The sequence below is a fragment of the Rhinolophus ferrumequinum genome, assembly GCF_004115265.2.
Source record: "Rhinolophus ferrumequinum isolate MPI-CBG mRhiFer1 chromosome 15 unlocalized genomic scaffold, mRhiFer1_v1.p scaffold_54_arrow_ctg1_1, whole genome shotgun sequence".
NCBI classification, from domain to species: Eukaryota; Metazoa; Chordata; class Mammalia; order Chiroptera; family Rhinolophidae; genus Rhinolophus; species Rhinolophus ferrumequinum.
The window spans coordinates 13,578,456-13,697,891 of record NW_022680357.1 but is presented as its reverse complement, the minus strand read 5'-3'; the positions used below and the strand labels follow the sequence as shown (position 1 = coordinate 13,697,891).

The 119,436-nt window shown below is 49.8% G+C and overlaps 1 protein-coding gene across 2 annotated transcripts; it reads right to left on the bottom strand.

Moving 5' to 3' along the window:
• Positions 1–2,299: 2,299 nt before the first annotated feature.
• ABCC1 (ATP binding cassette subfamily C member 1) lies at positions 2,300–118,462 on the bottom strand. Of its 2 annotated transcripts, XM_033101156.1 has the most exons (32): positions 118,329–118,462; positions 88,878–89,054; positions 85,431–85,556; positions 83,321–83,458; positions 82,001–82,126; positions 71,169–71,230; positions 69,653–69,784; positions 59,663–59,893; positions 58,759–58,936; positions 56,682–56,843; positions 54,142–54,234; positions 52,003–52,206; positions 43,333–43,479; positions 41,648–41,735; positions 38,828–38,903; positions 36,195–36,321; positions 34,429–34,605; positions 32,335–32,502; positions 30,488–30,671; positions 23,987–24,016; positions 21,119–21,209; positions 20,689–20,824; positions 18,595–18,802; positions 16,218–16,528; positions 12,374–12,573; positions 10,738–10,864; positions 10,140–10,241; positions 7,815–7,961; positions 6,343–6,501; positions 5,492–5,658; positions 4,461–4,655; positions 2,300–3,914 (listed from the first exon to the last, which is right to left on the bottom strand). In XM_033101156.1, the coding sequence occupies exons 1-32, from the start codon at positions 118,374–118,376 to the stop codon at positions 3,806–3,808; spliced, it is 4,626 nt and encodes a 1,541-aa protein (XP_032957047.1). In that variant the 5' UTR covers positions 118,377–118,462; the 3' UTR covers positions 2,300–3,805. The 2 variants fall into 2 exon arrangements, with proteins under 2 accessions (XP_032957047.1, XP_032957048.1); XM_033101157.1 differs by lacking the exon at positions 23,987–24,016.
• Positions 118,463–119,436: the final 974 nt, after the last annotated feature.

Below are 119,436 nucleotides of genomic sequence, written 5' to 3'. Positions count from 1 at the left end.
CCTTTTACAGATGAGAACACAGGGAGAGGGGAAGTAGGAACTGGCCCAGGCGGTGCGGCTCAGAGCACACATCCTGAATAACCACTGTCCACACTGCCGCTCACACGCTTCCTTAGCTCCAGGACACCAGCTCACTGGTAAGAGCTGAAGTCTCTAGAATCCCACCAGAAGGGAAAGGGCTGTTTTTCCTTCTTGAACTGAGGGATTGTGCAAGTATGTCCACTGCATTTTCCCCAGTGCCTCATACAGCGCAGAGCACACAGGAGGGTTGAAATAAATGCTGGTGACATCAATTGATGGATGATGGATGAACACATGGATGGATGGATGGATAGGTGAATAAATAGGTGGATGGATCGTTGGACAGATGGATGGTTGAATGGATGGACGGATGGATGGATGGATAAGTGAATAGGTGGATGGATGGATGGATAGGTGGATGGATGAATGGATGGATGGAAAAATGAATGAGTGAATGGCATCACGAGATGAGGACCACAGGACGGTTTCCAAGGCATCACTGTGGCTGCTGGGTGGGGAACAGACTGTATGTGCGGGAAGGGGGTGCCCAGGGGCAGAAACAGGAGACCACTAACTTGGCTGTCGGGGGCATCTAGAGACAGCAGATGTGTTAGAGCCAGCACGGCGGCAATGGGAGGGAAAAGTGGTTGGGTCCTGGTTTTGGTTGGATTCTGGAAGTCAACTGAACTTGCTGTAGGAACGGATATAGGCTGTAAGAATGAAGACGGGACAAGCAGCTCGCCACCTGGCAACAGCAGGCCAGATTCCCCACTCCTCTCTGGCCCAGGGAATCCTTTCCCACGTGAGTTGCCTGGCACATAGTAGGTCCACAACAAAGCTTCCTTCCCCTTCCTCCTCTCCTTCCATGGCCTTAACGCACGTACCTAGAAGAGCAAGTACCCAGGCCTCCCCCACGCCCCACAGATCTCCCGAGCATCCAGCTGCCCCGCACACACCACAGGCACACAGCAGCTTGCAGTTTACAACCTGACCTGGGATTTTAATACTCAGCGTCAGGATCTGGGACGGAAACACACCTCCCACCCCAAATCGACTCCCTACCAGGCCTCTAAATATTCCTTCCAATGGTATAACCACCCCCCACCAGCCTCTCCCCACCCCACACCCCAGCACCTTCACACTTCACAGGCCCTAATGCAAGGCAACGACTTCAGCTGGGGGACAGCCATGCTGGGGGGGGCACTGGAGGCGCAAGGATACTGCGTCTGCTCCTGGACCTGGTACACGGTGTTGGGGTGCAGCAGTAATGGTGTGCCCCCCCAGTACAGGCATTCCTCGCTAGGCAGACTCAGACCCAATTCAAACTCAGAAACCCAACACCCCAGTCTCACTACCCCACGGGCTAAAACTCAGAAACCATATAAACTAATGGAAGGACACAGACTTCTCTTCTTTACACACCCCTCCAGCTTCCTTTGTGCTTTGCTAGGGGCCATGTGACTAATTCTGGCCAATGAGCTGTGAGTGGAGTTGATTTGCTTGGCTTCTGGCTAGAGACACGTAAGAGTGGGGACGGTCCTCCACATTCTCCCTTCCTGTGCTACGGTGACCTGGAAGGCAGGCCTGGACAGGCGCTGTCGTAAGCCCAGAACAGTCTAGAGCTCGCAGTCGCTGCCCAGAAGGCAGTGACCCTGAGTGTCCCCCGACCCTCATGAAGAAACGTGACAAACACATCCTTGCGTTCATGTCCCCAAAGCTGATGGCTACCGCAGCACCGCTGAGCCTACCCTGCTCAATACAAAGGGATTTTCAAGGGTGATTTTGGCCACCTGTGATTTTGCCTTGCTGTGTCTTAGACCCTGACCTGGGCCACAGGTGTCACACACACATCATTGCTCTTATTCACAACTATCCCATCAGGCAGCTATGATCAGCCCCATTTTACAGACAAGGCAACTGAGGCACAGAGACTAAGTGATTTGCCCAGGGTCACACAGCCAGCAAATGACAAGGGCAGGACTCAAGCTGGATCTGTGTGACCCGCCCCCCAGGGCCCAGGCTCTGACCACTGTGCCAGGCGGACTCCCCATTAAACCCCTCTGGTTCTACCTCTAGGTTCCCAGTTCCAACCGGAACTCCCTCCAGAGACATGTTTGCCGAAGGAAAGAAGCAGAGAGGGTACCCGCCCTGTTGACTCCCAGGGGAGATGGCTGACAGCTGTGCTCATGCCCAAAGAACACAGAACCGCCATTTAGAAAGAAATAAAATATATATATATTTTTTACCGTAAATCGTTTGCAAATGTTCTCGTTTCCAGTGTAAGTCATTACAAAAAGATCCCCAAGAGAAACTTGGTTTATCCATTGTGAAAGAATGGTATAACTTACAAAAAATAAATATGTATTTCCACCTAAAGGGAGAAAGATGCTTCTGGATTTCAAGTCAGCCACATCATTCATAGCAAGTACGAAACTTGGGGCAGCAGTGACCTCTCTCTGCTTTTTGGGTCTTTCTTTGGTCTCCACCTGCAAGACCTAACGGACAGGCCTCGAAGGACTCCACTTCTCCGTTTTTTTCCAGGAACACGCGGACCAACCGTCAGATGCTAGGCCAGCTTGGCTCTTCGCCGGGAATGCTGCTCTCCGGCCCACTATTTCCACCCAAGAAATTCCAGTCATTTTGAGACTGGTTTTCTACGGGAGCAGTACTTTAAAGAAAAAGAAATCACTGATATTCGTAAACAGGTTCTTTTCTTGTCCTGGAAGACACGCTGTAACGAAATGTCAACTTCTCCACACTGCCACCCTTGACAGCTACCCACAGGCTGAGGGTGAGAAACTGAAATCTAAAAAATGAGAAGATTCAACGGAGCTCTTTTTAGTCCCCACTGGTCATAGCTGGAGGTACCCAGTGCTCTCGGCTTTGAATGCTTCGCAACCAAGAGCAGGCGTCGGTCAGGTACCAGAGTAAACCCCTTCTAGCAATGGGTAAAAAGAGGCAGGAGGGAAAGCGAGGAAAAGGCTGGAGTGGGTGAGGCGAGCAACCAAGCGGGACGGCGGCATTGAGAGAGCATCCCCGGACCCGGGCGTTCCAGGTCTGGGTCGCCTGCAAAGCCAGCCAAGTCCTGCCAGTGGGAAATGTGTGGGTGACGAGGCTGCCTCCGGCCGGTGAGGCAGTGCTGGGATGGTGGTTCCCAGCTCTTAGTGCCCGGAAGACCAGATGGTTGGTGAGAGGAGAAGCCATGGCCCTTGGGACACTGCCTGACGGTGAGAATGATCTTCACCTCTAACCTGCAGCTGCGAGGAAACGAAGCATTCTGGGTAGAGCCTGACAAGGACGTTAGAGGTGCTGGGGGCAGCTGCCAGGGGCCAGGGAGCTTCTCGAAGATTTGGAGTCCACCAGCTCTTGCTGAAGAGATCTGAGGCAGTTGGCTGGATTTGGTCACTAGCATATTTTCCGCAAGCAATTTCTCCAGAGTCTGGCTGTCAAAACCTCCCCGTGGAGCACCAAGAACACGGCCCAGCATTCTCAGCGGTGCGAGAACACGTGTGCTTCTTGTGTGTGTGTGTGGGGGGGTGACAGAGGCAAAGGTGTGCGTGTTTTGGGTGGATGCAGACCCGGGTCTCTCCTGTTTCTTCACGGCCAATTCCAGGCCGGAGGGCCAGATGATGGCTGCTTTGTGTGTGTTTTGGTTTTGGGGATTTGGTTTTTCTTTGTTTTTGGTTTCAGTATACGGGAGGCTTGGGTTCCCAAGGAAGCTGACTCATCCTGGGGGGCTGGCATGTGAGCCCTGTGGATCAGACCAGACGCACAGCTCCGGGGCTCACACCAAGCCAGCATCTTTGGCCATGCTGTAGAAGAGACCACGCTGCTGCAGGAGGTCGGACGGGGGCCCGCACTCCAGGATTTCTCCTTTGTCCAGCACGATCACTCTGTAAGCGGGGGATGCAGACATGAGTGGTAGGGAAGTGGTTGGCACCTCATGCCCCCGAAAGCCCACCTGGCCAAGTCCCTGCTTTGGGTCGGGCCCCTAACACTCTCTGCTAGGACTGGCGCAGTAGCTTGCCAGCTGGCTGCCCATCGCAGTCCCTGTTTCCAGCCAATGCCCAAGTCCTACGATGCTGCTACGGTGCCCGCTATCACCTCCTGCATTTCCTTCGCAGCACAATTCGCTTTCACTTGTTGCTGTGTTTATTGTGTTTTTGCACCCAGCCCCCAACTAATCTATAAGGTCCCTTAGGCAGGTTCCTTGTCTGACAGTTCCCTGCTGAACCCCCAGTGCCTGGAATGGCCCAGGAACGGGGTAGGCACTCCACACGTGTGCTGACTGAATAAATGATTGAGTGATGTCAGAAATACGGGGTATTACGGGGTATTCCCTGTCACGAGGCAACACATCATAAGGACGGTGTTGAGAATCAATGAGTGAATACACGGAAGAATGAGTCCGTGGACAGGCCCTGTGCCAGGGGCTTCACCTCGTATAATCCATGATGGTGTTGAGCCGGTGAGCAATGGTGAGCACTGTACAGCTGTCGAACTGCGTCCGGATGGTGGACTGGATGACGTCGTCCGTTTCCAGGTCCACGGCGGCTGTAGCCTCATCCAGCACAAGGATCTTCGTCTTCCTCAGCAGGGCCCGGGCCAGGCACAGGAGCTGGCGCTGCCCGATGCTGACCGGGAGAAAAAGACCAGGAGACAGAGCGTCAGAACCGCCCCAGACCCTGAGCCCAGGCCTGAGCGGGCAGAAGGGAGAGAGACGCGTGGTGTTGCTCGGACCAGGAGAGCACGTCCACTCCCACGTCCGCGCCTGTGGCAGACATGAGTGATCGATCAGGACGTTCTTCCTGCTGAGCTAGCAGCAGGCTCTGAATTGTTCTCAATACAGGGTTCAGATAACGCCCCAAATAACTCATCAGTTCAGCATGGGTCACGTGACAGATTGAGTGGAGCCACCCAGCTTGGCCACCCCGTGCATGAGCCGTCACTGCTACTGTGGGACACACCCAAGGTTTGGTGCTTGGTTGTCATGTGACGGACAACTGAATCTGGCTCTGACTAATGACACAGGAGCTGGACTCAACGTCTCCCCGCTGTGCGGGGAGGTGTTAACACGTTCGATGCCAGGTCATGGGTGGATCCTGGGAGAAGGGCCAGCAGCTGGGGCAGCAGTGGGTCCCAGAAGCTCAGCAGTGCTGTTTATCGACCGGAAGGGAAACCTTTCAGTGGTTTAACAACAGACAGTCACTCTCCACTGAATGGACCTGGTGTAAGAAAGGAAATACAGCAACCATCCTAGTTATATCTCGTGGTAAAATGAGCCTGGATTGAAACCCATTTTACAGATACTGAAACGGAGGCCCCAGGAGACAAAAGGCTGGGCTGTGGCAGGGCTGGGACTCACACCCGGGTCTGCCACTGATGCAAAAGGACAGAATCCTCAAGCACCCGGACCGAGGTGAAGCCGAGGGACCTCGTCGAGATGAGCGCCCCCACGCCCTGCACCTACCTCAGGTTCTCTCCGCCTTCTGCACACTCGTGGTTCAGCTTATCGGGAAGAGCCGACACGAAATTCTTGAGGTGAGCCAGCTCCAGTGATGTCCAGACTTCCTCATCTGAGTACTGGCTGAACGGGTCCAGGTTCATGCGGAGGGAACCCGAAAACAAAACGGGGTCCTGTTCAGAGAGAAGATGGTAGATGGCACGTGAGGCTCCCGTCACGGTGGACGTGGATGGCGCACAGGTGGGCCACACAAAGTGCTTGCCAGAATTTTTTCAAGATGGGGCTCCAGCGTTCCTTGTTAATAATGGGGAGAAAAGTCTGGAAAACTCTGGGTTAGGTGAAATAAGATTACTTTCTGTAAGACTTCCCAGAGACTTCAATATGCAAACGTGTCAGGAACCTTCCAGAAGGGAGATGCAGCAGGGCTAACTCCTAATCGTAAAGTACTGTGGATTCCTGCCCATCCTCTACCTCCAGAAAAGCATCTTAGAAGGAATTTTAGGGAAAAGAACATGAAGAAGCAACACAGTAAGGAATCGCCACCTTCAGAAATCAGTCTAGAAAATGCTTCTTTCTTATTTGCCTCTTCGGAGGGTTAGAGACTTGTGTTCTGACGGATAGACGCCTGGTAGCACTGGATCCTGGTAACACTCAGGAAACAGCCTGCTGGGTGGCAGGAGTGGATTCCCATTACACTTGTGTGCTAAAGGAGTGCCAGCAGAGAGGAAACACGGCACAGTTCCAATAATGATAACAAAGTCGGCGTGACACATCCCATTTGTCCTGAGAACACGCACACAGCGCCGCTCGCGACTCAGCAGAGCCAGCCCCCCCCGCCCCCCCGCCCCGCGCCCCACCTGGGGGATGATGGTGATCCTGAACCGCAGATCGTGCAGGCCGATCTTGGCAATGTTGACGCCATCGATAATGATCTCGCCCTCGGCAGACTCGTTGATCCGAAACAAGCCCAGGGTCAGGGATGACTTCCCAGCTCCTGTCCGCCCCACGATGCCAACCTGTGGGACAGGAAGCGCCCAGAGTGAGGTGGCAGTGCTGGTCTCTGCGGGTCACCGCCTGCCCCAGAATGACCTCACTTCAGTTATCGGCCCCAGGGCAGTCAGTCATCTGGTCGCCCTTCTCCCTCACCAGTTTCCCAGGGGCTGTTTGGGCCAAAGGTGAAGGACTCCCTTTTCTCTGCCAGCTCTTTTTATGAGCTACTAGAGACCTCCAGAGAGACAGGTATCAGGCAGGAGAGTTTCAATAGGCCCTACTATTGTCAACTCAAGACAATATTAATAATCAGGGACTGCCCTCACGCTGTTTTTTTAACTTCTTTGATGGTGAGTTTCCCATCCTAAGCTGTTGAAATAGCTCAGATTCAAGCAGACCCCCTGCACACCCCGTATCCCTCCCCCAGCTGCGTGAGCGAAAAGGGGTCATGGGTGTGACCTGGTCTCTGGGCTCCCCATGTAACAGCCCATGATTAATGGTCCTGACACCCAAACACAACTCTCGCCTTCTCATCGGGCTCTTCAGAGGCAGGCGCCCTCCACCCTCCAACAGTGACGGCACATAAGCCACGACATCACACAAGCCCTCAAGCCTCAGCGAGAACACTGCCCTCTCTGCTCATCCGCTCGTTGTAAGTTAGAGAAACTGTCTCGTGGGAACGGGACATTCTGAGCCTTGTGTTAGGGACAAGTTTAACAAGTCCATGTGTTTGGAGACGAAAGAAGCACTGTCCCCTGGAAAACGGCCAGGAAGACCCTTGGTCTAATTTCTGAGGCGGGTGTGAGGGTCTCAGGGGAAGAAGGCTGTCTTCCAGGAACAGCGTGGGATCAAGGGCATGTTTCAAAATTCTGACAATTTCACATGTCCCTTGAGCCGATCCCCAGCAGTGATGGTGACATCTTTCAAACTCAGTGCCTACTCAGGGGCCACGCTGGTCCCTGATGGGGTGGGGAGGGACCAAGTGAACCGGAAAGCACACATCTTGCCTAGAAAGAGCTAGGCAGGGAGTATGGGCCCAGAGGGCCTAGATGATGTGATCTTTCAAGAAAAGCAGGAAATGGATTTTTACATAAAACGTTCAAGGTTTTTTAATATTTGCAACTTATTCAGCTTTTTTTCCCCTAAACCCATCTGTGGGCCTCATGTGGCCCTTAGGCTACCAGTTTGCAATCCTGGCAGACACTCTCTGAGCAGCTCTTCCTTCTACAGCCCCTCCCAAAAATGGCCACTCCATCCTGTCGTATGGAGCCATGACAGACTGGGGGAATGACGCAACTTATACCCGATTGTGAACAAGCGGGGGACAGTGTGCACCCACCTTTTCCCCTCCCTCGATGGTGATGTTGATGTGTTTGAGCACCAAGTCCAGGTCGTCTCGGTAACGCAGGCCGAAGTTCCGGAATTCCACTCGGCCCACCTGGGGCCAGGTGCTGGAGGGAGCCATCTCCTCAATCCGCCAGGGAGCCTGCGAATGGTGGGGTGGGGGCTGAATAAGGAATCTGAGGTCCACCTCACACGCTCCAAGGCTCCACGACCCCTCCAACCTCACCTCCCTCTCTCTCGCTCACTGTACTTCCCACAATGACGTCAGGGCAGTTCCTCAAAGACAAGACACCCACACGTCCTGCTGCTGGGCCTTTGCACCTCCCTCTGCCTGGACTGCTCTTCCCCAAACTACCCATTCAGCCTGCTCCCTCTCGTCCTGCAGACCTCAGGTCGATTCAGACCTTCCACTTAGCCCTGCACCCCTCTCTCCTCACCCCTGCTTCACTCTCCTTCCATTTTAGAGCACCTACCATTTTAAGTATGTGTTTGTCTATTTAGTCACTACACCCACTGGAGTAACCATTCTGTGAGGACAGGTTCTTTTATTGTTTATTCACTGTTACATTCCAGGGCCCAGAGCACATAGTAGGTGCTCAATGCATAATTAAGGACTGAATCAATGAATGAGCGGTCTTCTCTGACAGACACAAGGTTGACTGCCTTCTAGGTCTGGAGCACAATAATAAAAGTGGCAGCAAACACTTCAAGATCCCTCTGTCGTATCATCTCATTTAATCCGCACTACACTCCCGTAAGTGGAGACCTTTCGTTATCCTCTGTTTATACACGAGGAAACTGAGACACAGAGTTAGGTAAGTAACTTGCCCCGGGTCACACAACCCCTATTTCTGAAAAGCTTCTGACTTCAGTTCAGCATTTCCTGAGATCTAGAACTGGTGACGCTCTGGGCCAGGCTCGGGGCTATCTTTGGGGAAAGATAGGAATAGAGAGAACAATAAAAGAGAATGCACATCCTTTCTTCCCTACGAATTTCTTATATTAATTTTTTCTTACAACAAACATTTCCCTTTTATAATCTATGTATACAAATGAAAGGGACATGCTGTAAGAACAGAGAAGGGACTGGAGAGAAATGAGTGGGACTTTCGAACTATAAATATATATTATATATAATATATAAACAAATCAATATATACATTTTACTAGTGGTAAGACTCTGGATGATCTTTACTTTCGTATTTTTTCAAATATGCTCTTATTCTAAAAATATAAAAACAAAGAAGTAAAAACAAGTAAAATATTTTTTGAAAAACAAATTAAATTGAATTGCGCACTTTAAATGGGTGACTTGCATGGCATGTGAATTATATCTCAAAGTTGTTACAAAAAAATAAATTATTTTGTATAAAGTGGGAAACTCCTCATGTAATGCAATCTTATTTCCACAGGGGGCGCTCACACCCTTCTGAATGGTCTCTGATGAAGTGGGACCTGGTTCACCATGTCAGAGCATTAAAGGACCAGAGACATAAGTCACCTCTGTAAATCCTTTAAGACAGAGTTTTACTGGGGCCACCTTGGTGTCATTCCCAAGGAGCATTTTCTTGAGAGGCAGTGTGGCACCATGGCACAGACCCAAATCCTGGGTCTGCCATTCACCAGCCATGTGATCTTAGGTCAGGAATTCAATCTCTTTGTGTCTCAGTTTCCTCACCTGTAAAATGGGGATAATGATAGAATGTGAGTTATAAGGCTGTGTAAAGATTATATGAATTACTCTATGTGAAATGTTTTAGGACAGGGCCTGACACCTCCCCAAGGACACAATATGTGTCCTATTATTACTGGTGGTGATGGGGATGGTGGCATCTCCAGGCATTACTGCTATTGTCATTGTTATCACCACTACTGCTACCGGTGGTGGCGTGCAGGCAGAATAAGGCAGTTAGTAGGGACAACGTGGCACTGAAGTCTGGAGACTTGGGTCCTACTAACCACGTGTGACCTTGGATAAGCCATCATCTCTCCCTAGGGTACCTTTCCTCTATCTATAAACAATAACTGCAGGGTTTCCCAAACTTGGGTCAATGCCTTACAAACATCATGATTTTTGCAATATCCATGCACTATTTCTTGTTACTGACTTTGAATACTTTTAATTAACTCATATATACTTAATTTTAAAATGTATTTAAAAATCTCCTTTCCATAATACAAGTACCCTATAAAAATACATAACAAATAACAGATTATTTTTGTCAGACAGAGGTTGCCTGTTGGGCTCAGAGGGAGCCCTCTGTGGATAAAGCCACACAGAAGATCATGGCCAAGAGGTCAGGCCAGGGGCTTGCTCTACCTCCTTCTCGATTTCGGAATACTCCTTGAGTCTCTCCACGGCCACAATGTTAGTCTCCATCTCTGACGACATCCGAACGAGCCAGTTCAAGTAGGTGGTAACCTGTGAGTGGAAGAGTTTCTAGAGTGAGCTTGAGTTGCTTTATTTTAATGAAGCAATTATGGGTTATGAAATATTTCAGTTGAGAAAGGTACAGAAAACCACCCCACATACAATCTTCACCCAGACTTGCTCCACTGCATCTGTTAAGCAAGAACCACATTTCAAAATCACCCATGGGCCACACCGGTAGTCAGAAGGAAATGAGAAAGTATTTTGTACAACAGGAAAACAAAATGTATCAAAATTTGAGAGATGCCAGCTAAAGCAGTGCTTTGAGGGAAATTTATAGTGCTAAAAGCATTTCTTATAGTTGGAGGCATCGAGGCCACATGTCTAATTTCTCTGCTGCTCCAGGTGGTCACCGGGCTCTAGACTCACTGCTCAAATTCCAACAAACTTCGTTCCTCTCCACCAATCAAAGCAAAGGCTCAAGAACCTAATAACTGGCTCACCCATTAACAGAAACGCAAAATCCAGCAAGAGCCTCCCCTCTTACCTGCAACGAGTAAGATACTGAGAGGCCCACCAAGCCGGCGCTAAGGCTGTGCCGGGAGATCACAGCAAACAGAGAGGCAAACAGGACAATGCAGTTCCCCACACACTCCAGCCGCACGGCCAGCCACCTGCATGAGACACACAGGCAGATGGACAGACACACACAACCTGAAGTCAGCTTTTCAGAGACTTGGTTTCCGGTTCCAAGCAGGGGGTACTTTGCTAACTGAAATAACCCGATAGTTCTGAGAGAGGCCTTCTCTGCCCTGCTCGTAAGGCACGGGGAGGAGGGCCGCAGGGGCACGACCTCAGTCAGTCCTCATTCACCTGGCAACCCCAGGGATTGAGACAGAGTTCTCCAGAAGCAATCTTCCCAGGAAACCGAAGCCTGCAGTTTGAAGAACCAACTTTTTCTCACTGAAATCTTTAAGATATAACCCATGTATGCATTTTTGAAAAAAGATGTCCTGGAAAATTCCCAAATACTAAGAAGTCATCCACAGTAAGAGGCACCACTGATTTAAAATCACCTCCTCTTGGCAGAAGAGGTGGGTGGAGGGAGAAATAAACCACCCTTTTCAATGCAGTTGTTAAGTGTTCCCTCACCCAGATTGCCCTCATCTCAGAAACCTGAAAATGGATTATTTCACTTTTTAAAATATAAACAGATATTTTAATGGTTTACAGCTAATGTTTGTAAGACATCACACAGCATTGGGAATATTATTTTAATGTTTCAAAATGTAAAGCATTCCAGGGAAATGGTCGTGCGAACCTGCTGTTCACTACAGCCCTGAAGCTCCACAGGACTGCTCTTCACGGGCGTGAGCTACTCTCACACACGGACCGAAGACTTGGACAAACTCCCTAAACATTCTGCCAGGGAAGGCAAGGGCTCCCGTAATTCACGGTGTCCCACCCAGTCTTACATTATAGGGTCATATGGTGTACGACGGACTGACAGCTGGTGCTGAGGTCTCGCTGTCAGGCTGTTACCCCTCCGCAGGGTTTACCACCACGTATCTCAAAGAATGTACCATGATGCACGCGAGTAAGGAAGACACTACTTTAGGGATAAATCTGACAGAGCCAATAATTAGCAAGCTTCTGACCCTTTTTTAGATTAACATTGGTCAACCATTCTCGATGCCCCAAATGGCAATTTCACACGGTTCAACCTAATACCGTGTGTCCCCGAAAATCAGGAGGACATCCCTTGAACATAAGCCCTAATGCGTCTTTTGGAGCAAAGCTTCATATAAGACCCGGTCTTATTTTCGGGGAAACACGTATTAGGAATAGCTTCCCATACTCACAATGGGATTGGTGGGGTGAGGGGTGATCACCCTGAGCTGGGAACTATTGTAGGAAAATAATAGCTGAGTCTGTTCGTCACTGGTGATCTTGTACCCCCAGGATGACAGCTAAAGGATAGTTCCTGCAGGATTTTCTGGCTCAGAAGAACCCTTTCTTTGTCCCTGGATTGCGGGGTGCTTCCAGTTCCCGTCTGCTTTTAGTGGTGATCTGTCCTTGCGGCTCACCCAGCCCAACCATCCACGGGGACGGCCTCAGTTTGGCTTCCGCCCCCTCCAGGAACGAAGGGGCTTCCTGCACCCCTCCCCAGCTGCTGCGCCCACCTGTTGGCCACGATGCTGGGGTAATACGCCTTCTGGTTCTCGTCCACCTTCAGGTCGCTCTGGCGGATGAAGCGCTCCTGCTCCGCGAAGGCCCGGATTACGCTGACCCCCAGCAGCGTCTCGTTGAAGTGGGAGTAAACTGGGGAGCGGCTGACCGATTCGAGGCGCTTCAGCTGCCGGGAGGAGGCCACGTAGAATTTCTGCAGGGAGAATGGAAGCGGGAGGTGGCGGAGCTGCCCCAATGAGACGTCCAGGAGGCAAAAAGCTGGAGCTGGACTGCTCTTCACAGGTGTCTCTGCTCGCCTGGAGAACTGCAGGCACACAGCCAACAAGAACGACGGCGGGGACGCCCAGATTCATAGCTAACACTTATGCAGAGCCCACACTCCTAGGCACTGTTTTAAATACTTTCGTGTATCCATTCATTTAATACTCACCAAAAACCTCTTGGGTGCTCGTTCCTTTCTCACCACCAGTTACTAAGGCACAAAGAAGTTGGGTAACCTCTCTCCTAAGTTCATGTGGCAAGGAAGTGGCAGAACTGGGATTCGAACCCGGACAGCCTGGCCACAAAGTGCTAACCCCTGCACCATACAGCGTCTCTGAAGCCACTGACCTCTAGGGTTTTATGGACCCAGCAGTGTGGCTTTAGGCACATATTTTGGGGACAATCAGACCTCCGCTCAAACCGTGATTCCACCCGTTTGTGCGTGCAGAGAGCACATCTGTTCTGCTCCTGCCCTGACCCGGGCACTCAGCCAGGGCCTGGCAGAGATAAGCTCTTGTTGGAGATGGAACAAAAGCAAATTACCCCTGGAAGCCTCGAGGAGCTGTGAACAGACGCTGCACTGGTCATCTAAGGACACTTGAGCTCTTTTGGCCTGAGTTATCCCACCTGTACAAATGGAACTGGTGAGACCGAGGGTCCCTAACTAGAGGCAGTAAAGATAAAATTATATGCAACTGCTTTACATTTTACAAACAGAGCCGAGGGATGAGCAAAGGGTGGTTAGGGACCGGGCCTCCCTGAGTCCTGCCCTGTGACAGGTGTCCTGGGCCATCTGGGGACAGAGACCTTCTGCGGAGCGTACCAAATGGCACGGGTGGCTCTCAGGGCCTGAGGTTGCAGCTTCTTCCCGGATGGCAGCTCATGCAGTAATTTGAGCCCACAGTTGGGCAGCCTTCTGGGGCTCCCAAATCTCTGAAAGCTAATCCAGGGACCACGCCGACGTGGGCAGTCCCAGAAAGGGTGTTCTGCCAATTCCCCGAAAGTGGGACAGACGCCATCTCTCCTCCAGTGGCTCCCACTGCCTTGAATGAAATCCAGACCCCACGGCATGGACCAATGTCCCTGGGGGATCCCCCCTCATTACCCTCGACTGTGATCTCACCTCTCCTCACTGGCTTTCTTTCTAAACATCTCAGATGGAAACTGTCCTGAAGTGTTTTTTACCTGCTCACCTGACTCCACGTGTCAAGTCCTCAGAATTTTACTTACTGTGAAAATCTAGCCAGAGACAATTTTTTGTTAAGAAATAATCTGATTTCTAAATATTAGCTTCCCTTTGAAACTCTTTTCCGAGAGATGTGATGCAGCCCTGGACTTCCCTCCCTCTTCAGAGACCAAGGCAGCGCCTGGTGCTCACGAATAAAAATGAGCGCTCGCCAAGCACCTGCGTCATGCCAGGCAGTGGGCTGAGGCCTAAGACACTAAGACACGCAGCCGAGTGGTTCGCGTGGGTGCCGAACCACTCCAGAAATGCCTCATGCCAGCCAGCGAGAGGTCCCAACAGAATCCCACACCACCTTACCCCTCTTACATTACCTTTTTATGAAAACGACTTACTTTTTAATCAAAACAGTAACGTATAGCCATTGTAAAAAGCGTGGGGATGGGTGGATGATATAGACAGGAAAATGAAATAAATGGTACATTGGGTCCCTATCCTGAAATAAACTCTATTCAAATTCCAGTGTAGAGCCTTTCAGAACTTTTCCCGAAAAAGAGAGAAAAAGGAAGTGTGTATGTATATATACCCATGCACACGCCCATCTAAAAGCCACTTTTTAATTGAGATGTAACATATATCTGCTGGAAAGTGCATTAAATCTTTACAGCTTGATGGATTTTCACTTTTACCTATCCTGCATACCTACTACCTGATGACAATATTGGAACATTGTCAGCACCCCACAAAATTCTCGTGTCCTCTCATAGTCAATAATACCTCCTGTCGTCCCCATTTTCACGTCTATCACCTTATCATTCATGCCTGTTCTTGAACTTCATAGAAACAGAATCACACAGTATGTGCTCTTTTGTGTCTGGTTTCTTTTGATCAGTACAGACAGTACCCGTGAGATTCACCTACGCGATGTGTGCCACTAGTTCCTTCCTTTCCATGGCTGAGCCCTACCCATCGTGTAAATACACCCCAGTGTATTGATCCATTCTCCTGTAACAGGTATTTGAGGTCTTTCTACTTTGGGGCTATTCGGAGTCAAGATGCTATTAGAAGTCAAGCACATTCTAGCCCATACATATATTTTGAAGCTAGATATATTCTCTCATTTCTTTTGCATATTTACCAAGGCGTGAGACTGCTGGGCTGCAGATGAGTGTACAGGTAGCTAAAAGCCATTTTAAAAAACAAAGAAGAAAAACCTTTCCCATAAGCCCAACCCTCGGCCAGCCAATGCTTTCACTTTTTTGCCTCCCTTTCCAGTCCTGCCCACTCATTAGGTGCATTTCGTCTTAGGTATAATGACAGCGTGCACACAACAGGCTCCTCTGCTACTTCATTTCCTTTGTTGTTTAGAAATAACATCGGTGGTATTGTAACAGTGCCTTCCTAATTACCCCCGTTAAAGATACACATAAGGTTCCATCACAGAGTCGCTCCACAGTAGCCGACTGGACCCAGGCCTCCTGGACCCCACGTGAGCAGGGCCCAGTGCACTTTTAGGCACGGAGCACTTCACAATCTCTTACTTTTATTTTGTGCGGCAGTCGTTAAGCTCCCATCTGAACGGCCGTCTCCCATGACCAAGTGTACTGCAGCTAACCTTGCAGGGGCAAGAAGAGGCAGGCAGCAGCGCCCTGACTACCAGCACAAGCTTTGGAATCACACAGATGAGTTCACACTCCCAGCTCTGCTTCTAGGGCCTCAACACACTCATCTGTCACCTGGAAACACAGCCTGTGCTGCAATAACCTAGGAAACCACAAGGGATGCTGACTCATGCGCCCTTGCCTGTTCCCCTTCCTCCGTCTTGTGTTCTGAAATATAGATGTGATGACTGGAGCACCAGAAGCCATCCTGGACCATGAGACCAACTTAAGAATGAAAAGCTTGTGCAAAGATGGTAGAACAAAAAAACAGTGAGGGAGTCTGGCTTCTTAAAATCATGGAGCTGCCATAGCGGCCCTCAGTAGCCTACCTCTACATTTCTAGTACAAGAGAGAAACGTAAACATTTAAACCATGTTTAAATTGCTGTTATTCCATCTCCACTGTCTCCAAGGGCCTTGGGAACCAGAGAATTTCATGCCATTTTTAAAGAAATTTCAATAATAAAAGGCATCTTTCTAGCTGTACTTTTTTTTTCCTTTTATAACTCACCGCTACAAACAAGAAACTTAACGTTTTAGGGAAAAAGTCCATTTGGGTATCACGTATTAACAACAAAAGATATTCAAAACTGACGACAAATCGAACGCTCCCCCAGCCAAGCCGCCAACAGCCTCGCACTGGACGAACAGGACGATGACGTGAGCCCCCGGCCCACTCGGGAGCCCCACACACGACGGGGCTCCCGCCGGAGCCTGCGAGCCCACCGCTCACCTGGACGAAGAAGTAGACGAGGCCGAGCGGGGGGATGATGACGGCGGCGATGGGCGTGGCCAGCAGGATGACGACGCAGGCGCCGATGACGTTGAACAGGGAGCCCATGAACATTTTGATGACCTGCGGGATCATGGAGTCCACGGTGTCCAGCTCCTTGGAGAAGCGGTTCACCAGGTTCCCACTCGGGGTCCGCTCGAAGAAGCTCATGGGGGAGCGCAGGACATTGTGCAGCAGGTCCAGATGCAGGTGGCGGGAGGCGAAGATGCCCCCGATGGACAGGGCCATGGAGTAGCCGAACACCGCGACACCTGCAAACACTCGCCGTCAACGCTGCGTGGGGGAGGGGCTGGGGCTGGGCGCGTGGCCACGTGGCGGGTGGGGGGGGGGGGGGGAGGGACGCAGCAGGGCTGGATTCCTCGCTAATAATAACAATAATGGTGATGAGGCGATGGCTACTATTTCTTGAGCACTTACTATGCGCACAGCACTGTACTAGAGTTTTAAACAGGTATCTGATCCTGACGAAGACTATAAATTCTGTCACTACCTACTTCACAGATGGGGAACCTGAAGCTAAGACAGGTGAACTCCCTCACCCTTGTCAATACTCTCAGCCAGTCAGAAGCTGAGCTGGGGTTCCAGTCGGGGGGCCTGCTCCAGGGTCATGTTCTTAACCTGTAGGCCGGACTCTCAGAGACCAGCCCTGTGCAATGGAATTTTCTGTGAGGACGGAAATGTTCTGTCTGCACTGTCCAGTGTAGTAGCCATGAACCACGGGTGGCCGCTGGATACCTGAAATGTGGCCAGTGCAAGCGGACAACTGAGTGTTTCCTTATATTTCATTCTCATGAATTGAAATTCAAATAGCCACCCGTGGCCTGTGGCTGTTGTCACAGGACAGTACAGCTCTCGTGTTAACAGACACTGCTGCTGGGTGAGCCCAGGAAAACCTCACACCCTCTCTGTGCACCACCTCCCCTCAATTATAATTTTGGAGTCCACAGTCCTTTGCCCTAGGAGAGGGTTAGGGACTGAGAAATTTAAGAAACCCACGTCTTCTGGGTTTTTCCAAAGCCATTTCAAGAGACGTGTGGCCCCTCCCAACAATCCACAGCAGGGCAGTCATTCTTTGCAGAGAGGTGATTCCATAGGGATGGTGAGGCTTCAATCTTGGCCTTCTTGATCAAGGAAGAAACCCAAGAGGGAGGGGCTAAAATGACGGGCCCTGGAGCCAACACTGCCCAATCCTGTCCATCAGCTACCAGCTGCGGGACCTTGCACAAGTCACTTAACTTCTCCACACCTCAGTTTCCTCATCTGTCAAATGGAGACAATGATACTTACCTGACAGCACTGTCAAATGTGAAGGGCCCACCTGACAATGTGCATGGCGCACAGGAAGTGCTCAAAAATGTCAAATGTGGACACATATGCTGTACACACGTATGTAACAGAGACCTTGAGTGTACACGTGTATGTACAGATACAGTCTTTATGGGCACACAAGCACACAGCTCACACATGTGTAGAGTAGTGGTTAAGAGCCTGAGCTCTGAGCCAGACTGCCCTGTTCAATGCCAGCTCTGCCACGTATTAGCTGTGTGACTTTGGGCAACTTATTTAACCTCTCTGGGCCTCCGTTTTTGCATCTCTAATATGGGGAAAATATTAGCTCCTACCTCATGGGATTGCTGCAAGGGTAAAACAAGTTGAAACATGTAAAAGTGATGTTGTGTTTGGGGACCTGCATGGGACCAGACCACAAGAAGGGTACGCAGTGGGGTTTCTCAACTTCTCACTATTGCCATTTGGGGCGGGATAATTCTCCATCGTGGGGGCTGGGCTGTGCACTGCAGGATGCGTAGCTGTATCCCAGGCCCCTAGATGCCAGCAGACCCACCCTCACTCTGAAGCTGTGACAACTCAAAGGATCTCTCTACGTTGCCAAATGTCCTTGGAGTCAAAACCCACTAGTATAAACTAATTCCCACCCTGGGACAGCAGGTGCAAGTCCAGAAATGAGACTTTGCAGAAACCCCTTCGCCCTGACGGAGCCCCAACGGGTGAGGGCTGTGCTCACCAAAGCTCCAGGTGGCCTCTCCTCCTCAGCTTGCCTCATCTGCTGAAGGGCACACTGGAGTTCCCTCCCCCACCCCCATTTCTTAGGGCCAACAAAGATTCAAGAAACAGTCATTCCTCACATATCTGAGTGTCTACTGTGGGACAGGCACCGCTCGTCTGGGTTTGGCTTGGTTGGGGCTCTACAAACCCCCGACAAGTGGGGGGACGGATCAATTCTCTAATAAGACACAGAAGCGGTTCCAAATGCCAAAATCAGGGGACGTGGGGGAGGGCGCGGAGGGGCGGCCCCCACCTTGCGAGATGCCCAGGGCTCCATAGACGCTCAGCCGGACCTCTGTGTGTTGCTGGGTCCCGTTGATGACGGGGTCATCGGTCCAGATGCTCAGCCAATAGTTCGAGGCCAGGGCGGCCACGTGGTTACACAAGAAAAGGAAGATGCTCAGAAAGGAGATGAAAAGTCCAACGGCCTTCATGTACTCCCAGTACACGGCGAGCTTGACCTGGAGATCACGGGACAGAGGCGTTGTACACAATGCGTTCCCCTACATCACCCCCACCCAGGGTCAGCCCCCTCCCTGTGCTCACACCTATGACACCTGCCCGCCCCCCCTTAGTTAGGCGACCAAGAAAGTCAGCCACAGAGAAAGTCAAGGTCTCTGCCACCGCTGAGCCTGGTTTCAGCAAACTCCAGGCATGTTTCCTCGTGTGCTCATTGTGCTGTCAAGCTTCTCATGCTGGATTTGGGGGTCACAAAAGTCATGTCTGAATGGCAGTCTGGTTGAAAGGTAACAGGAAAAAGATCAGAGGTCTGATATATAACTGAGTGCTTCCTTTTGATTTTTCTTTCTCTAGTCTCTAGTTTCTAACTGAAATAGTGGGGAGAGGGTCGGGATAAAGAGCATGATTATTTCACAATTTCGTCCCTCACGCAGCTGAGCTGCTTGCTGTCCCTAGAATGACTCTGCAAGACTTGGGGACTCCTTCCTCATGAGCAGTGCATGACAGCGTGGGAGGCAGAAGTGACCAGGCAGCTGAGCCCAGCTCCCCTCCTGATCAAACTGTTGCAAGTTTACACGCCCCTCCCACCTCCGTCTCTGTTTTCCTTATGTATAAAAATGCAGGTAACACTGGGACCCATCTCCTCTGGGTGGGTGGGATAATTTGGGGATCAAATGGGCCTGGAATCTCTGGCCTTTCCTTCTCAAGTGGGAGTCATTTCTCTGGTTCCCGGGGGTCAGCAAGTGGGGAGGACACGCTATAGCCACCTCTGTCCCTGGCCATGGATGTGATGGCAAGATGAGGGGAGAAGCCAGAAACAGGGGGTCCCAGGAGATTCTAGATACATCCAAGTAGTTCTGAACACACCCTCAGGTGTTCCCATACCACCTTTCATGGGTTGGTTGTTTTTAAATGTGTACTTATTTTTTCACTTATTTGAAAAACTCTATTTCCCTGTTCTTAAAAAAGAAAAGAAACATTTATTTTTAAAAATAAACTTTAGATCATTGCCACGAGTAGAAAATTACTGACACTTGTCCAAAACAGATGACTGTAAAAAGTTACAACAAAATGAGAGCTTGAGACCCATTCTGCTTGTTACAAAGAAAAGATAGCAACTGTTAGTGCTAAAGACTGGAATGTGTGCGTCCCCCAAAAATCCATACATTGAAATCCTAACCCCCAATGTGACGGCAGTAGGAGCTGGGGCCTTTGGAAGGTGTGAGGTCATGAATGGGGTTAGCACCCTGATCGTGAGACCCCAGGGAGTCCTCCCGCCCCTTCGGCCATGTGAGGACACAGGAAGCAGACAGCCGTCTATGAACGAGGAAGCCGGCCGTCACCAGACCTGAACCTGCTTTTGGACTTGCCAGCCTAGAAAAGTGTAAGCAATGAATGTGTTTCCAAGCCATCCAGTCTACGATATTCTGTTACAGCAGCCCAAACGGACTGAAAGGCATTACAGACAAGCCAGCAACCAACAGAGATTCTTTCTGATGTAAGCACAAGGGCTAAAAGAGAAACGGAAAAAAAAAACCACAGAACATTGTTTCAGACTATGTGACTTAGTGTTCTTCCGTGCTGTTGTCTGGGACAGCCTGAAACAACCGGACCTTGCATGGCGGGAAGTGTCCAGGTCACCTACAGCTAACGAGAGGCCCCCAGCTGCTCCAAGGAGGTGACAGTCAGTACAGCAGAGCCGACAAATGCCCACCCTGGAGCCAGCCGGCCAGGGTTCAAATCCCCGCTCTGCCACTCACTGGCTGTGACCTTGGGCGAACCACCTGGGCTCCCAGCCTCGGTGTCCCGCGCTTACAGAGCACGTACTTTCACAGGCTCGTCGTGAGGACGACACGTGCTAACCCTCGCTCAGGGAGCCGGTGCTCACCTGCCCTGTCTGGGCCTTGTCGGCCTCCATCAGCTTCCATGTGTCTTCCTTCTTGGTCTCAGCTTTCTGCAGCTCGGCGGTGCTGTTGTGTTGCCGGCTGACGTCCCCGCTGTAGGACGACGAGCTGCTGAGCTGTCTAGGAAAAGCAAGGCACATGGGTGTCAACCAGTGGAAGCCCCAACAAAGTACCAAACCAGCTCAATCGTCCGGTTTTACGACCCAGAGCGGGGAAGGCATTACTCAGTAAGCTTTTCTTGCCCACCAGTGGTCATCAGCTTCACGCAGACCATCACTCATTACCAGAGATCATGTGGCCTTTTTGGGTAGGCTGAGCCACACGGCTGGCACCCCGTCCCATCTCCCCACAAGCAGGAGCAGAAACGTGGTACCTGGAGAACCCACAGCAGCAGGCGTCCCTCCCTGCACTTACCTCTGCAGTTGCTTTCCCACAGCGTCCGTCACCACCATGCCGTTCTCCATTTGCTTCATCTCTTTCCCTGGACCGCTCAGGCCTGCTAACCCTGGCAGAAGACAGAGAAAATGGGAATCGTGGTTCCGAGAGCCAATGCCAAAATCAAAGACACTTCGGAAGGAGATGGCAGATAATCTGGCCGCCAGGAAGCTCAGAAAGCAAGACCTGCTTTGCTGAGGCCACCAGCAGGCTCCCGGCCGGGGTGCAGGAGATAACAACTAGCTAACTATCGACTGGTTCCCTTGGGGCAGAGATGACTTTGCAGCCGTCTCGAGGGCCCCAATAGCTGAGGGCCATGGGCCTGAGCGGGTGCCCTGTGCCAGCAGTGATGGGTACAGTTCTGTTCAGCTGACAGTCTCTTTGCTGCGTGAGGCTTGGGGTCAGGATGCAAGAAACCACTCACGGGGAAAGGGCACAGCCCCCTGGTCCCCAAGCATCCCCAGCTAAGAACCAGTTTTGGCACCAGCTAGTGGAGCCCCAGGGGTCCCCTGCCATGCCCCGAGTTAACCCTTTGGTTGCTGGATCACAGGGAGGTCCAGAAGGTCCAGGGTAGGGGGTACGTGGGGCAGTGGCTGCTCCCCCAATAGTAAGGAAGCATTTTAAGAACTGATGTGGCCACCATGGGGCACAGCAGCCAGCTGCCTGTGCCAATCCCAGGAAGCACCCGCCTGTCAACACTAATCACCATAATCTCAACAGTGATGGCTAACATTTATCAGTGAGTTCTTTGACCTCTGTGCTGACACATATTATCTCCTTTAATCTTCCCAACTACTCAGTGGCACATTTATTACCCCTGACTCTGCTCTGATTTCCTATTTGGGGGAGAGGGAAAGAGAGAATATGAGATAGAAGCACAATCGAAGGCTCCAAAGGGCTGAGCCCAGGAGAAGAGGGGAGGGATGCAGGAGAGAAGTTACAAAAGGTGACAAACACGCAGCCAGGGTGACCTGGCGACAGGCTGGTATGACATGCATAAAAGCAGAAGCGAAAAAGGTAGGCACTCTGGGGTGACAGCCATGCGAAAACAAGACAGAAAGCTGAAGCTCATTCCGGGGCGGTCGGGGGTGGGTGGAGCTCGGAGCCGTGATACTGCGTCTGGGCTGTGAACCAACTACCCGGGGATGCCCAGGATGCAGCCCCAGTGCCAGCAGTGACTCTGCCAGGCCGACGAGGCCTCCACGCTGAGTTAGAACAGGCAGGTGCCAAGTGTTCTCTCCCTTCCTCGCTGTGTGCACTTGGAAAGCGATAAACCTGAGCCTCAAGTGTGAACTACCACACGTGCGAAATGGGGGTGAGAGCAGGCGCTGCCCTCATGAGCGGGGGGATGGACGAGGCAGTCACGCACGGTGTGGTGAGCTCCCCTCTGGTGCCATCACCGTCCGTATTGTAGGCACGTTCCACAGGGAGTCTGGTGCACAGCCAGGACTGAGAACCACCGCTTTAAACATTTCCTTTAAAGTCAGCATCTTTTCTTTTTAATTAAAAAAAACCCTGAACTGAACAAAACAGGAGTGATCACTGGGGGGACTTCCCAGACAGCGCATGCACGGGGCTCATCTCCACGCCAGGATCAGGGGTCCAGGCCTGGCCCTGACCACCTTTCTCTGTGCAGGGAGGGGGATGCCTGAAGGCACTGTGGGCGGGTGCTTCAGGGAACCCCCACTGTCCCCCGGGCTCCCAGGCCACCCTCTGTAAGCCGCAGCCTTCCCTTCCTGCTCCTCAGTCAGCACCAGCCGCCAGGACTGGACGGGAGCCCGCACAGCGGCCTCCTGAGACGGCCTCCCCTTCTTAGCCCACTTCACCCACAGACGGACACACCCACTGGGGCGCTAGAAAGTCCTCCTGTGCAAGAGGAGGGACTAAGAGTCCAAGAAGGGCAACGTGAGTGTGTAGGTCCACCGTCCCTCTGCCTTCTTTGCAGGGGATCCGCCGCCCCCATTCCTTTGGTCGTGGCAGGCCTGTTCGTCAGAGTGCCCCAGGGGACCAATCAAGAAGGGCGGGGGGGCGCTGCCCAAGGTCGGCCCATCAGAACCCCACTCCCAGAGCTGAACTGTCGTTGGCCCCACAAGGACCTAGACAGTCCTACCTGAGTCCTGAGGGAGTCTCACTCCCAGAGTTCCCGTTTCCCCAGGCCTGCATGCCCAGGTTCGCCCTTAGTTTCTGAGCTACCTGGTGACCTGCTAGTAAACACCCTTGTTGTTAAGTGGCTGGAGTCACTTTCTGGGGCTTGTAAAAGGGCCCTCAGTCGGGACCTTCAGCCACACACTGCTGGTTATGAAAAGCAGGAGGGAAGGGCCTGCTCCAATGGACAGTTCAGGCCTTTGTGTCACCAGAGAGTGACAGGGCAGTGTTTCCTGCTGAAATTCTGCCAGCAGACATCCCTCCTCGGGGCGCCCACAACCACCGGCGGGTACCACCTCGGTGCTCAGCGCCCGCACTGTCGTGGCCTGCCTGGCGCTTGAACATGCCCAGAAGATACGAGGGGCCCCTCATGATCAAACTGCTGCCATTCATTCTCCCTCTACTGTGTGCCACGCCTTTCACAACCAGTATCTCCTTAAGGTGACGTGGTCAGCTGACCTGTGCGACAGTAAAGCTTAGCCAAGGTCACCCCACTGATGAGCGGGAGAGCTGGAGCTTCACACCGTACCCCGAAGGGCCTACCACAAAGCCTGGCACATGGTAGGTGCCCAATAAACATCTGCCGGGTGAACAGTGGAAGAGGGCGGAAGTGCAGATATACAGGGGCCCCCTCCAGGCATGCAGCCGCGCGACAAGTCCATGTACAGCCTCGCTGGGCAAGCACAGCCAGGTGTCACTGACCTTTCTCCTCTTCGCCCTCAACTTTGCTGCCTGGGGAGTCACAAGAGGCAAGAAAGTGTTAAGAATCCAGGCAAAACGCGCCCTCCCCCCCCACGCTCCCACTTAAATGCCCAGAGGGAATGGGTGGACGTCTTCTCTTCAGGGTGAGGGGCAAGGATGGCTGAGGGACTTGCGGCATTTGTACCTCAGTTTCCCCATCCCACATGTTCTGGGTGATCCCTCATAAGCACACTGCACGATGCCAGCCCCTTTCTCTAAAAGTTATAACCATAAGTGATGAAACACAAAAAGAGCTAGGAAAACGCAGACCAACCTTCCATCTTTCTGCCTATTTTCATGGCAGCTGAGGGAAAGAAAGGAAGAATGACAGCGTGGCAGGGCAGGCCTGGCAGCTGAGATGCGGCACGGGCCTTGGGCCTCAGCTCCAGCTCACGGCCTTTGTTCTTCAAGGACATGAGAGCCTGACTCTGAGCCAGCTACACATGGAGCCAAGAAATGGGGACGAGAAGGTGACGTGGCTCGGGTATCACCTTGGACCCTCCCAGGCTTGGATGGGGCCTGCTTCTCGGGGTTCTCCCAGCCTCCCAGGCTTGCCTCCAACACTAAGGTGTCCTCGATTATTTAGTGTTTGTCTCCGCCATCGAAGTGTGAGCGGGACTGGGTCTTCTCCTCCACTTTATCTCCACATCTTGCACCTCAAACGCCATGGGAGGTCGGACAGGATGTGCACTGCACAATTCAAGGCGCACCATTGCACACGGTGGCTCAAGTACCAGGTGCCCCTATGGCTAACCACAAGCACACGGTACACATCTGATGGGCAGAGAGACAGATTAACAGATGAATGCCAAGCAAGTAAGCACAGGTGACCTTTCAATGCCAGAAGGGGCCACAGCGGCCACTGCGGTGCCATCTCATAGCCCGGACCCACAAAGCTGGTTTCTAAACCAGCCCTGAGAGAAATGAGTAAAATCAGCTCCTGTTTTCTTCTGATCTGGGATATTTATGGAGCTGGATTAATTAATGTCTAAAGTCCAAAAGCCTATAAACTGTTTACGCAGGACATGACTTAAACAAGCAAGGAGGAATTAATTCATTCACTTAACACATTTATGTGACAAACACTGCTCTCAGAACTGGGGACACAGAGGTGACCAAAAAGCCCTCATGAAGCTTAAGTGTCAAGGGGGAGAGAGATACAATAAACAAACCAGTAGATCCAGAACTCACCGTCAGGTAGCGGTAAGTGCTATAAAGAAAAATAAAGCAGGATGAGGGGAAAACCAACAATGCGGGGTAGGGCAGTGCTGTAAAATAATAATTCTTTTTTATTGTTAAAGCAAAGACATGAAACTTGTAATTCAATGAATGTCCCTTGAGTGCTTCTAAGCACCAGGTACGGGGCTGAGATGCTGATAAGCCAGGCATCGTCCTTGACCTTGAGCCACGTAAGCGCTGCCTGGGCAGTGTACACAGCCAGCTGCTGGCCCTCCACGCGGGCACCTCTGAGGCTCACTGTTTATTCCAGCCACCCTGCCTTTACTCAAGAAGGTTCTGGAACTCCACTTGGGCAAGGGCCAGCGGGCAAGGCTCCCTCGAGGGAAGGATCCAAGTCACTGTTTTACAGTCAACGCCTCGTTTTTGACCAAAAACGGAAGTGACCAGCTGCACCAGCTGACCCTACCCTCCCGCCTGGGCCCTGGGGGTTCTTCATACTCAAAAGAGGAAGAAACAGGGGCCGTTGCGGACAGCCGAAAGGAATGTGCTGACTGTAGACGGGCTCTCCTGCAGCTGCTCACCGTTTACCACAGAGTGTGGTCATGTTAGGGAAGCACTTATGACCCGATGTGAAGAAAAGAAAAAAGAACGGAAGAGCAGGAGAACCCATGACAAAAGTGCTCATAGGATCCTAATTTCATCAGAGAAAAAGGCCTAGAAGAGAGAGACAAGTGGGAAAGCGGCCAGAGGCCAGAGGTCAAGGCCAAGGCAGTGCCCCTCCGGGTGGTAGGAGAGTGAAAGGATGTTTTTTCCTTGTTCTTTGCGTTTTCTGCCGTTTGCAGTGGTCTACAGTGAGCACAGATTGATTTTATAATCAGTAAAAAAAAAAAAAAAAACCTCTAAAAAAGGGAAAAATGAGTTGCGGGGTTGAGAGATGGCTCAAACAAAGTTCTGAGAAGTAGACACATTGTTGGCATCAAGGTGTTTCCCCCATGATGACAAGGGAAGGACCTGGACAGCCTGACCTCGGAGCAGAGAGGGTTTCTCCCCCACCTGACAGGACGGGCTGCATGACATCCTGTCTTTGGCCGGGGGAGCAGGGTGTTCAGCAGCCTCTCTGGTCTCTGCCCACAAGATGCCAGTAGTAACCCCTCCCACCTCAGTCGTGACAACCAATCGGTGCCTGCAGACATTGCCAAGTGCACCCAGGAGACACAAATATTCCATAGTAAAAATCACCGCCCTGGGTTTTAGGTTCCTAATAAAGAAACCAGAGTAAATAAAAATGCTCTTCACCTTCCAGGTACGAAGGTGACGAGCCAATGTATAAATCTCTTTGCCACCAAAAAATAAAAAATTCCTAAAAATCTGTAAAATGCATGTCCCTGGGAAGAGACGTCTCCCCACCCTGATGACAAAGAATCCCCCAAAACCAAATACTCCCCCTTCAGCCTGGGTGTTCTAAAAATGACCTGATGGAGGCAACAAGAAAAAAAAACCCCGGTTCCCTATAGGAGAAGCCAAGAATGTGGTTCAAACTATTCCAAGGTCAGTGGCATTTGGAGCTGGCTGAGCAAAACGAGAGCCTGACGCTGAGCCTTATCTCCCGGGGCCTCCAGGGAGGTAGAAAGAGAAGGGGCTGGACAGCCCAGTTTCATTTCAGACCCACAGGCTGAGGATGGCTGCGTCCCACCCGGTAGGAGGCCGAACTGGGGAAATAACCCCACAGTGGTGCTGGGGTGGTGGGCAGTATTTTCATCACCAAATCAAGTGCCAATGTGCACCAAAAAAAAAAAAGAAAAGAAAAGAAAAAGATTGGCAGCATGCCAGGTTCCACATAAAGTGTTTTGCACACGCCTGGGGCTGAGAGGGAGGAAAGGGAAAAAAGCCTTCTGCAACCAACAACAGAGTTAAGAGTGACATTCCCTGCTCACCTAGACAGAAAAGGGAGAGAGAGATCGCATTCCAGGAAAAAGACTGCAATCCTCATGTCAATTTGGAAAGCACAAAGGGTCATTTTTGCTTAAGTGGAGCCCACCAAGCACAGGTCAGTGAAAACAGTAATGGTGAAGTCACCCCACCCATCAGGTGACCTTGGATTGACTCAGGCTAAGAGACAATCAGAGGAAGGAGACTGCAGCAAGAAGACAATAGGCTAGACTTAAGGCAGAACTTTCCAACCACAAGAATGTGAACGTGTAGAAACTCATTCCAACCGGAGAGCTTAAAAGCTGCAGGGAGGCTCGGCTATCTCGCACTGGCCAAAGGAACGACTTTTCTTTTAAAACCGCTCAAGTTCACAGCGGCACTATTCATAATAGCCAAAAAGTGAAAGCAATTCCAAAATGCTCATCCACTGATAAATAAATAAAATGTGGCATGTCCACACAATGGGGTATTCTTCAACAATGGAAAGAAATGAAGCGCAGATCCGTGCTACCACACAGACGGACTTTGAAAATGGCACGCTAAGTGAAAGAAGGCAGTCACAAAATACCATGTGTTGTAGAATCCCACTTATAGCAAATGTCCAGGAAAGACAATCTATAGACTAGTGGCTGCCGAGGACTTGGGGAGCTGGGGGAAAACGGGGAGTGACTGCTGATAGACACGAGGTTCTCTTGCAGGGTGATGAAAACATTCTTAGACTGACGGTGGGTGACCCTGAATATACTAAAATCACTGGACTGTCCACTTTCACTGGGTGAATTGTATGGCATGTGAACTAAATCTCTATAAAGCACTTATTAAAAACCATTAGCACCCCTGCAGCAAACTGTCAGAGGAATGAACAAGCCCCCACCCCTGGCAGACCTGGAGACCAGGAAGGAGCAGAGGATGGAGACTTACGGGACCCACCAGCAGCTGCTGTGTGTCCTTGAACAAGTTGCTTCCCCTCTCTGGCATTCAGTGGCTTTCCACTGCATTTAGACCAAAGCCCAAGCTCCTCGCTCTGAAGGCTCTGGAGGGTGACCCCCTCGCCGGCTTCATCCCCCACCCCCACCCTCACCACTTGCCCACCACGGTCTGGCCACAGGAGCCTCCTTTTTGTTCTTCAAACAATCTGAGTGCACGCCTGAGGCCTTTACACTTGCTGTTCCCTGTGTCACAACACTGTTGTGACATCCTGCTGACCCCTTTCCATGCCAATGTCACCTCCGCCGAGCGCTTCTCTGACCACCCTGCCTGAGTTGCCACCCCTGTCACTCCCAAGCTCATTCTGTTGCATTCTGTGTTATTCACAGCACTTAACGTGATGTGAAACCATCAATGTTTATTCATTTGTTTACTGACTTTCTCTCCCACTAGATTCTAAGCTCCATGAGGGTGGGTATTTGTCCATACGTTGCTCACTTCTGTCTCTCCAAAACCCAGAATAGTAATGTTATGCGCTGAATTGTATCCCCACCCCAACCCATATGTTGACGTCCTAACCCCCACTACTGTAATATGACTGTATTTGGAGACAGGGTCTCTGCAGACAGAACGAGTTAAGACGGGGTCATTAAGGTGGCCCCAATCCTATATAACCGGAGTCCTTTTAAAAAGGAGGACGTTTAGAGATGGACACACACGAGACAAACACCCTGTGAAGATAAAGGCAGGTATCGGGGTGATGCTTCTGCAAACCACCAGAAGCTGGGAGAGAGGCCTGGAACATTCCCTCACAGCCCAAGGAAGGAACCAGCCCTGCCGACACCTTGAGCTCAGACATCCGCCCCCAGAACTGAGACAAAACATCTCTGTGGTTTAAACCACTCAGTCTGTGGGACTGGTTACAGCAGCCCTAGGAACCTAATACAAGTATTTAACACATAGTAGGTGCTCAATCAATACCTGTTGAATGACTAAATCAATGACTAGCATGTAGCTTTCTTATTGATCAGCCCCTTTCACAGGGAAGGACCCGCCTGCCCCTGGCATAGAAGGGACAAGTTTCTTTAAGCCTCAGTTTCCTCACCAGTGAACTGGGAGTCAAAATTCTACCTCCCTCATGAGCCGTGAGTGGGATTCCGCGAGATGATTCCTGTGGAGAATAGAAGCTCCATCCAGTGAGCACACAGTAACCATGTGCTGTGGCGTGGCTGTGTGCCTTCCCGTCACAGACCCCAGTGACAACTGTGCCCGGGGAGTGGTGCATCCGGGCAGCCCTGCGGCCCCACCCTCGATCACAGCTACCTGACACCTGTGTGGGGACCAAGTGTGGAGCACACGCACCGCAGAGGCTCAAGAAGTCTGTAATTAGCTTCTGGAAGAGGGAGCTCAGGGTAAGATAGGTGACCTCTGTGTAGTTCACCCTTTTTAGCAACAGCTGAAACCAAAGCCAAAGAGGCATCAGATGACCTCTCCGTGTTAACACAGGTCAAAGCTCGGAGAAGGGCGGTGAGCAGAGGCTCGTCTGAGCTGCCAGTCTGACAGATGAAACACTGGGCAACCTGGAAAGGCTGCAAACCAATCCCCTGACTTTTAAAACACCTGATAAAGAGAGAACAGGAATTTTAGAAGTCTCCCCTGTCTGCTTCAAATAAAGCAGGGTGAGGTCCTGGCCCGGAATTCAAAGGGCACCTCCAAGACTGTCACTGCGTGAGCCCTAGCCTGGGAGGAGAGACGGGGCTCGGCGGCTGGGAAGTGGGCAGGTCTACCAGGTGCCAAGGGCGTGGGGGTGAGAGAGAGGCAACTTTTCCCAGGGGAGTAGAGACAGCAGCTGTCATTTACTCAACACTCTGCAGTGGCACCAGGCCAGAGGCGTCCAGTCATAGAGCACATTAAATTGACATCGAATGTAAGAAGGTTGGTTCAGCTGTTATTCTGCTTTCTCAGTGAGGAAACTGAGGCTCAGAAGGGGTTTGAGGTCACAGCTGGTAAGAGCAGCGGCCGGGATTTAAACCCAGGTCCTGCCAACGCTGAGCCGGCACACTCAACCAGCGCGCCTCACGACCCTCACAGCTGGAAGACGTCCCATGTCACCAGCCTCCACGGCCTCTTGGAAGCCAAGAGGACTAGAATTATCATTGTCCCTATTTTTGTCAAGAGGGCACTGAAGCACAGGAAGCCCAAAGCCACATCACAGGACAGTACTGGGACACGAGCCCGGGGCTGGCTGACCAGGCCATACAGCCCTGGGACTGCCCACCCCTCACTCTCAGCTCAGCCCTAAAAGGGTAAAGACGGTCCTTCCAGATGGTTCCTGAGGGAGCCTGGCCCAGCCCCCGCCCTGACAACTGCGCACAGGGGATGGGAGCCTCCAGGGGACAAGGGGGGCCCTGCGAGACCCCCGCCTACCATCGTCCTGCTCCTCCTGCTCCTGCTCGGTGCTGGCGTAGGTGCGCAGGAACTCGGCGAACGCCCCATCCCGGGCCAGCAGCTCTTGGTAGGAACCCATCTCCGAGATCTTGCCGCCACTCATGACGATGATGATGTCTGTTTGAGGCAGGAAGCTGATCCCGTGCGTGACCAGGAGCCGTGTCTGGGGGCAGAGTGGAGAGGCAGCGAGTCAGCGCACGTGTCCGCCCAGACGGAGGAGCTCCTGTCTGAAGGCAGATGCATGCCTGGGGAAGGCACGCAGAAAATGCCCCAATCTGTGGGTGCTTTCACACAACACCCATGTGCCAGGAGCTGGGGTGGGGGCAGGGAAGGATCCAAAGGGCCGGGGGAGAAATGAACGACATGAGAACAACACTGCAATGCGAACATTGCCACCAGAGCGATGGGAAGGGCTATTTGTGAACAACAATCTGAAGGAGGAGAGGGAGGGAAGGAACGAGGAACGTGTCGAGGAATAAAAGAATAACACTGATGCAAAATAATTTGTACAAAATGGCTGAGGTTTTTAAGTAAACCCCCAGGACCCCCAAAAAACTATACATTTTGTATTTGTGTATACATCTTATGTAACGATCTGAAAGCTTGGGAAAACACTCATCAGATTATTTACATGAGTTGACAAACATTTTCTTAAAGGGCCAGGTGGTCAGTATTGTCAGCTTTACGGACCCTCCGGGGCCCCAGCAACTACCAGCTCTGTGGTTGTAGGATGGCAGCCGTGCACAGGGCATAAACAGATGGGCTGGCTGAGTTCCCATAGAGCTTTAGTTAGGGACACTGATATTTCAATTTTCTTACCTTACAAAGTTATTTTGCTTCAGATTTTTTCCAACCACTTAAAAACGTAAAGACCTTTCTTTCTTAGCTCGAGGGCCATACTAAAACAGGGAGCAGGGCAAATTGTTGGCCTCTGCTCGACAGAGGGGACCTAGAGGTACAGGATGAGGGAGGACCAAGTGTTTTAATTTACATACACTCTTAAGACTCTCTGATTTTGTTACCGTGGGCATGCGTTACTTCCATAACAAATTTCATTTTTAATATTTAAAAATTAGGTCTACTTAGAATTTCTGTGGCGTGTAAGGGAATGTTTATAATAGATTAAGTGGCATGAAGCTTACTATGTATATGCACGACATGACAACCCTACTAAAAAAGTTGATATACACCTAAAAGACTTGAAAGAAATCACAAAAACCTCTAAGCAGTGGGAGGATGCATAATAGCTTTTGTTTTTCTTTTTCATGTTTTTCTGAATCTCCAATATTTTTCCCATGAGCATGTGTTACTTTTGCAATCCGGGGAGGAAAAAAAACAAAGGAAGCACTAGTACTCCCCACTACCACCCCATAATTTCCCTAAAAAATAATCAAAGAGGACAGGACCATTTTTTTTTTTCCCTGTCGGGTCAAGGTGTCGTGGCAGTTTTCCTGCTCCAAACCTCTGTCCCTCGGCCCACGGCGACCTCAGCAGGGAAGGCAGAGCTGCCCACAGGCCACGTTGGGTAGGATTTTTCCGCTGCAAACTCCCCTCCGCCCCACTCGTTATTAAAGCAGGAAGATGGGCCTTTTTTGGCTAAGTGGAGGCAATGACCCAGTCAGTGCCGAGGACCTTCCCCCGCCACAATGACAGGAGCAAGAAGGCTGCCCCGGCAAGGCTTCCAAGGGAAGCGTTAGAAATGTGTGAAGTACAAATTAAAAAAAAAAAAAAAAAAAAAAAGACCTAGGAAGTGAAGGATCCCCAAAGAGGACACACTGCGACTTAACCGAAGTGCGAGAGGAAAGCCCTGCCCCTCCTGCAGGTACCTTGTCCTTCAGCAGCCCCTTGGGACCAATCACATTTTCAAATATGTGTTTTCCCACGTGGGCGTCCACAGCCGAGAGGGGGTCGTCGAACAGGTAGATGTCAGAGTTGCAGTACACGGCCCGGGCCAGGCTCACGCGCTGCTTCTGGCCCCCAGACAGGTTCACGCCCTGCGGAGACACACAGCAGAGGGTGGGATTCCTGGGAAGCCTTGAGACAGGCGGGGGGGGGCCGGCTGGGGACGCCGCAGACCCAGGCTGCATGTGCCGCTGTTTGTGCGGCGGCATCATATGGCACCTGCATGAACGCGGGGTCAAGTCCCCACATGGGCTTTAGCCTCAACTGTAAAACGGGTGGAAGAGAAAACCTGAGCCTCCTGCGAGCGGCTGAGCAGCTAAGCCCAGGACAGATGGGTCTTCAGCAAAGCGTGGCTGGTGGCGCGGAAGGACACTGGCTCCAGGAAAGGCCCCTGATCTGAGTCTGAGGGAAGGCACCCGAGGAGGTGGTCCTGATATTATTACTGCTGTCACTGTGAACTCTGAGAGCGTCCTCGCTGCAGCAGCCGCACACAGTCCGGGCAGGCTGTACCCCGGAGGCCCTAGAACGCAGCCCCCGTCCCTAGCAGGAAGGGCCCCGTTTTCTAATTTGCTCCAGGGCACTTTGTGGGCCACACAGCGGCAGCCCTGGCCATTCCTCACTAATCCACTGTCATTTCCCTCTCTGGCTGGGGAATCAAAGTGGACCCTGCTAGGTTAACTGCCCAGCCTCCCCACGCACCAAGGTGGGGTCCTGGCAGCCAGGTTCTTTTGGATGGTCCCTCTGGCCAGTTCTTTGGTCCAGGGGCAGACACCAGACCCGTTAGGCCAATCATATTCTCTCCCTCCAGATTTCTGTGCTGGGACCCACACAGGGAGACTGAGGAGTCACTGAGGGGCAGAAACACTTAAAAAAAAGGGGGGTGGCAAAAAACCCCAAAACCCCAAAACAAACAACAAAGCTGATGTGCAGAAAAGCAGAGACAAAAGACAGGAGGAACCAGGCTGCCTGTCCCAGCCCCTCCGTGAGCCTCCACCATATTCCACCCCTTGAGTTTCCCATGATGCATTTATGTCCATAAACTCAGTTCTCCTTTTCTCCTTGTATCAGCTCAGGCTTCTTTGCTACTTGTAAACCCTGTTCATAATTTGCTTTTTCTTTCCGAGGAACGGCAGATTTCCCCCAAATAAAAGAAATCGTTCAGCAACTAAGGAAGGTGGTGGAGCCACTGGCTTGTGAATAAAAACAGGAAAGCTTTTCCCTGCGGCAGCGCAACATTTGCACTTCCTGAGTGCGCACCAGATGGCCACCAGGGGGCGCCAGAACAAGCAGGCCAGGCAGAGGGGAAAACTCGTGCAAAGGCCCAGGGGTGGGAAGGGGGCTCAAGCAAGTCACTTAGCCTCTCTGTGCCTCTTTTCTTTAACCATTAAATGAGATAACAGTAAATCCTGTCTCACAGGCTTGCTGTGAGGATGTAGTATGTGTAAAATGTGTAGCACAGTGCCTGGTGGATAGCAAATGCTCAAAGTGTCAGCTACTGTATTATTTTTATTATCACTGATTTTAAAGAGATTGAACATTTGAATCACTGACATCCCTCTGCCCTGTATAGTGGCCTTTGTCATGAGACGTTGCAGTCACATGGCTACAAAGGTAGAGTGCAATTCTTGTCTCTTTGGGCTCAGCCAAGTGATCTGCTTTGTTGGTGGAAAAGACAGTGCACTTTAAGAGACATCATGTTATTTTTTGTTCTCTTGGGCTTCTGCTATCACCATGAGAAGAGCTCTCCCCTGGGGAGCTGCTGATCCCATAGCCTAGGCCCCAACAAGAGGTGGGGCAGACCTGGGCCAAAGCCACATCTTAGAGCCGAGCTGAGCTGGCCCACAACTGGGCGCAGAGCCACCCAGCTGAGCCCAGTCAGGGTCAGGCAATCGCAGCTGACTATACACCCCCAAATAGAGGCATGATTGTTTAGCATCATAAACCATTGAGACTTTTGTGGTTGGTAGTTACATAGCAACAGCTAACCAATACAGGGGCCATGCTGATGCCACACTGACCTTCTCACCAATCTCAGTCCGGTCCCCACTGGGCAGGATTTCCAGATCTGGGACGAGGGCGCAGCCTTCTATCACAGACTCATAATATTGTTCCTGTAGCTGGCGTCCGAAAAGGATGTTTTCTCGCAAAGAGTCATTCTGAATCCAGGCCTGCTGGGGGACGTAGGCCACTGAGCCCTGGATGGCAAATGGAGAAGAAAGCAAGACAGAGACAAAGTTGGCTAACAAGACAGCAGGCAGCTCACCCACATGCCAGAAAAACCCTACTTCACAGGACGTTCACCATGCCTACTGTTTCAACAAGAGGGAAACTGAGTCACAAAGGGCAACGGAGGCAAGAGGTGAGATCAGAACCCACACTAGGTCCATCACTGACCAACACCGGGAGTTCAAGAGCTGAAATCCTTATTGGTGAGATTATAGTTATGTATTTAGTAAATATTCACCGAACGCCTCCAGCAGTGAACTCCTGCCTCCTGAAAACAGGAAGTTCTTGACATGTTAAAAAAAAAAAAAAATATATATATATATATATATATATATATATATATATATATACGTATATACACATACACACACACACACACACGCACACACACACATACACTCTCTCTCTCTCTCACACACACACACACACATTTGATTACCGTTACGGTAAATGCTGAGAGAGAAAAATACATGAGACCTTTGAACAGTCCTTTAAAAAGAAAGACCTAGTTAGGGACATCATGTAATGATTTCTTAAGGAAATTTCCTGGACGAAATTTAAGCAAGGACTTCTGTATCAAAATCATCCATTTCAAAAGCTGTTGTCTCTTTATTTCCGCATAATGTTAGGAGTCAAGAAGAGCCTAGGAAGAGGGCTAGGCACTCCCTCACCAGGGTGAAATAACTGGTCACAAATCAATCTGTGTGTCTAGATTCAGGGCACCCTGAACTTCCAGATTCATCACTTTTCTATTTTTCTATTGAAAGGCTTTTTCCTTTAAAAGAGCGGTTCTCAACTGGGGGCAATTCTGCCCTCCAGGGGACATCTGACACTGTCTAGAGACACTTTAGATTGTCAAAACTAGAGGCTACCACTGGCATCTAGTGGGTAGAGGCCAGCATGTTGCTCAACATCTTACATTGCACAGGGCAGCCCCCACACAGAATGACCTGGCCCCAAATGTCAACTGTGGAAATCAGGGTTAACACGAATCCTACTGGGATGTATAATTCTTTTCCAGTTACCTAGCTCACGTTGCCCATTAGTCTTACTTTTGTAACAAGTACTTGAAAGTAATGACAGAACATTTCTTAAAACAAAAGCTAGATGTCATTAGTTTGCACCCAGCTACTGTAATGTATACTTTCTATGAGTTCATACTAATGCATGGAGAGAAAGAACAAGCTAGAAGGGCTCATGGATAAAGAGACTATGAGATGCACACAGAGAGAGAGACAGCAAGCAGACCAGGGACCATCTGTGTGTTTACTACATATTCATTGAGTGTCTACTACATGCCGGGCACTATTGTAGGGGCTGGGACACAGCAGAAAATAAATGACACCAAAATCTTGCCTCTAGGATGGCACAGAGAAAGAATGAGAGAATGAAAGAGAATGACAGAGAAGGAGAAAGCGACCTCGCTGCTCTCGCTTCATGCACAGGGAGCGTCATAAAAAAAAGAAGAAAAAAGAAAAAACCACCCCACGTCACACTTGACCTTCCTCTCAGGCCATCAGCTCCCCCAGGACCCCCAAGTCCCCCAGTCCTTTCCTACCTTGAGAGACACGTGCCCCTCTACTTTGTCCATCTCGGCCAAGAGCGCTGAGAGCAGAGATGACTTTCCACATCCCACCTGTCCCACCACGGCCACCAAGGAACCTTCCGGAATGGAGAAGGTGATGCTGAAACGACACAACACACCCTGCCTCAGCCCACACTCTTGCCTGAACGAAGTCCGCTGGGCTGGTGCCCCATTCCCCTGGAGGTGGACTGACCCTGAGTGGACAGACAGGCGGAAGGCAGGGCTGCTGTGAACCTTTAAGGTCTGGGATCCCTCCCGCCATTTCTACTGCTGAGTGCGGTTCGGTGAAAAGTCTCAGACAGCCTCCTGTGTCAGGCATGGGACACGTGCTGGGGTGCCAGTGCATCTTAGAAAGCGGAGGCAGTGGGAGACCTGAGCGACCAGCTGAATGTGGGGGTATTAAGGTGCAGGGGGGCAGAGGACCCCTCCAAATGAATTCTGGGGGAAGAGTAAGCCTGGGCCAGACACAGAAACCGGAACAGCTTAAGAAAAGACCCAAGGCCGTGAAGTGACAGGTGTGATCAGGAATCCACATGTTGTCGACACAAGATGAAGCAAGGAGGGGAAGCCAGCCCTGAAGAGGTGGGTGGGTGGGTGGGTGGCGGCTGGGCCTGGGCGAAGCTGAAAGGACGCTGTGCTACCACGCCCAGGCTTCACAGCCAGGAGCCATGAAGGGTTTGAAGGGAGGCCTGACAGGGATGAATCTGAGTTTCAGAAACACGTCTCTACTGAAATCACTCTTTGACAAATATCAGTAAGCAACATACACTAAAATAAGCTCAACGTTCTGCCAGCAAGAGTGGCTATCACATGACAGGGGACAATGGTTCGCTGCTCTCCTGCCAACAGCAGGGTCAGGGCTGTGGTTCAAGCCACCCAGGGAAGGGTGGGCACGTCCAGGGCCTCACCGTGTTAACTCACAGTGGCTGCTCCCGTGTTTCCCCAAAAATAAGACCTAGCTGGACAATCAGCTCTAATGCATCTTTTGAAGCAAAAATTAATATAAGATCCTGTCTTATTTTATAATGTAATACCGGGTCTTATATAAAATAATATAACATAACATAATATTATATAATATAGTAATATAATGCAATAATATATAACATAATACAACACAATATAACATAACATTATACTGGGTCTTACATTAATTTCTGCTCCAAAAGATGCATTAGAGCTGACTGTCGGGCGAGGTCTTATTTTCAGGGAAACACGGTATTACGATTTTCAACATAGTGGTGCAAATGCTGTTCGATTTTGCTGTCACTGACTGTTTGATTCTTGGGAAACCTGCTGCATGGTTACAGCGATGACTCATTTGTTCCTGTGCTGTCAGGGGAATGGATTAGGGGCCCAGTGAGGCAGCACCTGTGATCATCCAGGCGAGACTGGAATAGTTTTAGAGGCTGAGGAGAGACAAGGTTTGGAGGAACAAAGATTTTGAGAGTCAAGGGGAGGGGGGCCGTGACTGGAACAGGAAAGCCTTTGATTGTGGAAGGTCGGGGGAAAGGCTTGGGGCACAGAGATATTTAGTTATGGAGCAGAATGAGACAGAAAAGCTAACACTAAACCACTGACCCAAGGAGGGACTTCCTAAACATGCAATCCCACCGTGAGTTTCCAGGGAGGTGTTACACAGATCCTTATCTCTGGGGGGTCTGACCTCTGCACCTTCCCAGCAGACAGAATACAGCCGTAATACCCCAGGGAGGGGCTATTTGTTCAGGGGCATGGGGGATAAATTGGCCCCTAAAAAGGCCCCTTCTGGCCCTGTGTTTTGGGGACTCCTTAAGGAGACCTAAAAGCCACCAAGCAAAGCCTCCAGTCAGAAAGAAGTAAGAGGCACTTGACAAGTTGCTGGCGGAACCAGGTCAATTCCCTCCCTGGACACCAGTGCTCTGTGGGAAGAATACCAGATGGGGACGTGGTGGGAAAGGGTGAGCCAGGCCGCCAGGGGACCCTGGGGAGGACAGAGAACAATTCCATCCTGGGTGCAAACCCAGCAGACAATTCCTTTCAGCAGACGCAAGCCTGCCCGCTGCCATTGGCAGCGTCATAGCCTGGGCCCCAGCCTGGCCAATCAGTGTGCTTGGTCCCTCCTGGCACAGTGATTGGGGAAGGAGGCACATGATCCGATCTGGGCCAATCAGAGGCAGGCAGATCTGCTGAGGTAGGAGGTACACTTGGAGTTCAGGGGGACCATTTGCCATTGTGAGGGGAAAGGCTGCTTGAGAAGGAAGCAGCACTGAGGGAGGCGTGGAACAAAGACAAGATGGAGAGAATCTGAATGGCACCGGGTCCCTAGATCACACGCACTGTAACTGAAAGTGGCCCTTCTCAGCCAAAAATGTCCTTTTGTTGCCTAAGCCTATCTGTGCAAAGTTCCCATCACTTACAATCCAAGGGAACCCTCTGTGCCAGGCACACTCTCATCTGCCCCTCACTACAGCCCAAGCAGGTATGACTGGACCCATTACCCAGATGGATACACTGAGGCTCAGAAAGGCAACGTGACCTATTCCAGGCCCCATAGCTGGAGCGTGGCTAGAATTCGAACCCACGTTTGACCAGAGCCCCATGGCTCTCTCCAAGGCCTGGCTTACCCATTCAGTGTGGGAGGGTCGTTCCTGGCCCATGTGAAGGTGGCATTCTTCACGGTGATGCTGTTCATGCCCCCACCTGGAAAGCACCAGATACAACACATCAGGCGCAGATGAAGTCAAGGGACTGAGCGTGAGCAAGAGGCTCTTACTTTTTCTTTCCTAATCAAGTAGTTCAACCCCAGATGCTAGACATTTCCTCAAGGCATTATGTAGTTGCACTGGTCTCGCTTTCTAAAGAAAAATCCCAACCATTAGGTCTGGAGGCGGCCTCAGACCCAGAAAGCAGAGGGAAACCTCCAGAGGGCTCCACCTTGAAAGACAGGAGGTTGTGCCACTCGGATGCCCATGTCGCAGAGGTGGGGAAACCCCTGGCGTTACTCAGTGCTCCAGGGCCTCCCTCACCCTGTCGTCCTGGGAGTTTCCAGAGCAGCTCCGGCTGGGAGGGCCACATAGAAGCCAAGGTCAATGGCAACAAGTAGAGCCCTCATGCAGCAGGAGTCATTTCCTCCATTAGGGTGGGTTGGCCCTCATCACCCCCAGGGCCCTTCCTCTAGGTCAAAGCGGGAGCCCCCCCACCCCCTGGATTTCAGGGCTGCCTCCTAGCTCATCTCCCTGCATATTCTCTCTCGCTCTCTTTCTCTTTCTCATCCTCCCTCCTTCCTTCCCTCCCTCCAGCCCAGGAGCAATCAAGAGTGAAAAAGCAGGCTACGGAACAGGAAGTGGGGTATCACGACATCGGGGGAGGGGAGTGCTTAGACAAAGCAAGCATTATATGCAGGTCTCTGTGCGATTCTAAGGCTTCAGACACCTCTATCGTCATTTACTTTTCCTCCCCTTATTTTCCTTTTACTTTATGTCTTTCACTTAAAAAAAGCAATTTTTGACTCTATTTCTTCCTTTGACAACTTCACACACACACACACCCATCTTATCTCTGGGTGGATTAAAGGTGGCTCATAATTAAAGTCTCCCACACATCAAAGAAACAAAAATCTGTGGGGAAAGTAAGTTACTGGTTAACCTAACTTAACCTTCTCCCTCACCATACCCACCCACCATGCATCCCTGAAACAGAGAACAAAGAGGAAATGGGAAGGTGCTGTTTAAGGAATTGAAGAGAAGCTAGTGAACCAGGAGACTTGGCGGGAGCTGCCAAGATGGCCCCGTCTGGCACCTGGAGAACGTAGACAAACATCTCAGAAAATCAAATCGCCTAGGAGACTGTCATTGGGGCAGGAAGGGGGGCTGGGGGTGGCGGGCGGGGGCACCAGGAGGCCGAGGGGCTTTTCACCTTGACACTGTCAGTGAGCTTTAACCACCACAGAGCAGTTCCAACACTTCACGGGCTGCCTCAAAGTTCAGCCCTGTGTTACGCAGAGAAATTTAACCCTGGAAGAGATGGCATTGTTCCCGCATCCTCCAGGGGGAGGGGCACGATGGTCCCCAGGACAGCAGGACCGGGATGACCACAGGCCAGGGAAGTCAGAGGAAGAGTCCAGCACCCAGTGAACAACGGTTCTCAAAGGCAGCGACGGTGCTCCCCAAGGGACATAATTTCTGGAGACATTTTGGGTTGTCAAAAGTGGGGTGGGGGTTACTGGCATCTAGTGGGTACAGACCAAGGACGCTATTCGATATCCTATAATCAACGTCCTATAATCAGCTCAGAACAAGACCTGCCTGGATGCCAGCAGTGCCTCAGCCGGCTGCGGAATGCGCCCTAGACGGCTGAAATGAAAATGCCTCAGGAACTTCTCACTCACCAGAGAAGCGACACTGCTTGTTTAGCAGGCAATGTGCTGGGTGTTTTACGTACCACTGGAGACATCTGAAAGCCTCCTAGGTGCCCAGGCACCGCTCACACATTATAACCGACGTATACACACTTTTACTCCTGTCACCCTATTAACTGGGCTCTGGCGTCAGACTGTGTGGGTTCATCTCCCTATCCTGGCACTTCCCAGCTGGATAGCTGCGGGCAAATTACTGAACATCTCTGTGCCTCACTTTCCTCGTCCAGGACCGAGAACAATTGGATCGGCCTCAGAGCTGTGATGAGAAGTAACTACGCAGAGAGTCCTTAGAACAGTGCCTGACACACAGTAGGTGCTCAATACATCACAGGTGAAGAGCACAGGTTGTACTGACGGGCTGTGGGTGTGCATTCGGACTCTCCTTATTAGCTGTGTGATGAGTTACTGAGGCCAGTGTCCTCATCTGTAAAACGGGGGCTTCCACGCCCCGCTCCGTGCGCCACGGGGAGAGCGGATGGGCTATCACGTTGACGTCCTTAGACAAGAAGGAGTATGGCGGGAGTGACATGACGTGAAAGCGTTCACAGCGGTCAGTAGTTATTAAGTGTGTGGCGATCCAGCCATGAGTCAGGGGGCTTGACCAGGAAAGGATCAACTAATAAGCTATGAAATAAACAAACCTCCCAGTAAAACTCCAAATAACCCCCTGCCAAAGAAGGGTAACTTCACTCCCATTATCCAGATGGGGAACCTGCGGGTCAGGCAGTGAACTGACCTGCCCAAGTCCACACAGCTGGCCAGTTTCCAACGTCCGTGTTCTGCCTGTCCACCTACCCAGGACGATCAAGGTCAGGGCCCCCTGGAAGCCTCGCCCAGGGGATGCCTGCCTCTCAGCAAGAAAACCGAAGTGCGAGTTCACGCTCCGTGTGTGTAAGGTAAGGCCCTACCGTCCACGGCACTTTGCAGAGATCCTGCTCCCTGCGGCCTCGCAGACAAGCTACTGGGCCACAGCCAGACCCGTGTGACAGGGCTGCCACCCCGGCACAGAGGGCCCTAACACACACACCGTCTTTGATGGGCGTCCGCTCGATGCTGTCGGGTTCCAGCTCCTCGTGGGACAGGAAGATCCTGAGGCGTTTGAGGGAGACACTCGCCTACACAGAGAGCAATTACAGGGGCGGTTATTTTTAAAAGCATTTCTGCAAAACAGACCGGAGGCTAACTTTCCGCGGTTTCCCCTGCGTGTCGTGTCGAGGGGCCCACACCCTCCCTCATTTCTGAAGGCTCGGCCTTGCCTACAGTGAGTGTCCACCTTAGAATCAAAAGTAAAACCGGTTTTGGTTCTTGGTTGTTTTCCTTTAAAAGTCAACAACAGGTATTAAATGAGAGCACAGGGGGACTGTCCTAGATGCAAAGGGACTTAAGAGACATAACCAAAGGCAATAGTCCCGCTGAAAGGCACATGCTTGCAGCCAGGAGACAAGTAAATCCTGGAGAGCCAACGCACAGCCCAGTGATCAGAATCAAGAATACCGGATTATAAACGCCCAAGTTGCTAAGAGACTAGCCTCTCAGTGGTTCCCACCACAAAAAGGGAAATTATGTAACAGCTATCACTAGGTAGTGATGGATCACACTGCAATGTCTCGATGTATCAAATCAACTGGTCTACACCTTAACTGTACACAATGTTACATGTCAATTGTATCTCAATAAAAATACATTTTTAGAAACCCACAATGGTACTGATTTAAACAGCCCAACAGTAAAGACATGTCTGATAACCCCCCCCAAATTTTAATACAGAGTATTATTTTACAAAATTACTGTTAATTTTGTTAGATGTGGTAATGGTGTTATAAGTATGTAAGAAGAAATGTGTGCTTTAAGTGTTTCCAGGTCAAGTGTCAAGAGGTTTGGGATTTGCTTTAAAACTCTTCAGCAAAGAAAAAAAGGAAGGGAGGGAGGAAGAGAAAAAAAGGATTAGATGAAGGAAGTAGGGCCAATGTCTAAGCTGGGTGCTAGAAGCACAAAGCTCATCACCACACTCGTCTCTACTTCTGCGTACACCTGAAATGTTTCATAATAAAAAGGGGTTTTACTTGCTTATTTTTTTAAAATAAAAGCCTACAGCCAGAACTGTACAGTCTTCAGGCTGATTCGTCTGAGAGGCTGAAAACGGGGTTTGCAAAATGAATGTGTACAACGCTAGGGAGAAGCATATGAAAAATACTATGGGCAGGAAAGTGGCAGGAGCTTCACACGGCATAAAAGTGTGCCCGGGCCGACAGCTTCCTCTCCTGACAGGGTCACTGCACCAATCTCAGGAATTCTAGACGGTGTAGGTGGGGGTTGTTGAAACAGTGGGTCACGGCCTAACAGTGGATTGTGAAATCAATTTAGTAGGTCAAGAGATGCGTTTTTGAAAAAGTAGGATAGGGGATAGGGCAGAACAGAGCAGACCGGCATAGATAAATCAGATAAAATGTGTCAGAGAGAAATCTCACAGAGCACAGGAAAGCCTGGTTGCATTAAACTTCCGTTTCATAGACTCAGTGTGCGTTCCTTGTCGAGAAGCAAAACGTATGTCTTTCTTTGAGGCATGACCAAAAGGGTACGAAAGCCGCCGGGTCTGGGCCTTGCCACGCCCAGCAGGCATCGTGGGGCAGGAAAGGGAGGGTGCCGCCCTCCGCGGGGCTGCCGCGCCCTTGGTCTCCCCAGAGGCCCCTCAGCCCACCAGCCTGCCGGTACCTGCACGATGCTGCTGATGACCATGGGGAGAATATTCAGGGGGAAACGGAGGATGTTGAACAAGGCCAAGGACACAAAGGCTTTCTGGGCATCGAGGACGTTGCTCTTGTCGATGGTCATGTAGACGGCAAATGTAGACAGGGCAACCTGCAAGCAAGCAGAACGCCCGGCACTGACCTGTGTCCCTGGGGCAGTCACCTAGGCGTCAGCCAGGGGCAGTGACACTCCGCCACGCGTTCAGGCCTGCCCCACGGGAGTTGCGATCACGTACGACTGGTCTTCGAAGGTGGCAGAAGACGTCCAAGGCAATGACCAGCACATGGCAGGTACGCGCTAAACACTCAGAGAACGAACCGGATAAATGAATGACCAGGAGCAGAAATGCCTGGCCTGTCCCGGAAGCGTTCCCTGTGGCACACGGGACACGCCTCCTCGGAGTTCCTTAGCAACACCAAGCACCATCACACCCCCAGGCCTGAGCCCTGCGGTTTCTTCTGCCTGAAACAACCTTCCTACCCCAGGGTGGCCGGTCACTCCTCTAACACACTCCTCCACCCGAATCAGCTTGCTGTGGCTCTTACCCTTTTATCCCGGTTTATTTTTCTTCACAGCACTTGTCACCACTTTTATTGTGGTAGTATATGTATTTATTGCCTTTTCTTGCACTAAAATGTACACTCCTCAAAGGTGGGGACTCCGTGTTGCACAGGACTGTATCCTTGGTGCTTACAACAACCCCTGGGACACCGGAACACTAAAGGAGACTGTGGGCAAGTTAGCGCCTAGGCCCCTGCTTCAGTCATCTCATCTGTCAAATGGGGGTGGAGTAAGGGAATTAATCCCAATGTTCAAAGTTCCAGCTCACTGAGTTTTGTAACGCCAGGAAAGGAACACTGATTAAAAAGAAAAAGAAAATACGGGCCGGCCCGGTGGCTCAGGCGGTTAGAGCTCCATGCTCCTAACTCCAAAGGCTGCTGGTTCAATTCGCACATGGGCCAGTGGGCTCTCAACCACAAGGTTGCCAGTTCGATTCCTCGACTCCCTCAAGGGATGGTGGGCTCCGCCCCGTGCAACTAAGATTGAACACGGCACCTTGAGCTGAGCTGCCACTGAGCTCCCGGATGGCTCGGTTGGAGTGCATCCTCTCAACCACAAGGTTGTCGGTTCAACTCCCGCAAGGGATGGTGGGCTGCGCCCCCTGCAACTAGAAACGGCAACTGGACCTGGAGCTGAGCTGCGCCCTCCACAACTAAGATTAAAAGGATAACAACTTGACTTGGAAAACAGGCCTGGAAGTACACACTGTTCCCCAATAAAGTCCTGTTCCCCTTCCCCAATAAAATCTTTAAAAAAAAAAAAAGAAAGAAAGAAAAAGAAAATAGGGGCGGCCGGTTGGTTCAGTTGGTTAGATCGTTCATAACACCAAGGTCACTGGTTTGATTCCCACATGGGCCAGTGAGCTGCGCCCTCCACAACTAGATTGAAAATAACAACTTGACTTGGAGCTGATGGGTCCTGGAAAAACACACTGTTGCCCAATAAAAAATAAAAAAAAATTAAAAAAAGAAAGAAAAGAAAAAGAAAAGAAATAAACGTCTGGAGTTCTCCAGAGGCCACTCCCTTCCACACAAAGTCAGACTTGCCTGAAGCCCTGTGGTGGTGGCTGGGATTTTACTACCCAGGCAACCAGAATTCGGGTTTCCTTGTTTGAGACAGCAGCACCTCACCTGCCTCCCCTCCCCAGGAGAAAGGAAGGACCGCTGAGTAATACAGGGCAGGGCTGCTTGGCTCAGTGGGGAGGGAAAAGATTAACAGGTAGATTTCCGTGCTGCTCCCTCACTGCTGGGGACACAGCCGTGCCAGGTGTTGCCAGGGGAGGCTAGTAATGGACGTCTCACAAGAGCATCTGGCACATGGCATCAGAAGCAGTCCGGAAAACCCTGGAACCGGCAGATGGACAAAATCCCCGGGCTCCACGCTAGCCTGGGATATAAACTGCCGGGGCCCTGCCTTTCTGAGCTCAGGACAGACTGCTGGAAGTCAGATTCCCAGTTGAGCCTCTGGGGTGCCTGTGGGCCAGGGTATTTACAGCTGTCTCATTTTTTGGTTACCTATTAGAAGGTTGTATAGCTTAAAAATTAAGACCCTAAGTTTGGCCAGATATTGGCTGTGTGACCCTGGGTGTGCCACCCTGGGCGTGCCACCTCACCTCTCCAAGCGAGCCTCTATCTTTCCATCTATGAAATGGCTATCCTGATATACCTTTGCAGGGATGCTGAAGCAAGAAATCAGGCATTTCTGTCGAGTGCTTAGCACAGTGTCCCGGGCACAGTCAAGCGCAATATATGGCAGCTGTTTTGATTTCTTGTTACAGGACTCAGTCCAAACTCTCCGGTCTAGTCTTCCAAAGAATCTATATGCCGGTTCCAAAGCGAGGCAGAGCTGGCTCCTCCCCGGCTCTGCACTGACAAGCGAGGTGACCCTGAGGCAAAGCACAGAAACTTTCCAGGCCAAGAGGGAGGTGAGGAGCTCAAAAAGCCACTGACACCTGATCCCCGGGATGTCTGCACACTGGCTCCCCTCTTCCAGGCAGTGACCTCTTACTCAAAGGTACTCTTCCCTCAAAACTCTCCAAATATACCCATGCAAAGGAACAGAACTCAGCCACAAAAATAGGAATGAACCTTGAAAACACGATGCTAGGTGAAAGCAGCCAGACACAAAAGGCCACATGTCAATATGATTCCATGTATGTGAAATGTCCAGAATAGGCAAATTTACAAAGATACGAAGTAGATTAGTGGGGGCCTGGGGCTGGGGGAGGGTAAGCCCAGGGGGAATGGGGGGGTGACTGCCTATGAGCACAGGGTTTCTTTTTGGGGTGATGAAAATGTTCTGGAAGTAGATCGTGGTGATAGTTGCACAATCTTATGAATGTGCTAGACATCACTGAATTGTACACTTAAAAATGGTGAATTATATCTCAATAAAAATAAATTTAAAAAAACAAACCACCTCTCCAAAGTCACTCTGTTTTACTTAATACAGAAGCCAAAGTTTTGGCTTGGGCGCCAGGGCCCACCTGATCTGTAAATGTCCCTTGTCTGTCCCTTGTCTGGCCTCCTCTGCTGCCGTTCTCCCCCTCGGCCCCTCTGTTCCCGCCCTGCTGGCCTCCATAGTTACTCCTTCTATGGGGCCAGCGCAGGCCAGCCTCAGGGCCACTGTACTCTTTCCTCTCCCCGGTGGGGTCCCCCACTTCCATCAGGCAAAGACTCAAGTAGTGCCCTCTCAATGAAGTCTTGGATAATCCCACCTAAAACTGGAGGCCCTCCCTTTCGCTCTCACTTAAACCTTTCCCTCCCAGCCCCGCCACCGCAGAGCACTTATGACAGTTGAGTAGACTAGATGATGTAGTTATCATGCCTATTGGTTATCGTCCGTCTCTGCCAGTTAGAATAAACGAACACTCCATGAGGGCAGGGATTTTTGTCTGGGGTATTCACTGCTCTCCTCAGTGCCTAGGACAGTGCCTGGATCATGGTAGATACTCAGTAAATGTTTGTGGATGGATGGATAGGTGGGCAGATGGGAAGACAGGTGGGTGGATGGATGGGCGGATGGGTGGGCAGGTAGACGGATTTGAGCATACACTCAGCGGTGTCTCTTCAGCAGTGGAGAAAACCAGGCCTCAGGCATCTCACCAGCAGAACAGACCATCTCCCTTGGTCCAGCTGGCAGGGTGGCTGCAGGCGGCAGAGGGCACACGTAGGGAGGGAGCAACATCACGTGGCCCATTAGATCCACAACTCTGGCTTCTCCAGGAAGTAGCCGTCATTCATCCATCCATCAGGTACCAACTGGGCACCTGCTGTGTGCCAGGCACTGTGTCCTGGGAGGTGAGGCCAGCTTGGAGAGCCTGAGACTCGTGGTCCAGTGGGAAACAGGGATGAACCAGGTTCTCCCTATCCGGGGGTGTCTGGAAGTGTGTGGACATAACTGGGGTATAGGCGGTGGACAGTTGGGGTTTGCTACAACTTTATCATGGGTGAGGGGCAAGGATGCAAAAAATTTCTGCCTGCCCGGCATCCATTCATTCCCGTTTCTGGTCACAACACCTCAATTTTCTTTTGGGGCACTGAACCTCCCCCAGTCTGGGTCTATGAGCTTTGGCCACAGATGCATCGCCCACACCCTACCCCAAGCTCATGACCCAGGTCAACTCACACAGCCCGTCTCCCTGGCTCCAGTGATTCAGAGATAAGCATGTAGCCAACTGCAACCAACGAGACTCAATCCCACAGCTTTGCAGGAACTAATGGGAAAGAGGGGGTGGGGGGTGGCTCTCTCATCACAGGGGTTATGAGATGACAGGATGAACTGTAACCGCGTGGTGAGCACCTGTCTGACAAAGAAACCACCACAGAAAAAGCAGAGCTGAGAGGCGGAGAGGGACTCATTCCCAACAATATCTGTGGAGCACCTAGATCCAGCCATGCCTGAAACCCTAGCCATACTTAAAACCAGCACTTCCCTAGACTTTTCAGTTTTGTGAATCAGGTCCCTCTAGCCAATCTGAGTTAGGTTTCTTCCACTTGCAAAATAGTTCATGACTAACCATTCAAATATTTCATTCATTCATTTATTCAGTCATTCCCCTGCATACACTTCCTGAGTGTGCACCAGCTGCCAAGTCCCCTGGTGTTCTAGGGATATAAGCAAAAAAACACCCACAAGGTCTACGTATGATCTGGTCAGCAAAGAGCTACACAACAGATAATTACCACGTGGAATGGTAATTATCCTAATGAAGGGAAATACAAGGTAAGTGAAGACAAGAAGCTCACAATCTTCCAAGACAGAGAAAATGCTAAATATTGCCGGCTGCCTAGGGATGCTATTTTAGGAAGTGCCTTAAGTGGACATGATAAATGCCAGGCTCCATATCCTAGAAAAACAGTCCCGTCAATCCCGCCAAATGGCATCCCCACTCCGGTCTGACCTCCCCAGGCCTCTGGCTTCCATCACACCTACCGGTGGGTAAACACTTCATCATCCTTGAGGCGCAGGAATTCGCCAGTGGAAAGAACATACAAACACCTTCCAAGGAATGGAGGGCCACATATTTTATCCTAATGTAGTCAGAGGTTTCAGTGTCCTGGCCAGGGCCGAGGTCCCGACTGACACAAGACTCATCTGTTTTATGCCCAACAGCCCAACAAACTCCATCTCAGGAAGCCCGTCACCCACCCCGAAACTGACTGGCAAACTCAAGGTCCAGCAAAGCCAGTGCCGCTCTTAAAGCATCTCTCGCCGTGGCTTCCTAATGGAGACCAGGGCAGGAGATAAGTGAAGGACCAGCACATTCAGGTGACAAGCCGGAAACTCGGTTGGATCAGAGGATCGAATGTGCAGAGCAAAGGGTTATGGGAAAGGCTCCCCTATCCTAAGTACAACACAACCCATGGATTAAACCCTGACGCCCGCTCCTTCTGGTTGCAGAGCTTGCTCCCATAAAAATATTTCATTTCAGAACGCCTTGGATTTCTGTATGATTTGCTATCACTTGTGTAGGAGTAAATAAAAGAGATACATGAGTTTAATGACACTGATTACAAACAGTCATTGTTATACTGGTGTATATGTAGGCTCTCTGGAAATACACAAAAGAAGCTGGTATGGGGAGGGAAGCTAGGTGACTGGGGTCTGAGGAGAGAAAAAACTATTCCTTTCACTGCTGACCGGTGGTTCTCGGCTGGGGGGCATTTGGCAATATCTGGAGACACTGTCACACCGGGGGAGATAGAAGAGAGGGAGCGCTTGGCATCTACTTGGCAGAGGCCAGGGGTGTACTAACCACCCTACAAGGCAAAGCAGAGTCCCCACAACAAGGAAACGAAGAATTATCAGGTCCCAAATGTCAACGGTGTTGAGGTCGAGAAACCCTGTTGCAGACCCTTTGGAATAGCGTTAACTGTTTTTACCATGGGAAAGCATTACTATTTTTCAAACAAAATGTATCACATATACAAGAGATTATCTTACACTTATATAAACACATAGACACTATTTAACGGTTTGAAAATAATAAAACGAACATCCTATATAACTATCACTCAGTCTTACATTGTTTTTACTTTTAAAAGCCAAAGAGGTAAAGAAAAAAAATCAAAGAGGGTCCTCAAAGACCTGGGGAAAGTCGGGGAGACTGGAGTGTGAAAAAAATGAGATGGGAGAGCCTTCCCGCTTGGAATGCCGGAGCGTTTGAACTGAAAGGGATCTTAGGGAACACGGAGTCCCAGAACAGCTAAGACACGTCACTTCTTGGGCCAACAGCAGTCACCTGACAGAGGTCACCTGGAGGGTTGATTGAACATAACTTGGTGGGAAAGCACACCATGACAGATTATGGATATCTGATGGGAGGTAGAGAATGGCAGGGCCCCGTATGTGACACCCCTGTGGCCTAAGCCCTTCACGGTTCATAGGTGAAAACCCGGAGGCAGGAAGCTCGCACTGTGAGCTGGCAGCAGACCTCAGCAGGTGTCCTGACTCTGAGAATAACATTCCATTCCTCTAAGCCAGGGCTCAGCAAACTAAGGCCCATACCTGTGTATGTCTGGCCCGTGAACTTAGAATGAAGCTGACGTTTTTAAATGATTTTTAACAATTAAAATAATAATTCTTAATAACACATGAAGATTATATCAAATTCAAATTTCAGTGTCTATAAATAAATGTTTACAGGAGCACAGCCACACCCATTCATTTATGTATAATGGCTAAGTAGTTGGGACAGACCATATGGCTCAGAACGCCACAAAATTTGTTGGTCCTTTACTGAAAAGTTGCCTTACTCCTACTTTTTGCCAGTGTTTCTCAAACCACCTGGGGATAGACTGCTACAATTCAGATTCTGTTTCAGGTGGTGTGGGGTGAGGCCTGAGGGTCTGGATTTCTAACAAGCACCCAGGTGATGATACAGCTGGTCCATAGGCCACACTCTTTGAGTAGCAAGGGTTTACTCCAATGGTTCTCAAAGTGTGTATGTACCCCGAGCCAACACCCATCAGTAGCTCCTGGAAACATGTTAGAAATACAAATATTCAGGTCTCACCCAGACCGACTGGGTCTGAAACTCTGGGTGGGGCCCAGCGGGCTGTGTTTTAACAAGCCCCGCAGGTGATTCTGACACTCACTCAGGTTTAAGCCTCACTGCTTTCCACAACGCTGTCTTGCGTGCAGGTTCAGACTCTGAGAGTCAGTAAGCTGAGCCTAACGAAATCCAGGGTCAGAACAAACACACTTCAACAAACAATGAAAAGGTAGGAGTTTCTTTACACACTCAGCTATACTGAAGCAGAGGGCAGTCTGACAGAAAACTGTCATGTTTATGAAAATGTGTGCTTTTAGCTCCCATAAGGATATCTATTTGCCAACATACCTACGAAGTAATAGTCATTATTAGCACAACATTTTGAAAAGAATGACATAGTTAAGAAGGGAAAAACAAACACAGGCATGATCTGAGGTCATCTTTAACCATCCTTCACTGTCAACTGTGCAGAAAGGGTTCCCGTGCTCCTTCTCTATATGGCCTCTGGGTTTGGGACCACCTTTGTCAAAACAGTAACTTGCACTTATTGTCTTTAAATTTTTCAAAGTTGGCCATCCAAGAACAGACCCATGAAAGTACCCCCAAGACATGCATATCGGAACGAGGACCACCTAAAAAGCCAGGACTGGGAGATGAAATGGGTTAAGTCCACGATGGCACACCCATTGCAATGGATAAGCACACTTCATTAAAATACACAAAGCAGAGCCAAAGGCATGAACTAAAAGGTTAGACATTAAGTCCAAGAAAAGGTCTAAAGAGATTACATATTAAGTCAAAAAAGGTCTATGACTCCATTTCAATATATTATACATATTTTTAAATATCTATTGCAAAAATACTTTTTTTTCCTGAAAAGATACACAAACTGTCACTTTGGAGAAGAGGGAAAGATGGAAGGGAAGACAATATAGTTTTCATTTTATAACTTTCTCCGTGGTTTGATTTTTGGATTAACAATGAATGACAAACACTTGCTGAGCACCTGCTATGCTCTGTCTTTAGCACTGGGGGACGCAGCAGTGAACAGAAATGACAAAGTCTCTGACTTCCTGGGCTGACGTTCTAGTGCAGAGACACACATATATGAAAGAATGAGTGAATTTTCGACTGCTTGGCATTGCCACTCCAAGGGTGGTCCACAGGTCACTGCCAATCCAAGTCTGTGACCAGCCAGCGATAGATAAGAAGACAAGCGGATTACACAGTGCAGCGCAGCTATAGCATCAAGCATGCATTTTAGTTCAGCTGACATCATTTTTCTCAGCAAGACTTTCTCAATGAAGGAAGCAGAGAACGCTGGTAGATATTCTGGGGCAAACTCCTTAACTCATAGGGAACCTGTGACAAACAGTTCCTGAACTGGCTACTTTGAGTACCCTGGGCTGGAAGGCACTAAATGCTATGAATAAAATAGAGGGGGAGGACGTGTGACAAGTTTTAAAGGGAGTGATCAGAGAAGACCTACTTGAAACAGTGACATTTTAAAAACATTAAGATATGAAAACAAAACAAAACCCGAAATGACGGGCCAAGACCCACTTGGCTCCACTCACCAGGAAAGGCGTGCAGACCCAGGTGAAGGTCCCCACGGCTGCCAGGTAGGCAGATTTCTTTAGCACCTTCAGCTCCTCCTGCCTGATGGCCAGCACCTTGTCCTTGAAAGCCAGCTCCCAGGCATAAAGCTTGAGCACTTTGATCCCATTGAGAATCTCATTCATCAGCTTAATCCGATTGTCTTTGCTTTTCATGTGGGCCACCTTCAAAGACAAGAGCATCAATACCACGTCCGGGGGCTGGACCACATCTGGAGACTGGACCACTCAGGGGCTGGATGACTCAGGGGGCTGGACCACATCTGGGGACTGGACCACTCAGGGGCTGGACGACTCAGGGGGCTGGACCACATCTGGGGACTGGACCACTCAGGGGCTGGATGAATCAGGGGGCTGGACCACGTCTGGGGGCTGGATGAATCAGGGGGCTGGACCACTCAGGGGGCTGGACCACTCACTTTCTGTCCAGTATCACACCAGCACTCAACACCCCCATCTATGAAAACTGGGTCTCCTGAGGGTGGGAAAGCTGACCCTGCAATTCCCATGAACCCTACACTTGACCCTGAGACCACTCCAAAGGACTCTCATCAAGGGGGAAATTTTTCTCTGAATCACGTGAAATTAGACACAGAGAAACCTATTAAATTTAGAATTGAGGAAAAGAGACAAGAAAGATCCTTCAGGTAGGTATCCAGGGAAAAGGGGGGACATGGGCCCTCTCCTCTGCTGATCCAAACACAAGAGAGACATTGGGGGTTTTCCTCCATTTTCTTATTTTCTTTACTATTTTCCAGCCAGTGCATGGCTGTTAACAGTGAAATGTTTCTAAACCAGCCAGCATGGCTCCGACCCCCGGGTCGGCTGTATTGAACGCCACACAGCTGTTAAATACAGCGAATAGCATCTGGCACTTTCCATACGCCAGGCCCTTTTCTGGGAATTGTAAATGCATTCAGTCACTTCATGCTCACGAGAACCTATTATTAAGTGCAAAGGTCCTGCCTGGGTCACAGACGAGGACACTTGAAGCAACATGAGGTCGAAGCCAGTGATTGAGGCTGTTTCAGAGGTGGGCCTCTCGGGGACACCTCCATGTCAAGGGGATGAAAGGTGACCTGGTCCCAAGCCCCCTTCCTTGCCTATCTTCACCTCCCAAGGCCCCACCTGATAAGGCTCCGTTCCAACAGGCCCATGTCCTAAAACTCCTCTCCTACAGCACTAGCAGTGCAGCCAGGAGCTCTCATTTGAAACTCCACAGGCACAGCATAAATAACCATCAACAGGGGAGCAGAGAAATAAACTCTGGGCCATCTCCATTATGGTCGTTAGGCACCAGTTCAAGAAAATGAAGTCAGACTGTGGCATGCCACAGAAAAATCCCCGAGACTCAGTGTTCAATGATGAAATCAGGCAGCCAAACAGGCCTATTTGTGTAAAAATCTATGTGGTAACAGTACCACAAAAAACATACATATACACACCAAATCTAACTATATAAACAGATCTCCACATAAACACATAGAAAGTTCTAGAAAGATTTGCTTCAATGTCTTCACCGTGGTTGAGAGGATAGGGAAGGGGACATCCCCTTTTAATCTATATGCTTTTGTATTATTTGAACACTTTTTTTACAATGAGAAGGCACTCACTCTGTTACTTGGATATTTAAAACCTTAAAAAAAAACGTAAAGTATCTCTGAAAATAAAGAGTTTAACACCGTGCCTGCCATAACAGGAGGAAAAAGGAGGGAATACTATTTACTCCACTCTTGAAAGCACTCACACACATACATGAATAAATCCATGGGAAACGGAATTTCTCAGAGGCTCACAGACGTGATTTCCGTCACTGGTCCACTAGGTCTAACAATTTCGGGAGCCCTCAACCTTCACTGCCCATTGTAACCCCCTGGGAAACTTTAAAAAGTCTTGATATCCAGGCCCCACCCATATAAGGTGAATCAAAACCCCAGGATGGGGCCCAGGCATCAACATTTGCAAAAGTCTTCAGGGGGTTCCAACCGGTAGGCAAGGCTGAGAACCCCATATCTTGAGCGGAAGGAACTGGCTAAGACCCAAGGGGCAGGGCCTCCGGCCAGGGCCCAGCTTGGAGCCCTGAGGGGACAGACACCCTACCTGGTAGGTCTTGGTCTTCATGGCCATCACGGCATTGAGAGGAACCATGAGAACCATCACAGCAACCCCGGCCAGGACGGAGGCACCCAGGTTCTAAGGAAGGGGAGAGAACAGAGGCCTTCACACCGGGCTTCCCCAGGCTGAGCCTCCCCACGCCCACTCTGTCCGGCCAGACGCGGGCAGTCCCGGTACTTTTACCCAACAAGACGCTAGGAAGCATTTTCAGATTTATTCCCGAGCCATCTCTCAGGGTCCCACAACCCCTTTACGGACCTTTCATCCGAAACCCTTGGGACCAGGTGAGTTTGGAACATTCGAATTTTAGAAAGGTAATAAGGTATTGAGCAGAAAACAGTTCCCACAGCTGGTCTGAGGGTTTATCTTGTTTGAAGGCCTACTTATAAATCAGGCCCTTGGCTGGCGTTTGGGAGCATGGATTTGGGGAGGGTTCCCACCATTCTCAGACTGGGAAAAGTGGCTCCCTAAACAGTGTGTACAAACAATATGGTATGTGCTGAACATCCCTTTCCTTCTGGGAATCTGGAAGTTTGGTACGTGCCAGGCAGAGAGGCTGTCTGTGTGACCAGCCCCCCAAAACCCTGCGTACGGTCTCTCTATACTGAGCTTCCCTGGCTGGGACTGTTCCACACAAGCTGCCACAACTGGTTTCCAGGGATAAAGGGCCTCCTGTGTGACTCCACTGCAAGAGGACTCTTGGGAACTTTTACCTGGTTTCCCCAAAAAACCTACCTCCTGCGTCTCTCCTCTTTGCTAATGCCACTGTAATACATTAGAGCCCTGAGTCCTCCCAGCAAATCAACCTGCCGTGGTCTTGGGGACCCCTGACACAGGTGTACACCCCCTTCTATTGCATCCCACCCACATCGGGACCTGGCACAATACCCCGTAATCAAATGCACTGATTTGTCAGCGGCAAAATAGGTACATTCACACTGACAGGGATACCAAGATTATAAATACTTCACATCAGTCCCTTTGAGAGAGAAGGTGATTTCTACCAATCTAAAGAATTCAGAATGTACTTATTGCCATTTTTTAATTGTTTTTTTGGTTATTTTTTATAGTTCTCCTGTGTTCTTCTTTTCTTGATCTCGTCCCTCGTGTTTTGCTGTTTTCTTTAGTGTTCTGTTTAGGTTCCTTTCTCTTTGTTCTTTGTATAGTTTTGCAGGTTTTTGGTTTGTGCTTACCATGAGGTTTATTTATGTACATTATTCTTTACCTATAGCAGACTATTTGAACCTGATGGACGTTTAAGTCTGTACATATAGTATACGGACTATACTTTTACTCACCTCTCTATGCTTTATGTTATTGATGTCATGTTTCAAATTTTTCCATTTTGTGCATCTCCTAGCTACTTTTTGTGGTTTGAGTTTGATACTTTTTTTTATCTTCATAGTAGCTTTTTAAATGTCTGACTCATTGTTTTTATGAAATATTTGGCTTTACCTACGAGATTTTTTTTTTCCTTTCTCATATTTTCTTATTTCTGGTGAGGGCCTTTCCTTTCTGCTGAAAGACCTTTTAACATTTCTTATACAACTGGTTTAATGGTGATGAATTCATTTAGTTTTTGTTTGTCTGAGAAACTATTTCTCTTTCAATTCTGAATAAGCTTCCTGGGTAAATTATCCTAGGTTGTAGGTTCCTTTCTTTCAGCACTTTAAAGATGTCCTGCTACTCCCCTCTGCCTGCAGTGTTGCTGATGAGAAATCAGCTGATAGCCTTATCAGGTTTCCTTTGTATGTAACTCTTGTTTCCTTCAAGATGGTCTCTTGATCTTTAACTTCTGCCATTTTAACTACAACATGTCCGGTTGTGGGTCTCTTTGGGTTTGTCTTATTTCAAGTTCTGTGCTTCCTGGACCTGGATGTCTGTTTCCTTCCCCAGGTTAGTAAAGTTTTCTGACATTATTTCTTTAAAGTTTATGTTCTTTTCTCTCTTTCTTCTCCTTCTGCAATCCCTAGAATGCAAATGTCCTGAGCATTTGAAATCATCCTAGAGGTCCCTTAGAGTATCCTCATTTTTTTTTTCATCCTTTTTTCTTTTTGCTATTCTGATTGGTTGGTTTCCACTGTCTGTCTTCCTGGTCACCAATCCATTCTGTGTTCAGCATCCTCCTACACCACTGCCCTCTGATGGATTTCTATCCCTTGCAACCAAGAGAATCTTGACCAACATAATTCATGACGAGTGAATACATGAGTTTGGTTAGTGTTTGGGAGGATACAGTGGTAGAGATACGGAGTGTATGTTGTAGGGTTGTTGATTACATATGCTGTCAAGAAAAGACCAATGCAAACGAATATCACGCCCCCAAAGAGAACATAAACCCAACACCTGAAGAATGGAATAAAACACCTAGGAATTAGCTCACAGGCCAGAATAGAAAACGTACCTGATGGCAGGAAATACCAGTGAGCTACAGTTGTTACTATCGACGCCCACACCCTCGTCCCCTCTACCCACACTTGGAGGCCCCTCCCTACGTGCCAGGGGGAATGACGTCAAACACACACCAGCCACAGGAGGTAGAGAGCAAGGATGACCTGCAGAGGGGCTGACCAGACCATATTGATGTATGTGGTCAGGTCCATGAACCTCTGGGCGTCCACAGACATGAGATTGACGATCTCCCCCACAGTGGAGGATTTCCTGGCGGAATTGGTGATCACCAGGGCCTGCGGGACAAAGGAAAGGGAAAGAGGGTGAGTGTGGCAGGCTAAGAGCCCTGGGCTCAGTCTCAGGGCCCACGTGGAAGAAGGAAAAGCTGCTGCTCTTTCCTCCTCCCTGCTGACATGTCTGCCTTCCTAGCTCGTCCGGCTCATCACGAAGCTCTCACTCTGATCGATGGCACTCACTGCCTCCCCGTCAAGCTCTTCAGTTGCCTAAACCCGGGCTTGGCACACTTCAGTGTGCACACACTTCACTTGCGAAGCTTGTTACCATGCAGGCTCTGACTCAGCAGTTCTGGGTGGGACCTGAGACTCTGCATTTCTAACAGGCTCCCGGCTGATGCGGATGCTGCTGATCCCCAGACACACAGAGGGACCAAGGTCTAGGCCACAGTTTCTCAACCTTGGCATCCTGACCTTTGAGGCTGGATGGTTCTCGGGGGCCCGTCTGTGCACTGGGGGGTGTTCAGCAGCATCCCTGGCCTTGCCCCACTACGTTACCCCATCCCCAGGTTTGACAACCAAACATATCTCCAGACATGGCCAAACATCCCCTGAGGGACAAAGCTGCCCAGCTTCCCAAACACGGGTTCCCATGATTACCTGGGGACTTTCAGAAAGACGGATGCCGAGGTCCCGCCCTCAGAGATCCTGACTTAGTGGGTCGGGGTACGGCCTAGGCGTGGGAAGTGTTTGAAGTTCGCCAGGTGAGTGTAACTTGCACACAGGGTTGAGAAAACCGATGATCCAGTCCATCTTTCCCAACTATCTGCTAGACAGTCTCTTCCTAACCCATGGGGCCCAAGCGGTGCCATTGCCCCAGAGGCTAAGGAATGAAGGGAGCCAGACGGTAATCCAGTTCCTTTAATGTCACCACGCAACAGCTTAACCGTTTTGTTTCCTTCTACCTGCCCCCAAAGAAAGGAGAGTCTGCAAGACGGATCCTTTCAGGGACTTTGCTAAACCTTTGTGTTTGCACCTTATCCCTCCCGGTTTGGTCCCAGAAAAATGACTGGACAGTCATGACGAGTAAGATTCCTCATGGAAGGAACAACTAAAGCCAGGTGCAGTCGTGGGGACCAACAGGAGAACCCACGGGGTTTATAGAGGTGGGCACAGCCCCCCACCTTCCTCAGGCTAAGGAAAGCCTCAGCCTCTGTGGCTGCATTCCTTCCCTAAACCTGCAAGGGAAGGGATTCAATGAGGTGCTCTCCATCTATTCATGTGCATATGGTTTTGTCCCTTGGGGAAGTTGAGACTTACAGCCCAGCTGTCTGCAGACAAGGGTGACTGACTTAAATCGGCTTTCTATTATGGTGTATAGGATTCACAGATCTTGAGATTGCAAGCTTTCTCTCCTTTACTTCCCCACCAAACTAATAAAAGCTGATGCGAGGCCCGATCGGGAGTCCAGTCCTTGAGACTGGGGGTCCCTCAGCCTCTGCACTTAAACTCTATTCATGACTACTGTCTTTTCTTAACCCTGCGCCGCCCTCCTCGCTCCCCACAACTCTCGTCTCACGGGACGCGACACTTTAAAGCCATCTGTGCCCAAATGCCCACTACGTACTCTATCCTCCAGGGAAGGGACCATCTACTCAGTTCGACAAATGGAGAGTCAGAACAAGCTCAAACATAGAATATTCATCGCAGAGCAAGGAACTGAACCTGAATCTCCCCAAATCAAGCACCACCTAAGAAATCCATTACCCACAGCTGTCACGGGGCTCACCCACGTCCTACAGGTTCAGCCCTGACCTCAGCGTGGCTGTGGCCTACCGGTCAGTTCTTCATCTGCAGCCGCCGAGGCCACCCTCGTGCTACTGCCCCAGAAGGTGGGCTCCAACGCCCACGGCGGCCCTCGCTGACCCAGCCGCGTCCCGACGGGTCTGCCCACGCGCCCATGATCGGCCTCACCCACCTTCCGGTAGACGGCCCCGACTACGGCGGTCTTGATCCTCATGCCACTGACGAAGCAGATGTGGAAATACTGGTGCAGCACGAGGGTCTGGAGGCAGGCGCTGATGAAGAGCAGTGCTGTGTAGAAGTAGCCCTGCCAGTTCGGAGCCTCCTTGTCGTTCACAAAGTTGATGAGCAGCCTGTGGAGGAGCGAGGACAGAGGCCGGACTGACGGGGCCGTGACACACAGAGGCCGGGACACATCCGCCGGTTCCCGCATTCTGACTTTCTCCCAGGCCAGGCCAGGCCAGGCCAGGCGGGCTTTGGGACTTCAGTTTGAGACACGGAAAACCAAACCCAGGGAGGTGATCTGAGTGTGCGGGTCACCCAAAGTGCCCCTGCAGCCAGGGTGCCTCTGCTTTACGCTTCTCGCACTGAGGGCCCCATCTCATCACCCGGGTCACCCAAAGGTGAGCAAACAGAGAGCAGATGGGACAGAGTAGGGAGGCTTAGAGAATAAACGTGTGCCCCCAAGAGACACACAGAGAGAGAGGAAACAGCGTGAAAAATGGAGGGAGAGAGGAAAAAAGGGAGGGAGGGAAACAGAGACGAGAGAGGTGACTTCCTTTCTGACTTGCTGGTTTCAGGCTGCAGTTTTCATGGGACTTGCAGTTTCATGGCACTCCCCACTTGCCAAGGCAATCCTCTATCATGCCCTTTGGGCTGTAGGGGAGCCTAGTAGGTTTCTGTAACTTGCGATCAAAGTGGCCTTAATAAAGATGCTTTCGTAGCAAAGCAGGCAGATGGAGAGACAGGGCTGTAAGGCCACTGAGCATGTCATAGGACCCTAAGGGAGAGGTTGGAGCATCGCAAGGGACAGGTCAAGGATGCCACGAGTTCCCCGGCTGGGAGAGAAGAGCTCTTACTTCAAGATCTCTGGGCCTGTAAACATCATCAGGTCGTGCAGGGCCTTGAACAGGAAGCTCATGAGGAAGTAGGGCCCAAAGGTCTTGTAAAGCACCTTGAACAGCGATGGATCCCGCTCCTTCTGGGAGGGCTTGACGATCAAAGCCTCGGCCTCCTCGTTCACATCCACTTTGGAGCCGCCTTTAGGCTTCGCGGGATCCTTGGATGAGTACACGATCTTCACCGGCTGCCTGGAACACAAGAGTGTGGGGCCACTGTGGGGTCAGGACTCAGCCCACCAGCTACGGGAGACGGGCAGGGAGCCCCGCTCTCTGGGGAGGCCTAGCCATAGAAAGCCAGTCGCAGCAGAGGCAGCTTAGCATCGTGGTTATAAACACGGACTCAGCATCCTGGCTCGGGCCACTGGCCAGCTGTGTGACTTTAGGCAAGTTCCTTAACCTCTCTATTGGGTTTTCCGAAAATAAGACCTAGCCAGACCATCATCAGTTCTAATGCGTCTTTGGGAGCAAAAATTAATATAAGACCCGGTATTGTATTATATTATATTATGTTATATTATATTAGACCTGGTCTTATATTATAATAAAATGAGACCAGGTTTTATATTAAGTTTTGCTCCCAAAGACGCATTAGAGCTGATTGTCCGGCTAGGTCTTATTTTCAGGGAAACACGGTAGGCCTTAGTTTCCTCATCTGTAAAATGGGGATAAAAATAGGACCTATTTCATAGGGCTGTTTTGAAAATTAAAAGAGTTAATATACATGAAGAGCACAGAAAAGTACCAGCCCCAGACTGATCTATAGTATAGATTCAGTGCAATTGCTAGCAGAATCCCAGCTGGCTTCTTTGTAGAAACCGACTAGCTAATTCTAAAATTTATGTAGAACCTCAAGGGACCCAGAACAGCCAAAATAATCTGGAGAAAGAAAAACAAAGTAGGAGGATTCACACTTCCCAATTTCAAAACTTATTATAAAACAACCAGAATCAAGACAGGCATAAGGATAGACGTATATATAGATCAATGGAACAGAAGTAAGAATCCAGAAATAAACCGGAATGATTTTTGAGAAGGGTGTCAAGACCATTCAATTGGAAAAGACTAGTCTTTTCTACAAATGGTGCTGAGAAATTAGACAGCTACAGGCAAAAGATTATGAAGTTGGACCCTAACCACACCATATACAAAAATTAACTTGAAATGGATCAAAGACATAGAGCTAAAACTATAAAGTTCTTAGACGGCAATACAGACGTAAATCTTTATGACCTTGGATTTGGCAATGGATTCTTAGATATGACACCAAAAGCCGAAGCAAGTAAAAGAACAAAACAAACTGGACTTCACCGAAATAAAAAACTTTCGTGTTTCAAAACACACTATCAAAAAAGTGAAAAGGACAACCCACAGAATGGGAGAAAATATTTGCAAATCTAAAGTCTGATAAGGGACTTGTAACCAGAGCATCTAAAGAACACTTCCAACTGAATAAGAAAAAGACAACCCAATTTAAAAGGGGCAAAGAGGATACGCAAATGACCAGTATGCACATGAAACGTAGCTCAACATCATTCGTCATCAGGGAAATGCAAATCAAAACTACCATGAGCCATTGCTGCACTATGATGGTTACCATCAGAAGTCTGATAACAACAAATATTTGCAAAGATGTGGAGAAACTGGAACCGTCATACATGCTCCTACAGAGGCCCCGCTTGGAACAGGATACTGCAGAAGTAGTGAAGGATCACTTCCAACATTTGGTCGTATATCACACGTACCCTCTCTTGGGTCATTCACTCTGGGCAAAGCCAAGTAACGGCCACGTCATGAGGACATTCAATGAGCCCCCATGGAGAAGGCCCTGTGGTGAGACCTTGACAGTAGCCAGCACTCACTTGCCAACCGTGTGCAACCTGGAAGCAGATCCTAGAGCCCCAGCCGAGCCTTCAGATGACCACAGCCCCGGCCACTATCGTGACTGCAACCTCATGAGACCCTGAGCCAGAACCGCCCAGCTCGGCCACTCGCAGATCCCTGACCCAGAGAAACTGTGTGCGATAATAAATGTTCCCTGTTATTTTAAGCTGCTAGGTTTCGGGGTAATTTGCAGCAACAGATACCCCTCAGCTCCCAGCTACCAAAATACAGTCAAGACAACATTCTCAAATGGCCAAACGTGGGTGCCACCACTGAAAAACATGTCCAAGTGTGACCCCCACCCAACCCTAACATTTACAACGTGCAAAATTCTTCCACGGCATGCGCTCACGGAATAAATAGCATTTGATGTTAGGGGAGTGTCGCTTGTCACCACCTATGCCACATCGGACCATCTGAGCCACATGGAACACCCTCCTGGAGACCATATCCCTCCAACACCCCTTGGCTCTCTCCTCTGTCCCCACTCCAAACTGTGGGCAATGCTCTACGCTCTGTCAAGTCCTTATTTTCCCATTCTGGGCTTCGTGCCCCGGGAAAGGACCAGAAACGTAGGACTCATCCCGGACCCCATCCCCCTTCATGCTCCCCGGGTCTCATCAGTGTGTCCTGTCCATTCCACTTCTGTGATGTGTGCAGTCAACCACCCACTTTGCATCTGCACAGCCTCCAGGCCACAGGAAGCGACCATCACTGGGACCTCCGCACCACTCTGCTTTCTCCCCTTCTCGTTCCCTTACAACCAAGTCCTGTACAGCAGCCGGTGGGATTGTCCTAAAAACACATCATTTTCCTCCTTCAACTCCACTGATGCTTCCCACTTCATCCAAAATAAAATCTAAACTCTAGGTGATGCCAGACAACTTCCTATGGCTGCTGTAACAAATTACCACTAACTCAGTAGCTGAAAACCACACAAATTTATTCTCTCATATTTCCAGAGGTCAGAAATCTTAACTGGGCATTGCGTTCCTTCCAGAGGCTCTCAGGCAGCTGCTGTTCTTCCCTTTTCCAGTTTCTAGAAGTTGCCCAGCATCTTCTCTGACCTCCTGTCTCCCTCTTATAAGGACACTCGTGATTATCTGGCCCACCCAAATAACACACCACTGTCTCCGCATCTCAAAACCCTTCCCTTAGTCACGTCTGCCAAGTCCCTTTGCCGTGTAACAGAGTCATGGGTTCTGGGGGTCAGGACACAGACATCTTGGGGGGAAGGGGCCTTATTCCACCGACCACAGAGGACTGTTTCTGTTTCTCATGCTGTCAATGTGACCACCACCTAAGGTCCTTCCCTTTACTGATTTCCCCGGAAGCTGGGTTTCTGGCGAGTTTTTAGCATGACTTGTTTTTGCGCACACACGCCTTCCTGGCAAGGACAAGAAGGCGGGCAGAGAGGGAGTGGCTGAGCCGTCCCCTGTCCATTATCTGCACCACTTCCCAAGCTGGGCCCTGGCCCTGGGCCTGTGTGGCCTGGCTGACCCAGGGCTGTTTTCAGTGGTCAGAATATGGGCTGCCAAAGAGCCAGGGAGAAGGTCTCGGGCACAGGGAGAGAGGAGGAAGTCCCAGACCTGGGTGGAAGAGGTCAAGAAGAGCAGAAGGAATCAGCTAAGGCCTAGTCAGGAGAAAAATATCCAGTGAACAAGAGCCTACAAGCCAGGAAGGCACACCCGGAGGGGAGAGGAAGCAAGCAAGGCCTCTGAACGGTCCAGCTGGGAAGGGAATGGAAAGTTGGAAGGGGAAGGTCTGAGTCAGGAGAAAACCGTCCAGAACAGGGGAACAGAAAGGGCGAGGAAGCTGGAAACTGGGAAGAGAAAGGGACTTGCTGACTCAACCAGGTTTCGATGTGGGCAGAGGTGCCCATCCCAGTCCACAAAGGAAATGAACACCCGTACAGGGGCCAGGCACTGGCAGAGCCCCACCCTCAGGGAGCCAAGTGAGAGAAATGGACCAGCAAATGCGACTTCACAAGCCTGTGTGAGGGGTGCTATCATGGCAGCTTCCTGGAGGAGGTGAGATCGAAGCCGAGACCTGCAGGATGAGGGCACAGGACCCGCTGGGGAGCGCAAGGATGCTACAGGCAGAGGGAAAAGGATGAGCAAGGCCCAGAGCTAAGGATTTTGAGAGAGGTCAGGCAGCCCTTGCAAGAAGCAGAAAAACCTCAAGATATCCAGAGCAGGGATGGGAGAGCTCCACGTTGCTCTCCACAGAGAGACAGCTTTGTCATTTATTAAATAAGATTCTACATTTTCTGGATATACTCTGGGCATGGTCTTTGACCCATAACACTCAATATAATGAAGAAGGGCATCTTTGATCTACAGTCACAGGGAATGGTTTGACAAACGTAATGCACATTTCCACTCTTCTTGGAACTCACAATACATAGGACAACAGTTTTGGAAACCACAGAAGGGCACGACACCCAGCCCCCATACGTCCCTCCTGGGAAAGTACAGCCCTGTCAGGATTGTATATGTGTTGCATACAACTGTAAACGACTCAAGATGTTCTTCCTGCTTGTTTTGTTTTTTGAGTGCTTTTGCTTCCTTAAAAACAGAGGCTTCACAAGGGGAGTTGTCATGCAAATTCACATATTCTGGTTGTCACAACGTCTAGGGCAAATACCAGACTTTCCATGAGGTACGACGGACCAGTCCCAAAGGAAGCCGGTCACACCACGCATCCATCCACATAGGTGACAGTCCTGCCTAAAATTACCTAAGTCTAGAACCCAACTCCATCTCCCGACATAAATCCATACGTAGTGTCTATTTTCTTTTTGCAAGTCTAAATATGCCTCAACGTTTTTTTTTCAGCGATACAACAATTGTCAATTAAGGAAAGACCATATTTTGTTAGGAACCTTGCCAGGTGTTGGTGACCACTTTGCAAAACCTGGTCTGCGAGAGCAATGATGGTTCTGGTCTCCAGAAGAGCACACACCGGGTCAGTCGGGATTTGCAGCCATCACAGACCAATCTCCTCTTGGGAACCAGCGGCAATGCTTCATTTCATATTCTGGCGTGTGCCTCAGCAATCACACACGGAAACACGTGTTGTTCTATCATAGACCCCTTGCCTTTCCGTTTTCCTTTAAGGTCTCAAGAGAGCATTCTGTTGATTTTGTAAATTAAGATAAATGGTGGGTTGTTTTTATCTATTTCCTTAAAGACGAGGAAGAGAGTGACGAAATAAAATGGAGTCACTCAAGTCAAGCCATTCACTTCCTCCGATCCAGTAGGCTGAGGCCTGAGGAAACGATTCCGCTCTCGTGTGAACCAGCCAGGGAACTTCAAGTGTTGGCCTTTCCAGGTCTGCGTCAATACCTCGATACACTTCAGACCTCCATGGAACCCTCTGATTACCCTCTGAAGGACCAAGGAAGGAATGTTCACGTGTGCTGATGGCCTGACATCCAGTATCCGGACCACCGGTCATCCAGAGGGCGACCCATTCAGAAGCTGAGAACGCAGGACTGATTCCTCTCAGAATGTACCGTTCACCATAAGAACGCTTAGCTTGTCTTCCTTCCCTGGTGCACTCGAAACCGCTCAGAGACCTAGCCTTCCCCCCAGGATAACCAGCAACCCCCAAGGCAGCAGAAGACAGTAGCCAGGACTTGGCTAACGGTCAGAGGTCCGCAAATCTGGCAGACTGCAGACAACATCTTGACTTAAGTAAGTTATGCTTTAGTGCCTGACCCCTAAGGTGGAACAGCCCCCCTGGCTACTTTCCCATGAGATGGACAGAGCGATGCGGGAACAGACCTCAGAACTGTCCTCAAGACGTGAAGAAATGATTTATTACCTTTGCCTCACTTCTGACCAATCAGGGCCCAGCACGAACTGAACCCCTAACCCACGGTGTCTCCTGAGTTTGCCCTATAGAACCTGAGACCCACATGCCACCGGGGAGCCGGGTCTCAGGCTCCCTGTCTCCAGACTGGCCAATTCAATATTACACTATTTTTCTTTCTATGCTGCGAACTCCTGCGCAGACATGTGTTTGGGCCAGTGTGGGGAGGCAGGCGGACTCAATAACTCCTGGGTCCTGAGTATTGCTTTGTTGTGTTGCCAGTTTGCAGCCCCTAAAACCCTTGAATAAATCTTTACAATTTATTTCTAGCCAGAATCTGTGAATTCATTTGACAAAGCCCAGTAAAGGAAGTGTTACAAAATCTTTGTCTTCAAAGAGACCATGAATCTAAAAGGTGAGAACCAATGTTTAATATGTATATTTTGGAGTTTTGTTTTCTTTTGTTTTTTTTGTTTGTCTGTTATTGGATGTTTGCATTCTTTTATGAAATAGAGACAATCAAGTAAAACAGTCACCCTTTCTTCAAACACTGCCTTTTGTAACATATAGCTTCCTTGGGGTATAACTGATACACGATCAACTGCACATAATCAAAGTGTACGATGTGATGAGTTGTGACATATGTACACACCTGTGAACCCACCAGGGAAATCAAGATAATGAACACATCCATCTTTGTTCTGGTTTGCCTCTTTTTTATTCCCCCACCCACCTCTCTACCTCTCCCCTGCCCCAGGAAACTGCTGATATGATCTCTGTTACTGCAGAATCATTTCCATCCTCTAGAATTGTATATAATGGAACCACCTAGAATGCACTCTTATCTGGCTTGATTCACTCAGCCTGTTTCGAGATTTTTCCATGTCGTTGAGCATATCAATAGATAATCCCTTTGTATTGCTTAGACTTATTCCCCTGAATGGCTATTCCATGATTTGTACGTCTATTCACTTGTTTCTGCTTTGGCCGTCACAAATAAGGCTGCTGTGAACATTCCTGTACAAGTCTTTTATGAACACGTGTCTTCAGTTCTCTTGGGCATACATCGAGAAGTAGAAAAGCTGCAGGTATAACAATGGTTTAACTTTTCTAAGCTGCCAAACTCTTTCCCAGAGCCGTGGAACCATTTTATAGTCACGCCAGCAGGAACCTTAACCTATGGGAGACCACAAATCAAAATTTCCACTCCATTTTGTTAACCTCAAAAGCATTTGATACCACCCAAATGAAGAACTTGATTTTAAAATCCAAAGGTGGAGGGAACGCAGCTCAGGGCTAAAGAGAGGGGCTAGAGGGGGTTGGAGGTCGAGACCCGAGGCTAAGAAACCGAGCCAGTCTCACTCCCTGCCCAGGCCGCCGTCACCCAGAAGGCCCGGGACAGCCAGCAGCCCAGAGCCTGCACCAGCTACCTTCGTTCTCCAGCTAACTGAACAGGCCTCACTGCACAGGGACACACCAACTTCCAGCCGAGAAGAGGACTTCCCCTCCACTCCCCTCCCCCACGTCCACAGGGGTACAGAGGCCAGATCTGGCTTCTGCCTCCGGGAACAGAGTGAGGGACTCATCTGCCAAGGTCCCAAGGCAATGAACCCCCAAGCTGAGAACGCCTCAGGCCGAGGTAGTCATGAAGCCAGAACCCGAGGGTGGCCTGTGTGCGAGCTCAACCAACTGTCACCATGTCCTTCCAGGCAAGATGGAAGCAGCCAGTCTGATGCCACGCCCAGATGAATAACCACAACTTGTACCCAGGACTGTGACATGGCTTATCAGAAGGTGACATGACAGGGCTTATCAGATGGTGACAGGACATGGCTTATCAGAAAGTGACATGACAGGGCTTATCAGATGACATTTATCGCACTGAATTCTCACAAAGTCCTCTGGAAACTTAGAAAACTAAGGTGTCAGGCCCCCAACCAGGTCTCCTTGTGTCCACTCCCACCCATGATCCACCTTCCCTAAGGCAGCCCGACTGGTAGTTATAAAACAAACTCAGGACGCGCCACTGCTCTACACAAAACCCACCTCTATTGTCTTACTGCAGCTGGGATCAGACCCTAACTCACGCCACGGCCTGGGAGGCCCCTACAAATACTTCTCCTACTTTATCTCCTCCAGTTCTCCCCCTCACTCACTCCAGTAGGGCCACACTGGGCTCCTTGCTGCGCTGGAAGCATGTCAAACTCACCTCTGCCTCAGGACCTTTGCACTAGCTGCTCCCTCTAACCAAAAAGCCCTTCCCCCATATACGCACATGGCTCACTCTCTCCTTCCATATGAGTCTCAAATGTCACCTTCTCAGACAGGCCACTCCTGACGACCAAATCTACACCGGCTCCCCCAGTCGCTCTCGCCCTAAGTTCCTCATTTTAATCTCATCTTGACACTCTACGCTCTCCGGTTTCTCATCAGTGTGTGCTTGACTCCCAACGTCCTGTCTGTCTCACATCTAGAATGAAAGTGGCACCAACCATGAGGACCGTCTCTTTTGTTCCACTCTCTGAACCCCCAGGGTTTAAACAGCGCTGGACACATCAGCAGAGGTCAACTGGACCCGCTGAATGAAAGGATTCAGGGCTAGGCTGGTGACACGGCTCCTGGTTCCAACTCGGTTGCCTTGTTGCCAGCCTCTCCCTGACCGTCTCCAGCAATCGTTTCGCTGGGTAAGCCCCAGGGACACAAAGGTAGGCATCACCTGGCAGCCACCATGGGTAGATGGCTGAGCCAAGCAGTCTGTGAGGACTGGGCAAACCCAAGGAGTGGGGAAACCCAAGCTAAGAACATGGTTTTCTCGTCAAGGATGCTGCAGGCCCGGCTCACGGAACTGCGGACCCGATCCAGCCTCGAGACGAAGGCAAGACACTTCGCCACCCTGACTCCCGGCCTGAGACGCTCCAGCTGGGCCAGGGCCACTGGACTCAGCCGTGTGTGCACAGAACACCAGCCATCTCCTTGCCATGCTCGGCCACAGACACTCAAGTTCAACCCACCTTCCACAAGACAACTTCTCCGTGTCCGGGGCCACCCGAATGAGCCACCAGCACAGAGACACAAGGTCCTCTGCTGATGACCTGTGGCCAGCGGCACAGATGTCCCAAATTCTCTTCTACTGCCTGTGAACTGGGCGTTCTTGCAACAGGACAAGGAAGCAGGCCCAGTCTGGGGTTTTCCTCCTGGAGGCCGACTGGTCTGGGGGAGCCCCAAACACCAGGCCAGCCCCCGGCTCAATCGGCTCACAAAAGTGAGTAACTGGCCCATCACAACACAGCACCAGAGGTGATAACCACCATTCTTTGCTCTGCCCTCCAGCCACCACCTGCTGCCCCTGAGGCACTCGTGACCTCGTCTGGCTCCTATGAACACAGGAGGCGTCCTAAGTCAGTGACGTGACGCTTAACTGGCGGCCATTATTTTTTCTTATTGGTACCTAAAATAATGATGCATCACACGACTGATGACATCTTAGATTTGATGAAATAAGGTATGTGCTGGGGAGGCCCTGGCCTGTTTCCACAAATAACCTGGTAACAGATCGCACGGTGGCATGTAGCTTACGTGGGTGGGGAGCGTCGTCTGAAATCCAGGACACCAAGAGGGACCTCTGACGGAAGCCGTGGACTCAGGGTGGTTATGAAGTGTCAGCATAGGCTCACTGAGTTTAACAAATGGGCCCCTCTGGTGAGGGGTTAGTGTGAGAGGCTGTGCACGTGTCACGCAGGGGCCAGTGGGAAAGCTCTGTACCTTCTGCTCAGTATTGCTGGGACCCTAAAACTGTCCCCAGAACTGAAGTCTATTTTGAAAACAATCCTTACGGTCAAACGTCCCCTGGATTGGGGCTTCTCTGGCTAATCACCTCATGAGTGGGTGGCTTGGTGCGCTGAACCAAAACACTTAAAATGGCAAGAACATTCAGGAAGCCAGATGTGTGGCCACAGGCGGAGGAACTGACTCAGGGAGGGCAGGGTCCCACGCCCCGGCCACACCTCGCCAAGGGTCGTGGCCAACAGTCAATCACTTCCTCAACGGACATTTTTCTCTCTTCTTTTCTCCCCAAATTGCCTTAGCTGCAGTAAGACCGTGGCTGGGAGGAGTGAAGCAACTTGCCTAGGACCATGAAGCCAGTCAGAAGTGGCACTGCCACCATTCTGGGCCACGGCAGCGGGAGGGAGGTGACCAGGTTATCCCAGAGTGTGTCTGGCTTTCCCCTGTGGCAAGAGGACTTGTACTTACTTTCTGGATTTGGCACATTCCTTCTTCCAGTTCTTTACCAACATGGGCACCACTTGTTCTGACATGTCCTCCTTGTTCAGGGACCAGAGGTCCGTGCTCTCCAGGGGGTGGCGGTAGCCCAGGACCATCAACCTGGGGCCGAAACACAAGGAGGGAGGCGATGAGAGTCGGGAGAAAGAGGATGCTGGCCGTCACCACACACTTCCGCCACTGCCAGACGCCCCCACGCCACGGCAGCCCACCGCAACCGAGCACAGGGTGCAGTTGGGACAATCTGGACACGGATGGACATTTGGGCACATTAAATAATCACTGCTAATTCTGTTACGTCCCCCAGGAAACAACGGCCTCATGCTTTAGAAATACATACAGAATATTTAGGAGGGAACTATCAGGATGGCTCCAATTTACTTTAAAAAGAATTTTTTAAGGCTGCTATGGCAAAGCATTCACAAGTGTAAAATCTGGGTGATGAGCTTATCGCGCTTTAGTAGACTGGTCTTTCTACACGTTGGAACACTTGCATAATAAAAAGCAAAGCTAATATTTTAACCTATTCTTTGGAAATAATTTCAAAATTTCGAATCACATGAATCATACAAAGAATTCCTGTCTCGCCTTCATCTAGTTCACCATTGTTACACTCTGGCCACGTTTGCCAAATATTTCCTCTCTGTCTATATCTATAAACACACACATATGGGAATGTCTATTTGTTTTGGAACCACTTCAGAGTAGATTGTAGGTGCTACACACCTTTACCCCTAAAGACCGGTGTGCATCCCTGCAAGAAAAAAAGACATATTCTTACGTAACCAGAGCACGATGACAAATCAGAAACACGAGCATGGATGGCACGGCCCACGATTCATATTTAAATTATACCAATTGTCCCAGGGAAGTTCTTTAACAGTAATTTGAAAAATAATTAAATATGAAAAATATTTAATTAAAAGTTGATGTTTGCAAAAAGTTTATAAGGACAGGGAACAATGCTTATCGGGCGGGGGAGGATAGGGGATTCAAATATCCCCAGTAAGATGCTCACACTGGGGGGGTGGGGGAAGTGTGCAAAAAAAAAAAAGGGGGGGGGGACGAGAAGAGAAGGGAGCATATCAAACTGTTGACAGCAGCTGTCTCTGGTGTTTTTTTATTGATTTCTGTGTGTTTCTCTTACCTACATTTCCTAGGGTGCATGTGTATTTTTTAATGGGGAGGGGTATGAAACAATGCCAGTAATAGTAATTATGTCTAATGTTAAAAAAATACCCAACTCTGAAGCTAAACCAAGAGCGTGCGGCTTTTCACTGTCCCGGGCCATGCTGTCTGCAGAGGCTCAAGTGGTTTAGTTTACAGTTAATATAACTCAAGATCGTGAACGTGGGGAGCGGGGTCAGTGTCTCTGAGACCTTGTGCCCAGGGCAGGCACACTCAAGACATGACTCTGTCTGTCCGGGGAAGGGTGGGGGGTCTGCTAAACCACACACTCATCACCACCCCTTGCCCGAGGCCTTACCCTGTGATCCACCAGAAGGTGATTCTGGAAAGGAAGGAGGCGCCGGATTCCGGGCATGGATTCTAGTGGAGAGAAAATAGGATGGGGAGGAAAAGGGAAAGGAATGATTCAACTTCTTGGCTACACCAGCGCTCAGCAGGGAGTGGTCAGCAGACGGCTCTTCCTCTCAAAGGACCAGCAGCCACTCTCATGCCACTGATTTGCACCCCGAAAGGATTTCTCTCCTGAGCCCTGGTGGCCTTAAAGGAAACACATGGCAGCTCCTCTAGTTTCACCCAGAAAATATTTCCTGAGTGTCTCCTATGTGCAAAAACAGTACAGTGCATCATATACCTGCCTTATCTCACATCCCCATAGCAACCCAATGGGGGTGATGCTACCACTGTCCCCACTTCACTCATTCATTCATTCAGTCAGTCAGTCAACAAATATTTTCTTAGCATCTACTATGTACCTAGCATCATGTACACAAATCTGAACAGACATGACCCTTCCCTTTAGAAAACCCACGGTATACTGGGCTGGTAGAAGTAGTAGTAATAGTAATAAAAACAACAATACCACCTGCTAACGTTCTCTACGAGCTGAGTAGTGTACACAAAGCATCTCATTTAATCTTCATAACTACCCTATGAAATAGGTAAAAGCAATCATCCTCATTTTGTAGTTAAATCGAAGAGGCCAGGGGTGAAATGACTGGTCCAGAGTCCCACCGCGAGAAGATGTGAGACAGGATGTGAGCTCCCAACAGTCAGGCTCCAGAGAGAGACAGTCATCAAATGATCGTGTGAACAAACACAAAACAGCAACTGCAATGGGGATCACAGCCTGGAGGCGGGTCAGTATTACCAGTGAGCTCAGTGGTGTCTTACTGGGCTCAATGGAAGCGAGTCGACAAGGGATGAGGGCTGACCCAGTTGACAAAAGATCTGGAAAGGCATCCCTGCAGATGATGTTCAAGCTGGAATTTGAAGAGTGAGTAGAGGATAACTAAGAAAAGGGGACAGGCACGGTGGTCCCAGCCGAGAGAACAGTATGTGCAAAGGCCCTGTGGTATACGGGAGCATGGCCTCCTCCAGGGACCAAGATGGGGCCTGGGCAGTCTACACTGGAGGCCATGTAAGGCATTTCGGTCTTCATCCTAAGGCAATGGGAAGTCACGGACGGCTTCTCAGCAAGCTTTAAAGGACCTGTTTCCCAGACGAGGAAAGGGACATCGGCCCCTGGGATCGAACACAAGGGCCGGCTTTCAACGCTGATATGCTCAGGTCTAAATTCCGAAGCAGCAGCTTTAGTGAAGGGGGGTCACCACTTTAGTGAAGAGTCAGTCATGAGCTCTTTGGCAGAGGACGGCGCTCAGCGTCCCAGCATTTTTCAGAGACAAGGCATTTAGAGCTATCCCCGACCCAAGTGGTTTTCCACCTGGGCTGGGAGTGCTTTTAGAAAACACCGTACCTGAGTCCCCCCGCCCCCCCCACCACTGCCTCAGAGTCTGATTAACCTGGTTTGGGGTGGGGCCCAGGGGAGTGTTTGTTTTTAACTCCAGAGTCTCCTTGGCAAAGTATCTGGGCACGAAATGTACACGACAAGCCTAGAACCGCTTGTCACACCTGACACGAAGGAGACTGAAGCTGGGTAGGATTGTTAAAAGGTCTCGGAAGTAACCAGAAGTGGCTCCCACTAGCCCACAAAGGGACAATCTGAGCTGCAATAAGGACAACAAGTAGAATGGACTGAAACACGTCACGCATGTTTAAATACACAAGTTCATACTGATACTGGACGAAAAGAACCACCTCTTGGTGTCGCTGAGGAAAAGATGTGAGCAAACCAAGTCGTTGCACAGGAAATAGAGTAAGGACAGGAAACAAGCATTTTTCCTGCCTTTCCTAAAGGAGCCATAGCATGGCGGGGGCGAGGGGCTGTAAAGAGATGAGGGGAAATGTCGTCTTTGGATAGAAATAGTCCAGCTAATAAATGAAGACGGGATGACACAACGTAAGACAATGTGCCACGTTGCAACCACAATGGAGCACTGAATTATTACTGTTTTTAGGCCACATAATGGTGTCCCCATTTTACTGTTTAAAACCCTTATCTTCCAGACACTGCCACTGGGGCAAGCTGGGTGAAGGATATACAGAAACTCTATCTACCATTTTCACAACTTCTCATGAATCAACTTATTTCAAAATAAAAGTTATTACAAATTGAAAGCTCCTTATCTTTCAGCGATACCTACTGAAACGCGTCCACATGTGATGTAGGGTCGAGTCCATGGCAGTTCATTACATGATGCTTTCGTACACATGTGCGTTTCCAACATGAAAAGCTCTCCCAGTGATTCAAACGTGCAGCGTCCTGGGCTGAGAACCACCAGGCTCCTGGGCTGAGGCCTGCAGAGGTTCCCAGCCCAGGCTGTCCCAGAATCACCCAGGTGCCCAGGGTCCCAACCCAGACCAACCAGATCAGCGCTTCTGGGCACGAGGCCCTGGCATCAGTATATTTTTAATGAGGTGAATCAGATGGCCCACAGATCTACATCCCAGACCACTCTAAAGCAGACTGACTTCAGACTGTGGAGCCAGAGAACGCTGCGTTCAAATTCCAGTTCTGCCGTTTTCTAGCTGAATGACCTTGGACAACTCCCTTCTTCTCGAAGCCTTGGTTTTTGCTGCAAAGTAGGACAAGTGAAGTGAGGTCCCTGGGACTCTGTCATAAGATGGAATTCTTCCAACCTAAGGTGGCAACAGTTTTCGTGGAGGAGGTGGTGGGATTTGCTCTGAAGACTGGTTTTTCTTCCGGAAGTGGGTGGGTTATCAGGGAATCGCAAATGTCCTTCAACTAGGACATTTCCTACCCACGCAATTCCTACCCACGGTGGAAAGCTAAGCAATGCTGGCAGAGAAGTAGGAGGGTGTGGGGAACAGCTGGCAATGACTCATTTATTCTTGAGCAAATATTTAGGGAAGCCCTGCCTATATGCCAGGAGGCAGCTAAGGGCTGGGGACACAGCTAGGATGGAGACAGTGAGGTCCCCACCCCACAGAACTTCTAACTGAGGGAGATGGGCAGGAAGCAAACCAAGATGCAAATAAATGTGTAACTATAAACGGTGAGAGCTGCAACAAAGGAAAGATACAGGGTGCCAGAGAGAGAGGGGGTAGGGAAGCTGACGTGTCAGGCAAAGGCACAGCTGGTAGGTTAGAAGGTTAGAATCCCAGCTCTGCCACTTACCAGCTGTGGAATTTGGGACAAGTTACTTGGTGGTGATGAAATGAAATGAGATAAAATAAGCATGTCAAGTACATAGAATAGTACCTGGCACAGAGTAAAAGCTCAAGAAATGGTATCTTGATTATTACCTATAATGGTAATAATAACATAAACGGGAATAATGAAAACAGCAGCAGCGTCTTCCATCTCTGGCAGGCCTGTGAGCCACCAAGCACCGTACCAGATGCTTTCTTCACGTCGGGGTCAGCAAACAAAGGCCCGTGGATGGGCTGGCCGCTTGGAAATAAAGTTTTATTGGGACACGGGGATGCCCATCCATTTACACAATGTCCGTGCTGCTTCTGGGCTACAAGGGCAGAGGTGAGTAGCCGTGCCAGATGCCACACGGCCTGCAATGCCTGAAACACTTACTGTCTGGCTCTTTGCACAAAACGCTGGCTGAGCCCTGCTCACGTTAGACCTCACAACACCCTAAGACACAATGATTAATAAGGGGGAAACTAGGGCTCAAATGAGGGCCTTCTGCCTCCTAATCTAGTCTTCCCTTCAGTCTTGGCATCAACAGGGAGTAGGATGGTGCAAGTTACACCTTACACAAAGGGGCCCAGCTGAGGGGCAAGTGGGCGCTGAAGGGCACCCCCTGCCCAGCTCAACAAAGCCGCCAGGTCCTATGCGAGGGAGGGGCTGTGTCAGCTTGAAGGAAGCAAGGCCTTTCCCAAACTCATCCACCTAGAGCGGGTGAGTCATCTTTTTCTAATTTGCAGAGGCAGGTGCAGACAGCAGAGGCGTTCGGCATATACCCACAGGCACCTCATAAATCCTGGCCTTCGTTCCAAGGAAAGCAAGTCCAGCTGTGGGTCAAGAATGAAGCGATCTGTGGACTGCACAATTAAAGCTGAATTTGTTCCCTTTGTACCCAACTGTACACAAATGAGACCGTAAGAAATGATGGCCCACAGGGAAAAGATGAATGCTCACTCTGCTAGTGAAAAATCCCAGCCCCTGCAAGAGAATTCACCCTGCACATGCAAGAAGGCCGGACCATCACCATGAACATTCCAGTTTGTAATTTGCACACTCCAAGCGCTTGATCAAATTCATCTCCCCAGTCCTCCTTCCTCTGCTGGATCCAAACACGGATTTTCAGATCATCGGAAGCCATGTCGGGACGACACAGGGTCCCCCTCACCAGCAAAGAGGAGGAAATACTTATGGGTTTGGGAGCTGGTTTCCAGAAGTCCCTATCTGACGTGGAAGGCCTGACTTGACAACAGACAACTGGAGTGCTGAAGCAGCCAAGAACTGATGATTATGAAAGCAAAGGAAAAAAGGCTAATGCATGAGGATCCAGATGGCAGACCATTCAAATGAAACCAAACAGGACACTCTAGCATAAAATGACGTATAAAAGCAGAGCTGCCAGCTCTGGGTTTCCAGCCTCTGAGACTGAAACGGACGAACTCCTGACCGAGGATGAAGGAGGCTTGTGAACTGGTCCCCGACTCCTTTAGAAAGGAGAATAATTCACACGAGCCCTGGCTGAAGGTGAAAGGAGGGAAAGTCGGACCATGCAAACAGAGCTGTGTTCTTTGGCATCTATGTCTGGCTCCAGCTGACTTGGCCAGAAACTACATGGATTGAACCAATTTGGTACAACAGCCCCAGGCACTGGTTCTTTTGAGAACTCATTCATCACCTCCCATACAGGATAGTTTGGGGGCGACCTCCTTTGGGTCTTTCAGCATACTGGCCTTTTTGGCGGAAATTCTCTGGGTCCCCACACACATTTTCTAGTTCTGATTCTGCTTTTAGTTTGGTTGTCTGCTGCTGACTCCCACTCTGCATTTCCTAAATGCCCAGGAGTAAGGGATGGGTGAGGCAGTACAGCTTAGAGCAAGGGTTCTTGAAAGAGGCCTCCAACACCAGTTTCCACAGCACCTGGAAATCTGTTAGAAATGCAAATACTGGGGCCCCACCCAGATCTACTGACTCAGAAGCTCTGGAGGTGGGACCCAGTGATCTGTGTTTCAACAAGCCCTCCAGAGGAGGCCCAGGCCTGCTCAGATGTGCGAACCCAACAGAGGGGCTCCCCGATCCAGCCTCGAGACGAAGGCAAGACACTTCGCCACCCTGACTCTCGGTGTTCGCATCTGTAAAATCGTGCCTCGTGGGGTTGCTTCGAGAAGTAAGCCAATTAATAACTAAATACCGCACCCCGGGCTGTTAGTACCATTCTCATTCGTTGGAACAGATTGAAACGCCCAACAATGAAAGAGATTCGCTGCTACAACGTGAAATGTTGCTGTTTCTTGTTGGTTGTGCCGCGTGGAGCTGTGCAAGCCACCTCCCTGCTGAGGACCAGTTTCTCCCACCGTAGCACACATCACGCACGCACCGCCCTTCCCCCACGCACCGCCCTTCCCCCACGACGTTGTCTATTATTCCCTGGCTTCTGATCCTCTAGTGCACACGGTCACTGTCCAGCTCAGCCTTCCTCTCCATGTGCCTGAGCTCCTGCAACGGCGCCCTAAGTGTCCTCTCCAGCCTTTCCGTGTCCCAGGCGTCCTCTTCCTTCTGGCTGGCAAACACTCCCAAGCTGAATGTGTCACAGTCCTGCTGAAAACTCTTCCCTCAGGTCAAAACTCCAAATCTTTATGGTGACACGCTATTCCACCCTTGGTCTTTCCTGCTCGGCTCCCTGGCCCGTCCTACCCAGCCAAGGAGAATTCTATGAGTCCCAAAGGCCCAGGCGTTCCACCCGATTGCCACACGTTGGCACACGCTGGTTCCTTTCCCAGGAGACATCCTGTCCACCCTCCTGCCTTCAGCCTCATCAGCCCTGGGAGGCCACGCATTCCTTTGCCTCAGGCACGCTGGCCGGCAGCCCCCAGCACTTTCCTGCCTCACTGCCCACTGTCCACCCTGCAGCTGCTGGCTTATGTACCCTTTGCCCCTCCCCCACCTCTCCTCAGGAGCACTGGTCACCGTTGGTTCACTTCTAGGTATTCAGAGCCCAGCTCGGCCACTGGCACGATGCTGAATCACTGAATGACTAAAAGCAGAAAGGAGAAAAGGAATTAAAAATGGACTTGACGATGGTTTCATCAACAGTCTAAGCTCAGCAGCTCGTTGTCTCTGGGGTGTGAGGGGTAGAAACTGACCATCAAGGGGCGGGGGGGGGGAACTTTCCGGGGTCCTGGTAACGTTCTCTATCTCGATAGGGGTTTGAGTTATTCACTTATCAAAAACTCATTGAATGGTAACAAGATTCAAAAATGTCACTGTACATAAATTTCACTTTAAGGAAAACAAAACTATAAACAGATAGTGAGCTCTAGCAATGGTTTGTATGGTAAAGTGTTTGGGTGAAGGCCACTAATGTATTTCAAGGGAAGTTTCAGATACCAAAAAAAATCAGCCGGTTGGCTGGCTGGCTAGTTATGTGATAAAGCAACTTGAGCAAAATGTTAACTGTAGAATCTAGTTGGTGGGTAGATGGGTACTCCCTGTGCAATTCTTTCAACTTCTCCGTAGGTTTGAAATGTTCGTAGGAAAATGCTGGGGAAGAAATGTTTCGTATTTATGGACAGGGCTAAAAATACCTCTTACTCCAAGTGAGCTGAGTGGTTTTTACTGAATGTGCTAAACCAGAGCTTTCCAACTGGGAGGGATCGAATCAAGATGAGACGAGTCAGCAGGGCTAGGAGGCCCGAGACGTTGCATTTCCAGTGAGCATCTGGGGACACCGACGCTGTGGTCTGAAGACCCCACTCTGAGAAGTGAGGGTCGGCTATGCGACCACATTTGGCCTGGACGCCCACAACTGCGAATGGAACCCCCGCCCCAACCCTACACCGTAGCCTCAGGGCCGGCAACATAAAAGGACCAGAGGCTGGGGACAGGCAGGGAGCAGCCCCACAGACAAGCAGGACAGGAATAGATGTCTGAGTCACGCAGCAGGGTGGGTGCAGGGCCAGCTGGGGAGGCCGGCCGGCGGTGTGACTCAGCAAGAGGGAGTATGGAGAAGCAGAGCGCTGCAGCTCCCCCCACCCCCCAGCCCTGCATGACCCTGGCCCACCCCTGGACGCGGCTGACCCATCTCTCTGAGGACAGGCGACATGTGGCTGTCGCTCTGCGAACAGAAGAGAGGCAGAGGCCGCACTCTCCTGATGTGTCAGGCTGCGCTGTAATATTAGCCCTGAGGGTGACAGGCAGACAGGCATAGACGCCACCTACGTGAACCCCTCCTCAGACCTGGGGCAGGAGAGGGGCGAGCGGGCATCAGATGGAACCTCAACCCATTTGCAAGGTGGGGACACTGACAGGAGGGGCGTCTGGCCCAACATCCCCTATGAAACGTCACATGCCCCACCTTCCTGCCTTCCTCTCAGTTGTGGTTCTGCAGTTCTTTGTCGGTTGGCCTGCTTAATGGCTGTCTCACCAGGAGGCCAGAAGCCTCTGAGGGTACACAGCAGACTCTATTTTCCAAAGATGGCCAGACATTATCTGCCACCCCATGTGCTCTTCTCACAATGAGGTCTGGCCACGCCCCCATCTAGAGGGGGGTCTGTGCCCGCCCCCTCACAGTTGCTCCCAGGCAGACTTTTGTGATTGTCACAAGCAAGAGAGTAGGGCAGGGGGGTGGGCGATTAGCTCAGGTGGTAAGAGCGTGGTGCGGATAATACCAAGGTTGCCACTTTGATCCTCGCATGGGCCACTGTGAGCTGCGCCCTCCTTAAAAAAAAGGAGAGTAGGGCAGGAGTGACATTATGTGACTTCTGGGACCAGGTCGTAAAATGTGACACAGCATCCACCTGGCTCTCTCTCAGAACACTTACTCTTACAGAGCAGCTGCCACACTGTGCGGAAGCCCCAGCCGCTTGGGGAGACCACAGGGAGCTGTCAACCCTGGCCCCAGTGGCTGTGTTCACCACTAGACACGTGAGTGAGGAATTCTTCTGGCAAACTCGAGGCCCCGCCACCATTCGACTCCGACTGCAGGAAAGACCCCAAGTGAGACCCACCCAGCTGAGCCCAGTGAACGCCCAGGACTGGGAAACAAGAACAAACCAGGGTGGTTTGTTCTGGAGAAACAGACAACTGGAGCAGGACGAGCAGGGCATGAATCATATCTAATTCACACACTGTTGTGTCTCCACAACTAAGAACTCTATTGCAACAGACGCTGAACCAATGTCTGTCGAAGGGATAAGGAAGGCAGGTGGGATTAAAGCTCAGGGTCTGCCCAACTGCAGATTTAGGGCATAAGTTAGGGTCTCACAGCCCCCTCTCTGAGCTTCAATTTCTAAAACAGTAAAAGGAGTGGGGCGGAGGGTCAGAGCGTCCCAGCCCCCCGCTGCCTCTCCCCCACCCCGCGGCCCAGTCTTGAGCTGCTAGAGCTGAGAGGTCAGGCCACCCCAGGGTGGCAGAGCAGGCCCCAGGCCCAGGCTCCTAGGAATGCAGAACACACGATGGGAAGAGGAAGTCAGCTTTATGAGCCACGTCCCTGCACACATGCCCAGGGAACAGGGGACAGGAACTTTATCCAGATTCCCAGAGGGGACCAGAAATCTGCAATTCCCTCCAGCATAAAGCACCCAGGATGGTTCCCATGGCAAGCCTGAAAGGTCAGGTGATCCCCACACCAGCCCGCCAGCCCCACCAGGGCTCATTTTACCCTCAGAGGAACCCAAGGTCTGCAGCCACCGAGGGGGTGTGGCTTGTTCGGTGTGACCCTTCGCTCCACAGAACAGCATGACATTTAACATGTATTTCCTGATGGGGCCAGTCCACACCACAAAGCCACCCACGCACAGCTACACACTGAGGAACAGCAGACACAACCATGGGACATCCGAGGCCCTCCTCTGTGCCAGGCGTGGGCAGGAGTCCAGTGGATGCCACAGGCATGGCCGCCGCCTTTGTGGATTTCACACACCTACAAACACACATGCACCAGAACACCCTGACGCACACACTCACAGACACACGTCCACAGACATGTGAACATAAAAATATGCACACGCACACACACAAATGCACACTTTGTTAATTTCTCCAACCTAGGTCCTCGTTGAGCAGGGAAATCCAAGAATGGGACCCCTCAGGCCACACGCCAGGACACGGGTGTGTGTCAACCTTCCTTCCCACAAAGGCGGCCTCATCCTTTTGCTGAGGTTCAGACCGAACCCAACAGAACCACCGCAGCTGGAAACTGTGCCTGCTGCGCTTTCACCTGTCAACAGCTGACTAACCACGAACAAAGCTCCTAATCAAATAAGTGCTCCAAATAAATGCTCCAACAGCATCCTGCCCCTCTCAGAATAAAAGCCACACAGCTCATCTGGCCTACAGGCAACTGTCCCCACCACTCGGATGCCATCCCTCAGCGCTCTCCTGCCTCTCGCTGCTCAGGCCAAATGCTGTTCCCTGGACATTCCACAGCAGCTCCTGCCCCAGGGCCTTTGCACTTGCCACCCCTCTGCCTGGAAACGCTCTTACTCAGGGGATTTGCTCGGCTCACTCTAACTCCTTCAGGTCTCAGCTCCAATGCAGTTTCCTGGGAGAGGCCTTCCCTGACCGCACTTATCAAAACCTGCACACAACCCCCAACCATCAGCTCCATTTCCTCTCCCTGCTTTCTTCTTCTCAGCATTTATCACTACTTGACAGATACTTGGGGCCTGGGTTACTGTTTGCACCCTGCCCCCCATGACAACATAAACTTCAAGCAGGCAAGGACTCTGCTTTATTCACTGCTACAGCCCTGTGCCCAGATCGGGGCATGGCACCTAGCAGTTCCTGATTAGCTCGGGATGGCAGGGAACAATAGAATAGGTAGAAGGAGGGAGAGAGAAGAGGAGGGAGAGAAAGGGGGGAGGAAGAGAGGATGGAAGGAGGGAAGAGGGACGGAAGGGAGGTAGGGAGGGAGGAGAGAGGCAAGGGTGACAAATGACTGTGTTCCCTTTTATTCTCCCAGCAGGAAGAGTGGCCACTTCACCCTGACCTCTGCTGTCCTTCTGCACGCACAGGATTTCTCACAAACTGAAACAAGAGGCTGAGAGTCTCACACTCAAATCCCTGAGGGCCAGGCACAACCCTAAGCAAGGCTGCACATGGCCATAGGGACTGGTGGGGACTGCGGCAAACAGGGCAACACTCCCCAGCTCTGGCCAACTCAGCCAGGTGGGATAACGCCCCTAACGCTGCCAGAACGGCTCCGTTTTCTAGAAAACCTGGACAGTTACAATTTATGTGAAACTTGCTGATTTTTAAATGTGTGCTCACATTTTCTAAAATCACAATGCCAACAAATGAGAAATCCTACAGGCGTGCAAGACACAGCAATTTACAACTGCGATCGTAATCAGGTTCCCTCCTGCAGCCCCCGCCCCCACCCCAGCTACAGCTACGGCTCGGTTTTTCCAGCTGTAAAGTGAAGAGGATGCTATCATCTATCTCCAGGTGTTTGGGGAAGATGGAAGGAGATCCCAGAAGGATGATAATGGCTCAGAACAAGTGCCCAATCAACGTCAGCCGTCACTGTACACTATTTCTCTCTCAGACACACTCGTGGTCCCTGTGATCACACTTACGGGGTCATTGATGGTTTCAGAGAACAGGGGCAGGCGGTCTGAGAAACAGGACAGCACGAGCTGAATCAGCACGAGGGAGAAGTAAATGTAGAAGGTGGCATCGCGAAACACATCGACTTCGGCATCCTAAATGTGAGAGGGGGAGGAGGAAAAGCAGATCGATTTCTGGAAGCAGCTTGCAGAGGCCGGGGGAGCAGACTGCAGAAGCGCCACCGGCTCAGAGTACCAGGTTCTCTGCCCCGTCCCAGGCCCCCGCAAGATAACACGAGAGGCGGTGACACCACGGAGTGGTCCACACCGCCTGGGGAGGGCGCCCCCCACACTGGGAGGAGGCCTGGGTCTGGGAGTGAAGCAGACCCACACACAGGGGCCTGCCTCCACTCATACTGGCTGTGGGACTTTGTCAGCTTACATACCTCTCTGTGCCTCAGTTTCCCCATCTATAGATAGACCAGTGGTTCTCAACTGGGAGTGATTTTACCTCCCAGGGAACACTTGCCAGTGTCTGGAGACCATTCTGTTTATCATAAGTTGAGAGGGCGTCACTGGCACCCAGGGAGTGGAGGCCAGGGACGCCCCTAAACATCCTACAAAATGCAGGACAGCCCCTCACAACAAAGACGCCCCTGGCCCAGACGTTGATTAGTTCTGAGGCTCAGAAACCCTGGCAGAGTATTCATGGAAAGAACTTAGTCCCCCTCTGGCACTTTGAAAACAAGAACTCCATACATGTCAGCTGCCATCACTATTAAAGACAAGTCTGTGCTGTATACAGCAGGCGCTCAATAAATGTTCCATTTCTTTTCCTTCCTTTGCCTGACGCCAGTTCCTGGCAGGGCACAATAGGACGGAGTCTGAAAGTACACGCTCTTCAGAATTCCCAAGAGCAGCAGCATATGGCAGCCAACGTGAAGCACTTCACAGCCTGAGTAGTGGCCAATGGCACGAAGGTAACATGGGGACAACCCAGGGCCTCCTGGGGGAGCAGCTGCTCTGCAAACACTGCTCCCCACTCGGCTCCTTTCCAACACCTAGCCTTGCTGTTGACTGCCGACAGGCTCACAGGGTGGTGTGCATCTGCCTGTGGCTCCGGCCCCTGGAGAACCCACATGGGCTCCTCAGAGCTACACAGACAAATGGGGCCCTGAGGAAAGAAGGTTCTAGAACAAAAGCTGAATGAGGTAGGGAAATCCCTGGGGAAGAAGCCAGGCTCATCCCTTCATGCCTATGGCAACACAGAATTTCCACACAAGCCATAAAGGAACACGCATCTCTCCCAAGGGCCACTGCAGGAAGGTACAGCATGAGGCCACCACTTACCTCTTTTAAGGCATTCATGATTTTGGATCTCAAGATGACAAGGGCACACAGTAGGGCTACAAGCCAAAATGTGAGCATTACCCCTGAGGACTGGACTCCCTTCCTTCTCTCGAACTGAATTAAAAAGGTAGCAAGCAGCTGGAAGACAGAAGCACACAATAACGTCATGAGGAGCAGGCAAAGCCCCCCAAGACCCCCAGTGTCCAGGAGCCTGGCAGACATTAGGCTGGGAGCAGAGCTGCCCTCAGCCCAGTCATACAGGAACAGCCTGGGCGCGGACCTGGCTCCAGCCCCAGCTCTGCTCTCACCTTGCTGGGTGACCCTGGGCAAGTTACTGAACCTCTCTGAGCCTCCACTGCCTTGTCTACAACATGGAAGTGATAACAGCACCTAACTAGAGAGTTGTGGGAATTTAATGAGACCGTGTATAGATCTGGGAGAGGACGGAAAAGTCAGGGGAAAGTGTAGAACAGAGATGGACACACTTTCGCTTAAAAGACCAGATAGTAAATGTGTTAGCTTTGTGGACCACAGACTCTGTCACAACTACTCACTGTTGCTACAGTAGCGTGAAAGCAGCCCCAGATGAGGGGCAGAGAGACTGAGGATCTCACAGGCCAGTGCACCTCTCAGCCAGCCCAGCTCAGAGCTATCACACCCGTGGCCCCAGCATCACAGACTAAGGCCTGACTGAAGAATCAAAAGACCAGGAACAGGGAAAGTGAAGGGAGTAGGAGCTACTCCAGGCCAAATGAGTCCACCTTGACCTCCGCTTGCCACAATGTAGAGCCCAAGACCTTCAGGCCAGCACAGCCAAGCCTTTATTTCTCCATGCCTTCAACACATTTCTGGAGTGCTTACTGCATACCAAGCACGGTGCCAGGCTCTCAGGACAGAAAGGAGCGCCAAGCCCAGCAGGAGAGCCAGGTATAAGCAAAGAGCACCATCAACACAGAGGGGCAGACACTGGAGCCACACAGCCTGGGTGTGAAGCCGGCTCTGCCGCTTACTGGCTGTGTGACCGTGGACCAGTTCCTGAACTTTTCTGTGCCTCAACTTGCTTATCGACAAGATGGGGATGATGAGCAAACATTCTTAAACGAGTTGATACACAAAGGGATTAGGACAGTGCCTGGCACAGAGCACACGCTGTTAACATGTGAGCTAAGGATCTGTGGTCCCCCCACAATCTGGTTCCACCTGGCCTTTCTTGACCCATCTTCTGTCGTGTCCACTGCCTGCCCCCTGAAGCCCCACTCCACGGCCCTGCTTCATAGAACGGCTCATCTTCCTTCCCCAGATACTCCCTTTTAGTCTCCAACCCTTCTTTGGACACACTGTTCTCCCTGCTCAAAACATCCTGCCCCAAAATTGCTCCCTAACTCATTCTGCAACACTTCTCAGAGGACTCAAGACACATGGTACCTTGCAGGAATGGCTCTTAATTCAGAGCATGTCACTGTGGAATGCAAGAGCTAAAAGCATGGCCTCTGGGGTGATCACCCCTCCCTTGGCTATGTATTAGCTGTGTGACTTTTAGCAGGGTACACAACCTCTCTGTGCCTTAGTCACCTCACCTTAAAATAGAGACAAAGCAGCCCCTATCTCACAAGCTTGTTCTGAGAATTAGACATAGTAAGTACTCAGAACATGTCAGCTGCAATAAAGTACTTCCCCTGCCTGTATCTCCCACTAAATTAGAAACCCCCGTGGGGCAGGGTAGTTTCTTATTCAGCCTGGCATCCTACCCTTGCACCAGAGCCTGAAAACTTAAGAAGCCATTGGATCTTGAGCAATTAATATAAACGACTGAGCGAGCCAGTGCAAGAACAGAGTACAGCAAGCGCAGTGGAGGATGGTACGTGCCATTCAGCCTCCAGGGCAGGGAGGGCAATAGGGCCCGCTGGGAACTGTGGTAACCTGGCCAGCACATGCCCCATAAAAGGCTGCAGTCATCCCTCAGCTCCAGCTGACTGCTGCCCAAGTCCGGTGTCACCAGCTCTTTGAGTTTTTCAAGAGAAGCCAGATTTCTGGATTTTTACTGGGAGATCCTCTCATTTCTAAATGCCGGCCACTGCTTTTGGTCTTCACAGTACCAGCTGCTACTTACCATGGTGATACCCAAGAGCGTTGGGCTGACCAGAAACACGGGGGCTGGGAACCGGCCCCAACTTCTTTCCCAGAAAGCGTAGAAGAGGTCTGCCCAGCAGACGAGCCACAGCAAAAACCCCAAGGCCTGGAAGAGAAGTATATGCAAGGCTTAAAATGGATGCACTGAAACTCACCCCTGCTCAGCCTCAGGGGGACCAACCAACCCCTAAACTATCAGATGGGTCCCTTGGGCGTAGCACACATCCTCTGGAACACGGCCAAGTGCTACGTAGTGTGAGCCACCATCTGAGCCACCTCACTTGTCTGTAACCCGCATCCTCCCCTCCCCTGTACTCCAGGCGTGACTTATTTGTCTGGTCACTAGTCACCCCAGCACCTGAAAATTCAAGAGCTCAGTCTAGAGCTTGTCTGTATGAGCAACCCCAGCCGCTGGCATAAGACCCTTCTCACAATAAGCATTTATTCAACAACATTCATCCAGCCAAAATGTACTGGGCCACACACTTTGCAAAGTGCCAAGGGTACAAAAGGAAACAAAGCAGACAAAAGTGCCTGCCTTAGACTTATCAGGGGGATCACTTCATAAATTATATAAATCTCTAACCACTACACTGTACACCTGAAACTAATATAAAATATTGAATGTCAACTATAATTTAAAAAAAAAATAGTCACGGGAGTATAAAATACAGCATAGAGAATACAGTCAATGATATTGTAATAACTACCGTGTTTTCCCAAAACTAAGACCTACCCCAAAAATAAGCCCCAATTAAGATCGTCAGCCAGACGGATGCATTTAGTACATTATGACGATGTTCCAGAAGAAGATGACATGACTGTATTTGAATGTAGATTGTTGTGCATGAAAAAATAAGGCATCCCCTGAAAATACACCCTAATGCGTCTTTTGGAGCAAAACTTAAAATATTTTCGGGGAAATACGGTATAAGACCTGGTCTTATTTTGGGGGAAACATGGTACGTACGGTGTCAGATGGGTAACAGACTTATTGGGGTTATCATTTTGTGAGGTATATAAATGTCTAACTACTATGTTGTACACCTGAAACTAATTTAAAAAAAACAAGTGCCTGCCTTCATGGTGCTTAGATTCTGGTGAAAGCAAACAGGCAAGAAGCAAACTGAAAAATATATACTATAATGCCAGAGTAATAAGTGATATGAGAAAAAATGAAAATGGAGAGAGGGTGTCAGGGAAGCCACTCCCATCAGGTAACGTCTGAGTAAAGAGCCAAAAGTGAGTATTTGAGGGAAGGAGCAAGTCAGGCAGAGGGTACAGCAAGTGCAAAGGCCCTGGGGTAGGAGCATGCTGGGTGGATTTAGGGCTGCTGTGGAAAGAGCAATGGGCATGGCAGGAGATGACAGGCCACTGAGGAAGAGGAGCCTGGAGCCACTGACAGGACTTCTAGAGTGTAGTGAGAAATTACTGGAGGGTTTTTGAGCAAGGCAAGAACAAAATCTGATTTATATTTTAAAGGCAGATGTTGTTTCCCAGGGAAAGCTCAAAGTGCTCCCAGGCGTGTAAGGAAGATATTAGGTCTAATTCAAGAAAGGGAAACAGATCGCATTTTGAGATAGGCTGGAACTGTGAGATTATCGGTGAAAGTAAAAGCTGCATTCACGTTTTCCTGTTTACCAAGGGTTTATGGAAACAAGCCTTGGGAAATGTGGCTTTAAAAAATTACTGAGCGAGGCGTAATTATGAGATATAAGTGATCTCTAGAGCGTTGCTGACTACCTGGCGCTACTTAGACAACGGCAAAGCCACACTGAGTTCCAGGGACCAGCCTTTCGGACTTCTATGTAATCTCCCTCACATACTAGCCCTTTGCTCACATCCGGGCCTCAGATATTATTTCTCTCTCTTTTTTTTTTTTTTAGCATGATTAGAAACCTTGGAAAACTCTTAAATTCTCAGCTGGCAGGGATGTTCTCTAGCATCAGCAAGTGTTTAGCAGAACCTGACTCCATATTCAGTGACCTTCAATTCCACACGTGGTGGGTTCAAGCACACTTAATAAGTAGACTATTTTTTAAATGTAAGCATTTGCATGGAGTTCTTGTTTTTGATATATTCATTTGCTACATCAACAATGCTTTCAGAATTTACCTTTTGGACATACTTGGTTTCAGAACCTGTGAAATGAACTGGCACTCGTGTGTCAATTTCAGATGTGTGAGAATAATATGTTTGTAAAGCATGCACGCGCGCACGCGTGTACACACACACACACACAGCAAAAATACAAACAAAAACTCCTGAGATGGATACATGCCAAGTCAAGGGGAGAAAGTGAATAAGGAACGTGGTGTGTACACGCTCTTTAACACAACTTCCCCTCAGAAGGCTTATCTTTAGGGGGAAGAATAGTAACTGTGCCCCAGAGAAGCAGGCGCCATTCTGACCGAATCAACGAGCTGGTTACCGTGTCACCCTGGATGTAACAGCCTGAGGACACAACAGCATCCCCCTTGCCGTTTTCCAGCCAGACATGTGTTTCCTGAATCTACTCACGATGAAACATTACAGGCCCAAGTTGAGGACTCATTCTGAAACAAAAGGCCCACATTTATCAGCTCTGACAATGTCACAAAACACAGAGAACAGTGAAGAGAACTTCCAGATGAAAGAAAACTAACGGGGCAACATGACCCAATGCAATATGTGACCTTGGCCTGGATCCTGAACCGGGGGAGAAAAATGCTCGAAAGGACAGACAGTATTGGGACAACTGACAAAATGGGAACGCAGACAGATTTTGTTAAAAAAAAAACCCCACTGTGTCCATGTTAAGTTTCCTGATTTTAATAATTGTACTGTGGTTACATTATAAGAATAGCTCTGCTTTGAGGAAAGAGGCACTGAAGAGTTAAGGGGTAAAGGAGCATGGTGGCTGCTACCTCTTCTCAAATAATTCAGAACCAAAACAATAGGTGTATATGGAGAGGACAAAAGCGAATGATAAAACCAATATGGCAAAATGTTAAAAATTGGTGACTGAGAGCAAGAGGTATACAGAGTGAGGGAGAGTTCTTGGTATCACTCTTGCAACTTTTCTACAGTGTGAAATTATTTCAAGATAAAACCTCTTTTAAGTAAAAGGATATCCGTGGTCCAGGAGGAAGATCTCCTGATGATGTCCTGACAATCTCTTGAGTTAGATCCTATCAACCCCTTTGTAATTACGCAGAGCTGAGGCTCACGGAGGCTAAAAAGATGTGTTCGAAGCCCTACAACGAGTACGGGGCAGAGCCAACCCCGGAACCCCCGTCTCACTCCAGGGCCCCAGCCTTCATCTACCACATCATTATCCCGTCTTCTAGAAAAAGGAACTCCGGGCCGATGTAGCAGAAGAAACATGTCAGTTTTCACGAACCGCAACTCCCCACCCAGGCCCAACCTCTGCCCCACGAGGACTTACAGTTTTGGCTTTGTTGAGATGTGTCATCTGAATGTAGCCCCGGTCATGGTGGGACAGATAGAGGAAGTAGAAGGGGAAGCAGACCCAGAGGTAAACACAAGGCACCCACACGAGGATGGTGTTCTGAAAGCACTTGGTGAAGTCAGGGTTGCTGGTGTTCCACGTGACGGTCCACTCCTGCAGACACAAACACAGGCGAGGGGTCAACGGGACGCATCAAGGAGGAGCAGGGGCCGGTATGGAGATCAGAACCAGCGGTCACGGGATTCGAGATACAGACACGATCCCCCTCTCTGGCAGAACGCCCAACTGGAACGACCAGGGACCAGAAAGACTAAGAAACAAGGAATGAGGAAGAAAGTTATGCCTCGTGGCACGAACCGGGCAAGTGCCTGGAACCTTTACAAAAGAGGGAGACGGACATTTAAAGGAATCTGGAAGGGTATTCTCCTGTAAACTGAAGAGTCCTTTAGTCCTATGAAGCACTCCTACTTTACTGTCTTGTGAATCGAGGACTTTCTAATCTTCATCACCATCTCCATCATCACCATCATCACCACCACCGTCACCACCGTCATCACCATCACAATCACTTTCACCAGCACCACCACCACTATGGAGGTATCAAATGGGGGGAGAATCACTTCATCAGTTACACAAATGTCTAACCACTAAGTTGTATCCCTGAAACTAATTTAATATTGAGTATCAACTGTAATAGAAAAAAAAAAAAAATCACCATCAACACCATCACCCCCTGCATCGTGGATAATCCTCAAACTGCTCTTCCGGGAGCTAGGCCCTATTCTAAGTGCTTTCTATGTATTATCTCCTTTAATTCCCTACGTCCTTTATCCCTCCTTTTTAGATGGGAAAACTGAGACACGGGGAGGTTCAGTGATTTGTCCCGTGTCCCAGATGCTAAAGAAATGGAGTGGAATTGAAACACAGGCAATGTGCTCTTGGAGTCCCTGCGTTTTACCACTGAACTATCCAGTCTTGGAAACAAATGTGCTTGAATTACTTTTATTTTTTACGAAACCTACATTTTGTTAAAGAGACATGCCAAAAAAATACATATGTATATAGATTAAGTCTGTCTGCCCAAGAATAAACTTCAACCAGCTGTTAGACTTGAGTAATGGAGAATTTAATTCAAGTCCTGATCTGACCACTGACCAGTTATAACTTTGGGAAAAGTTATTACCTTATCTTGGGATCTCAATTTCCTGTCTCTACCTTGATTAGGTCACATAAGTTTAGAGGTCTGAAACAGGTGGCCTTTAGACCAATTTGGCCCACAAATAGTTTGTGATTATTGTTGTTTTAAGCATACTTGAATTTTTTTTTTTTTTTTAGATTAGATGTCAACATTTCAAATCAGGAAATTGCATACAAAAATTTGGATTTCTATCTTCTCTTCAAAATATGAGAAAATATGGCAGCACTGGGCCATTTTCATACCTCAAAACCATCAGCAAGAGCAGGGCAATAGCCAGTCCCTGGATAAGGGGATAAGGTCCCTGTGTCCCGATGGCCAGTCCCCATGCAGCTCACTTCTCTCCTAGCCTTCTCTCTCCACTATTGGACGATACTCTCTCCAGATTTCTGATTCCAAAAGCCATCCCACAATCGGATAAGTGAGACCACCAAGGAACTCCGAGGAAGCTGGAATCAAACAGCTCCATACAAGCTTTAAAGCCACATCAACAAATGTTAAAAGAGAAAGTGATGGGAACATCAACAAATGTTAAAAGAGAAAGTGATGGGAACATCAACAAATGTTAAAAGAGAAAGTGATGGGAACATCAACAAATGTTAAAAGAGAAAGTGATGAGAACCAGCAGATCATTTCACTTAAAGAAAACATCTGACAATCGGATCAAAACATGTATTCCAAGCGTTTTAAAAAAGAGACCTAGTTCTGTACAACAACGTGAATATACTTAACACAACTGAAGTATGCACTTAAAAATGTTAAAGATGATTTAAAAATAAAGAATCTGACTTGAGAGAGAGACAGAGAGAGAGAGAGAGAGATCTAGGTATTAAGCAAATACAGTGTATCTAAACTAGTTTTTCAAAGGTATGGCTGATATATGGTTCTATGATACAAATGGTTATGTTTCCAGAACCAAGAACAAGGAATCAATGAAATGTAAACTTTAAAAGATTAACACTCACAAAGGGGTTTAGCTAGGAAACTTCTAAACACAAAGAAACCCTAAAAAGGAGAAGTTCATCTCTGAACTTGGGCATTTGGAAGATAGCCTTGTAAATAAGAATGTCATCATAGAGACGGGTGATTTATAGCAAAGACTGATTACTTTAACTGGTTTCACACCAGTTGTAATTCTTAAGGTGATGGTGAAAAAAGGGACTTAACTGTTGGAGGTGATTATATTCAGAACAGTTTCTGAGCAGTTGCCAAAAAAGAGTCATTTGAAAGGAATCTGCCCTTCTAATAAGTCAATGATGCTGGGGCTTAATATATGTAGTTATGTATAGAAGAAGCTCGGTGCGTGTGACATACTTCAATAACCTGATCCTTGCTACAGTTTTTCCTTGCCTGGACCATTGCAGTAGCTTCCTAACCATTCCAGCCCCTCCTGGCCCCACTAAGTCCTCCCCGCTACAGCCAGTTATCTATCCATCCATCCATCCACCCACTAGTCTGTCCACCCACCCACCTGCCCATGCACCAACACATCCAGCCAGCCAGCCAACCATCTACCCACCTGCCCACACCCCCATCCATGTCTCTCTCTCTCTGTATTAATAGGTAATACATTTGTGTCCTAAAACTGTTTCAAATTACACAAAATGCTATTCTATGGAAAGTAAGTCTTCTTCTCTGAACTCTCAACCCCCCCCAATCCCACCCTGCAGGCAAAACTACCATTGGCTTACGTATTCTTCTTCTCGATATCTTCCAAGTACAGTGTGTATCTATTTTGTTTCCCCAAACGTACCCTAATACACGCCTGTTCTTTACCTTACTTTTTTTACTTAACTAGCATTAAAAACCGATCTTTATCAGTAACATAGATCTGCTTTCTTCTTGACAGCGTAATTTTTTTTCTTTTAAACAAAGGGTAGGAGTAACCAGCCATCTTTCCATCCTGGCCCTTAACCCCCAAGTTCTTCTCTCTAGAAGCAACTGTTACCAGTTTCTTACGTATCCTTGCAGAAAATACTTTATGCATACATAGCAAAAATCAATATATATTTTCTGTTATCACAAGGAAGGAGGCAACTCCATCTACTGTTCTGTACTTTGTTTTCCCTTAATAATGGGTCTTAAGCCTATTATTAAACATAAACAGCTTCCTCATTTCTGGGCCAGTTGCTTTATATTCCACTGTATGATAGACTTGACTTTATTTAATCAGTATCCTGCCAAATGGGCATTGGGCTACTCTCACAAACAATGCAGCAGGGAATAAATAATTTAAGTACCTGACATCACACACAAACAAGCATATTTTAGCATCATCTTTTAAAAGAGAACCTCTTAGTCAAAGGGTACGCACATTTAAAATTTAGACAGACACTGCCCTCAAAACAGATACTGCCAATGTAAACGCCACCCAACAACGTACAAAGGCAACTACTCCCCAATTAGCAAGTATTACAAGCTTTGACCTCTGCCAATCTGATAGCGGAAAATAATCTCACGGTAGCGGAACTTCCTTTTCTCTATGAAATGAAAGCTCCTTCCATATGTGTTTGAATGCAGCCAGGTTTTCCTGCTCAGAGGAAAATTCAGACTTAAATAGTTGTGTCAATAAATGGGACAGATCTCACTGCCCTCTCCCCTCTGGGTAACAACCTCCAATGCTCCTATCACCTCTGGGAGCCGATCTTTGCTGTGGATGAAGAGGCCTTCCACCTTCAAGCCCCTCCATTATCTCCTGCCCTGTTCCCCAGTAAGTCAACTACGTCATTCCCTCAAATAAACACTTGTCAAGCATGTGTCAGGCACTGGAGATTCAGGAAGGCCATGGTCCCTGACGTCAAGGCACTCCCCAGCTGCTGGCCACATGAATGGTTCTGTGGGATATCTTTTGCTAGATGTTCTCCCTGCAATGTCTTCCCATCATAACAAACTCCTATTCATCCTTCAAAACCCAACTCAGGTACCCCCCCTTTAAGAATCCTTCCTACTCACTCCCCAAGCCATCAGACCCCTCCACCCCACCACATCTGCCACGACTTTCTTACATATCTGTCAATACTTCTGTCCTGCAAGGACCACGCAAGGAGCTCAGTGCCAGGACCACGGTGTATATACCTTTGATTCCTATCCCCCTGCTCAACAGGTCCCTAGACAGCATGAAGTAAACACATGGCCCAAGCCATGCCTTCCCTTCCTAGCATTATTTCCTACTTTACTTTTTAAAAAATAACAATCCAGCCAAGTAGAACCTGTTACTGACCCCTGGCTTGCTGATCAACTGGATGTGGATTAAAATTCAGGCTCTGACCTCATGTGAACCTGGGCAGGTCTCCAAGCCTCGGTCTCCTCACCAGTCCAGAAAACACAAGGGCGGGCCGCCCCAGTGGCTCAGGTGGTTAGAGCTCCATGCTCCTAACTCCGAAGGCTGCCGGTTCGATTCCCACCTGGGCCAGTGGGCTCTCAACCGCAAGGTTGCCAGTTTAATTCCTCAACTCCCGCAAGGGATGGTGGGCTCCGCCCCCTGCAACTAAGATTGAACACGGCACCTTGAGCTGAGCTGCCGCTGAGCTCCCAGATGGCTCTGTTGGTTGGAGCGCATCCTCTCAACCACAAGGTTGCCGGTTCGACTCCCACAAGGGATGATGGGCTGCGCCCCCTGCAACTAGCAACGGCAACTGGACCTGGAGCTGAGCTGCGCCCTCCACAACTAAGACTGAAAGGACAACAACTTGAAGCTGAACGGCACCCTCCACAACTGAGATTGAAAAGACAACAACTTGACTTGGAAAAAGTCCTGGAAGTACACACTGGTTTCCCAATAAAGTCCTGTTCCCCTTCCCCGATAAAAATCTTTAAAAAAAAAAAAAGAAAAGAAAACACAAGGGACTGGAAGGGAGTATGCGTAAGAACTGCTATGCAGGTTCTTGAGACATTAGCCGGGGCTATTAGCAGGAGCAGATATGAATAATTCTTAATAATCGCCACCCCTGCCACCAGTACTGCCCAGCCAGGAAGCGTAAAGGACAAAGAAAAGCTCAAGTTAGGAAGTGAGCAAGAGGAAATTGGGGAACATCTAAGGACACGTGCAGGAAGGAGAGGTCAGGGCAACGCTTAGCAAAGGAAAGCATTTACCCTGCAGAGGGCAGCTTCCTGCTCAAAGTCAGATGGCCAACCCTGATCAAGAGGGCAGAGACGGAGGCAGGCGGAAGGAAGAGGGAGCATGAAATGGGGAAATGTGACTGCGAACATGAACTTTCACTGCTGCACAAGGCAGCCAACACGGCGTCTCGTCCCCCACCCACACACAGCCTCAGTCACTGCTCCCGGCACAGACAACGGGGGCCCTGACCACAACTGTCACAGTCGTGAAGATAAGTGTGTCCCCCACTGGCTGGGAACTGGACGTCTTCTCTGTCCAAAGGCACACCCTCACTACCCGTGGAGACAAGCAGTGTGGCCCTCTATGTGGGGTTTCTGGGGGAAACAGCGAATGCTGAGGGCTATTAGAAGGTTAGGGAAGGACGGCTGCATGAGTCTGCGGTCACTCACTGCCCCTAACCCCAGGGAGGACAGCTACTCCTGCTCTCCTTCCAGGGCTTTGTCTCCTCATCCACGGAGCTTCGGAAATCATGCAGGTCGGAACTCCACTCTGTGATTCTGCTAACAGAGCATCTACGGGTCCAACTGCCAAGAAACAAAATTCTGCCCAGGACACCAGAAAACGGTCACCAGCGCTGGCAGGCTCTGCACTTTGGGGATCCTCACCCAAGGACAGCTCAAGAAAGTACACACCGACTTCCCCAACCGAGGTGTCTCTTCACAGGACATCTCCATGGCTTAGTCACCTTCTGCGTCCCCCACCCTCATCCCCGACATTCAAGGATCTGGGGAACAAGTCCATGTCGGCTTGGCCCGCGAGCTTTGGGGGTCCATGAAATTTCTATTGTGTGGTGTCATCTCACACCCTTCTCTCTCTGGACGGAATAATGACAACCAACACATCTGAGCACTGATCCAGGTCTCCCACGGACAGGACCCCACCCAGTCCTCACAAGAGGCACTGCTGCTATCCCCATTTCACAGATGAGGAAACTGAGGCACCAGGGAATAAGACATCTTCCCAGAGGCCACACTGCAGTGGGCACATGCTGTCCCCACCCCAAGCCCCACACAGTTTCCCTTCTCTGGCAACAGACCCTGGCTCGTGTTCATAAACAAATCCTCCTCCACTCTCAGCCACACATTCCCGCGAAGCTCCAGGAGTGGGTCCTCACTAGCGTCAGCCCATCAGCAGTCCTTTAGCCGTGTGCTGCTGATTAGCTCTAGAATGGGCATTTGACCCAAGATAAGCCAACCACAGCAAGGACACGGACTCTCTGGTCCCCACTGATGCCAGGTGAGGACGTGCGGTTTACAGACATCTCAGCCACTTACAAGGGAAGCACCAGGTTTGGGAGGGAAAAGTAAAGCGTGGCACCACCATGCTGAGTGTGAGAAGGACGTCGACATTGTAAAAGGTGGAGATGAAAGAAACTGGTGTTTGGTGTCATTGTGGGCTGCTGGATCAAGCTTCACCTGCAGCGTGATGTGGCACCGGGCAGGCCCGAGACTCGATCCCCACTGGACTTTCCTAATAAATTTGCTTTATTGTTTACATAACTTTAAAATGAATTTGCTTTCATAATACAAAGTATCCTAGTAAGCCAAGTTCAGATCCACTGTCCCTTGTCCCTTTTCTTACAGATCCAGCTTTCTTCTCTATTCATTCACTGTGTGACCTTAGGCAAGTTACTCAACCTCTCTGAGCCTCATCTATGACTAAGGCTAAGAATACCTATCTTTTAAAGGTATTCTAAAGAGTAAATAAAATTATATACAGCTCCATAGAGTGTATCAATACCCAATAAGAAGCTACTGACGGGGCGGCCAGTTGGCTCAGTGGTTAGAGCGCAGTGTTCATAACACCAACGTCACTGGTTCGATTCCCACATGGGTCAGTGAGCTGCACCCTCCATAACTAGACTGAAAACAACGACTTGACTTGGAGCTGATGGGTCCTGGAAAAACACACTGTTCCCCAATATTCCCCAATAAAAATTAAAAAAAAAAAAAAAAGCTGACAGTAATCTTAATTCTTAAGTCTATAACAAATATAAATGAAGTTTATAGCATTATACGCTTAATATAACTGTATATTATTATTGATAATAATACCACCACCTGGCTTTAACTGAGTTCTATGTGCCAGGCACTGTTTCTCTGCATTTTATACAAATTAACTCATTTATTTATGAGTTCTGTTTTGATCCCCATTTGGTAGAAGAGGAAATTGAGACACAGAGAAGTCACATAACTTGCCTAAGATCACACAGCTTGTAAGTGATGGACCTGGGGTGCAAAGCCAGGAAGCCTGACTGTTGACCACCACTGCACGTGCACACACACACACACACACACACACACACACACACACAGAGATCCCTAGTGATGGGTAACATGTATCCTCAGAGCCTCTGCAGCGCTGTCCTTCACCCGTGGGAAATCTGAGCCAAGAGGAAGATCTGAGTCCTCAAACCAGCATCAAGTTCACAGCCAATTACTTGCATCCATTTCCCGTGGCTGCTGTTACAAATGGCCCTACACTCAGTGGCTTAAAACAACACACTTTGTCATCATACAGTTCTAGAAATCGGACATCTGACATGGGTCTCAAATAAAACCAAGGTGTCGACAGGGCTGCATTCCTTCTGGAGTCTCGAAGGGAGACTCCATTTCCTCGCCTTTTGCAGCTTCCAGAGGCTGCCCACATTCCCAGGCTCATGGCCCCTCTTCCCCCTTCGAAGCCAGCAGCACCGGCCCAGTCCTTCTCATGCCGCCTTCTCTCCAGTGCTCTTTCTCCCGCCTCCCTCTGCTACCTGCGAGGAGCCTCGGTATAAGCTCGGGCCACCCAGATAAGCCAGGGTCATCTCCCACCCCAAGCTCGGCCGATGAGCAACCTGAGTTCCGTGTGCCGTCTTCACTCCCTCTGCCATGTAACGTAACACGTCACAGGTTCCGAGGGGCACGTCGGGAACATCTTTGGAGGGCCCGTTCTTCTGCCTGCCACACCCCCTCAGCTCGATTCCGGTCCACCCTACACATTCTCTCTACCTCGAGGGGCACCATCGCTCCTCCCAGCTGGGTCAGGTTCTGAAGCCACTTCAGTCCTGCGGGCACAGGTAAGAAGTGGCACCGGGCAGGCCCGAGACTTGGCTTCATGCCAAATGACCCCGGTGCTGACCAGCCCTCTCAGCTCAGCCATGCTCGTCACAGAAGCACCATGTACCAGGTGTTTCCTCAGCCAGGACCCCCATGGCACTTCCGCACACCCTGCTGCTCTGGCCTGGCTGACACAGCTTCTGGAAGGACAGGTGGCCTGCAGGGACCAGGGAAAGAGCCCTGCTCAGAACACAGCCAGGACAGGAGGAGGCTTCAGAGAGGAAGTGGGTAACGTGCATAACAGGTGGGTAACGTGATTATGAATCTGAACTGCCACTCAGGGTCACCAGTGTCTAGAAGGAGAGGTGCCCTGACTCTTTTTAGGAACAAGGGACCTACTAAGTACCAGGAGTTCCACTGGGGTCCGAGCATCCATTTTCCAATTTAGTCGTCTCAATAACTTGCCACAGTCGGGTTTCTATCGCTCAGTGGACATTTATTAGGACACTGCTAGGTGCCGATACCTTTTGGAGATAAATTAAGCTTCCACTCTCATAGAGTTTCATTTTGTCATGGAGGCAGCAACTAAACAAACAACTATATGTATTTTTAACGACAAGTATCCTGAAGAATAATAAAGGGCGCAGACAATAATGGCGAGCAGTAGGTGCTATTTTTATATCAGGTGGACAGAAAAGGCCTTGGACCAAGATGACATCTCAGCAAAGACCTGAAAGAAATGAAGAAGCATGTGCCACCTTCCTCCATGTATGGAAAGAAGAAGAATGAGTGAAGTTTCTTCGTAGCATGGGACAGTTAAGAGGTAAGTGCTTTCCATCACATTTAATTATCACAAACAACCCTGGGAGACAGGAGCTATAATTAAACCCATTTTACAGATACAACAACTGAGGCCAAGTCACATAACCTGCAAGCAGCATACACAGCCAGGAAACGGAATCCATATGTAGAATCCGCTATATGCATAGATAATGTACTGTTTGCATTTTTTATCATTTATATGTACTACACAGTTTCCATTTTAAATTAGCATTAGCATATGGTTTAGGCAGGGAAATTTTCTTAGAAGGAGACAAGAAAAACAAAAGCTAACAATGATTATCTCCAGGGGGTAGGGCTGCAGCTGGTGAGAGGAAGCAACTATTAGTTTTTGTTTTATTATCTTTGGTACTGTTTGAATTTTTTACTCTGCATGTATTCCCTCTAAAATAATAATAACGATAACAAAACAAAACCAAAAAAACCACCGAGTTCACACGTTAAATAAATAAATAGCAGCAGCAGGAGTCTAAGGGTAGACATGTCTAAATGCTGAGCTGAGAACTAAGAGAAAGCACACATGTATCGGGCACTTTAATAACAGCAGTATTTGCCATCCAGGCACAGCGCTGTTTTCCAAGCACAAGTCCACGTAAACCTCACAACCGCCCTACAAAGCCAGGACTATGAAAACTCGTCGTTTTCAGGTGAGAACTTTGGAAGTCCAGACAGGTTCAGAACTTGCTCGGGCTGAACAGAACCAGGAAGAGGCAGAGCCGGGACTTGAACCCACAGATAGTCTGACACTGAGCTCGTAACTCCTGGGCTCCACCACCCCTCAACCAGGTGCTTAGAACTTTAAGGGCTTTGCAAGGTCAATGGCCTCACCGTGCAGCCTGAGGCAGCTTGGAAGGCAACATTCTCTGGGGCAAGAAATGTCCTCAGGGCTTAGGGATTCCAAGCTCAGGCCTTAGGGATTCCAAGCTCACCTGTGCACCTTGGAGAAGCAATGTTCAGACTCAGACACAGAAACATTCTACAACGCCCACTACCCACCTACCCAAAGTGAGCAATGCAGCCTGATGCTTTAAGAACATAGTGTTCAAGGTCTGGGTCAGATATGTGTCTCTCAGCCTCGGCACTACTGAAATGGGGGCCATCAAATGCTTTGTTTTGAGGGGCTGTCCTGTGCCTCGTAGGATGTTGAGCAGCATCCCTGACCTTTACCCAACAGACACCAGAACCACACAGCATGCTGATTCTCACAAACAACTCTGAGAGGCAGGCAGTATAATTCAACCCATTTTACAGATATAGAAATTGAGGTCACATAACCTGCAAGCAGCAGGCACAGCCAGTTGTGACGATCAAAACTGTCTTCAGACATTGCCAAATGTCCCCTGGAGAGAAAACTGCCCTCACTACCCTAATGCAATGGGCTTACTAGGCCTCAGTTTCTTCATCTGTGAAATGGGACTGATTTAGGGACCAACCTATTACAGAATTACCAGGAGGGTTAAAGGAGATGACCCAAAAGGTTCTAGTTTGAGTTCCTGGCCAAGAGACTGATCAACAAACACAAGTGCAGGGTTTCATTCGTTCACTCATTCATTCCATCCTACGATAAATATTTACTGAGCACCTACCCAGACGCAGTCCCTGCCCTCTGAAGACTCTCAGTCCACTAAAGATGGGAGGTCACAAATCAACACCTAACTACAAAGGGCAAATACTTGCTAAGGAGGAAAGGGGAAGGGTGTTGGGACGGCAAGTACCGGGTGAAGGTCTGGGAAGGTGACGTCTCAGCAAAGACTGGGATGGTCAGGAGGAACCGGCCTTGCAAAGATCCAGGGGAAGCTTGTACAAGGCCGAGGGATGGCACAGCAAAGGCACGGGGCAGAGACCCGTATGGGTGTCACCTTTTCATCAATGAAGAAGGGAGGGAGGGAGAGAAAGAAAGAAGGGGATAAATAAAACACAACAAACAACAAAGAGGGGACCTGGCGCCGCAGGCCTGGAGGTGCACCCGCTCGCCCTTGCTCACTCACCTCTTGACCTCCAGAAAACGAGCTCATCTCTCCCGCCTTGGTCTCCCTCGTGTGCAGAACAGGACTAATGATGGAACCTACCACGTGCGGCCTGCAGGCTTAGGAGCTTGCCCAGAGCTGCCTGACACGGGCTGGGATGGGCAGGGCGCCCACAGGCTATTGGCTCAGCACCAGCAGCCACTCTGCAGGGTGCAAACCCGCAGGGCGGGATCTCAGGCGCATCACAGGGGTCACAGCGACAGCAAGACGGCAGCCCCTAAGGAGCACGGACTCGTAGGCCGGGATTGTGTCCGGGGGTAACCCGCATCGTTCCTTTTCGTCATCACAGCCACCCGATGAGGTAGTTCCTGGCTTCTTCCCATTTTACAGAGAGGGACACAGGCAAATAGAGGTAGAGGACTTGCTAGACGGCACATGGGCAGGACCTGGCAGAGCCGGGATTCAAACCCAGAGAGGCTGGCTCCGAGCCCCAGCTAGCTCTTCTGCAAAGGAGGGAACCGTGCAGGGCGCAGCCAGGATGAGATGACAGGCCGTTAATAAAGCCATATTCAGAACCAACACAGTTGCGGGGTTGAGGCAAGGGGGAGCTGGGAAACAAAGGGAAGCAAGAAAAGGCACAGAGGGAGGCTCACAGTCAGGTCAGGGGACCCGCTGGGCTTCTGGACATGAATCGTGTTTACAGAGCCAGCATGGGGCCTCCATTTCCCCACCAGTCCTGCAAGAGGTTCCCTGAAAGGTCTAAGGCCCCACACTGCGAGGGGGTGGGGGGAGAAGGGCGGCCAGTGCCACGCCAGCATCAGGCTGGCAGGGATGCCCCTGCCCGCTGCCGAGCAGAACTGCAATCTTCCCTCACCTGCTGACTCACCAGAGCTAAGAATAAAGCCCAGAAATATGGGGTGAGGGGAGGGCTGCATCCAGACCTTACCCCCAGCACCCAGGAAGGCAGGGCGAGAGCCCCAAATCCTCAGCGGACCCTCAGGCCCAAGAATCAAACACCTTGACGAGAAAGGGGCAGGAGTTACATGCAAAACCAAGACTCCCATCGTAACAGGACTTCCAGTGCCAGGAAGAAAACAGCCACGACTCCCCGACACAGGTGCCCACATGCCAGCAGCAGGCAGCTCGCTCAGACCTGCCCTGAGCCCAACGCTCCCAGCAGGCAGTGAGAGGCGTCTCACCAGGGCCCTTCCCTACGAGGGACACACTTGTCCTCACGTTCTTCATCCAGCCCTGACCATCTGCTGAGCTCATCTCCAGCCACTTCCTCTCCTTTTATCAGATTCTGGAACTTCCCCAAATTCTCCATTTGGTCCTGTTCCAGGGGTTTGTGAGGGGTCAGGCATGGGCCATTCACAGGAGTATGTCTTGGCACTCAGCAGTCAACAGGACTGACAGCGTTCATCCACTTACTGAGCACCATTTCTAGGTGCTGAGGACCCAGAAGGGAACAACCGGGCAAAGGGCCTGCCCTCCTGGCCCTGACACCTGACCAGAGACGCTGTGTGTGTGTGTGTGTGTGTGTGTGTTGATAAAAAGAACTCAGAGAAGGGGGGAGCCCTCCCCGAAAAGGTGTATTTGTTGAAGGAAACAAGTAGTGAGCCAAATGGCCATCTCAGAAAGAACCTGGGGGAGAACAGAGGAAACAGCAAGTGCAAAGGCCCTGAGGTGTAAACATGAGTGGCATTTTAGGGCAATGAGAGAGAGGCCGACATGATTCAACAGTCAGGGGAGATAAAGTCAGGGAGGAAGGTGGGGGACAGGCAGGGACAGACTGTAAGACTCACAGGCCACTGTAGGGATTTTGACTTTCACTAAGAGTGACATGGGGACATGGATTTCACGTGTCATCCTCTGATATATGTTATCACATAGCAGTTCTCCACGGGAGGAGACAAGTCCCCAACCCCGCAGGAACATTTGAAGACATTTTTGGTGTCACCACTGGGGTGAGGGTTGTGCTGGCATTTTTCGGGCAGAGGCCACGGGTGCTTCCAAATACCCACAATGCACAGCACAGGTCCCACAACAGAGACTTCCGCAGCCCCAAATGTCAATGGTCCTGAGAAACCCTGTTTTCACGGAATCCCTATCCTTACCACCTTTAGTTCCACACCCCACACACACCGCTCATAGGCAGATGGGTTTCAGCTCCTCACCATGTGACACTGCACAAGCAACTAAGCCTCAGTTTCCACATCTGTAGAGTGGGAACACTGATGAGATACGTAAATACACTCTTAGTTAAACATGAGCCAGAGTACACAGTGGGCAATCAAGAAATGTCACTGCTGTCACTGTGAGTGCTTCCGGCTCCATCTCTCACTATGACCCTTCCACATTTCTAGCCTCACCTAGTGGTTGTTTCTTTCACCCAACAAAGATGTTCGGAGCCCTACTCTGTGCCAGGAACTATGTGACCAGGTATAGTAGGCAGAAGAGCCCCCCCAAAAAATGTCCACATCCCAATCCCTAGAACTATCTCACATGGCAAAAGGGACGCTACAGATGTGAATTCAGTTACACATCTGGAGATGGGAGATTCTCCTGGGTTACCCAGGTGGGACCCCTGGACTCACAAGGGAATTACACGGGAAGAGAGCGAGACGAGAGGGTCCGAGTCAGAGGACGAGATGCGAGGACAGAAGCAGAGGTCAAAGTGAGGCAGGGCCACCAGTCAAGGAATGCAGGCCACCTGCAGAAGCCGGCCACACCAAGGAAACGGGTTCTCCCCAGAACCTCCAGGCGCAATGCCAGCACTGTAGTGTGGACTTCTGACCTCCAAACTTGGCGAGAACAAACCCGTGTTGCTTTAGGCCGTAAGTTTGCGGTGACATGTTATAGAAGCCACAGGACACTCATATAGCAGATACAGCCGGCAGGAAACAAGGGCTGCTTGTGCCCCTGCCAAGCTGACACTTACTGCAGCCTCGATACCCCTGCCTCGCCTTGCCCTGGCCCTGCCTCACCCAAACTCAGCCCTGCAGCAACCGCTCTCCCGCAGGCTTACAACCCAGACACCCCTGCAGGGGAGCTGCTTAGGAAATGCTTCTGAAGGATGGGATCGGGAAACAACAGGAAATACAAAGTGATTGATAAATTTCAGTTGAATAGGCAATACATGACTCACATTTAAATATTTGTGTGTAGTACGTGTATTTGTGAGAGAGAGAGAGAGAGAGAGAGAGAGAGAGAGAGAGAGAGAGAGAGAACCAGAGAACTATGGTGGGGAATAGACTTGGAGCTGGAGAAAGAGAGAGAGAGAATACAGTAAAAAGGAACTTTTCCTCCCTTGCCCTGTGAGCCTAGAGCCTAGGCCCCTCTGTCCGGTCCCGGGCGCCCCACCCCCATACACAAACGCAACCCCATTTGTGAGTTTCTTGTGTGTCCTTCTGGCGTTCATTATGCAAACACAAGCAAATACAACTAAGCATCCCTATTTGTGCCTCTCTTTACACAAGACGTATTTTACCAAACATGGCAACTTGACCTTGATGTTTTCACTGAAAAATGAGATCCTGGAGGCTGGCCTCACCCTTATTTCTTACTTCCTTCTGAAAGCATCCTCACTCCACCCCTGAATGAGTGGAACGTATTGTACTTCCCCAGGTCCCTACTGGCTGCCACCTGGGTCACTGCCAATCTTTTCTATTCCAAACAAGAGCCCAACGAATTCCCTTAGAAATGACTCCTTAAGCTAAAGAAGAAAACACAGGAAGGCCTGACCTAAAGGCCAACAGGGCTTCACTTAAGCCCCACAGGCAGAAAAAAAGGTGGCCCAGGTTAGGCTGACAACCTGGAGAGTCCCAGCGACAACTGACAACCGTAAAGATAACGATAAACGCTGACCCCGTGCTCCCACCCCTAGGGGAATTTAGTCTTGAAACATCACTGAGTGTATCCAAAGGAAATGAAATCACGACCGCGAAGAGATACCGGCACCCCGGGCTCACTGCAGCATTATCCACAGGGGCCCAGACATGGAAACACCCAAGTGTCGCCAGACGACTGGATAACCGTGGAGACAGGCCAGGAGGAGGTGGTGGTGAAGAAGGAACCACGACTCAGTGGTCAAGAGCACGGGCCTCGTCATCGTCATTCTTTAAGTGAAAACAGCAGCACATAAAGCCATGTGCCGGAATGCTGAGCACGCCCCTCTGCCCCCCAGAAGACGTCCATTCTCTTAGGATTAGCCAGGCATTTAGCACAGCCCGTGGGAAAAGACTCCACTCTGGCCCACCCCAGAGCTGTCCTGGCATATCACTCACCTGGGAAGCACCCACAACAGCCTTTTTAAAACAGGCCACCATGGGGGCAACTGGGGACAATCCCATCACAGTGGCAGGATGGTACCCTGTTTGAGAGCCTAGACTCTGGGCCAAACGGCTGGGATTCCATCCCAGCTCTGCTGCATATGAGCTGTATGGCCTTGGGCAAGTCACATAACCTCTCTGGGCCTCAGTTTCCCCAGCTGTAAAATGGATATGGTAATAGCCTATCAATTTCATAGGGCTGTCTTCGGGATTACATGGAAAGTGTCTTTGCACAGTGCCTGGGAGCACATGAGGGGTAGTAATTATTATTAGATCATAGTTGCTATTAAATCAGGCCGTGAGCCCCCTCTCCCCCCCGTCTCTGATGCTCTACATACAAACGCAGCCAGCTTTTCTCACCTCAGGGCCTCCCACCAGGAACGCCCTTGGCCCGGCCAGCCCCTCAGCCTTCCAGTGTCACCTCAAACACCGGCCGGGGGAGAGCGGCCCTAGCTGTCTAAAGTGCCCCCGCCCCGGTTATTCACTAGGACCCAAACCTGTGTTCTGCCTTCAGCACCCATGTTTATTGGGCAGCATGGGGCAGGGCTTCCCAACCAGACTCTGGAGCCAGACAGCCTGGGTTTGAATCTGGCTCTGCCACTTACTAACTGGGTGACGTCACCAGTCCCTGCCTCAGTTTCCCCATTCATAATTCAGGAGTAACGCCATCCCTGCTCCACAGGGTCCTGTCAGGAAGAATTCACGGCACTTGGGAACCGCCCCACACTACCAACGATTTCCCTGTGTGTCCTCCAGTGTCTGTCTCCTCCTCCTACCTGTGACTTTCCCAAAGCAGGACCACATCCCTTAATTCACCTGCATACAGTAGGCGCTCATTAAATACTTTTCTACAAGTGAATAAATCTACCTGAAGAGCAACCCAGAAACACACAAAGAAAAGCCAGAGGAACCCATCCCCTCGCCTCTGACCCAACCATCCCAGGGATAAGCAAAGGTCCAAAGGAAATGAAATAACTCAAACAGCAAGAGAAGGAGCAGCACGCACACGCTGGGCCATTCCCAGTGAACACCCAGAAAGCCCCACGCACACAGGAGCTAAGCAAACCGTAGCAGAGGATCCTGTTGAAAGTGACCCAACTGTCCTGAACCAAAGCCAGAGGCCACCTCCAGTCCTGGAGCGGCCATCAATCAAGAGGGGCGGGCACTGGCCACGCTGGCCTCACGCTCTCTGCAGAGGGTTTTTTAACCTCACGTGAAAACAGACCAAGAACTAGAGTAAAGGACACCGTCTCTGACCAGAACTGCAGAAGACCTGTGATTGAGGGTGAGGGGCAGATTTCAAATCAAGGGAATAGACGGTGCTTAAGGTGGCAGGAGGAGGGTGTCTCTTTTTTTCCTCTGGAGAGGTTTAGATACCATCATAGCAAAGCCTTAAACAGGCCCAGGCACAGATATTAACTTGTCTAATCTCTAAAACAAACCTATGGGGAGACAGGTACTATTATTCTCCATTTTACAGGTGTGGAAACTGAGGTGCAGAATGAAAAGGCTCCCTGCCCCGGGCCGAGGAGACTGTGTTACCCAAAGAACCAGAGGTTAACCATGGCTAACTTGGGGCCATCCTAGAACTATACCACTGTCTAGCACGTTTTCTATCTTGCATTTCGCTTTGGCCAGAGCAGGGACAGCTGCGTGACAATACGCATGACGAGAATTGTAGAAACAATGACGCGGCTAAAGTAATAGCAACAGCACTTAACAGTAACAGGACTAGCACACTGATTGCATATTAACTCAATCAGTTGTACAGCTCTATGAGGCACTACCGTGCTCCCCATTTTGCACATGAGACAACAGAGGCACAGAGAGGTAGAGGCATTGTCCAAGGTCACACAGCCAGCGAGCAGCAGGACCAGGATCTGAACGGAGGCTACACTGGCTCCCTGTGCGCTGTGCTCCTCTAAACATCTTCACAGCCATGGGCTCCACGGGACAGGGAGACCGAGCGTTTCACTCGCCATGTGCGTGTCCCCCAGCACTTAGCACGGAACTACCACAATAAAAGGACTAACGCACAGAAGAGGGAAGAAGGGGTAGAGGGAGGGAGTGGAAGTTAATATCATCTTGCGTCGCTTCTAAGACCCGTGTTTCTTCCCATGTTACTATCCTTGATACCAGCCTGTTTCTCACAATGAACGCATCCTACAATCTCGGCCGGCCTCCTTTCCACAGCAGAACACCGATGAAACTGAGATGCATGTCACAACTGCCGGCCTCTTGGACTCAATGAAATGCGGTATGCCTCCATTCACAGCCTGACCTCTAACTGCGCCATCCACGGGGTGGCAAGAAGCCTTTTCCTAAGCTTCCAGAATCAAGAAGGAAAAAGCAAAATGCCCTTACTTCTCAGCCCAGCTAGCGCTAGGAGGGAGGCAATGACCATCCTGGCTCCGCCTCCTTACGACATAACGACTCAATTAACTTGCAGGGAGGAAGGAGTGTAGCTGCCAAGCTACCTGGCCAGGCCAGCTCACGCAAAACTGCCAGCAGCCTGATGTGCTCATCTCCACCTGCCAGCTGCCTTCTTGTCTCCACAGCTCCTTCCCCAGGCCAGGTTGTTTTTGCCAAACCCAGGTAGAAAGGAGGCCATAAAAATCTCCTACCCGACAAAGGACAGCCCTTTCAGAGCACATGGGCAGTCCCCAAGAGGCTTTGGTTTCTGCCTGACCCCAGAGAGAGGTCCTCTCTGCGACACAGGATTCTTCTGGAAACACACACTCGGACAGGATTTGCCTGGCAAAAAGGTTATTCCTTCAAACGTCAGCTTCAAGGCCCGTGAGCTCCTTTCTCCTAATTTCTATCAAGTGCTCAAGGAGCAACAATATTTTGAATTCACATCCGCATGTTAAAGTACTTCACAGCTTATTGGAGATCTGATAATTACCTGCGGGAATAGGTCTGAAAACCTACAAACCGGCTACGGACGTCAAGTATTACTGAGACACAGTTACCCAGGAGAAAACAGACAGTGTGCCCAACACGTGACAGCCTCTCCCAAAACATGGCGCACGCGAAGGGCATCTAGGTGAGTGTATCTCAACCTCAGCACTAGTGACATTTGGGCCCCAGTAAGTCTTTGTTCTTGGGGGGCTGCCCTGTACATTATATAATGTTAGCAGCAGCCCTGGCCACTAACTGCTAGATGCCAAGAGCACACGCCCTCCACTGTGACAACCAAAAATGTTTCCAGATGTTGAAATATGTTCTCCGGGAGCAAAACCGCCTGGAGTTGAGAACCACGGATCTAGGCAGTTTGCCGACTATCCTATTTTGTCATTTGAGTAGTGACATATTGAATAGCTGTTAGGTAAATACACCGATACGACCAACCTGGGACTTCATCGATATTCTAAAGTGAAATGAAACTTCCTGTGGGATATTTTTATTTAGGTTTCAAAAAAGTGACCTGATGTAAAGGACAGGACTACGTAAATACAGATGTGGCAGACACCACTGGCTGCGTTACTCAACCGCCTTTCCCAACTCCCTTCTCTCTTGCTGCCTCCCACTAAAAAACCACAAAAAAAATGCTCTCTTTCCCTGCCTCCCTTGTAGCTAGAGGGAGTCATGGCCAGTGCAGGGATACTCAGGGGATCCTCAGAGACGGTCGGCTGAATGGGGCCAGGCCATGGGACCAACGGGTGGGCGCTCTGTTGACAAGCACAACTCGAGACCCTCAGAGGTTCCCTGTCCTGTGAGGGGCTCCTGAGAAGCTCCCTCTCCATGCTCCACCCCTCCAGGTCATGTTTCGCATTTTCCCCAGATCTCCCTGTACACAGAGGCTAAAAAACAAGGTGACAACCAACCGCCTCCAGAGGGAACAATTATTAGCAAATTACTTAATTACGTACATGTTAACATATCATCTTCAAGTAAATACCAGTTCATTACAGATGAGCCATATCTAACATGCACTAGTAAATGAAAACAAAAAACAAGTATGCTTTTATAAGCTCCCATTCTCATTTAAAAAAAAACAACACTATAATTTAGGATATGTGGAGAAATCAAAGAAGAGAACAAGTAAGAATTAAGTAATTCAATCACTAACTACCAGGTCACCTTCCCCAGCACCAGGCAGCTCCAACTTTCCCCTGGGCCATTGGTCTCCAGCTTTGAAAGGCTGACTGAAGGGACCCCAGAAGCCACTGTCATTAATACGTATCTATCATCTGCTCTTCATAATAATATAAACAACAACAGTGTGTATCCTTAGGCCTTGCTAGAATGGTGAACTGGGCCAACCCTTTTTTAAAAACAAGACTATAGCTAGAGCGAAACCTTTTCTAATTAATGTTCTGAGATGCTGCACTCCACTCCTGAAAATATGTTCTAAGGAAATAAGTTAACAGGCACTATCCATATGATATTCATTATGATGATTTCTTAAAAAAAAAAAAAAAAAGCATTTCATGTTTTTTAATTAAAAAAAGTTTGAATGTTTCTTCAAAAGAGAAAATAAAAAAAGGGGAAGGACAGCAACCTAAACATCAAACCACAGGTAGTAATTATGTAAATTACAGTCCATGATACCAGGAACAATGGCTTGGACATTTAAAGGTATAATTTTAAAAGTAATGGAGGAACATGGGAAAATTCTCACAACTGTAAATGGAAAATGTAGGATAGAAAATGGCAGGCAAACAACAAATGAGAAACAAAAACTCACAGACACAGACAATAGTGGTTACCAGAGGGTAAGGGGGGTGGGGGGTGGGAGATGAGGGTAAGGGGGATCAAATATATGGTGATGGAAGGAGAACTGACTCTGAGTGGCGAACACACAATGGGATTTATAGATGATGTAATACAGAATTGTACACCTGAAATCTATGTAATTTTACTAACAATTGTCACCCCAATTAAAAAAAAAAATGGCAGGCACACTACAAATGCAACCTCGCAGAATTACGTACAAATCTGGACAAGAATTGGATGGTAACACGCCAATAGACCAACAACGGCCTATGGAAAAGTATTTGCAACACACATGATAGACAAAGGAACAAGACTCCCAGTATGTCAAGAGCTACTGAAAATCAAGAGGAAACAAATAAGCCAGTGTACAGATGTACAAGAAGGACCCAGAGACATGCACAAAAAAGAACATGCACCCCACCGGGGGAAATGTGGCAGGATGTTCAACTTCTAAAGGAAATGTGGATGAAAATAAGATCTTTTCTATCCATCAAGTTAAAATTCAGCCATGCCCAGGGCTGGGAAGGATGCATGCAGAGAAATGCAAATTCTCATTCACTGTCACCAGAAACGGACTTTCTATAACCTTTCTGGAAAATAACCAACCGATACTTATTAAATAGAAAAAATTGACATAATTTTGGCCTATGTAAAAGGATGTTGATTGGAACACTGTTTTCAGGAAGAAAAATAGGAAATGAATGCAAGCAATGGTTATTAATAGGGAAATGGCTGAATTATAGCAAATTTGTAACTTCAAATGTTAAACTACTGTAAAGAGTGAGCTCTGTGTATTGACATGCATCATATGTTAAGTAAAAATAAAATGCAGAGTAATTACAACAGAACCTATTCTAATTTAAACATATTATGTATGCTTATAAATATTTCTAGTATTATAGAGAAAACTAGAAGAATACCTTGATTATAGGATAGGTCCAGACGGTAGCATGTTGAGGATTTAAATATCTTTATGTTGTTTGTTTTGTAATCAGAAAACTGATTAAACTGGAAATTGGTGTAAAAATTAAATCAGAGTTGTGTTAGAAGGTGGGATTATGAGTCAAACTTTTACGTGTTGTTAAATTGTTGACGTAAAAGCACTTTTTAAACAGAGAAGACAATGATGTGTAAAATGTAAACACATCTTTTTAAAATTGGGGAAAAAAAACAACAACAAGCATTCTCCGGACCGAACCTCCTGGAAAGTAAGGTTGAATTCAACTGGGCAAAACCCTCTCGCTACACAGGGACAAAGCCTGGTCAATTCCCAGCTTGCTCCATGCTCTCAAGTGGCAAGGACACAACAGGTGCATAATAAATGCTGGTGGGTCCACTAGTGGGAGTGAAAACGACGGCAGCCACCTGACAATTAGCGTTATCAAATTTCAGTATGCATCTATCTCTGAACCCAGGCAGTTTCTCATGGAGGAATGTATTCTGCTGAGTCGTTTACATCTATTTGCATATATGTGCAAAGGTGAGTCCCCAGGGATGTTTAAAGCAGCACTGTTCATCATGCCAAAAATCTGGAACCCACCCGGACAGCGACCAAAAGGGGACCAGGGGATTAGATGGTACAGTTATACGACAGAAGAAGGTGTGGCTGGTTAAGAAGTGCTATTTCCTTTTTCTTTCGATTGGCATGGACTTAACATGGAAAGAAAATCAACCCGGGTTTTTCAGTGGAAGAAGCAAGATACAGAACATTGTTTAGAATATGAGCCCATTTGGGGAGGGAAACGAGATATTCCATTCTCGCTCTCTCTCTCACCCCTTCATACATACTTGCATATGCTTGAAATTTTTCTAGAAGGACACCCAAGAAATTACCATCTGTAGCTGCTGGGAACAGAGCGCAGGGAGGGGAAGTACCAAAACTTTTACTTCCCCTTCATCGTCTTCTAGAATATTCACCTTAAAAGTAACAGCACAATCAAAAAAGTTACCGTGCAAGATCTTCCTCATGCAATCAGCCAGATCAATTCAGCATCTAGTTTTAAAAGAGGAGTTTTCTAGCAACCTACATATAGAAAGTCATTTTAATCGCCGAAGAAAGCACCTCATCATCTTAATAGGTCATGAAAAGTCTTTGGAGGGAAATTCCAACTTGGTCTGACTCTGAAGAGCTTCAGCTAAGGTTCTGAAACCAATTAGACTCATAAAAAATATAAACTTCATTTTAAAATCCTGAGATTCATACAAACATAAATGGATCAGAAACCCAGGCCTTTGTCCAGGCACAAATATTGCTCCATTTCCTTGCCAAGCTGGGGTAAGTTTCCTACCCAGAATTTCCAGACCCTTATTATTACCACAAGCCATTTGATTAGTGCTTTATTCATTTTTGCAGAGTGCTCCAGGCCAGATTTTTATGAGATGGGCTCTGCAATTCCTTTGAGTTAAGCTCTGATACTCTGACCTCACCAAGCACCCCAGGGCCTTTGCACTTGCTATTCCCTTTATCTGGGAATCCCTTCCCCCCATCCTTGCACAACCAGCTTCACCATCCAGCTCACAGGTCAAATGTCACCTCCTCTGAAACGTCTTCTCTGGACATCCCTCTATCATAGCTTGCACCCCACCCCAGTTCTTCCTGGTTATGTCACTGCAACACTTAACCACTACCCAAAATTGGTTTAATAATCCCCAGTGTGAGCTCCATGAGCACCTAAGTCTCGTCTGTCCCATTCATAGATATATTCCCAGTGTCTAGAACAGTGCCAGCACATAGTAGGCCCACAGTTAATAATACAAGATTGAACACATGAATGAGGGCAAAACAGCTGTGGGAAGAACAAGAGAGCAACTCTAGTATTTTCAAAGACCACACTTACGTTCTCCGTTCTCCCCAAACAGGTAGTTACTGAGAGGCCAATAAAAGGTAAACTGAGGTTCTCAGAGAGAAAACTCAGAGAGGGAAGGGAAAAGCCTCATAAACAAAAAAAAAAAAAAAAAAAAAAAAAAAAACCCTCAATTACTAACTACCTAAGGGTACGCAATGCCTGCCTAGGGCTGTCCTCCGTGGTCATCGAGACCCATTTTCCAGAACTTGGCAACATCCGTCAGAATATGAACCCTACAATTAAACCAAAGGGACAGTCAGTTGAATCTCGACTTTGTAATTGTCCACCTCTCCTGGGGCAGTTTAAAACAAAGGAGCAGAGCTTCAAACCTGACCTCTAAAGACAGGCGCTTTCTCCCCACAGCAGAACCTCCACACCCCCCATCCAGACTGGATTAGGGGTGAGGGACATGGCCCTAGGGGAAGAGGGGCAAACAGCATGAAAATGGTCGCTTGCTAATTGGAGTTTAACCTCCTTACGTCTCATTAAGCTTCTCCAAGGCAACCGCAATAAGCCAATTACAAAGAAGTCCAACAGCCTAGAAACTCTAAGGGAAATAAAAGCACGGGGGCCAAAGTCTTGCCCAAAATGTCTTCTCTAGATTCCTCCACACCAATGGCTGTGTGACTTTGCCACCCAGGGGACACGTGACAATGTCTGGGACATTTCTGTCATCCAGACAAGGAGAGGTATACTGGCACCCAGTGGGTGGGGGCCAGGGAAGCAGCTAAACATAGGACAGTGCCCAGAACGGCCCCCCAGCTGTCAGGAATGGCGAGGCTGAGAAACCGTGTCCTACACCTCCCACCCAGCCCCCACACTGGTTCCCCAAAGGCCTCTTTCAACCCTCCGCGTTCAAGAGGTAAGTACAGGTCCCCACCTGCATCCGAAGGGACACGTCCCGGGTTCCCAGCCAGGCTGGGGGAAGCGCTCGCCTCTGGACATCCAGAACCCTGTCACTACCCACACCCACTACATTAGCACTGTAATTCTTTTTTGCACAATGTTCGGGCAAGTTTTTATGGGCATGGGTTTTACTGACCATGAAGATCGGACAATAAAAGCTAGACCTTATCCCAGCATGAAAATCTGGAGCTACCCTAGAAATGAGACGCCTGCTTCAAATGCCTCTGGCATCAATGATCAGTTTATCCATCCCCTTCCTGCCAACACGACTAGGCTGGAGCCAGGATCTGTGTGTCATCAAGCTAGTGATTCCGTTAGGCCCCAGTCACTTCACCCAAAGGCTGGGCTTCGAAGCAGGGGATGCCAACTCAAACACCTACAGGGGCCAGGTGATGGACGCAGACCAGGTGAGACAGCACAGTGAAAAAAGGCACTGGACACTGCCCTGAGAATTGAAGCTGCAGGAAGGAGTAAGGATGGAGGCAAACTGCAACCACTCGGCTGACTGCTACCACGTACAAAGGCAGGCCCCGTGCTGTTGGAGCTTCTGATTTCTCAAGGGAAGCCAGAAATCCAGATTTTTCTGTGAAGTCATACAAATCAGTAAATATTAGCAATGACAGTGATTCATAATTAAAGCAAAGCCAAACCAGCACATGGGTAGGCTAGATCTAATGCCCACTTTAGAACTGGTATCTAAGACACTCACATTCAAATGTTAATTGAGCCGACTGGGCGTGAGGCAATGGGTCCTGGGAAAAGAGACGGGTGAGACTCAGGTTGACCCGGGCAAGATAAAATATAAGCAAAGGTGGAAGTTGGAGGGCTCTGTCTACCTGAGTATCCATTTGAGACAGGTGAGTGACTTCCATCCTTAGGGATCTCTGGAGACAGGCTTCAAGGCAGCTCAAAAGCCATTCTACCGCTTCATGTCATTCTTCGCTCAACAAATGGTTACTGAGCACCTACTATGTTCCAGGCACTGTTCTAGGTGCTGGGATTCTGGCCATAAACAAATACAGGCAAAAATCCTTGCCCTCGTGAAGTTGCCCTTTTGGTGGTAATTTACGGAGAGGAAAAATTAATTCATTCATGAGTTAATTAATTAATATTTGGTGTATCAGATGGTAGTAAGTGCTACGGGGAAGAGCAGGGCCTATTGGCGTAGGGGGTGAGCGCCCCGAGGCGACACGTGAACAAGGATTTATAGCAGAAGGAGCATCCCAGGCAGGGGAAACAGCCAATGCAAAGGCGCTGCAGCAGGTTGATTGTGCAGCTGGAGCGGAGTGAGAAAGAAAGAAGCAACAATAGGATCAGCCGTGATGGGGCCAGGCCTCGTAAGCTCTCTGAGCCCTTGGCTTTTATCCTGAGGGAAGTGGGGATCCACTGCAGGGTTTTAAGCAGAAGAGGGACAGGATCCCTGTGGCTCTGGGGTTGGGACTCGACTGTAGGGTCCAGGAGGGAAGCAGGGAGAGCAGAGAGGAAGGAATGTTCAAATCTGGGAGTGAGCCAATAGCTGCAGACCAGAGCAGAGCAGTAGCAGGGAGGCTGTGAGAAGCAGGCAGGTTTGGAAACATTTTGAAGGAAGAGGCAACAGGATCTGCTGACAGATCAGACATGGAATGGGAGGGAAAGAAGTCAAGGATGACGGGGGCTTTCGCCTGAGCCTCTGAAGACCAGGCTGCCATTAACTGAGGTGCAGAGGGCTGGGGGAGGGAGGGGCCCAAGTTCTCTCTGGGACCCGGGAAGTTGGAGATACCCAGGTGGAGATAGCAGTTCCTAGAAGTTGAGTGCACAGTGGTGAGATTTTCATGCACCAGCACGGTCCAAAGGCACCGCCCCCCCCCAAAGACTATCACAAACAGCTGGTCCAGGCCCCTCATCAGTCTCTGCCTAACAGCCAGCTGTAGCTTCCTTCTGCAAGGCCCAAGGGCACCCCGGGAACCCTGCCCTGTCTGCTCCGAGGTTCCCCTTTTCTCCTCCCAAAGCCATTTACCTTGTTACCTTGGGCCATTCTCAGATTCAAGCTGGGGAAAGTGGGATGAGTGAAAGGGAGGCCCCATGAGTTTCAGGGTCCCTGTCAGCTCTAACAATCCCCAAGGAAGGGAGAGATGGGGAACTGGAAGGGGGGAGCGTGGAAAAGGGGGGAAGGGGAGAGGAAGGCAACGCGATGAGTCTGAAAACCAGCAGAGTATTTGGAGGATGGAGAAAATTTTGGCTTTTCATCCATTGTTGTGACGCCAAGGAATCAGACTGACTCCAAAGCCAGACCTTACCCTCAAGAGGAATTTCTAATACAGACCCCTTCTCGCGCCCTTTGCTGGCTAATTCAAATACTCAGCGGCTTCTGGAGTGGGGGGATGGCTCGGAGCATCTGTGTGGCAAACTGCACCAGGACCACATCATAACTTGGGAGCTCTCGTGGGTGTCACTGCTTACACTTCCTGAGTGCTGACTACGTGCAAAGCAGCCACCTTCTCAGCTGCTGTCGAGGACTGACTTGTTTACGCCGCGCTTTAGCCCTATGCTATTCGCTTGGTTCTGTTATCACCCCCATTTTCAACCAGGGGAAACTGAGGTGGGGGGAAGTACTCCCCTAAGCTGCAGGGCCAGGAGTTGAACCCACGAAATGGGGGCATTTGCTCTGAGCCACAGCACCACACTGCTCACTGATTTCTTTCCTCTACTTTTCGACATTTCCCAAGTTTCCCACACTGGACATGCAACCTATTAATGATTTAAAAAATCAGCTTGCAAGGAGAGGCCCAGACTCATGATTCCAGCCATCATTTCAAACGTCAGCCATAGAACAGCCCCTCCTACCAGCCCCATACCCGACTCCAGGGATCCCCAACTGTCAAACTCCAGCAGCGTGCAGTGAACGCAGCCCATTTTCCATTTAGATAACTAACTTCCTCTTTTTTCACCCCAGACATTTGCCTGAGTGAAGGCAGTTAAGTCAATAGAACTCTCACCATGGACCATTTCCACACTGGTTTTTCTGGAAATTCCTTGGGTCTCAGAGGCAGGTACAGGCCCAGGAACAAAGCTCTGATAAGCATGTCACCTACACTATTCACTTTGATTTCTCAACACGGTCTTGATCAGGGGCACGAGTGGGTGGCCCGATCCCATCCATCTCCACCAGCTGAATAAAAAGTGGGTCCATAAGTGGGAGGGATGAGTGACTCAAAACACACAACTTCATCTTTAGAAAAAATAATAACCATTGTTTAACTCTAAGCAGGACACCAGTTGTGCCACACACAAGATGAAGTCATTTACTCTTTACAACGACCCTAGGAGGCCAGGACATTTTGGGCTCCTGCCGGCATTTAACATATGAGGAAACTAAGGCCTGGAGAAGCAAAGTGGCTTGTCCAAGGTCACAGTTATCTGTATGGGGGGGGGGGCAGTTTCCCCTGGCCTTGAGCGTGCAGACCTAGAAAACACAGAAGCTATCTGTTTTCTGTTACATTGGGTTTCTTCTCAGGCCCCAGCTGCACACACTCAAACTCTGGTTCCAGGGCACCTCCAGAAACTGGGGCATCCAGCACGTCCAGGTATCCAGAGGAAGGAGGGATCCAGAGGGAGGGAAGTCTGGACGGCCAAAGGCTGAGGGAACATGGGGGGCCTGACAGAGGTGAAGGTCAATCACCTGGCAATTTCTGCAGCGCAACGTCCTTGCAAGGAGAAAAAAACCCAACTGGTCTTCCCAGATGAGTTTCTTAAGCTAAACAAACAGAGGACACTCCCCAAACACACTCGATTTTGGAAAACCTCATTAGTCATCAATCAAGTACATCCTGATACAGAATCTAATGTATGGTCATACATATTATATAAATATATATGACCATACATATAAATATATACATATAAATATATATGACCATACATTAGATTCTATATGAGGATGTATTTGATTCCCCTCTATAATTTAGGAGAAGAAAAGAACAATACCCCAGAATTCATAGCAACACTATACCATCTGGATCCTTGCAGAAAAACTCTTATTGCTGTTATACCTGGCACAGAGAGCAAGGACTCCACAGGTTTTCCTCTCTGCTAAATAGTCCTACTTTGCAAATGGCCTGCTCTCCAATCACTCCCAGACCCTGAATACACAGCTGTTTCCAGCCTTTGAGTAAATCTCTGATCCCACTGGCCTGACAATGGGAGGGATACCAGGTGAGATTGGTTGTTCTACCAAAAGGTATGCCCCCAAAATAAAGCCTTCCCACGGGGCCCTGAAGAATGACTTTTTCAACACTCCAAGTGCAGCCTGAAAGGAAAGGACCACAAAACAGGACAAGAAGTTATTTTTGAATACTAATCACCAAGGGTGTTTCTTTCTCCTGAAGCCTACACAAAAGTGGAAAAACTATCATGTCCAGATCTGCCTATGGTGTTTATGAATAACCACCATGGCCTAACACAAGTGCCCTCCTGGAACAAAGGAGGAATTCCCCCATTAGAGGGAAGCTAAAGCCAGAGACGCCGGGATTAAACCACAGGAAGCCGACTCTGGAGACCCAACCAGGCTCAACACTGAACATTCAGAAGAAAACTTGCAGAGGTAAAAACTGGCGGAGGTCCTCACAGAGAGGAGCCTCATATTACAGGGGTGGGGTGGCATGCCCCCACTGGTACCAGGGGCCTGGGCATCCTCAGCTGCACCCCAAACCTAACCCGAGAGTCAGGTGAGACATGCCTGGGGTGAGCAGCCCTACCTTCTTTCCTGGCTGTTCCTCAAACTTCCCTAATTCTTCCCATGTTCCTCCAAACTCCCCACAGAGTAATTAAGCCGAAAGAAAGTAAAAGACGATAAAAAGATGTAACCACGGAAGAGTAACATGGATGCAAAACAACTGGGGAAAGGGTAAACCTCAACCAATCACTGGGAAGCCCCTTTCCACAGCCAGAGCCCCTCCCCAGCTCAGCCCTTGGATTATGGGGCGTTCTTTGTGAATGGGGGGACCCCAGCCCACAAAGGAGATGGGAAAACTTCACCAGAGAGACAACCGCCTTTACCGCCCTCCATCTCTGGCGCCCTCCATCTCTGCCCTCCCCTTCCCTGGAAGGTTAGTAACTGGAGAGGGAACCCCAAAGCAGGAAGGACCACTCCTTTCAGCCCCTCCCCCAGGCTCTGGCCCTTCACCTTTTCCCCCAAACCCCAAAGCTGGGCACATGCAAATCGCTCCCCCTTCCCCCGGAACTGAATTACCCAAGTTTTCCTTCATCCGCGGCACTCCCGAAGGAGCCGCCGCGGGCGGGTGGGAGCGGGACCCCCAGGCCGGCTGCAGAGCGGGGAACGCGGCGCTCTGGTCGGCAGCGGGTGCCCGGGGTCTGCGGGCCCGCCCGCCCGCCCAGCCCGGTGCTTCCCCCGCAAGCCGGCGTCCCAGCCTGCCGGGCGCCCTCCCTCCCGCCGCCCCACGCGGTCCGGGCGGCCGCCGAGCACTTACCCAGAAGGGGTCGGAGCCGTCCGCGCTGCAGAAGCCCTGGAGCTCCATGCGGCCGGCGCGGGCACCGGCGGGCACCGGCAGGCGTGAAGCAGCGGCGCGGCGGGCAGACAGGCCCGGCGGCTGGCAGCGGCGACGACTGGAGGCAGCGGGGAGGGAAAGCGGCCGCAACGCCGCCTGATTGGCCGGCGGGTCGTGATGCGGCGGCCCCGCCCCGCCCAGCCCCGCCCCGGCGCCCGGCTCCGCTCGCAGCCCCACGGCGTGCAGGACGCACTGGTCTGCAGCCTGGCCGGATCCCCTGGGCCCAATCCCACCCCCATGGGAGGCCCCGGGAGCTGCGGGGATCTTTGTGTCCATAGCTGGCGACCAGTTTTCAAATCCTACTGTAACAACAACGAGGACGACTCATAATAATAACAACCGGGAGAAAATAACACGTCCTGAGTCCTCCATGCGCCCGGACTGTGCCAAACACGAGCTGTGTTTGGATCCTGTGTATTATGACTTCCCTTTCATGAAGGAAGAAAACAAGGAGCGGTCAGGTCAAGTGGCTTTTCCAGAATCACCAGGCTAACCCAGGCAGCTGACTTCAGAGCAGATAAGAAACATAGGAGGTGGATACACTTACTAAACTTGTTGGAGAAACTGAGGCTCAGAGAGGTAAAGTGATTTGCCCCAGGTCACACAGCTGCCAAGTAGTGGAAGTGGGATTCGAACCACAATCAGTGTGACTCCAGAGCACTCATAGCCGGAGGGCTCCAATCGCCATCCCAAACAGCTGTGGGCCCCCCATGTGTGCGAAGCACCGTGGTTTTTTTTTCTCAACCCTCTTTGAGGGGCATTCAGGAAATGATCCGATTATTGATCCTCCTCTTAGAGATAAATAAACTGAGGCCTACACTCATAGTAATAATTAACAGGCATTCACAGTTATGGGGCTTCCTAAGGCTTTGTTCTTGACAATGAACATAAATTAACTTGGGCAATGCTCACAGCGACCCCAGAAGGGAACTGCTATTATTATCCCTATTTTGCAGTTGAGACTGAGGCTCAGCGAGGCAGAGTATTTTGTCAGGGCTTATGTAGACAGTAAGTGGCTAAACCAGACTTG

What these genes read in the sequence shown, in the direction of transcription:
- ABCC1 (XM_033101156.1), bottom strand. Translation starts at nt 118,376, where the DNA reads ATGGAGCTCCAGGGCTTCTGCAGCGCGGACGGCTCCGACCCCTTCTGG. An exon ending in GGGTCTGCACGCCTTTCCTG is followed by an intron (nt 43,480 to 52,002) that starts GTGAGTGGAGCC and finishes GCTTGCTTGCAG; the next exon opens with GTTGCCCTGTCTACATTTGC. An exon ending in CCATCGAGGGAGGGGAAAAG is followed by an intron (nt 6,502 to 7,814) that starts GTGGGTGCACAC and finishes CCTGTCCCACAG; the next exon opens with GTTGGCATCGTGGGGCGGAC.